Here is a 144,179-nt window from a genome sequence, read left to right on the forward strand (position 1 = left end):
TTTTTAAGAAACACTGAAGTTCAGTTCCAAATCTGAACTACATAGTTTGGGTAATATCTTCCCTTAAATGGGAGAATAACAGTCATAAAAATAAGACAGTTTAAACAATGTTAAAAAAAAAACCCTAAAGTAAACAAGCAACTAAATTATAAGATATAGCAAACTGAGATGATTTTGATTAAAACCCAGAACAGAAAGACAGATCAGAGTTTAGACTTTGAATGACCCATGCCAAGTTGGACTAGCTGAAGACGTGTCTTAATATCATATAATTTAGTTGCTTGTTTGCTTTAGGTTTTCTTAACACGTATTTTCTAACTTATAAATCAAACAACTCTAATATCACTGTTACCCCAAGCGAACATCTCCTCTAATCACCTTGTCATGACAATACATCTTTGTAATATTGCAGATGTTCAGGGACATCTTATAAACAGGATGTAAGTTAACTTCTATTAAAAAATTAACTAGATTACTGCAGTTGCTAAATATTATTAGATGTTTCATAATACCATGCATTTCATGGCCAACACATAAAACAGCAGCTGCTTTTAGAGGAGTTTGTTTTTCCACTCACAATCAAATTTTGGCTTGTGAAAGGGTGTTATTTTGCTATCCTCATTCTTTTTTCTGGGAATTGTTGCACCAAGTACAGACATAAAAAAATTGTCATCCTAACTTTTTTTTTATGGGTTTCTTTATTTTTATTTCTAATCCACCCACCTCCTCCCCCGCTGGATTGCTGATAGCCATTCTCTGTTACTTTTGTGCTGCTGGAAACAGTTCATTGAGTCTGCATCTATCTTGCTGCACCTTGGGGTGTTTCCTAGTTCCCATGTCTAGGTGGGTGTCCCAGACCACTTCCTGAATCCATACTGTGGTCAAACTGGGCTGTGCACCAGCTCTTCTCTGCAGGCTGATTTCCCTATGAAGGAAAGTCAGGAGCATGCCTAGATCACAGCCATAGCTCATTGCAAACAGGTGTGGAGCTGGGTGGCTGGTGGACCAAGATTTGGGAGAATCACGGGGCTCATTGCAGGACAGAGAAACTTTAGAGGTACAGGCCCAGGAGACAAACAAGCTCATCTCACAGATCCATGAGTAATTTATTGCCATGTAATGATGAAGCGCGCTTCTTAACACACATAGCTGTAGCGAAGGCAGAGAGCTCTACCAGACCTGCCAGAAGGGTGACAACACACTCAGCCTCAGCTAACAAGGAGGAAGATCTAGACCAGGACATGACTTTTCTGTAGCACTGCAGCACCCAGATAAGGTCTAGTGAAGGGTGAGCCCCTCACTGTGCAAAAAGAGAAGGGAAAAGATGGTCTGTGATCCACCAGACTCGCAATCAAAGCATAAAGCAAGAGACAGACACAAATGTAGACAGCAAGCACGAGGAACCACCGAGACCAATGAGCAACAGTCATTGCCCAACAGCGGTCATCAAGATTTCTGTATGCATCATAGCAAAGGAGCCTGAAGGAGAATGATGTAGACCTATTTGTAGATGCCTGTAAGGAGTTTTTCCCAAGCATGAGGCACAGAATGGAAAAAGCACAGACATGTTTCTTTGGAAGTCTAATAAATAGGCAATGACAGCTATATCCAGGCAGAAGTTGGTGTCAGCTTCCCACATTGGGTGGGACATGAACAGACACTGAGTAGGCACTGTTGAACCAACAGCCCCCTCTGAGCCCTCCCACCTTTTCCTTCAGCTTTTTCTGCAAGAGCTCCTCTCTCTGAAGTCCTCTGCTGTGTGTTGGTGCTCCACAGGGCCTGAATTTTGGTCCTCTGTTCATTCCATTCCATCTTCTCTCCTGACTTTTTTCCTCTGTGCTTCTACTGCCGTACAGCCATGACACTGAACCTCAGCCCTGTGCTGAAATCTCTTTCCCCCTGTACCCTGTCACTGTTCCCGGGACATCCCCACCAGAACTTGCATCTCAGACACACTTTTTTCCCCAGAAATGAACTCATTTTCCTTCCAGATTCCTCCTCTCCATTCTCTCAGACATTTAACTCTTCTTCCTCCTTTCCTGCCTTTTTACATCACATCACTTTTTTTTTCTTTGTTTTCCAAATCCACACCTTCCTCTTTGAGACCAAGACCCAACACAGTATTTAACCATGCACTTGGAGTTGTAGTCATAGCACTGCCAAGACCTCTCCTTTTCTACCTTCGCTGGCCCCTTGCCTTTAACGACTTGTGGTTGTCTTACAAGAATGAAGATCTAGACCCTCATTTCACAGTCTACTGGTTTATCTCTAACTTCTCATCTAATTTCTTTTTCTTTCTTGTGTCTTCACATTCTTGGCCTTGTGCCTTTGCCCCTTCTCTGTGTTCATCTGTCAAACGTCCACTTTTCTTCAAAGCTCTGCTTAAAATTCAACTCTCCAAGCAGCACTCCTCTCTTCTAATCGCCAGTAACCTTAGATAATCCTCACCCTGAAATATTTTTCCCATGTTCTGCCATGTGTTTAACGTGACTACTTTAGATTTCAGAGTCTCCTAGACAGGGAGTATGTCTTATCCGTAATCTATAAAACACTATTCATGTCTATGCTTCTCTACAAATGTTATCTAATAAATGGAATTCCCTGCATGTATTTATGATCAGCCATGAAAGGATGAGGAGGACCAGCTAAGATGTGAAGTTAACCATTTAAAGCCTAAAACAAAGGACCCAACAACACAGATTGATTGCAAAGTGAGATTCTGTTTGTACTACAAACAAATTATTATTTGTAGCCACATTTGAGCAAACAGCTGTTTTTGCTTGATTCCTTCCATCCAGCAGGAATTTCCTCTGAAGCATATGCTCAGTTTTGTGAGTAGGAGTCACTTTGATTTGCACTGCTAGGAATTCCTGTGCTAATAGATAAATGCTGGACTATCACAGGACCATGCTCAGGACCATGTTCTCACTCTGCTAAGAAGAATCCAGGATGACATTCACTTCTATTAGTCACCAAAGTGATACCTCTTGACCTTCTGTGTGGTGGGAATATCCTTTGGGAACTGAGGGAAAGGCAGTTTATAATATAAGGCTCCTACTAAAGTATGCTCCCACTCTAAAAACTACTTCGCTGCAAACATACTCAGCATTTGCCCTGCCACTAGCAGTAAAAGCTTTGGCAGAACATTCAGCAGCAGCTGCTGTATCTTGCGTACAAACTCAACAGCTAAATTGCTGTTTCCACGTAAATTTATGTTACAATGTGCGGCTGTTTCCAGCATTCCTATATTCCACCCAAGGTGAAGTGGTTCAGCAGAACGATTCTGGCTGACCTGCTACCTTTTCAAGTGTGGCCTTAACACTGGGGCTAGAAGCAAGGAAAATGAATGGTAGCAGCAGCTGATAAAGCCCAACTGCAGCAAATGCTTCCCAGAGCATCTCAGCATCATCGAATCCTGAGCTTGCAAGCCACTGTGGTTCCAGTGGAGAAGCCAAGGGTTGCTTTCAGAAAGCAGTACACCTAACTGGTATGCTAACTCACATGTATCATCTAACATATATAGTGCTAGAAGTGCTTCAAACCTGGCTTCTGGCTAATGGCATTGAAAAGTGCAGATGATCCTATAGATTATGCAAGCAAACAATAAATTTTAAACAGAAACAAGTAATTCTCTTCTAATTCAAACAATAAATCTCAGTTTTGATTAATTGGAACTGAGGGTCATAAGCTGTTATGAATTAGGGTGGCTCTACTGCTATCAGTGTTGGCTGATCAAGGCATACTCTTGTTTGAACCTAGCCAAACGCTTTTAACAAAGCCTTACAGAACACTTTATCTCATATCATAACCACAATGATCTAATCAGCTTGGACATCACCACACAACAATACTTGTATTGTTGTAGCTGTGACTTCTAGGGGTGTATGAGGAGCAAAAGCTTGCTAGGAGAAATGGCATCTTTCATTAGACCAACAGATACAGTCAAAAAAGGTAAATTTTCAGGCATATAGAGCTTCCTTTGCATCTGAAACAAGTAGTGAAGACAGTGAGTTGGATGCAACGGTCCAGAATTTGCCCACCTATTTTACACGGTTAATTTTGTCTAAGATATCAATGATCAAGACTGTGTGTTTTTTTTCAGTGAAATTCAAAATCTTGGCATGGAAGTAGGGAATACTGAGGTAAAAAAGATCATATATCTATATCCTATAACAGCTTAATAAGACCTAAAACAAGCACTGCTGCTCACTGATGACATAGGATGCCTCTGAGAAGCAGATATTGGGGGGAAGGCCCTGGGAGAGAGTGACAATCATGGTTTGTGGTTCGGGCATCACCCGAGGACTTTGTAGCAAAACGGATGAAGCCTTCTGGAAGAGGGTGCTGATTTGTCAATTAAAAGCTGCCAATTAGGCAGAGAAGTTGCAGGGCCCTGTGGGGAGCTACTGAGAGAGGATACCAGATGACAGCAAGATTGGCAGCTCAGGAGAGCAAACAGTCCTGAGGAAAGACACAGCAGTTGGTTAATTATATGAGGAGGGCTAGAGACCAGAGGGAATACTCTAAAAGATGGGTATTTCTATTTTTTTTTCTTTTAGCCCTAAATCCACACCGTATCCAAGCAACTCAGAATCACAAATGGCTTTTATCCTCACGCTATCCCATGAAGCAGGGAGAGAGCCAAATGTTCAAGAAGCCAAAGCGAAGAACAGAGCAAGTGATTTACATGCCTAGGGTCATAGAGAATGTCTAATCCAGATTATGTGAGCCCAAGTTCAATGTCTTCACCACAAAGGCATGCTTCTTCTGAAGAAGGGAACTTGGTCAGCAACCTGCTGATATTTATTTGAGAGGTGAGGCCTAAGGAGAAAATGCCACTAACAGGAGAGCTAGTCTGAAAAGGAGGGACAAGTTTCACACACACCAAAAAAAGAAAAAAAAAGCTTTATTATAGACATTTTCTATTGGGAAATATATATGTACACATGTAGATACACATACATATATATTATTCCTAAAACACAAATATCAAAATATTTCAGCCAGAGGCTGATTTGCACATACATGTCTTCTGCATCTGAACTACAGGTGCCCCTTGCTCCTTGGTCAGGAGAAAGGCATCTTTCAGAGAGCATTTGGCCCTGCTGCTTTTGCAAATACTTTAGTTCTCGGAGGGGAACATTCCAGTTGGAAAATTTTCACCAGTGATTGAGAGCAGGTGTCAGTGAGAACGTTACCAGTTGGGAGCTGGCAGTGCTACAGAAAGCAGATGGACACATTAGGAAAGGAGGTGGCAGCCAGATGGACTGAGCGCGATGCTGTAGGACTCGGCACTTGCTGGGCGATTAGAGGGGTGCTAAAGTTGGAGGAGACCAGGCCAGTGGCCCCTTGCTTCTTACTGCCACACTCGCCACTCCTGGGCCACACGGGACCCTGGCCCAAGCCCATGGCATGGTGGGATCAGTGCCTGAGAGAGGCTAGAGACATGGGTCCTGCTGAGATAATTGGCAAGTCATTGGGATCTAATGCGGTCTCCTCACTCGAACTAAAGGCTTCCTTGTTCAGAGGCTCTGCAGTGAAAAGTCCTCATATTGTGTAGCCACCTAAATGAAACAGGGACCAAATGAGACACATCATCTATGTATGAGTCAGAATTCATCTTCTTCCACTCTGGGTGGTCATCCTTACTTCTCCAGGACTACGAGCTTTTAGTTTTCTCTTCCACAAAAGTTATATATTACCCTCCGAAAAGTAAACTGGATTGTAACCCTAGAATTTTATTAAACACCAGTGCACGAACCTTATCTCCATGACTCACAACAAGTTTTGTGTTTGGTTCCCTACAGGATGACCCACAGTTTTGTCCTGTCCACATGTCTACATTAAGGTTTCCACCATCTGTCTTAGAGACCACTAGAAAATAACAGAAAAAACATTGGACTAAGTGTCAGAAAAATGTTATCTTTGCTCAGTTCCATTTCCCAAAAACCCTTCTGATGTTCATCAGGAGAGCTGTTATCCTAAGTAAAGTTAGCTTGCATGAAGACTGTATACACACAGAATTTAATTATGATTTCAGAGAATAAATCATTGCTTGTCTTCCCTCCAGCCCTCATTTGTTTCTCCTAATTACATGTGTTTTCCACAGTCTTCAGTGGTTAACATGAGCACTTTATTCCATTACAAGAAACTACCATCCTTTTTCCTTCTCATAAGCACAAATAAGTGAGGTATTTACACAAATATTTGAAAAAGTGAACGTAATTCCATCACAGTGGACTTTTAAGAACATTCATATCACTTAGAAAATGTTGCCCTTCAAGAACTTCAGAAAACATATGAAGAATGGACCTTCACCAGGAACTTTTTTTGTTCATTTCTAGACACTACTTCAAATGTGAGGGCATAAACACTGGAATAAGAAACTAAATGAAGATTGGTAAAAAGCGTAATTTCTCTAGTCTGGGAAAGAAGTGAAGAATTCATGTTAATACTTTCATGGTACATGGAGTGACCAGATTAAAGCGTTTGTTTTTTGTCTGGTAGTAATTCAATTTTCTGAGCTATTTCCTTTGTCAAGTGATCACGGAGGAGGCCAGCCTGCTACCAGACTCAAACTGCAACATAAAAAAGTGATGAAGTATTATTGTTCTTCACAGGAAACTGTGTTTACAATGGGATGCATTTCACTCTGTTCTGCTTTGGGTTCCCAGTGAAACATCTGCATAGGATTGTTTATGCTTCTGCAAAACAACAGTGAGCTTGGAATATGGTTGAAAGTGTCTGGCTTCATTCCTAGCCAGCTTCACACAGGTGACATCTGATAAAGACACCTGTCCCTTTGATTTGTCTTTACATCATTAATTGCACGGTTTTAGGGGGAAAAGAAAACCAAAACCAAAAACTTACATTTAAATTAAAACTCTTCTAAGTTATCTGCCAGCTCAGTTCTTCAGCATCCAAATACAAGGCCATAACAGCAAAAACAAACATACAACATTATGTGCCCATGTTTCAGGAACAAAGCATCCAGCGAAACGAGCTTTCCCAAACAGCAGGAGGTCTTAATAAATAGTGCAAGTTCATTGCCATCTGGTAACTGGTGGCCAGAGGAAAGTTATTACTGGGTTCAGAGTTCGTAACATTTGTTTCATTTCAAAGGGGAGAGAGAGGGGGGGAAAAGAACAAAAAAACCCCAAAAGCTAGAGTATTCTGTGGTGAACATCCGAAAGGCACTGATGCTTCAAATACTCCCAGTCTTCGAGCAATGGCGCCATCAATTTGCAGACACTGTGCTTCCAAAAACAAATCCTTCCACCAGAAATCACCTTCCAGTCATCCTCTGAAATATCTTAAGTCTACTGGGATAGTCCTTAGGGAGACCCAGGCCCACCTTGCTCCCCCCAAGTTCTCCTTCAGGGCTCTGCCTGCTGCAGCTATTCACCTCCCCAGAGCTGCTTTCCCCTGCAGCTCAGCTTGTGAATGCTCTTTGGATTGCTTTGTACCTTCTTTGATTCCTTCCATACTTGTTCCCCTGACATTTTGCAACTTATTATAGTCTTGCTCTATCACTGAAGCACTCCATATCCTCGAAGTTTTTTTCTATTCCTTCTCCTCTCCCTAGCAGCCTATTACTTCCTGGGATTTGTCTATTTGTCATTCATTTTTACTACCCAGTCTTTACTGTCTCTGGCAAGTGTTGGGCAGTTCCTTAAAAATATCCATCAGACATTGCCTTAGCATTTCTAAGTCAATAACAGCAATAATGCCATGCATGCTGGGAGCAGTCTTCTGGGCTGTCACAGCTCTACAGCATGAGGACTGGAAGACTCCCTGGAGCACGTGTCCTCTATGGTGACTCCTCTCTGGTCAGCAGAAGATGTAACTTGCGCTAACATTAAGATAAACTTTTCTGAAACAGACTGTTTATGGAAGAACAGAATCAACTTGAATACACAACGACAGCAAGGTTGGAACGTCACTGTCACAAACTAGGAGGAACAGGGTTGTAGCCAAGACACCACGCTCAGCATGGAGCACGTTGTGTCAACACACAGCTAGACTGGGTCCCTGCCAAGTCAACCAGAAGGTATCTACACTAAGCCCTCTTGGGTTGGATTATTTATATTTTGGTATTAAAATCTGACAAATAAACCTAACAATATTTTTGGCAAGACTCCAACACCAGCAAGTGTTATATTAACATAAGTTACTACTTACTACACTGCAATGCACAGCATATCTGTCGAAAGGAAGCAGAAGACAAATCTTTTCAGTGTGAATTGCAGGAATGGGATCGGCCCACTTCATTCACCTTCTTGCAGCAGTTCAGTTGTAACAAGGGATACCAACACTACAACAATGATGATTATGACAAAGATGAGCAGAACAGATGGAATGTGTTGCATGGAGGGCTCATGTCAAATCACAAGTGTTTTAATTGTGACAAAGGAAAAAGGTTAAAAGAGAACAAAGAAATCCTTAGTCTCCAAGAGAAACAACAACCATTTTCCACAGAAACTAAACACAGGCTATCCAGGTGCATCCTTACAGTCCCACTGCCTGTTATCTTCCAAGGATAATCCATGATGTCAAAAATGAATGAAGGAGCTGTTATTAATTTAAGGGACCGTGTCACAAGAAGTTGTAGCAAACAGGCTGTCCCAGGGAGGGAGAATATTTTTGCAGTGCAAGCTGGTTCATTTGCAGAGAACATTTGAAAATGTTGTTGAACAACGAGCAAACAGACAAAAACTGAAACAAAGGAAGAACGCATGTTAGACTCCTCTTATGGGACTCCACAAGCTCCTGAGGGTACGTATCATTTCCTCCCCTAGCTATTGTTCCATGAAATCTCATCACATCCAAGAGTCTTCACATATCCCGTGAGACAGTAGTAGTGATTGCACGGTTGATGTCATCACACCTCTTGAGGGCACGATCAGCAATCTGTGGTTTGCAAGGCCGTGCTCAGTTCATAATTGATCTACTGAGCTTACCAGCCCTGGACAATGAAAGAGGTCCTTAGAGTGCACCTCTTATTCCCTTCCTGCCTCTCACCAGCTGATGGACTTCATCCGCCTGTGGGGATGGCCCGCGCAGTCTTTCCAAAGGCAACACGCACGGTGCCCTGTGGAGCACAACATCCTCCTTTGTGCCATGGAAATCAGTGTGCCATGCACACCACTGCCAAATGACTCGTCTCACAGCAGGTCTCTCTTCTGCATGATGGTCTCACAAGGTGTGGGAATCCAGATTTTCTAGACCTACAGTGCGAAGGCGCTTTTCTGCAGTGGTCCCAACGGACTGCTTGGTGATCTCCAAGGGGAATCATCCAGATTTGACTTGAAACCCCCCATTCATTATGTTACAGCCATCCGGCTAATCTCTGTGTTGTAGTCATTATGGTAGCACAACCATGAAGTCCGGGAAGAGTGGGACTGAAAAGAAGGGAGAAGGTATCCATGAAGTTCTTTGGCAAGCATAAAAAGGACATCCTTTCTGCCAGAACCAAAAAATAACCTCTCCAAACTTTGCAGCCCAAGTATATTTCAGTCTCAGTCCGTCAAACTGCTGCATTTGAGTGCATATGGGAGGAAGGAGAAAAGTCATAGTCTTCATACACATGGGTTTGCTAACATATGCTCTCCCTATGGAAAGTGAGCATTATTATGATATGCCGTGTCAAAACCCTCCTGTACTGTTCTGGCAGGGCACAAAGAGGCAAAACACACTTCTGAGGACACTCATATGCAGATGGGGCGCACACTGGTTCCTCTAGAGGTGACATACAGTGTTTTCTTCACTGGCTGATTCAGCCCATATAATGTCAAGACACTGACTTGTAACAAAGCTGCTTCTTTAACACCTTTATCAAAACACACGAGTGATGGATAAAGGCAAACAAATGCCTGGATAGCTCTTATCAGAATGACCAGTCCCCAGCTCCACATCTGGCAGAGTGCTGGGGGCTGGCCATAGAGGAACTTCTCTGCAACAGGCAGTCACTATATATTTGACTTGGTTTACTTGTGGCTTTTTTTAGCCCCCTAAATGCTTACAAAGCTGTAGAGATGCTGTCCAGAACAAACCACATGTTTGATTAACATCTGTAAAATAGGAGTGTCATTTGTGATGAAAGCAAATCTCATCTTCTTAAGAAAGTTGTCAGACTGGAAAAGTGTTTTTCAGTAGCTATGTGAAACCTTTAAGCACAAAGCTGGTGAGGTGAAGCCCCTAGGAGACTGCTATCTGCTTTAAAATCTATCTTCTAGGAGTGGAAGGTGAGGAGGAGGGAGGTAATGGGGTGCTTAATCCACCTCGGTCAGGAAATTGATAACTTTGCCTTACTTTGAGAGCCTCTGTAAGCTTTGCAAACAAGCGTGCCGCCACCGATTCACCAGTCCAGGGCCATCTGGGTACAAACCACGGCCAACTGTGTCTCACCATAACAGAAGCTGCAGCTCTAGGTAGGGGGTTTCGGCAGTTCCCCTCCGATCACCCTGCCACGCTTTCAAACATTGCATCCCATGTCCTGCTCACCGGGCAGCATCTGTAGATGCCACGTACATCCAAGGCAAGCAATCGCCCAGATCTTTATTTCTGCTCGACTCTCTTGAAAGGTGGCTACAGCTCCAGGGCCAGAGTTGTCCTCTTGTCTTCTTGCACCTTGACTGAGAGAATCAAAAGGGTTCAGGTTACACTCACCCTCAAGTTCAAAGTTTGCCATCCCCTCCACCCTAATCCCAGTCTATTTCAGTTTTAGGTTCCTATTTCATTTCCAGATATGGTCACAACAACCTTCCATACAGCACCTGTGCCAACCCTTATGGCAAAAGCAGTAACTCAGAGCCTGACGGTATGGAGCAGCATAGGATTAGACCAGGCGATTGCTCTCTGATGCCAGGCACTAATACTAGCCTGACTTGACTACAGTTATTTCCATAGTAAAATCCTATTCTGCATTTTCTCTACTCAGTCAACTCCGCTTTGCAGCATCTTCCAGGGCTGTTTGTCCTAAGATGCTCTAGCAAATTTTTATTGCTATTTTGGTCTCCTCCATCACATCTGCTGCAGGAGAACCTGCCAGCTCTTAGGAGGCATTGTAAGGGGCACTGCAGAAGCAGCAGCAATCAAATGAGTTTGCGGTCCTCAAGGCAAAGCTAGCTGGCTTCACCCTGACCCAAATCATTGCCTTGTAGCAAAGTCAGCCCTCCAGCAAGGAAACAAGTCAGATTAGTACATCTGGGTTGTGTGCTGCACATTTACATGACAAAGTTTGAGCAAAAGCCATAAATCAGAGCTAAGCCTGGGCTATAGGCACCCATCAATCTCTATTATGTATTTTAATGCACACAGAGGGGGATGCAAAGTGGCTAAAAGCCACTGCTTCCAGTTGTAGATTATTTTTGATTTGTTCTAGGGCTTTGATACTTTTGGGGAGTGGTTTTGTTATATCCTCCAACCATCATGGCTAAAAGCAAGGTGGGGAGCAATAGTATCTTTTATTACACAGATTGATGCAGTTGAACAGACCTTTCTGAGCACCCAAATCCTTCTTCAGACTCTTCTGCAATATTAGGGAATACTAGAAAGTGGGAGATGACTTTAACGCTTTGTTAGTGCCCTGCACCACTATAGTACAAATGCGGCTGTAGGGAGTTTGTATAAGTAAAAGCCTGGAAAGGAAAACAAATATCGCTATTTCTGGGAACACTGGAGCTACAAAACTTTGTTCTCACTAAACTTGTGCTACTTCCTACTTCTTGTGGTTTGTTCTCATGCTGTTTTTAACCTCTTCTGAAACCAATATAGTATTTCTATTTCACTTCCAAAACAAATCAAGGAAAAAACAGAAAACACAGCGCACATGAAAAACAATTGAACAGAACCCTTTTCATTCCCCAAAGGATTTTGACCACAATTTAGGTTGATTCTTTTTTTTCCCCTAACAAGTTCACATGTTCTTATTTTAACTTATTACAAAAGCAGCACCATAGCACTTCTAAATAAAGAGTAGGATACATTTTCCAGGTAAAAGTAACAAAACAGTCAGGTTTGGGGAAACGTTCAGCCAAATTCCTAGCTAGACAATGTGCTTTAAAGGTTTCCCCACCACCACCTTGTTACTACACCAATTTATGTTAAGAAAAATGCAAGGTGGAATGGGAAGGGGATGTGACCTCATCCACTTGAAGAATATAATGAAGCTGAGTTACCAAGAAAGCAGATATTTTTAAATAGCTACTGAAGCAGCACTTCTTTTTCTTCTAATCCTTTATATTCGGTTTTCATTCCAGCCACAAAGAGACTCTACTCTTGCAGGCACCATGCACACTCCAAAGACTCATCACACTCAGTCCTGCCTAGGGCTGGGATGCCTTTAAAGCGCGACCTGTAGTAGTGCTTTAATTCCCAGGGTGGAGGGCTTGCAGGAGACATCAGAATCTGCTAGACATCAGAACAGACATGGTAGTCTAGGACCAGCTCCTACCATCATGGTAAACACTGATTAGCTCCTACATCTTGATCTAAAAGTAACAGGGCCAAGCGAAAATGAACTGGAGCTTTCCATCCCCAGCTGCAATATATAAGACTTTACACACCTTTTCCATAGTAAGACACATCCAATCTTTACTAGCATGGTAGAGGGAGATAACTTGCTTTTGTTTTCTCCTTCCTGTGACCACCCTTCTCAGCAGATACTGAGAGAAGGGCTGAAAATTGATATAGGAGAGGAGCTCCCAGAGATTTAACTACAGAGGGAAGAATGCTTTCTTAAGTCACCTGTTGGGGTAAGGAGAAAAGCAAACACCACAGAAAAATCTCACTTCTGGCACTGGATCGGTGATGCTCCACATGGTTCTGGCGTCCAAAAATGGCACGCAGTCCCTCGCAGTACCCCAAAGTAGCTGTTTATACTACAGGCTCTGCTTTTACTGCTTATTTCAAAACAAACCTTTGCCATTTCCTGACCAGAAAAGCTGTGCTTTTAATTCTGTGCTACAGGCTTTGAAAGTCTAGATACTGCTGGTTTCCACTATAAATAGCCCAGGCTCACTATGACATCTCACTATGACATTTAGTTCAAACAAAATAAAAATCCTGACAGGAAACAAACAAACAAAAAAGATATAAAGAATGAAAAAAGAAGGAAAAAAAAAGAGAGAAACACAAGAAAAGATAATGAGTTCTTGTATCTCTGGGGGAAATTTCTGGATAAATTTGTAACTTTGACAGAACAAAGCCCTGTCTTCTGATCTTGGGTACATATGCACACCCTATAGAAACTACTTGGTCTTAACTGGAGAAGGTAGATCTTCTGCACATGATACAGAACAGAAAAATCTTCTTCCTACCTCTCTCAGTATCATTTCATACTATTTTCTGGTATCACTTTCATGCTACCAAAAGCCCATGGCTCACAACCCTGCAAGCTGCCTTGATAATGGTTATATCTGTTAGAACTGCAGTTATCTCCCAGGGCCCTGAACGCAGCAGATTTTACATCAGATGCAGTCAAAATCCTTCCATCAACAGGGCATCAAGTCAGAAGCCCAAAGCCCCATGATAAACATCATGCCTTGGGCCAGGTTTTTGAAAACTCAGAACAGAGGTATTTCATATCACTGGTTTTGTATTTTGGTGTCTGGGAATAGGAAAAGGCTACAGGACACACAGGAGGCTCATAAAAAGCAAGTACTGGGAGCCTACAGGACAGATCTAGCCTACAGAGGACCACTGGGTGCAATTTTATCCTTCTTCACTTCGCCCTAGAAGGGAAATATCAGCAAGCAACACTGATTTAGGGCCACAAAGATGATTAAGGGACTGGAGCATCCATCGTACAAGGACAGGCTGAGAGCTGGGATTGTTTAGCCTGGAGAAGGTTCAGGGCGATATTATCAACGTGCATAAATATCTGATGGGAGGGAATAAAGAAGACTAAGCCAGATTCTTCTCAGCAGTATCCACTGAAAGGAAAAAAGAAGCGACAAACAGAAATTAAATACAGAAAATTCCACTTAAACATTAGAAAGAAAACAGGAGTGAGTCGGAGCGAGTATAGCAGACTCCAGGTCTGGACTAAACTCTTGGGGAAAGCAGCTACCTAGGAACAAAGAATAGCAAAGTCAGAGAGTTAGCGAAACAGAGACCCGAAACAAACACCAAGCAACAGCTATTATGCACGTTGGTTTGTTTTGCTCTTGGAAAAGGTTGTGGTATCAAGCAGTAATTTGGCAGTTAAGGATTAATTAGTCTGTGGGAACAGTCTGGTCCAACCGAACATCCTGCTCAAAGGGTTGATGCTTAGGGAGACAGTCAGTGCCCATGGATTACAGCCATGTTGTCATCTCTAGAGAAAACCAGCCCTTGAGGCACTATATATATATTAAATAAATTAATTAATTAAACAAAACAAAAAAACACAAAAGCCTGGGCAAAGAGACTTTCAGAGTCCTTAGCTGGCCTCTGGTAGAGACTGATGTGAAGAAACTCCTAAAGTACTGGAGTCCTGGAGCCTCTGGGACCGGTCTGGCAGACTGCTGCAAAAGGCCCGATTTGGTACAATAAAAGACACAGCAATTCTTAACGTTTGCTGTAACAAGCAATACACTAGATAGGCTCTCACACTAAGGATTTTTAAAGTTTTGTCAAGAAGTCCATCACAGAGAATTCATGCTATCTTCTAATTTGAGCATTCAATTTACATACCATCTTCAGAGTCAAAGCCCCATATATAGTCCATAAGAGACTGACATGCCAATTACCCTCGAAGGGTTTGCTGACAACCCAAGAGGCCAAAGGTCTTAATTACCCACCCTAGTAAGGTTATATGACTATCTTTATTCATGACAAAATACACTTAATAAAGAGGGAAACGATGGGAAATGGGATCTAAGGAAATTTCTGAACTGCTGAGAGAAGTTTACTGGAAAAATGGAAAGCTGAGAAAAGCATCAAGATAGTCTCATTAAAAAAAAAAATCCATTTTTCAAAGGTGGTCATGCAATGTGCAAAACCAAAAAACAATTACAATTTTGACTAGAAAGCAAATCTGCTCTGGAGTAATATTTATTGGACAATGCTAACAGTCCTAGACTCTAAAAAATAATTCAAGGCCAAGCTAGTACTCTTAAGATACCAGTGCAAATGAATAATTTCATTGCCACCATGTGACATAATGCGAGGTCACTGGATTTCACCCTGCAGTCCCTGTGCTTGTTGGAGAGCGAAGACCCCAAATGACACAAGATGCATTACATTCCCTGGTAATCCTAGCTCATTATCCTCAGTCTTACTATTTAATTTTTCCAAGTTTCAATCTCTATGCCTGCTTACTAGACTACAGAGCCACTAATGAAAACTTCTTGCATAGGAACCCACAGGTACATCTCAAGGCACTTCTTTCCTAGCCAAATACAGCCAAACAGCACTAAACACATTATTTTGGCAATACAGGCAAATCTCTACACAGTGTATTTCTAGGTCCTAATCTTCAGTTATGATCATAATTTTCTCTGGACAGAACACTGCCAAGCTGAAACCATCTGCATTTGCAGTGTAGCTATGGGGGGAATGCGTAACCACCTTTATCACCTACAAAATACTTCTTGTCCTTAAGAAATTGTTTATATCCTAGAGGAAAAGAAAAAAAAACAATGGTCCCAAATTTTCCTGACGTCTTGAGTTTTTTTTTTTAAAAAAGTCTTAGTTTTGTTTTTTTTCCTAATCCCATCTATTCAGTCATGTATTCTGTTCAAAAGGCACATGCAAGATGAAAATTCCTAACTTCAAGTGGCTTCCTCTGTTTTTCTATTTTGCCCTGAAACTTCAAAAATTCATTTTACAAGTAGGAGAAAGAGACTGAAAATACTTCTCCCCCGATTTTTAAATGGTTAAATCCTTCCAGAAGTAGTACTCTGAGATTGTAAGCACCCTCAAAGGGTACATATGTTCTCCCTTGTTTCAGTACTTCCTCCGTTTCACTTAGCATTTCTTGAAAATTCACGTACGTACTACTGCAGCACCAGATCATATGTGCCGAAATGCTGAATTCAAAGAGATTCTTCAGTGCTGTTTTACTTGCTCTCCAGTTCATCCACAGCTTCCTAAGCTATAAGCTCGTAACTCTCTAATTCCTAGTATCACAGATCATTACCAATTTAGTTCACCTTTATTCTATTCCAGGAAGGGGAAGAGGGGGTAAATTTATCTCAGGAAGGAAGATGCAGCTTATTAGGGGAAAACAACATATCCGACAAAGGTTAACTGATATGCAAATGCTATCTTGCACAGTGATGGTTTATTTAGGCAGTTCAGTGTTGTTTAAAGGGCATGAGGACTAGATGTATGGAGGTAGTAGGACGAAGTACTTACCCCAATGGGCAGATATGAAAAAATCTGTATGTCTGCAGGACAGGATAAGGAACAGGCAGCGGTGCCAGGAGTTCAAGAGAAGGGCAGGGGAAGGCCCGATGCTCTGAGCATCCGTGTGTCTTGTTAAAACTATTCTCAAAATCACGCAACTAGGAAAAAATTTACATCTTGACCCTAAAGTTGAGCTCATCTTGTACATTCTGTATTACTAAAGCTATTTATAAGGTGAAATGCTGGAATGGAGAAATAAAATAATCTGAAACAATTCGGCAGATTTGGGAAAGCACTGAGAGGAGTTTCAAGTTAACCTGAATACAGCAACTGCAACACTCCTCTTTCTGGAGTTCATACATGACCTCTAGATTCCTCTGGCTTGTGCCTCAATTTGCCAGTTTGCAAATCAATCGCTCCTCATAACAGCACTAAAGCCTTCATGTTTTTAAAGAGATTTGTGGTCTTCAAGGAACTGTCAAATATTTCACTGTACATTTGGTCATACTTTTGCTGTGAAGTCATCATTAAAGATGCAAACAAAATTCTTACATAAAACATCAGAACAAATTGGACCAGAACTTAACAATATACATAATGCAATATGAGTGCTCAATCCATCATATGTGATTTGTTTTTACTACCCCTTTTTGGCTGGAGAGAGGCAGGCTCCTTGCATGTGCAAATCTAAACCTGGAACCATAATTTATGGCAAAGTTCTCAGGCAAAGGCGCTTACGAAAAATCTTGCTCTACTTTGTCTTCTCATGGCCTTTCAGTCCTGGCTACGAGAGAGACACTTAGATCATAGGTGCCAGTGAAAATCTGATACAAACTGGAGGGATGTCATGTCATTTGTTTAGGATTTCACATCATTTTCTGTACTGACTGTGCCGAGGCTGGCACCTGCAAAGTGTAATAGACTACTTGGTCAGTCCCAATAGCAAGAAATCTGTATTAAATAACTTTCTGTCATTCTGTAATCATGGAACTTGGATTATAACCTAGTCACTGTTGTTGGTCATGGTTATTTCACTAAAACGAGAATAACAGCTCTCAAATAGCTATCAAAAACTGGAACTGCTTAAAATGGCATACTGGTAGGCTTCTTACATTTTAACTAGAAAAAGACATAAGGAATATTTCGCTTCATATATTTTCTCCTCCACCCTGAACACTAAGTCCAGCAGAAACCAAACCAACATCTATTCCAACATTGTTCTGACACAAAGATAAAGCAAAAATAAATTGTTTCCTACCCAAATATTCCAGCATTTGCACATTAAATTTGGCAGAACACTTCTCCACCATAATAGACTATACGATTTCAAAATTAATGCTGATGGAAAAGAAAACAGAAGAAAAAAAGTGTATGAAAAAGTCAAAGGGACTTCATTTATAAAATAACCAAGGTTCGAGGAAAGAGCAGCAGCACCATCTAGAGGATACTGCATGTTCTTACATAGGTGGATATTCAGGACAAGTAAGATTAATAGGTTTTTTTAGGTTTTGTATTTTTAGTTTGAGAGTTACTCTAGTTGGAATTTAATCTTAACTACAATATCAACAGTAAAATCACAGCTTAAAAAAAGACTGACGCAAAAAACTGTATTAGACTTTGGATGAAATCTACTTACAGTAGTACTTCAGCACCAGAAAGTGGGCAGTTAGGCTGATAGATGTATATACAATTAAATGATATGTCAAAGTCTTAAAATGCTTAGTTATTTATAATGAAATCTATACAAAACAGTTAAAAACGTGTTTTTATATACATTTGAAAAAAAGAAAACTATTGTCTTCATTAGCAGAACGTATTAAAACTGGTTCTCTTATCCCACCTGAACCCAAACCTCTCTCTGTAGCTTGTAACTATCACAAAAAACCAATGTATTGCTTCAACAAGCCAAGTCATAAGGCTAATTTCCGAAACCTACCACTGTATTTCAATTTAAGCTTTTAAACTTTCAAAATGGTCACTTAAAAACAGCATGTAAGAGTAAAATAGATTTTTAAAAGCCATAGCTCACTTCTAAATTCAGAAGTTCAACTTAAGATGCTGAACCGTTTTTGCCCCAAATTTGAAAAACCGATTTATACCAAAATACATCCACCCACATCCCATTTGTATTAGAATTAACACACCTGCCTGTTTAACAGGAACTTTTTAAACAACTTGGCCTCACTTCAAATTTTATATTTAAATAAATAATCAAAGATTAACTAGAGTAGATGAGCATTTCGTGTACTTATGGCACAAAGAAATGCTTCATAACGCCATTACCCTACTTGTCGTAAAGCATGAAAACAAAAGTTCACTAGCAAATCCACATTGCTACTAGTTAGTGATTTTGCTTATTTCCAAACATTCGCCAACAAGGATTTTAAAAAAATAAACTATATTTTTAGGCTTATTAAAAATCTTAACTCTAAGTGAGCGCAAGTGCAAGAAAGCTAACCAATTCCAAAATTCCTGGGGCTTTTCCAGCACTGTCAGAGACGCTTTTCCTCTCACATGCTATTTAAAAATACAAATATTTATTAAACATTCTCTTTTTTGATGGTGTTTTGCTCAACAGCTAACAAAAAAACACAGCAAAGTAAAGATCCCTTTTCACTGAAAGCTGTTTCAGTATCTGGGCAAGGGCTTCATAGCTCGAGCTGTAGAATTCGCTGCAGATTTGCTTTTTAACAGGAGTACATTCCACTGTCACAGGTTTACTATATCTTGGTAACTACATCATTTTGGATTTTTTTTGGTTTTTTTTTTTGTTTGTTTGTTTTTTAAAGATGCAGCTTTTGCAATACTGTCTTGTTAAAACACACTGATGCTTCAAGGGTCCAATGAACAACGCTAACAAGCAAAGTGCTCTAAGACATCACAATACAAGGGCATCTTGGATACTCAAATCCCAAGATATTTTAAAGTGCACTCCAGTGTCCCAATTCCTTAGGATTGTTCAGCAGAACTCTGAGAGGGGCTGGGCTCAGTGCCGTCCTCAGTGCTACTGTCCACATCTTGTTCCATTGCTGTCTCCTCGTCATCGAGGCGCTGACTGGTGAAGTTGTTGAGCTCCAGGAGCCCACTGGGTTCCACTACCACGTTGGAGCTGGAGTGACAAGGGATGGAATATTGAGGGATAGTCTGAAAGAGAGAAAAAAATTAAGTTTTAACGTGCATGGTTTTCACAGGTAAAGACGTGCGCAAGTGCAGGTACTCATGGAAAAGGGGTGTTTGGTTTCTGAGAGCACTCTTCCCTAACTATGGCTTGTTTAATGCTAAAGCTTCAAAATACCCTTTCACAGGGTTAGGCTGTGAAAGATAAAATGAGAATAATCTTGTTGTAAAAGGACTCATCTTTGACTCAGATCCTCACTGAAGGTCTGTGACAGACCTCCTGCGTAACCAGCAGCTAAACCACTGATACCCACAACCCATCACTCCCCAAACACGAAGCAGAGATAACGCTTTCCTCAGCCTTATCTTTTTCAGACTAGGTACTCTGGCATACGGACTTGCTGTATTTTTTGTATACAGTACAATGCAAGCTCTGGGCCTGCTCAGAACTGGAGTAGAACAAAGGCTGAGAGAACAAAACAGATCTAATCTATTTATTTCTGCTTCTACTTTCATAGGTTCTAGAAACTAAATCTGCATCTTTATACAATCGAAATTCTGGGCAGTATTTGGAATTTGAAACAGCTCATAGCATGCCACAATGATGAGCAATTCAAATTTTCAAAATATACAGGTTTAAAGTAAAACAGAAATCTACCTTTGTCTATTTAGGGAAATTAGGACTAAAAATGAGTACAAAATGATGATTTCTACAAAAGCAAAGTTAGCTGCAATGACGACTTTTACAAAGTAAACATGAAAAATCTGGAAGTTCTGCACAAGTACTTTTTCTACCACAAGTTTTTTCACCATAACACAATTATGATACACAATAAAACCATCCCAATCCACACTGTAATTTGTGTGAACATATCCAGTGCCAACTCGTCTAGAAAGATTCGTATAACATTGCTGAGTCCTCAGATGATTTAAATACTTCACCAGTTGAAATTCTGACCATATATTACATCATAAAACATCACATTCAAGACAACAAAAAAAAAAAAAAATCAATGAAAATATTATCATCAGTTAGGCAATGATTCAAAGCATTTAAGTTCAAGATCCATAGAGTCATTTTATCTCAACAATGGCAAGACTGTTTATACGTGAAGGTAAAACACTTTCTGAATCCAGACCTCATTTGCTGAACTCTCCCAATTAGCAGAACTCCTCTACTTCACTTTTATGCCCTAGGTAATCGTATACTCGAGATAACATTATTAGGTATGATAAAAAATTCTAGATCATAGTTCCATAGTAAGTGGTGATGGTCACATTTTTAAGCACTACAAATAATAGTGGTTTGTGAAATTAGATGAGCTTGGTTTGTTTCCTTAACAGAAAAACAAAGGAAAACACTGAGAACACAGTGAATGACATACTGCTGGAGAAACTCGAGCTCAATTGAACAAACGCTAGGCACTTCGAAGCAGCAATCCATTGCAACTACAGGAGTAGATAAAGAACAAAAAACTGAAGAGAAAATGAAAAAAAAAATACTCAAACATTGTTCAGTTGCTATCATCATATTAGACAAAGCGAGTTTGCTCTGTTCAACCTTTGCCTTATTTGCTCTGGTCTTCTCTTACCTGGATAACAATTTCTGATGAGCTCTCTTCAGCTTTCTTTTGTGATATATTCTGAATGTGTATAAATTGGTTTGTTGTAGGCATTCCTTGTGCATCGAGTTTCCTCTCTGTTAAAGTAGGACCAACAGCAGGAGGACTTGAACTGGATTCGTTAGGTTTCTGTTGCTGGGGGATGGAAGTTGCCGTCATCCCTACTGCAGTCACCCTCGGCACCTGGGTACAAGGTGACGACTCTGCTTCGCTAGCGAGTTTACTAGTGGACATGGCCTTGCTTTGGGGATCCACTAACATATGCTCTATGTTTGTATCAATCTGAGCTTCCATCATAGACATTCTCAAAATGTCTGCTACTGCTGTCTTCACGGATGCCTGCGTGGGAAATAGGCTTGTAACGGGCAATGCCAGTTTGGGCACAGAACTGCCACCTGCTACCTTTGAAACAGAAGGAGGCTGATGCCCCTCAAAAGTTATCTTTGTAACAGTGGATCCTTGCGTTATAATTGGAGGCTGCACCTGAAAATCAAATTTTTGTTGTGCATGTTACAGCTAGATTTTTATTGAAATCTAATCAATATTTCCAAGGACAGTATGGCACAAACAACATACTTGCTATTAGGAAGACAGTTGAAACTCAGTGTTTTAACAAAGGAATTAGCAATGATATGGTAACAGTTAATTGAAGCCTGGGGAAAGGCAGCTTTTTCGGCTGCTAGACAAGGATTGTAGCAGTATAATACCACAGCAGCCTCGTTTTCCTTTGGGATTTACATCCCCATGTAATGTTTGTTAACCCTCTTGTTTGCATACACATGCCTGAAAGGGCCAGAAAAATTTATACTTTCCTGTGGTTAAAATACATTTTTTTCTTCCACATTTATTACTCTTAAGTTTTCCCCTCCCAAGGAAAATCAAATTACTCCTGCACATAAAAGTCATTTAACTTCGGGGCGATGTAAACTACAAAGGAAGACGTACAATGGAGAGCCTTAGGAGACTGCAGTGTACTCATCTTTATTTCCACAGAAATAAAAAGTGCTACGGGAACGGAAATTAATAACGTGTCATATCTAAAAAAGAAAAGAAAATAATTAGGGACAAATTCCATGCACCAATGGTGGCAGAAATTCATAAAAACTGTCCAACAAAACACGTTTGTGAGCTCTATGGATTTTTCCCCTATAACATGTGCTTCTCTTTCCTAGTGTCAACCTTCTGATTGGGTAATTAATACCAGCGGAATGAGGAGTTCTCTCTTGCCAGGACAAAACACTGCTACAGCGACAAGGTTGGTGTTTTGATTTTTTTCCTTGAACAGCGACGTTTATTTTGCATGCTATCAATATTCCGTTACCTGGCTTGCTGGCTGTTTCTCTGAAGAGGCAGGTAGCTGCATTTGACTCTGGGGGGGTTGGGGTTGCACGTAGATTTTTTGTGCCGTTGGTGCCTGTTGCAGTTTGGGCAGCTGTTGCGTGGTTTTTACTGCAAGCACCTGTACTACAGTTTGCTGTGGCTGTGCCACTAAGGTAGGGAGTTGCCTTTCTTTGGCCATCATGTGGTGTGGGGGGTGCTGTGCATCTGGTTTGGTCTGTGCTTGCTCTTGCTGCAGGGGGGTTAGCTTTTGATGCCTTATAGAAAGCTGGGGCATTTGTGGGAGTTTGTGCTGGATCTGATCAGCCTGCAGGTGGATTGTCTGCTTCTGTTTAGTCTGGAAACACTGCAGAGTTTTCACTTGCAGTTGAGTCTGTTCCAGCTGTGGTTGACTCAGTTTTTGCTGTTTCTGTGCCTGCGATTGTGTCAGGGCAGATCTGTAAAACAGGCCAGTCTGAGGATCTAAGGTGTCCATCTCTTCCACTTCTCCTTCCTCAGTTCCAAGTTGCTCACTGTGTTTGGTAAATGCAGTGTGACTGCTTAAGGCCTTAACAAGAAGAAGTTACAGATGAGTTAGTAAAGAGAAGTCTAAATTATAAGAATGCACAATCTAAAAGAAGTTCTTACTCTTTCAACTGGACTACTTAACTAATTTTACCACTGTTGGCTCCCAACCCATACATTAAAAAAAAAACAAAACAACAACAAAAAAACCAACACCCTTCCACAGTGAATTCACAATACCTAAGCAACCACAGCTATTTTTTCCTTGTTAAAATGTGGTATGTCTCTATGTGAAAATATTAACTGCACAACTAATTCCCAATGGTGATTATGTAGCCCTTACACTTGTCAGACTAAGGTCCAAAACCCCTCAAGTTCTATAGCAGTTTGACACAAAGTAATAGGGATTATCAGCTGGTCTTTATTAAAGCCAGAGTCTCTCAACATGGTAACTTCTTATTCTGCCTGTTGAGAGCCTTATCTTCTGCATTCCTTCTGCATCTCCCCATATACCTAGAAACTATCCTAATTCAACCAGATCCTCTCTTCTCTTTTTCCTCAAAATCATACTGCAATTCTTGTGCATGGCACAAGCACTGTGTTTTTGAGGGAGCAAGAGATCTACATTATTATGCTTTGTATGCCATAATATAAATCTGTTAATAAATGCTGTCAGCAGTATGAAGGAACCCACTCAAATACCAGTCAAAATACGCTCTCTAATGTAGGTTTATGCCCTGTGATCCAGTTGCAGTTCCTAGACATTACAGTAATGTAGAGTTGAGTTGTGTGCATTCACCTGGGGTAATTTATTACTCCTGAGCGACAAAAACGTCAGTTCCTGAATGAAGGAATCAATGCAACTTCCTTAAGATTTCACCACAAGATATAGGATTTGCTGTAGTGGTTCGGCCTCTTTGGAGTCCCCACCACACGTGTCTAAATATAATCTGACTTTTTGATTCAACAAGCAGAGAAGTTTGCCTTTTCACAAACTAAAGCCCTCAAACCAAAAAGACATAGTATGCTCTGTGATACACTATCTGGGTTCTGCTTCATCCCTCTTCCCCTACGCTAAGGCCATCATGACCTGAAGAGCCCAGCCCCTCTGCAATACAACATACAGAAAAGCAGTTTGGTTCTGTCGAAGAGATGACGTACAGACGGGAAAAACTAATCCAGGTCGCAATATCTTTGCTATAGCAGCTGCAAATACCTCTTACTCAAGTCTCAAGAAATCCCATTAACAGCTTCTCCCGTGACCCATCACCCTTCCCACCAAAACAGCAACATTGAAGTGAAGCTACTGACTTGTCCTCACACTTAGCAACTCCACTGGTAGCGACATGATATACTCATTCAAATGAAGCTGCGGTCCTATGTAATTCACATAACCTACTGCTGTATAGACTGTTTGAAAAGAAAGGGTACAACCTGCTGCATGATATGGGTAATTGCGCCTGTGGAAGATGCGGGGATGGATTTCACCACAACGGAAGTCTGCGTTGCTGTCTGCGACTGAGCCACGTGCTGCAGCAGAGTCCTCTGGGGCTGGGATGACTGCTGGTGGGGCTGTGACCGATGACTGACTGAAAGTAAAGAGGTGAGTGGCGCTTCCCCAAAACTAACTGCAGTAAATTCAACTATTTGCTGTGCATTTAGCCTTCAGCTGAAAGTGTACGAGTGAAATAAAGATCTGAATATGAAACAAGTCTTTTACTGTATGCTAGCTTCAACCTTAAAGTGTAGATTTACTCTGAGACGTAACTTAAAACAGCATCTCAGGGGGTTGTTTTTGTCTCCGATTTCTAAGCAATCCTGCTTGGACTGAAGCTCCCCTGGCCTCCGTGTCCCAACGCACTAACTTTGTAAAGAGAATCTATATTCAGTTTTCATCTGGGTTCTTCATACATCACCAGCACAACACTGTAGAGCACAAGTTATTCTGTAATCTTTACATGCTAAAAGCACCTGCACAATTGACTGCAATTAAGAACAGCAAGCCTTGCCCACTGAGTATCTACCACTGATAAACTGCGAGAAATTATCTTCAGAGCATAGCTTAAATTTGTAAGACTAGTAATTAGAAAATTATTTGGGAATTAAGAAAGCAAGAAAGGTTGATCAGAAATCACAGACAGAAATGGAGACATTGTCATTGGTCTAAGTCATTTTTCAAAACAAATCTAATACAAGTTATGAATCTATGCTTATAGCTCTGTAATTAAACAGTGCATTGGCAGAGAAACGATTTTCAGGTGAGGAAAAAACAAACCATTCTATATTGCAGTCACTGATAAGCCAAGGAGTCACTGACAAGACAAGAATCCAAATTAGTTTACACCAGTCCATACAGTATTTAAATATTTACTTTAATTAACTTCTAAAATGTCACAAAATACTGATTGACTGACGAAGAGATAGTAAAGAAAAGTTTATATTCAGTTATCATTAACTGAAGATTTAAAGTTACTAGGGATCTTGCTGACAGTTAAAAGAAAGGCCAAATTTTGATTTAATATGAAAATTTTACTTTCCCACTCCAAGCAAGGAGTTAGATTGTATCAGTACTGGCCATGCATGCTATGCCAGATCCGTCATGAATATCCCCAACAGTTCCTGCACAGTTTAAAACTTTATTTAAAAATAAAGTTTCTAACCTATATGGTTGTGTAGATACTCTTCCGAATGTGAACCAATACAGTGTTGTCTTCCTGAGTCTGCAGACAGACAAAAAACGGTAATACTGAGATATGCGAACTGCTCCTTTCATCTCACTAGGAAGTTCATGCTGAATCCCAACTCCCATTTAAAGTGTGCCTAATCCTTTGTTCAAGGCACATGCATGAAATTTCACAACAGGCTATAGCTTGTTTAGTATCTTACTAATGAACTTGCTAGCAGAAAATATAGCTACTTGGATTACTGATGAATCCTGAGGAGCACACATGAAAACAAAAGGAAACACTCAATTACCGGCATTCCCTAGCAGCGTTCACTTAATCTGCAGGAAGGAGAAGGGAAGGGAGCAAAATGTAGGAGCAAAATAACCAGTTTTGTGGTGTAACAGATTGCCACTAGTCAGTCCCCAGAATGCTGCATTTCTCTGGTAGGTTCTTGTAAATCACCTCAAGGTTTACAGAAAAAAATCACTATTTTCATATAGTGTAGTGTTTCAAACAGTAGCTCAGAGAAACTTTCAACATTGTTGCTTGCATGGTTTCTCATCTGCAGAAAAGGGCCTAGGTCTACTTAAATACTTACTGGACTTTGCCCCATTGCCAAGGGCCCAGGTTTAAATCAATTTTTACAGTATGTGCCAGGGAAACCCATACACAGAACCTCAAATACAAGCACAATCAATGCATCTGATTATGTCAGGGAACATGACCGACTGCCATGTTAACTGGAGATCAGTTTAACGCTATTTATTGTACTTCTGAATGTGTTTTAAAAGGGATCCAAGAGAGCATGACTCAAATATTCAAAATTGAAGCCAGATACAGTAAGCATTATTTAAAAGACTAACAATAGTCCCCTACCTCCGCCCCCACAACACAATTCCACACAACTTAAATTTAGGCTGTACAAGGAATGGAAGTGAGGGGTGGAGGTGCAGAAGATGAGAATGAAAAATGGAAATACCAGATTGGACATTTAATACTAGAAACCCTGAGGGTGGATACGAATTCATACGTTTTAATACAATCAAGCTTTATTCCTCTTTTCCAATGCGTATTTTCAATACTTTTGTTTCATTTTCCACATTAAGTAGAGAGACCAATAATGTAACATAAGAAATTAAAACAACAACAAAAAATATTGTTTGATCCTTTCACATATGTATGGGAGGTGGCTCAGGGCTAGTGTCCTAGGGTAGCAGGGAACATGAGACACATGGTATAATTAAAGCGGTATCCAGTGGAAGGGAGTCAAGGACTGGGACAACACAGGCACCCAGATGGAAGGTGTCAGACTAAAAAAAAGTTATGTTTGGGATTCAGCCCTTAAAAACTTCAGTCTGAATAACTCATTTGCCTACAACATGCATATTTGGCAATTTAAAGCCTTCTAGCAAATGAAGATGAGCATTTAGCATTCTAATGTAATCCCCACCTGGCCAAAAAGCCGACTTAGTGCTGGCAAGCAATAACATTTTGCAAATATGGGTTAAACTAACTCAAAGTCCAACTCCTCTCAATAGGCACAGAATTAGTATGTAGTTCCTGCAACTTCATTTTTCCTTTTTCCCCTAAAGGCAGCAAGTGGGATGGCCTGTCCTCTCCGTCAGATCAGAAGACAGAACATCTGTTTAAAACTAGTATGTCTTGAAGCAACAACCCTTTGTTTCAGTTAGAAACATTTTCCAATGCGCCTCAGAAAAGCAGATGCAATCTCTGTCCCCTGCACAGGGTCTAGGAAAAAAACACTCATTTCCACTACAAAACTTCTAGTGAAACACATAAATGAAACCCATCCTGAGAAAACCCAAAAGGAAGTCCCTAGACTTCAACTGCAAACCCATCATCCCAAAATATCTTAGTCACTTACCAGTTGTGATATATTCAGCAACTAATTCTGACTCTACCACAGCAATTGAAGGACTTTCTGGAGAATGCCTCTTTTCTTGGGTCATCTGGATTGGGACAGCCATTTGGCTCAAGTCAATGGTAGGCTGTCTTGGCTTTGATTCTAACTTCTCCTTCACTGCTTTAAAAGACAACGAGTACCGGATTTAGTAACATAAACCTCCGGTATAAATGCAAGATCTTAATTAAATAGATAGCGAGCGTTATACAATGGTTTCAAACAAACTTCTACAAGATAAAAGTACAGAAATCAAATTGATTCAAGGTAGATGCTTTTCAAGTACAAATTGTTGTTTAAGCAAGTAGCAGCTGACTGCTTTGAAGTGATCCTAAAAAACCGAAAACACATGCATTTTCACACCTGTTGTCTGCTGAAGTTCCAACAAAGCTTTTATTGTGGAAGTAGCTGATTGAGATTCACTGGATACATCCTGGTAAATTATTGTAGGGCTTGTGTCCACAGCAATTTCATGTTCTGACCAATCCTGACTTCTTGAAGCAATCACATGGACTACAGGCTGAGAATCTGTTTGCAAAAGAATAAGGGCATATCAAATCATCACAAAACCATTGGAGTAGAGACCTCCAACCCAAAACGCTCGCACAAAGCAGGACTAGAGTTCAAAATTCGATCAGGTTACTCAGGGCCTTGCCCACTAGATTTCTGAATATTGCCATGGGTGCATCCTTTCATTCTGCAGGACTTGAGCTTTTATTACAAGTGACTCCTGAAGCAAAACACAGCTTTTAACAGCTTCCAAGAAAACGATTCTATTTCTTAGTTGCTCATAAAAGCTTCAGTTTGAACAACTGATGTTCAGCAGGTTACTTTGTATGTTGAACCAGCCTTGGACTGAACTTTTTTCAGAAGGTTTTAGCAGTTCAGCTGATTAAAATATAGTTTGTACTCTGAATTTAAAGGCATCTAAAATTTGTTCTGCTAAGTTCGCTCCAAAAGTTTTTTCAATTAACTTAAAATGATGGTATATATCAACAGTTACAGAATTATATAGCAAAAGTGACTGAAAGAGAAGGCACTTGAATAAGCTGAAAGCATATTATAGACAGATATTTGCTTTTGTCTAATACAGTGAAAGGCCCTAGGGCCACTCCTGACTAGAGACTATTTATGAAGCGATCCTCCTCTACCACATGAGGAGGTCTGCATCTGTTATCATGGCATGAAGCCATGGCAGCACCCCCATGAGGGGTGCAAATCTGCTGCATCTCCTGACACACATGCATGTTCCAATAGAAGGACCAAAATCCATGTCAGTCACATGACTGAGGCAGTTTTCAGTCATGCAATGGAAAGATGATTCAACACACTCAAGAAAGAGAGTGGCAAAGCACAGGCTAACAAACAGACTGCAGCTCTGCCCACCTCTGAAGGACTCCCTCCCAAAAAGGAACAGGCTGCAGGCCACACACTAGTCAAATCCCAGCAAGAAAACATTATCTCCACTTTTCACATAGGAAGGTAAAGTATATAGCCTGCTTTTTTAAAAAATAAAATAAAATAAAATAAAATCAGGAAAGTAGACAATGACACTGCTAACAGGTTGGGTAAAGTTGCTAAAAAACGAGATGCATTAAGTTACATGAAACTAGCTAGCACACTTGGGAGACAGTGCAATTGAATTTTATGCAACACTAACACATACCTTGGGAGCTCTGGGAGGACTCTGTAGAAGATGAGCTGCTATCAGTGTAGCTTTGTGGTTCTTCTTTCACTTCTGGGAGAGAAGAGTTTGCTGTCTCTGCCACCCTTGATGCCTGCTGTAACGTTTCAGTTACCAACTGCCTCGTTTGCTCACTCACAACTGTCGCTTGAAATGTCACTGGCTTTGGCTTTATAAGAACCTAATTAGAAAGACAGATTCTGTGTACAGTAAGAGCACTCAAGAAAACAGAACTGAGCAATCAAGTAACAGAATGGCGTGCCACTAAAATAGATCAATGTACAAGACCTGTATTATATTGGTATTTTACGAAAAAAAAGTCTACCTGTAAATTCAGCAGCTCTGATTATTAAACAACAAAGCCTTAATAAATGGCAGTGCACAAGGTCATACTTCTCATTTCACTAATGTGGAGTGCTAAACAGTCATTCTTTAGGGCTGGATACAACTATAGGGCAGACAAAAGAAAGCTACCCAAGTGACCTGGAACATGCACCGCATCGATGGGAACAGGTACCTGTCTTCTCAGGTCAATCATAATCCAGTCTTAAACAATCAAGACATAAAAACAAAAACAAGCAAACAAAAAACACACCGATAAAAGTTTAGTTCTTTTTATACAGCAAGTGCAACCAGAGAAAGTTGAAACAGAGCGTCCAGAAATAAGCCAGATTCTCTGTGTGCAGCCTCACCAACCACACAAGGCTGCAGGCACAATCTGAACATACACTAAACAGTACATAGATCAATTCCAATAAAATTCTCAGTTTTCAAGGATGACGTACGTCCCCAGAGCAGAAGACTCTGCCTTTTTATTTCCCATGATTAATCTTTAGTTTTAAGACTTAAACAGGCATCTAGAACCATTTCCAGACAGTTCACCTAAGTTTCACCTACGTAACAGGCTCAGTATTTCCTTTTGGCTTTCTCTAGGCATTCAGAAACAGCTAACAATGTGCAAACACTGTGTTCAAGAAATCAGAATCAAGGCCACTGGATTAAGATCCTACATCTCATGCTCCACAGACACATACTATGGATATTAATCCCTGCAACAGATGCGGTAACACAGTGAAAAATGATCTACTTTGAATTAAAATTTAGGGGTACATTTCAAGACAGAAATGGGACCTCACTGTACCTGCGTTTTCCCTTGCTGACCATAAACAATTTTAGTTGGGATGATTTTGGTGGCTGGCTGGACCGCGGACCCTATTCCTTTTGGCTGTGTAACAATCATTTTTGTGATGGGTCTTGTGGCAGTGATGATAGCAGGTTTTGCTCCTGCTGGCACTGCCTGAATAGTTTTCTCCCCCTGCAGAGAAGCCAAAATTTACAGGTTAACTGAGTGAAATACTTCAGAGACCCACTTCTCTAAAAAAATAAAAATACACAGTTACACCTGAGTGCATACCATGAAATCAACTTGTTGCTGTTAGAACTGGATGTATTTAAGACAAAGAACATTCCAAGACCAAGAATAAAAAAACCCTCTACTGCTTTGAATGGAAAAGCTACCAAAACTTCCTTTTCCATTACTTTGTATTTTTTGGTTCAAAACTTACGAGCAGTTCAAAAGGTAATTAAGTGACAACGACAAGTTTTTGAAGTTGCTTCAAAGAATTCATGTAACTTGGAACTTCCCTCAAATCCTTTGTAAATGTTTTTCAGAACTTATTTCTGTTGACACTAACTTTGGCATGGTATTTTACAAAATTTGAATCACGTCTAATAACTATAAAAAGAAATTATTTAAAAACAGATCTTTATATTATCATCATCACCAAGACATTAAGTTTGGGCTTTTTTTTTTTAAATAAAAGTTAATTTATTGAAAAAATTGAAGATTCACGACTGTGTCATGGAAAGCATCTGATTTTGAAATACTTCTGCAATATGACTAGAATATCGATAGCCTAAGAACAGTGATGAAATTGAGCAGGCTTGTTTTTTAGCGCTGCACAGTAATAAAGCAGATGAAGAACAACATCAGCTGAAGTACTTCCAGTGTTCCTACCAATTCCTATCAAGTAGCAAGAAATTATGAGAACCATACTTGTTTCAGAAAAATCATTGCATTTTTGTGTTTCCTACTTTGTAGCATCATGAGATTCTGACTTCCGTAAAAACTGCTTTAGGTATTTGCTCTCATTTAAACTAGAAAAACTTTGAAATTTTCTAAAAAATATTCCTAAAAAGGAGAAAAAAAAACCCACACTTCCCTATTCAGCTCTGCTACACAAGGAGATTTTAAAGATTACGACATTAAAGCATTATCACATAAATCTCAGTTTTATCTAGGAAAGTACAGCAGGTTCGTCATTTTGATAAATTAGCACTTGAAGGTGACCCCAGCTGAAGCAGGAAACTTGATTTTGTTCTTATTGCACACCAGGTTATCCAAAAATAATTCAGCACTATACAATACTCAGGAACAGGACATTACAGTACCATGCCCTACATAAAATAAAAGGTAGTACCCTTACTCTGAAGATACCATTTATTTCTGCCCTTTACCTCCAAGAGATACACAGTTGGAGTGCAAGTTTATAACGCAGGACCGTGGTTCTCATAAGAGCACTAACAGCGCTAAGATTTGAGTCATTTTATTCTACGTAATCCCTTCAGGATTACGAAGTTGTCAACCAGAGAAAAAGGGCAAATACAAAATTGAAACTTTTTATTTTCGTTTAACTTCAGGAAGATTCCCTGCTTGTTTTAAGGATCTTGCATATCCTGCAGAACATACTTGCTCCTCAAACATCCCTGACATTAGGGCATGCTATATCTGTTAAGTAGCTCATGCACAGTTTGCTTTTAACAGGGACTGAAGCAGAAAGAACGAAGCAACCACCACAGATCTTGTCACTTGGCTTATAGATTTTAGTCTTGAAACTCTTACTTACCCCAGCATTTAACAATGTTGTCACAACATTTTTGCCTGGAAGCCCTTGAATTGTAGTTCCTTTTCCAGTAGTCTTTTGCACAACAATCACATTGGGTTTGGATGTCATCGGAATTGTAGTGATTTTGGTTGTAGTTCCTAAATAGTAATGGGAAAAGAAGTAACGTGCATTTTATAAAAAGTAGATTTCCTTCCACTTCAGACACTGGTGAGCTGCATAAGAATCACCGTATTGAAATCTGTCAACACAGCAATGATTAAAGCTAAGTTTTTAAAACAGCAGCATTTGGAATGGGAATACATCTCCCCTAACCAGACACATGAAAGTTACATGCTTCCTCCACATATCTTTCATATGCAATAAAAAGAAGCGGGCACATGACAGAGTATTTTCTCAGGCTAACATGCTTAACTTTTTGAAGGCTAGAGTTACAGAGGGGCAACACTAATATTCAACTCAAGGTCATATTTGCATAGACAACAGTTGACATTACAGTGCACAGATAACATCTGTAGATGAATCCATGTACCAAAAATACATCTCTCCAAGAAAAAATACCAGCTTTTTATAGAATTGAACCGACATAATATAAAAGGCTAGTACTGGATTGGAAAAATAGGAAAAAAAAAACAAAAAAAACAAACCTATTTTATATGATCAGCTTTTAAAAGCTGAATTCAGAGTGTTTTTGCTTCCCCCCCCCCCCTTTTTTTTAAGAACAGCTGTCTTGGCTATTTCTCTTCCTCTTCCAATATTTAATTAGTTTCATTCCCTGTAGCAGGTTTTCATTCACCTGCAGTAACAGATAATTCTGGACAGCCCTCCACAATCTGCATAAATTGTATGTACATTGACATCTAAGTCAGTAGAGTTATCACGCTATTTCAATGTCTACTCAGACAGCTTTCTACCACATCTTCGTTCTCCACGAAGAAAGTATCACTCAGCCAGCAGAACTACAAACCAAGGATTCCACTCACCGCCTTCAATCCATCAGTGATACCTGCATGTACTTCACTACATGTTTTATATTAATAACTATACTAATTCTGGAAAAGGGAAGACATTCTCAGATGAGACCATCATGTTCTTATGAATGACTTAAGAAGCAATAAATGTCTAGTAGGCTCATCCCTGAGCAGAAACAAACACACACACACAGAGACACCCTTTCCAAACTTATGTTATCTCAGGACAAGCAGTATCATCCTTATGAAGGCTAGTTAAGGGTTCCCCTGCTTAAACTGGTGCTCTGGAAAATAGTGGTCTTTGCACTTCTCTATAAACTCACCAGTGTTTCTAGAAATCTGCTTAGCTATTCTTGATACATGCACCAAGCTGAAAAAGTTACTAACTCAAAAGAAGCAACTGCTTTAGCCCCCAAATAACCTGAGTTTTTGTAGAAATTAAGATCTGAAAAATTTAGGTACCTGTACCAGACTACACTCCAGCCTGGAGTAACTAAACAGCCCTTCTACAAGCCCCTGTAGCACCTTCTGGTGAACTGAGCTGGCTTGTGCCATGTTAGGTCTCTGTTAAGCACAAATAGTGGGAGCCCTAAATAATTTAAGGATCTTATGATATAGGAAGAACAGCCCCAACAGATCCTGCTGCATATCTGCACCTAGCTAGGTACTGTCACAGATCTTGTCTCCATTAGCACTGTTTAAGCCCAAAACTGACACTAAGAAAGTGAAACAGGTGTGAGCGTGCTGGGTCCTGGTCTTAAAGAGAACCTGTGTTTACAGACTGTACTCACAGAAAGCATCAAGGCTGGTCAGAAGACTAATGTAAAGATAAGCAGCAGGAATCTGCGTAAGGCTGGGAGGAAAGTCGCAAGTTAGAGCATGGGATAAGAGAAAGACAGACAGAAATCAGTAAAAGCAGAATGGGATGAGGAGACTGCACAGTTGGACTGAACACATGCAGCTGGTTCTTTCAGTGAGGAGTGGAAGAGAGAAGGGCAGCACCAAGATTCCAGACTACTTTAGATTGAACTACAGTATAGCTGTATGATTTTCCTGCCCTCCGGCACAGGACAATATAGTAGTTCTACTCCTCCAGATTTCTCTTTTCCTTCCCAGCTTCCCTCCCATTAAGTGCTTTCTTCTTAAACCTTAGAATTGCAGTAATCCATGAGAACGTTCTCCTTCCATACCTTACGCCCATTATTTTCTTTTTCATCCTCAGCTGTTTTTCTTCTGAATTAATTTCTTCTCCCATAAAGGACCTAACAATTATTTGAGCACTCACCCCACAGAAAAGATCTGAACAATTACAGTGAGTCTAAACTTGCTTTTGAAATAAGTCTTAATACCAAAGTACTCATATGCCTACCAGAAACAATGTTACTGCTGATAATCTTGCCTCCCAGCGTAGCCAGTGATTTCGGTACTACTGTAATGATGCTGCCACTCGTGGTTTTCACGTAAGTAGCAGCCCCTGGAGTTCCAGCCATCCGAGCCCCTAGAGAGGGGCTAACCGTTGGCCGCGTATATGTTGCTTGAGTTCCTGTTTTGAAGAAAAGACAATAAAGTTGGCTGTTAAAATATGTTATACTACTAGTTCTCTTGGAAAAGGTTAATTTGGAAGGAAAGCATTAGATTTTATTCACATAGACACCACACTGCAATTTATCACCACCCTTTACAATCCTCCAGGTAGTTTTTAAACCTGCAGAGCAATATTCAAGCATATGCCAATTTTAATTTAACGTAAGATTTTGTGAGGCATTATATCAAAATGTTCCATGACTATTGCATTTTAATTTGTATCCTTGTGCTAAGTATTTTACTTTTCAATAGCTGTTAGACCTACAGATGGGTGATAGACCCGTATGTTTGCCACTTACTTTATTAGAGGCACAAGAGTTAATCATCTGATGACACTACCAGAATTGAACTCTTCCTCTCTTGAAAGAGACCTGTAATCTCACTTTTCCCATGAGACAAACGATTTAGAACAACACAAATTACTGGCCTAAATAGCACTCTAAGAGAAAAATATAATTTACAATGAAAATGCAATCTTACAGATTTAGCATTTAGAAGTAGAAAATAAGCCTCCTGACATGATATAGATGCTCCTTTTTCCTAGCTACTACTCCTCAGAATGGAAGCAGGACTGAATCCCTAAGAGAAACTTGCTCAAAGTAACAACAGGAGTCAATAGCTACACTAACATTATGATTCCATTCTGATTATACTGCTGCTGATAATAAACTACAGACCTTAATTGCTAAAGATCACAGAGCAAAACAGATTGTTTTAACAGGGAAGCCACATGTTCAAATCCAAGAGAAAGCAATTCAGGTTTTACCAATAAAATGAACTGCAAAACTGTTAGAACCTTTTTTTTTTTTAAAATGCACTTAAGAATATTTGTGAGAAGTGTTTCAAGAGCTAAAGTTAAAAACAGTCAACATTAACCATTTGTTTACACTAATATTCCCAACCCATGCTAAAAATTCAGCAAGCAAATTTACCCTGGTTTTCAGGAAATTCAGCTTAATCTGCCTTGTGAATCTTCCTCGCACAAGTTTCAAATTAAGCAGTCTGTACCATTTCCGATTTTATACAAAAAAGGAAGCGCAAATACAATTAGATCCCCAGGAAACCACTAGAAGTTCAAAATTCAATTTACTGGCCTTCTTAAAAATTCACTGCAAGAATATGAGCAAGTCACCTGCCTTTTAAATTCCACCTACGTAAAATAGGAATAATGCTAACCTACCTGCTAGAGGTACCTAAAAACTTAAATTAATTTAAATCCTCTAATATAAGGTGCTACAGAAGTGCAAAGTATCAGTGTAAGTGGCAAAAAACTTCCTTTAAAGTAAACCCTTTGGGGGAAGGAATGATCATACTTTCATGCATTCAATTCAAAGAGACCACAAGAGGAATAAAAGACCACTCAGTGGTAGAAATCCTAATCTGGAATGATTACTAACAGGTTTGTGAATGTGCTGTTGTGCTCACTGTTTACAAGAGACACAAGTGGTTTTTTTTACCCTAATAAACCATGTTTTATCACCTGCATTTCTGGGTTTACCCTCCCTTCCCTTCTCAGAGCAATAACTTACCAGTGGGAGTAGTGACCAGTTTAGTTGTCATGATAGTCCCATTACTGCTAACCACCATAATAGGTGAATTGCTACTGCTGGGCAAGGTCGCTGTAACTGGTTTGGGAAGGATTTTACTGGGTTGCACCTGTTGAGTGATTATTTTAACACCTAGGAAAGGAGAAAGGTCACTGTTAAAATACAGGCACGAAAAGTTACTTTCTGAAATGTTTTCTCAGACCAAGTCCTAGTGGGCAAGTAGCCTCACGAGGCTTCTATTCTGAGTCCAATGTATTCTTGATCCTGAAAAGAATTTTTTGTTGGGTTGTGGGTTTTTTTTTTTTTTTTTGCAAGTAACAAGACAGTCATCACCTTTGCTTTTAATGTGCCTGTTTCGATTCCTTGCTATTCCCATTGACACATGGGATTCCATTTCATCATGGATTTACTGTAGTGATTTTTAACCTCTTCTGGTCCATGACTCAAAAATAGCACACATTTCCCAGGAACCAACAGGTTACAACCAATACCAAATTGATTCAAGTATAATAAAGCATCACAAAGTGAAATAGTTCTTGATCAACTTAGTCTATAAATTTTAATATGTTTTAATTAGACTAGTTGAATTTCATTCCTTCAAATAAATAAAAAGTTTTTCCTGCACTCCGAGTATTAGTGGCTGTAAGGAAGTAACTGTGACACTGGCTAGGGAAGGCTGCTGTAAGGAAACCTCTCCACTTAACCTACTAGTTGTTTTGAAGCTACAAAGGAATTGGACTGAAACAAGTTCTGGGAAGGCAGGAAGAACAAAGGAGAACACCTTAACATGTCAAGGATTCTGCTCCCTTTCTCTGTTTGTGTAGTGGAATGGGACTTCTCCGAGATTCACTTATGAGCTGCAAATCAAAAGATTCATGTAGTCTGTTCAAAAGTACATCCAGGTCACCTGGAACTTAAATTCTGTTCCACACTGAAGCAAGTGTACTGTATTGTGTTGGTTAAGTTTCATGAAACCCCTGGCCTGAATCTACCCCGCCTAAATTTAGACACCTATGTTTGTACACAGAAATTTCTAGATGACCATTTTCATCCCCTCAAGAAACATCCTCCAGAGATGTTTTCTATAAAAGCAGTTTGGAGCTTGCTTGCTCTGTACTAAGTGCCTTAATGAACTATGTGAAGTTAAGAGAAGAAAAACCAAGGCCTTTGCATCGTCCAGACAAATCTGGATAAAAAGCAAAGTCTCAGTGAAAATTAACTCCAAACTTTCAGAAATAATAGATATCAGATGGTATTTCTAAAGCAAGTTTAACTAAAAAAGCACATGGAGCCTAAAGCCATAGCAGAAGGCAAAGAGTGAAATTCTTATTGATCAAATGGTGTCCAGCGACTGGAGGATGGAGGCCTTTTATTTGTGTTCATTAGTGGACATGTTTTTCCCAGGCAATGGTCCCACAATCCAAAAATAAGGGATGGGTAAGGATGTCTGGGTTTTTATTTTATGGTCTACTTTAATTATTTGACCTAAATAGTATAAACATAAAATAATTTTATTGACCACGATTAATATAAAATACGGACATAAAAATACTTTGCACTTTTATAGCACTTCTTTCTTCAGAATTTAGTAACTTTGCAAGCATTACTTCTAACCGCATCTCAATGAGATAAAAAACTGTCTATTTTACAGAGGAGGAAAGCCAAGGCAGAAAGATTAAATGACTTGCCCAAAGTCAACTGCATGAATTATGTCACAAAAAGAATGCAGTCCAACTTCAGTCTGAGTTCTAATTGCATTTGTTGTGACAAGTATCTCAAGAATAGGTTTCAATTTCCGGATCCAAGAAAAGAATTAAAACACATATAGACTTTTTTAAGGTGATACAGTTCAATAGCTCTTGGATCTTCAGAAAACTGCTGTCCTCCATGTTGTCAGCCAACTTACTTCTGAAGACATTTAACACGCCTTCCAATCTCTAAAGATAAAACTCTTCCTCCTAAAAGACAGTCTATAATACCTAAACCAAACAAGAAGAGTCACAAAAACAAATTCTTCAGTTATTGTTGCCTGAAAAGGTTAAGTCATCCTTCACTATTTATTTTCTAGTTTAGTGCCAAATCCTGTACTCAAGCTATTGCGCCTTTATGATAGCTCCCCATGCACATTTTGGTGCAGAACTTAGCCCTGCTTTCTTGACTGGTGGTCACACCTCACCAGCCAGCAGTATCACCAAAAATTAATTCCATCTACCTGATTCCTGTTTGATCTGAATGGTGGGTTTGATGCCAGGCGGCAACTGAGATTGTTGTGGCTGCTGTTGAGCTACAGAAGACTGCACCAGCTGCTGCTGTTGTTGCTGTTGTTGTTGCTGCTGCTGTTGCTGCTGCTGCTGTTGTTGTTGTTGAGCCTGTTGTATTTGGTGCAGCTGCTGTTTTGGGGACTGCTGATGCTGTTTGGGAAACTGTGCTAAAATCTGAGTTGGATTCCCGACCAAACCTTTTGGGGAAGGTAGTCTGGTAGAGGCAACTTTAATAGCTGATGTAGACACACCTGTGAAAGAATAAATGGTTTAAGACTGAACAGTGCAAAACAAAAGAAAATTAAAATTTCTTAAATGCAATATAGTATTAAACCATCTTTACTACCGAAAGACACAAACTCACACACATAATTTAAAAAAGAGCTACTACTTGCATCTCAAATGCCCTGTTCACAGACTTTTCAGTGTCATGGTAGTGTTAAGGCAGCTAATGCAAAGGCCACAATCCCAAGAGGCTATAATCTACTCCCTACACCTTTTGTAGTACAAATAACTTCACAAATCCTTTCAAAGTCTGATCTTTAAGCTTCAAGAAAACAAAGTATTTATAGTGAAAATCAAGACTGCAAAAGCTAAGGATAAGAGAATAACAAATTAACATTAAAGTCTTTAACATTAAAAGGGAATATCTGATAGTGAACGCAATGTTATTTTAAATGAACAAATCAGATAATGGTATGTATTTTAGAAAACGGAGGAATGTGTATTCTTTACAGATTAAATGATTTCAAAGTAAAAACATGATTAAAACAGTTTGCAGTAAGAGGGAAAAATGAAGTTCCCAAGTAAATACTTATTTCTGCCATTGCTTCACATAGCTGTCACAACACTTCCAGCATAATTTGTCTTTATCTATTACTTTAAATTGCACATCCATAAGACATTGACTTTATGTTTGCCTTTTGAGTGCTTACGTAGGCAGTTTTTATCCACATGCTGGCTGGAGTAGAACACAGAAAAACAAAACAAAACACACTTCCTGCTCTCTTATTTCTCCCTCTACATTTATAGATGGCAGTAATAAATATAATAAGCATAAGAAGATAATAAGCTATAAATCTGGCAATCTAAACAAGCAAATCTTTTCTCACTACATCACCTAAGATGGTTTCTCCATTTTGCTGGTCAGCTGTTTTCATCCATTAATTTGAATTTACCTTTCCTCACAGTGGGGGTGATTATCAGATTATATCATATGATGTTTCACCGGCATCTTCTGCAACAGCACTGACAGTTCTTTAACACTGCTACATATATCTCACCTAATATATTTTAGAATAATAGCTGCCAACTTCATGATCAAATCCGACTAAAAATGCAAAGGTCAAATAAGAAATATTGCTCTTGTGCTCTGCATCTTAATGACCTACCTCCATGACCACAGTAATAGAAGTAATGCGAAATTCAAACTACCTCTTCAGCTTTCATTTGGCTGCCCAAATTTTTGTGAAATGGAAGAAGGATGGAAAATATGGACCAGGAAGAATCATTATGTGACACTTGTCACTGGCAGACACAGCACATTTCAAGTGCTGATCACTGAGGCCCTTTCATTCATTCGCAGCCTCTCCTCAAAAGGGTTAACTAGTGGCTGTGCAGTAGAACTTGTCTGTGCTAGCATACATAGCTGGAATTCTCTTTAAAAAATGTAATTTGTACATCAGAATTGTTGAAGGAAAGAGCTATTTTCAACACAAACTTTTGTGGAGTACCTTGGATTAGTTTCATCAGCAGATTTTTTTCTTTTTCCCCACGTCTCCTCTACTTTACTCAGAATATGTAAACATAAAGTATATTATCTCCTCTATATTATTCTCAAAACAAAGTCTAATTCACCAGTGAAAGTGTTTTTACAAACATAATATCGCTGCCATACCTTGTGCTACTGTTGACATCACTACTGACGGTGTTGATGATACCACAGCAGTCACTGCAATAGTATTTGCGGTACAGGAGGGAGTGGAACAGCTACTGCTGCTGCTGCTACTGACCAGAGAGGACTGAGATGCAGTTATAACCACCGGTTGCTTTTGAGTAGTTGAGGCAATGACTGATGTTGGGACAAGTTTCGTAACTGCTGCATAGTTGTGGGACTTTGAAAGGATGTTGGGTACAAAAGTTGAGCTTGGAGAGGTGGTTACTATTATCACCTGAAAGAAGAAAAAGAACAAAAGATTCATTTGTTCTTTGCATTTAAAAGCATAAAATTTCAGTACTATGTTTGCATCTGTGCATTTAGTTTTAGGGGTGTCTGTTCATCAAGATCATTTAAGAGTGTCAAAAAGGCATTTGCTAATAACAAAAAAAAGTTTCCATTAGTTTGAAGGAGAAATGGTAATCAGATTAAGTAATACACTTTCCCTTAAAATTAGAAGATATTTCTTCTGAGAAAAAACATTGCTATCTGATTTGAAGTAGAAATATCTTATGTTTGCAGGCAAACAGACAGGTATGAACTGCTTGGGTTCATTTAACCGCGCCAAGAAGCCTGAAACCATCTTAAATGGAACTGCTGGGATTTCAAGAAAGTTTTAAATACCATCCTCCCAAACCTTGCACATACATCAAGAAATGGCAATGAGAGAATGAAGAGATGTTTTCTCCTTAACAATTAGTATAAGCAGTTGCTCGGTTCATAATGGGAAATACTTTTGATCCACTTGGCTGTAAATAATCAATATTTAATCACTGAAAAACCTATTTTGAGGTTCAGAAACAATTTCTGTTTTCTTTAGTTAGTGCTCCCAATAACAAGAAATTCTTTCATATCTGCCTGAAAACCATTTGTCTAAAGACAATAAACATTACCCCTAGTGAGAATTACAATTACAACCCCATGAATCTGAGCTGACATTGAAATACCTGGAATTCATTATAGTCTTGGAAGAGGTCTGCTCTTATGCAACTAACCTAGAAAACTAATCATTTGAGTTTTGAATATGGGGACTGCTTATGTAAGGAGGTTTATTTTATACTGTTTGCATATGTACCTCCTTGTACTTACAAACATACACAGAGTTAAAACAGAAACAAAGCAGAGAAATAAAGTGCATGTTCAGTTTACCATGCAAGAACCCTATGAAATTGTTCCAATAACAACTAGCCCAATTAAGAAGTTCATTTATTAAAAATCTCAAACTTTAAAACCTACTATTTCATGTAACAATGGTCAACAGAATAAAGGTTCAGAAGGAAGAAAGAGAACCTGTTAGTTCAAATGAACTTACAATACTACTCTTACAGTACTACTCAAGGACTACTGAAAGTTTGCCTGATAAAAAAAAGAAATAATATGATGACGGAGCCAGAAATAGACTTAAGTTATAGATCAAGCAATAAGAGATTTGTAAGAGTCTGTGTTTTGTTAAAAATAAAAGATAACCACATGGAAGAAATAAAAGCAAATTTCACCACTATTTTGACTCTTCCTCTCCTTTTCCTCCAGCACTTAGTTTTACAGCCTGCATTACTTAGGTGAGCCTTTAACATCTTGATCTGAGGAAAACTAAAACCTCACTACCTTCATGAGTTACAGCAGGTGACTGCCAGAAGCACCAGGTTTGTGTATCAGCTGCTCTACCACCTTGCTGCATTCTCCAGGGAATGTTTTCTCTGTGTCACTCTTCTTTTTGCCTTAATCCTAACCTTGATTTAACCAGCAAAAACACTCTTATGAAGGCTGTTATTAGGCTGTGACCAAGCAGACAAGCTGTACACTACACAGCTTGATTCCAGTTCAAATCTTAGAGGTGAATATATAATTTGATATGCCTCGGGAGTTTTATTTAGGTTTTTTTAAATAGTCAGTTAACACTAGAAATCCTTCCCAACTTTTTCATTCTCTCTTTTCCTTCTACATCCTTCTCCTTTTTTAAATCTTCAAGAAACAGAATTAGAGAATTTAAGGGCCAGCTCCCTCCCACCTAAGATTTTTCCCACCTAATTCAGGAATACAGGCACTCAAAGCGCAAGCTGCAGTCAATGAAGACAGATTAGTCTAGACTTCCTATATAAACCTTAGGGAAACGGGATAAGTTAAGTCTCAGCTAAGTTACTAGAGGTACGTAGTGTAAATCTGGGCATAATCACAACTCCTGAACATTGTTGTTCTTCATGCAAACAGAGAGGTGATATCATCATTTTAAGAGTATCAGATGGTTATTATAAATAACACTTTGTTTGATGATACAAGGAAAAAAAGCTTGCCAAGTATTACACTTCAACAACAATTGCTGTCCTGGGACTAAGTAGGCTTGAGTCTCTTTAATCTATTTCTTCTTTCAAAATTAACACAAGAGAACATAACAGTGATCTTAAGTGAGAAGCATTCAGAGAGCAAAACTTTCTGATAAAAGTTTACAAATAGTAAAGCTCAAGTCATGACAATTATATTTTTGAAATAGTTTTCTCATGTATATCAAGATGTTCAAAGTGACCCTGTCATGGGTACCAAAACAACATATTTTCACAGCAGAAACACTGATCAAAAAACTAATTCCTAAAACACTGAAATTAGTCTTGTCACCTCTATTTTGAGAGCCATCAAAACCTAGTCCCTGAAGAAATAAAGGCACTAAGTGCCAGAGGCTTCACTAGCTGGATTCCTTCTCCGTCCTAGAGAGAAGACTACTACAGAGGAAATCAGAAACTGAAGTTGTGACATTATTAGTTGTTTCTACAAATCTTGCTCCAACCTACTGAAATGTCAAAATAATTCTGAAAGCTGGCGTGCAGAAACCAAGAATATCATTTACATCCAAGAACCTCTTTTATATCCAACTGCACTTGTTTAAAAATAGTACGTTTCCAATTTGAGTCTAACAAGTCTGCCATTTAAAATTACTACGAGGGATTTCTCCCAAAATAATGCAATTACGTATTTTAGCATATCTAAATCCAGTGAAAGAGGGTAGCATGACAAGTTCAGATACAAACACTATTATGGCTCCCTAATGAAATACATTATGATTTTCCTGTCGTTGCAGATTAGCAAGAGAGTCAAATAATATTACACAAATCAAAACCTAAAATTTTCATGTCAGAATGATCAGAGGCACAAGGGCAGAAAAGACACTATCAACAGTCCACTTTTTTCCTTTTGCAGGTTTAGTACATTCCACCTTTAACTAGCATGCTATAGCACTTATTTAGTACAACAATATGACATTTAATGCAAAGTTGTTCCTGTACAAAAGATGACCATGTTGAGAATGAAAGGCTGGGGAGGTTAAGCTCTATCCCAGCTGTGTATTTTCTGCATTGAATGCAAGACATTACTTGAGGGGTTCATGCTCACTCACACATTTCTATGCATGCCTTCCAAGATGCAATTTGATCGAGTAAAGACACTGTTAAAGAACAGCAAATAAAATGGAAACATCATTAAAGAGCTTTGAAGTAGGAAAAAGGCCAAAAAGCGAGCTCTTTATTGCACATCACTTCAGCTGAATCTTCCTTCCTTTTTAAATTTCCAAAAAGCAGGACATGGGAACTCTGCTGATCCAAAGAAAGGCGTAAAACAATTAACAAGACTGATACAATAAATACTGTGTTAAGACTCAAGAGTCAAACTCTCATGGTTGCGAAGAATGCTGTTTAGTGGCCAGCCTACAATCAGTCTTGTCAGTATCAAGGCCAAATTCATTTTTTCCGCAAGACTGCGATAATCAGTAACTGCCCCAAGAATGAACTTGGTCTGAGGCGATAATCTCTTTTAAATCTTAAGGACAAAAAGTAGACACATCCAAAATGTTTCCTGAAACATGGGAAAATAATCATGCCATAGATCTTGCACAGAAGATCTCAGTTCCAATATGAAAAATCTACATGGAAAACCTTTTCCACAGACTGCATTTTGAGGAAGCTTAGGCACGCTCGGCTGAAACAATACAATTGATTTTGGCCACCATAATACTGTTAATGCAGAATGAGAAATGGCACATTAGAACTGAATGGAAAATAAAGCCCCACAGTCTTTGATCAGCTCCAGGAATAAACTTTATAGACCCAAAAAAGTAGTCTCTAGACAAAAGGAAACAGCATGGGAAAGCCCATGCCAACTCTCTTGGAATTCTATTACTGCAAAGAATAATTATAAATAAGGAAAATAGAAATAAGAAAGATTACCTTTGACCAATAGTTGTTACCATCTGAAGGCTGTTCAGAGGCCTATGTGATCCAGTTCTCAGTGGACTAGTGTCCATATCACAAAACCCAACACCACAAATGGTACTAACTGGCAACCTTGTTGGCAGTCTCACCAGAGAGGCCAAGAATTGAATGAGCATGGAGACTGAATCCCCTCTCATCCCTAGAAGTGGTCCCTTCAGGTCAGGGTTGAGGCACATTGCTGGGGCAGTCTGGGGGAAGCTTGCACTCCCGCTGCCTGTGCTGTACCTGTTCTGTGGATAAAAAGAGGGCTTCAGTCTCCACGGCTGTCAATCCAGGTCCTTTCACACACAGGTGAACTAAATTCATACAAGACTTTGGTTTTCTCTTTGTTTGTTTTAAAGAGGGATTATCTTATCCAAAGAGCAATCCTTAAAACACAGCTAGACACTTCATAGAAAGATAGAGTCAAACATCACATCTTATTCATTGATAAAAAAACAAATGAAGTAACATTTGGCAGCTTCCCCCACATACCTTCTGTGTTGTTGTGTTTGTTGTCTGTGTGGAGGGCTTAGTGAAGGTTATTTTCACAGGCGACATGTGTGGTGGTAAGGAGTTGGCAATACTCTGCATTATATTACTCATCTTCGGGCTGCCACTTACAGGCACTGTGATAGTTTTAGTGACAGGAGTCACTGCCTTCGGGACTTCTTTCAGGAGAACAGGGGAGGAACTAGAAGAATTAGTTCGCCGTCTTTTGCGGGGCTTTTCATCATCATCTGAGCAGCTGACACCTGGAAAAGAAGTACTTTTCTAATTTATATTTTCCCCACCTGTGGCTCTCGATGCTTTCTAAAACACCTCAAATTTGCTGAGTCTTATACCCTTTTTCAAATAAGAGAAAAAGAAATAGAGGAAAAATTACATCTTGTGGTCACAACTATCCTATAATAGATCAGGAATGCTCTCAGTCCTTGATACAGACCACACTTATAAAGTCATTAAAAAGAAAAAGGAAAGAAAAATAAAATCAAGCTCTTGAGTCATTTGGCTACTTCACTGTTTAAGAGATTAGAAGAACATAAGAGCCAGTACAGGGGTTTCACTCTGTCTCCAGAAGTTTGATTAATGAAACCGCATACACAAGGGGATTAGGATATCATGCACATTTTGGTTTAAAACTCTGCAGTTCACTATTGTTTTGGTGGTGGTTTTGTTTACAGCAACTGAACTACTGAAGTTATCCTGCTGTGGTCTTCTTTGATTTCAACCTTTGTACCGACTTGCACTCCATGTTTACGATTACAGTACACTTCTTCCTTTCACCTCAACATAGCATAAGACCTATTTATTTCAAAACGTCCTTTAACTATGAAGGTCAAACCTCACTTCATCAGCTTCTGCCTTGTTTGTTACATTTTGTACAACAGACAAAATGTTGCCTAACATGCAATCACAAAAGCCAAGAGAAATCTGGCCTCCAAGGAGTTTGTTCTTCCCCCCAACCATCTACTGCACATGTATAAAACAAATCTGCTGCAATACATTCAGCTGAGCAACTGGTAACGCTATACCATGGTTCATTGGTCTTAAATCAGTATGAAGCTTTAAAAAGTAGGCAAGAGGCTCATAGAATGACATACATTACAGAAAGACATTCTCTAATTACCTTGAAAATTTCTTACAGCTATTACAGAGTGTTTATGGCTACCAAATCATACAAAGTTAAACAGCTAAAAAACAAAGACATGCAGAAAAGGTACTATTCATTTTCACATAAAAAGACTGAAGATCTTCCTCCTTATGCCTGTGCCTTACAGACAAAAAACTGGTTCTTTACAGGAGAAAAAAAAATCTGTAATGGTAAAATGCAGTCTTGCTGGCAACCAAGCAAACTTGGTTGGCAATAAATCTCTAATTAGGGTCAGGATCTAATTAGGGTCAGTCTCTAATTAGGATAACTAAATAATTTGGCATTGAAAAGTGAAGGCATAGGAATTTACATGGATGAGAAAGTGCTTAGTAGCCCAGCAAATGGTTTCTGAAAAATGGGACTCTCTCACTATTTTAACCAATTAGTTTGCAGGTACATTTCAGAGCTGTGCAAAAGGCTGACAGTTGTATCTGCATAAAGGCAGGAAAGGGAACTAAGAACAGAAGCAAAGGCTATATTGTAAGCTTGCTTTGAGTTCCAAAAACTAGTTTTGGCAGTTTGTAGCAATACGGATTAATTATGGATCTAAGAGTGATCAAAGAGATCAAAGTCCTCATCAACAATTCACTTTATGACCCTGAACGAGCCTACCGGTGATCCTCACCCATAAAGTAGAGAATTGGTTACATGTCTTAAAAATCTATTATGAACAGGCTCTAAGTATTGTCACTAAGTTACAACAGAGAGGTCACTAATCTAAATGAAAGTGTGCAGAAATTTCAAAATCTCGGGACCCATCAGAATCAAAAGTGCACATGCAGCTAGGATGTTAGGCTACCACTCTTATTTTGGTGGGTTACCACAAAATGCTGAAGATACAGAGAAAGCTGTTTCTAAGCAGTCCTCTTCCACAAAAAATAGAAGCAACAGCTTAACTTAACAGAGCAATATTTCATGTAAAACACATTTCATTTCATTTCCCATTTCCAGTGTTAGGATTCTGTGAGAACTATGTACTTTCATGTTAAAAACTGCACTAGTACCAAGTTTTCCACAAGCATTTAGCTGAAAGGTAATACTCAAAGCTTGAATATAACTCACACTTGACAAGCAAGGAAGCAGAGGCATGGAGAGGTTAATGGCTCAATCAGACTGTGACTTAGATGAGGTCATACAACAAACACATCAGTGGCAAAGTCACGATTATAACTCGGGCCTCCTGAGTTTGCTCTAACCCACATATAACTGGGTTTGTTTAAACTAACATGACTCAAATAACATATTCTGAAAAATGCATGATTCCTTAAAAAAATAGAACAAGATGAAGTGCATGAAGTGGGGGGAAAAAGAAAATCTAAGGATGGATGGAATAAAAATAAGAACTTTTCATCTCTCTATCATGCATCTAGATCAGTTTTATAATCACTACCCTCTAACAATTCAATAGAAGTCTACGCTAAATTTTTAAAAGGTTAAGATCATTCTCCCTTGAATCTTTAAAACTGAGTGATCAGTGCATTAAATCAGAACAATTGAAAATTTTAATTTAATGGGTTCCATGGGTTGATATAACCATTAAAGATGGTGGTTTGTAGGTAACTATGTTCAATATGATACTTCTCGCTAGCTATAAAAGTTTATACAAATGTACACATATAGTACAAAGATTAACATAATTTTAAAATGTAGCCATTAGCCAGAGCAAGCTAAAAAAATTGCAGAGAGCGCTTCTTACCAACTTCACTATTAATCTTTATTTGTATTTGGATTTTGGTAGGCACCAAAATGCAAATATGGACAGAAAGAAGCATTTTAAATTACCAGTTAAATAAAACTACCTTTGATGTGGTGGACATTCTTATGAAAACGTAAGTTCTGCATTTAGAAGTAGCTGATTTATTAGCCAAAGAACTGAAAAAAAAGAGTGTGTTTCTGGGAATTATACACTGCATTTCCAAGTTTAAATACCTAAAGATAGGCATCCGATGGGATTTTCATCAGTGTCTAGACATCCGAGCTTCACTACAATCCGCTTCCAAACATATCACAGAATGGCCAAACATGGTTAATGATATGATTTGCTTAAACACTTAGAAGACAGTATAGAAATTCCTCTAGTGTCTTAAGCTTGTATTACTTCAGTATAGTATACAAACAGACAAATTCTTAACTAATGCAAGGCTGGTTTAGATCAACAGGGAACCAGCACAAATATCTGAATCTCTCTCTCACTGAAATAAGGGCATATACTTGCCAAATTATTGCATTCTAGAAAAGTTTAGGTCACCTAACAAAGTGGGAAGGAGGGACCTTTTCCAACTCAAATGATAAGTGATTACCATGCATTATTTAAGCAGGAGAAGGAAGAGGGAAGTCCTCTGCAAAAGCAACAAGCAGGACCATCATGAAAACAACTTCCAAGCAAGCTGGGTTAGAATTCCACTGATGTATAACAATTCCTATATTATATTTTCATAATACTTTTCATTCTTGCTGTCTTTGCCATTAAGCCTCCCTATAGCATTTTACACTCAGTGGATTTATCCTGCATACAGTTTCTCTGAAAAAGGAAGTATATCCATTCTGTAGACTAAGCTAATGCATAAAGGCATTAAATGACTTGCCCAAGGTCACTCAGAGTATCTAACTCAGAGTTCATGCTTCAGCCACAAGACTGGCCTTTTCTTTCCCTTTTGTTAATCAGTTACTAGTATCACTTACTTTTGACGTAAACAGTACTTCCACTTGGCAAGACGACTACATTGGAGGCTGGACTGGCAGGTCTGGGGGACTTCACTGTTGCTACACTGCCACTTGGAACAGGGGTAGATGTTGGGGTTGAAGTGGTACTTGTGTAGGAATAGCAAACCACCACTGAAGAGGAGAAAACACACCTTCCATATAACTGAAGTGCAGAATCCCATTATTCTATCACTATTTTAACATTTGTAAAGGAAGCCAAAGACTTCTTGGGTCATTATCCACATCTTTGCCTCTGCAATCCTGTTTCTGTTAGGTCAAAACCCAGTTTGACCTAAGCATGACCGTGGAATTAACTACCTTCAAGGACAATGTAGAAGTCTATTTCCCCTTCTCCACTCCCCAGAAGTTTGTGTTGCCAATTCTAGATTTTTACTTATATTAATCATATGTTTTACATTACAGTTTCTTAATTTAATAATTTTATTTATTTATTTTTCTGTAAGGGACCTATAATGCTTGTCTAGATTTGTAACTGGGAGAAAATAGTGCCCCTCCTCAGTGGTAATTCAGCTAAAGAAAACAAAAGGTTTTTTATGTACTAAAACAATTATTATTTCTGTAATCAGCCTTTTTCAACAGCTGTTTATAAATAATAGTATGATGATCCAATATTCCTCATAAAACCAGAAAAGATAACCTATTTCTAGAAGTGTTACACATTCTCTAGCTGCATGAAACATAATTCAAGCCTATTAAGCCGAGTTACATGAAATGTGTAATAACATTACTTAAAAAGTGTGGGGAAGATAGGAAGCTGTTTTTCAACTTGTTAGCTTGACATATTTAATCTGAAGTAAAAAGAAAACAAAAATGAAAACCAACAAAAGTTTTCTTGAATATCACCAAAACTTAGAGGGACCCATACTCACATTGTTAAAATAAAACAATCTGAAACACTTTTTCACCACTTATAGAACTGTACAAAATGTTAGACCAACAATCTAAGGCTTTGTAGTTTGCAGAGCTTAAGAAGATAACCAGTGATCTTTTTCCCCAGGTGCTAGTGTGCCTACCGCTAACACAATGCTGTGAGATTTACGCTGCAGATGTTGCAAAAGCACCTTTAAAAAGGCAGAATTTTCATATTTCTATGAATACTGTGCAAGAAGAATCAGACTTAAAAAATATCTAACATTGCAGATCTTAGATAACACATTATAAAGTCACATTATCTTTATATTTCCATACTTTGTAGTAGATTGCTAATATGTCTCACCTTCTTTGTTTCCGGTTTCTGCAGGAACTGGAAGAGATGCATTGTGCTGAACAGCTGCATTGGCAACGGCATTAGCTGTAACAGTAAAAGCTGTTTGCGGAACAAGTCGTGGCATCAGTGGCACCAGTCGACGACCTTCTATAGACCATTCTGAAGAGCTATTTGGTCCAGACATACTAGACAGAAATGCACATTCTGTAAGTATTCTGTTGACTTTCCAAAATACTCAGTATTTCTTATTCAGTGCCTTTTTTCCAACAGTGAAAATCTACAAGGCTGTTTCTAAAGACATCCTACACCAATAATCTCCAATCTTCTTCATTTCATGAAAATCCCTCCTTTTTCCACCTGATGTAGAAATCCTCCCAAAGCAAATTTGAGTTGGTTTTTTTTTCTTTTAACATTATGTTTCAGAGAACCCTTAAAGGACCAGAGCTCTGTGGATGACAGGTTCAAAACCTCCATATCAGATTCTCTACTACTCATGTAGAGCTGGTACACTGTGGATGTCTGGATGACAAAAATAGCTAGATATCCAATAAATTTCATAAAACACTACCCAAACTAATCATGCTATAGAGAAAAAAAGAGAAAAAAAAAGGACAGATTTTACTGTAAATCTTGCTTTACCTCAGCAGAAAAGTAACAGAGCATAGATACGCCCTGTACTTCTTCCTCAACAGAAACCAGCCTGCTGCTCTGATTTTCTCTTAATCTTAGTACTTTATCTAGTACCCAGATAAACTAGAGTTCTACAGTAAAATGCTATTCTTATCTAGGTAGAGAAGTGTTTCTTTTTTATGACTGCTTTATACTACTGATTTGTCAAATAAACAAAACCAGAACTGCATATTATTTTTCAATGCTGTTATGTTCTTAAGCAAACCAAGCCATTTAATGTATTAACATATTCTAAGAAACAACTTCTCACTCCAAGTATTTCAAGCAAGTTGCAGCAAAAGCTCCAAATTTGTTCATAAAATGCAGAGGATCTGCTTTGCTGTTAAATCCAGATATGCTTCAGCATTCCTCATACATATTCATACAGTATAAGCAGAGCTTCATCATCTTAAGTGAAAAAATTTTTTTTAATCAAAAATAATTCTGATTTCCTAATAAGCTAGAAAATTATTTAAGTCAAACACTGTATTACCAACTACCACTTAGAAAGAATTAACAACAGGAAAAAATAAAGAGATGTAGCATTCTATAGTTGCACCTTATCTGGATTATATATCTCATCTGTTTGAAGTTCTGTAGCTCAGGACAAACAGTATGTTTGTTCTATAAAATGGAAAAACAGAACTAGCACTTAAAAAAGGAAAATAAAAATCAAGAAAAAAATCCTTATTTTGATAATTAAATCATTAAAGAATGAAAGTGAATGATGAAAAATAATGACGTGTAAAGAAGCCAATGTTTTCTGTTTCATAAACAGCATATTTCTAAATCTTTAAACCTGAACATTAAAACATTAAAATGTCAAATGTCACTTTGTGGCACAGAAACAGTATGATGATTTTGGCGAGTCTCAGTTCAGACTATTGCTAATTTAAGTGGCCTGTTACTTGTATGATTTCATTTTTATCTTCCCATAGCATTTATATTATAAGAGTCAAATTTAAAAATCACTAGTTATAATATACAAACAAAAATACAGACGCTTTTACAACCCAGTTGTGTAAAGTGATATTTCTTAATGGTAAGACTATTAAACATTGATCAGATATATGCAAGCACTTGTCTTCTCATGCCTCTCCACTCCACAAAATCATGTGGAGTTCAGGAGAGCAAACACAAGGAGAAACCATCCTAATTGATGCCAGCACAGCAGCTGCGTCAAGCAGTTCAAGCCGAGAACAGTGGACACTGATGTCATCAGATAGCTTTCTGCAGCTTTTCACTCTGAGCATTTTTTTTCCTGTGTTGATATACTGTTTTCCACTAATCTCTCCCATCTTTTCCCCTCCCTTTGTCTGTGTAGTTAACTCCCTCTTCATGTAACCACATCAAATGGATTTGAACAGAACTGAACTAAAAAAAAGAACAAACATGAAATTTGTACACAAGGTTGTTCATCCTGCTTATGTTTTCTCTCTTTTCTCTACCCTTCATTTCCTCTCATCTATTTTACTGTTCTTCATGACAAAGTCTGTATCTAAATTGTGTTTGTTCAGTTAACGGAATACCTTTAAGTCCAAAATGTGAACCTACTAAATAATTCTTTCCAGTACTCTGATGTAAAACTGATACTCCTACATTCATATACTGTTTGAACTACTATTCTTTAAACCACCATCAATCTTCAAAGTTCTATCATTCAGGTTAAAGAATAATGGATTTTCCAAAGGGTATCTTTGGAAATCACATAGAAAATGACCTATAACTTACTTGTGTGCAATAGTCGTTAGTCGTTCATCATTTACTGCTCTCCGAACTTCAGCACGATGTCGCTCCGTTGAAATACTATTAAAAAAAAAACCCCAAACGATACCAATATATTTTAGTCAGAGGAAGACAGGAACATTTATCTAAAACTTCTAGATAAAATGAAACTTATGAATAATCTACTCAGAAGACCAAAGGGAACAGGCATTTACATTTAAGAGATTGTCACTTAATTTTTGCTGTCACAGAAAGAACATATTATTGTTTGAAAACTATTATTCAAGAATAAAGGGAACATTATAGTTTGCAGGTTACCGCTGCAAAACAGCTAAAATCCAATCTTCTAATGAGAGCAATGACTTTAAAGCATGTGGTAGAAAAATTTGCATGGAATATGCAGCTTTCCTCATTATTATAGCTTGGACCCAAAGACGTTGAAATCTCACCTTAATGAAACTATAAGCTAGTTGCACAAGAGCTAGCTGTAATGTTTCCAAAACACAACATCTCAAAAAAACCCAAACCAGTAGATCTTCAACCACAGAAGCACAGTTGCTTTCTTTTTTCAAAACTCCAGCTGAACAGGAATCAAATCTCCACAAGATGGAGAATTAATTCTCTAATTTAAGATTTGCATTATGTTGACAATGACAAAAAAATGCATGCAATATCTTAGAAGGAAACAGTTCATTGAACGCACTGCACTTAAGAAATGTTATGATTACCTAAGCACTTTAGAGAGTTCTCCAAGAAGGTCCTTCTTCTCCTTCGTAAGGTCTCCCTGTGCACGTAAGGCACTGATGACACCTGCATATGCCTCCAGTTCTAAAGAATCGGAGCAAAGAGTATTTTTATTTGATGCTCACAGCAAAGGAAAAATGTTATTTTCAATACTACTGACAGCATTCTATTAATTTCCAAAATTGTGAAAAGGAACATGTCTTTCAATTATTTAGTGCTTTTCAAAAGAGTCTGACGATTTCGAATTCTCAGTCAATTACTCTTCAACATGCAGCTTGTCTATGAAATAGAATTGTGTCATCACAAAGGATCCTCTAGAAAGGAGTTTATAAACCCAGCAGAATTCTTCCAGCTCTCTCTAAACTGACAGGTCAGCCAGAAAGCTGGAAGAAACAGTCCTCAAATTTGTACAGTAGCTTAGAATTCTCTAGAAGCAGGAGAAGAAAATCTTAAACATATACCATTATTAGAAATTTCCATGGGAAAGCTTGACTTGAGAAAGAAATACTCGATCAGAAGAGCAACTCATTTTTTCCTAATGCTGCTCCTTAATTAGGATGTAGAATATCAGCTCTAGTGTGTTAAATATAATTATCTTTTATGCCCATTTACTTGATATGTACAACTGCTTCAAACAGAAAAATGTAACACAGAGACTTGAACCTGCCCAACACATCAAAAAATACAATCCAGCTATTCTTAAACGTACAGAGCCATCAGAGATTAACACACAAATATATAACTCCAAGTTATGACAAAATTATAATGCCATGGGACTTATATAAACGCTATTCTATTAGTGTTTTAAAAAAATAAAATAGCTAAAGACTACTGACATTTCTGAATTCTGTCCTACTAAGCAGGGTGATAAATACACCTAATACAAATAATTTTGAAGACTGACAGTTTGCCAAAGAATGACTTGCTGTTCTATGCTCAGCGGTGTTTAAAAAAAGTATTATTAAAAGCCATGCTTCAACACCAGCAATACAAATTCCTTTGATACTTATGTAGGTGTCTTCCATTCAGCATCCCATTTCTGCGACCAAACAAACCAGCCCCACAACAGGACCCAGTTAACCAAAAATAAGAATAAGAAGAGGCCAGCCCAAACCTAACAAGAGCCCAAGAATCTGCCTGAAATTAGCTGCGAAATAGAGAAGACTGATGCTATTCTGGAAGGCATTCAGAGTAAGATTCCAAAGAGCTAATTTACAAATCAAATCAACGAATCCTGCCTGAAAAGACATCCTGCTCTCCTGTCCTGATTAAGCAGACAAAATACAAAGCAGAGTCACTTTGGTTAACTATACAGTCTGCACAGGGATGCTGAGTGACCTACAGAAGCATTTACAGCTTTGGTTACAAAACATTTGCTAATTAATGCAATAGTTATTACTAATATCGACATTCATTTAGACAACCATGCTGCAATATTTAAGATACTGAATTTTTTTCCTCTCTTAACAACATAAAGTAATTCCAGATACAACCATGTAATTATTTAGCAAGGATAGATTTTTTTTTTCATTTTAAATACAGATCCTCTACACTAAGGCTTTAAAATGCTGGCTTTTTAGAAGTTGGTAACGATTACAGAACAGTTATAACTAGTTCAGTCAGCCTTATGTCAGTATAGGAAACACTACCTGGTGTCCTCTGTTCAACGTTAAACAGCCAAAAAAGCTTCAAAAATCAGGTTTGTCAAATAAAGACCATTATTTCAAATGTAAGGCTGCCACAGTCATCCCCTTATTCAGTTATAAACCCCAAACACTGCAGAATAACACTAACTATTGCACATCTCAGGGTATATTACAGCCTCACTTGCACCACTGCTTTCATTTGTTGCGGAGTGCCCTGATATTGCAGAACTGTCAACCAAATAAGATAGTGGATTGAGAGCTGGAAAAGCAGGACCCTATATCCAGCTCTACCGATCTGTTTTATGACTGTTTGCTCTGCCTGTGCTCCCCTCCCCTCCAGTCTTCTGGTTTGTCTATTTAAACGGCGAGCTTCTCTACCCTAGAAGACAGGGCTGCTACAGCTCCGATCCTCTGTTACACGGGCAGGGCCCCCTTGTGGGGACACAGCTCATGCCAGCAAAGAAAGATTTTTTTTCCTGTCAGCCTAGGTTATGTCATTGAAGGAGGTGTAGCTGCAGTTCTGTTTGGCTCAGCTGCACCAGCAGGGCTCTGCCAGCACATCACCGTCAGCTGGGGTGGAAGTTTTTTTTCCACGCTCCCAGCCAACAGAGCTACGTTAACAAAATTTAGTAGCGCAGATCCGGTCCAGATTTTTTGGCATCACACACACGCTCCTTCTCCGAGTTTTCATACTTCTTGAGTCTCACTTAAGACCTACAGCTGTCACTTTAAAGGACGTACAGCTTAGTTCTAACAGAGCATGCAAAAATCAGACTATCTGCTTCAAAATAATGCAAATTCCAGATTCCCAACAAGTGAAATAAAAAGGGTGAAGTGAGAAAAAATAAATTCTCATCTCTCAGAAAATAAAGTGGATTGCTTTATAACATATGAGAACCTTGGCTGTGTCAAGCAGCACAGCATACATTCTTAACATTCAAGTAATGTCAGACTGAGAAAAGCTAAGTGACTTCATTGTCACAAAAGTCAGTGGCAGTCTCAACTTATTTTTTGACATCATCTGCTAGATTACGCTCCTCAGCAGAAAGTCCAAAAATAAATGTTTTTTTCATTCCAGTGCAAAGCATCATTTAACTGGCAAAAAACCTTAACTAAAGAGCTTGATATTTTGTATATAAGGATGTGAAAACCACTGTGTTAGACCAGATTAATGGTCTGTCTAGCAAAGGATTCTGCCTCCAGTAGTAGCCAAAAGGGGGTACATAAGAACAGAGCAAATATTTTTATTAGTTTCCAACACGAGAAGTGTGTCTTCTTGTACACACATATTTATACAAATAGAGCATCAAAAATCTTCCAATAGAGATACATTTTCTTTCAGGCAAGGGACTCAGATATTGAACTACATTTCAAACAATGCAACAAGCTCCTGTTATCATGACAGTTAAGTGAGATCATTGTTTTCACATTTCCCTGACAGTCTGCGTAACTGAAGACTGCAGACACACTATCTTACAATTTTCTTCTTAAGTTTCATGTCTTTAGGACAGTACTACTCCAAGTCAATCCCACAGAGTCGATTAAACATTGGCTACATGATTTGGTACAGAAGAGGCGTCTAACACAGAATTAACAAACAAAGGAAGAATCTCCTCTCAAACAGGTAGTACCCCGTTGTGTGCAGCCACAAAAAGAAGAGCACTGCAACACAGTAACATCAAGGCAGAGATGGACAAGGACATCCACCAGCGATTCTATCAAACCAAAACAATTCTGTTCTATTCATTTTGCTCAGGCAGAGCATCTGCCAAACATCATTTTAAGCCCAGGCTGTCAAACCAATGACACATGCAAAATGCAGGAAATGACTTGTAAGTTGCCTGTGGACATATTAAAGTATTTCTTGGAAGCAGCAGGAAGGCAAATCTTAAAAGGGCAAACATCCAGACCCACAAATTGTATCTTACTGTACCCAGTTTGCGAAGGATCCTCTTGCATTCATCCCTACTGAGATCCAGAAGCGTCGGCCACACGACAGGCATCTTCCCCCTGCGTTTGCGCTCCCACAGAGCTCACCCTCGCTGAAAAGGAATATAAACCCAGTAAGTGCCAGTCCATCATTTATCAATTTCCCAAGCCGATCAATGCAAACTCTCCCCAGCCTGCTCACAACTCCACCAACACATTCACTTCCACCCCGGCTTCAACCTTTATAATGGCATGCTTTACCATGCAGGAATTCAGCAGCTTCCCAAGGCCACAGGCTCCCCATGCTGTTTTCCTCAGATCCATCGCCCAAGCCTTTCTGCTGAGAGTTTCCTATCTCCTTCTCAAGCCTTTTCTCATGCTGAAACGCTCTCCGAATTGATGTTCGAGTCTCCTCCCTCTCTATGCACAGAGCACCTATTATAAGAACTCTTCCAGCTAACCGCACGCCCCCCTTCCCCCCGGGGAATGCATTTAGCACCAGCCTATTATACGACAGAATGGCAAAAACATCGTGAAAAAAAATCGCTTCCCGACGTACCAAGCCCTTCCCCCCTCTCAGAAAATCCCGAAGAGGGGAGCGCTCCCCCCGCCCGATGGCGAGATTTCAGGGGTGGCGGGCGAGGAGGGCGCATCTCCCCCCACCGCGACGGCGATGGGCGAGAGGAGTCGGAGAGGAGCGGGGCGAGCTCCCGGGCAGGGAGCGGCACCGCGGGGGGGGGGGGAAATGGCACCGGGAACAAAAGCCCCGGCCCCGTCGCACCTTCCAGCGCGGGGCTGGAGGCAGCGGGACCCGCCACAAGGCCGCCCGCCCGCCCAGGGCCTCTCTCAGGCCCTCAGCGCCGGGGGGGGGGGGGGGGGAAGGGGGGGGAAAGACCGGCGGGACCGGGCGGCGCTGAGCCCCCCCTCCCGGAGTGGGGGGCGGGGGGGGGTAGGCGGCGGGAGCCGCCGGGCTGAGGGGCAGCGGCCTACTGCCGGACCCGCGCCCCGGGCCCGTGAAGGCGACGGCGGGTCGCCGCCGTCCCAGCAAGGGGAGCTGCCCCTCTCCCCGCGGAGGAGCGCCCGGCAAGGCGGGGAGCAGGGAGAGAGGGAGAGGGGGGCGCGGGCGGGCGGGCGGCGCTGCCGGAGAGCGGGACCCACCTGCCCGGCCGTGCCCGGCACATCGAAAGGCTCCGCGGCGGCAGGGCCCCTCCTCCCCCCCAGTGCCGCTCTCGGGTTTGTTTAGTGGCGGCGGCGGCGGCGGTAGCGCTTCCCCGGGCCAAGATGGCGGCGGGCAGCACTGCGCATGCGCAGCCGCCGCGGCGCACGCCGGGAGCTGTAGTTCTCCCCTCCCTTGCGCGCCCTGAGGCAGCGGCGAGGGACGAGGAGGCCGGTGAGGAGATGGACGAAGTGGTGCCAAGATGGTGAGGGGGTGTCGCGCGCATGCGCGCCGACGCGGGGTGCACCTGGGACCTGTAGTCCTCTAGGCGTTTGTCGACGCGGTGGGAAGCGTAGCCGGCCTCCCGCCATGGCCCGGCCGCCGGTACGGGGAGCGAGAGGGGACAAAAATCATGCGGGCGTTCTCCTCCTGGGCGGGGTCGTGCATCGTACAGCGCCGTGCACACTCGGGCACAACGCGGGGTCCGCCTGGTGCACGGGGCCCTGCTGGGAGAGCAGCGGCCCCCAAACAGGAAAGTGACGTTTGCAACCCGGGTGGCAGCATAGCCATCCTGTGGTTTGTCAGATGGCGCATTTTCCATGGAAACTCTTTGCTTCCTTCCTCTTTCTCTATTAATAGGGCACGCGCTGTTGCAGAGGAAAACTCCGAATAAAAAGCGGAGGCAGAATTTGCCTCCTGAAGATTTTGCAGGCCGGGCGCACGCTTGGGCTGGGCCACTTCGGCTGCACCACTCTCCTTCGCCCTAAAAACACGAGCGCCAGGCGTGCGATGGAAGGATAACCTGGCAGGCGGGGGGGTTGGCACCAGGTCGGAGGGACGAGCCGCCCTTGCCGCCCCACTGCTGGGATTTCGGGGCGGACTGGGGAGCGCCGGGGCTGGGAGCGAGGTCTCACCCATCGCTTCGGCACTGCCGCGGGGCGGCCACGGCCCTCCCACTTGTCACGTTTTCTTCCGCTTCAGACCTTAGCTGTTGACCGCTGTTTTCTGAGAGGAAATCCGTCGAGATCCACACGTGGCCTGACCTTATTTGGCCGTTTCTGGCTTTCTAACGTAAAATTGCCATTGGTTATGTGTTGCGCTGTGGCAGACGCTAGCCACCACTCTTCCGCGCAAGCAGTAATTAAATCCACACCCTAAAACCGTGCTCGTGACCACCTCGTTTTTCACTCCCTGTGGTAATTTGTTGGTACCTAGCGCAAGCACGTCATCCTGAAAGCCGTGAGCACTGACTGCAGAGTCCTGGGCCCAGCAGTTATTTTCTGTGTAACACTGATTATAACTTTTGCTGCGGTTTGCAGAGAAAAGCAGTATATTGCATCTTTTAAAATGTCCTTGTACCTGATTGGAAAATGAAAAAGAAAAAAAAATCTGTGGGATGAAGCCGTAGCCTAAAAAAATGTGTCTGTTGCTGCAGTTTGCAGCAAAAAAGTAAATATATATATATATGTATTTTTAAAAAAATCATATATATGTGTAACTTTCTGCAAAGTGGTTGCTGGAAGGCGGTGCAAGTAAAATCATATGTGAGCCCCTTCAGGATGATCTTCTGACACCAGCTCTTCCTCGCTCAGGGCTTCACTTTTGCCCCGTGCACTTGTTTTCCGTGCTTAATCTTACCTGCTTCTCTGCGATTTTGCTAAGCGAGCCGTCAAATGCAGGGGCTCTCTGTGAAGGGATGGTCGGACAGAGAGGAAGGAAGGGCCCCCCCTCCGCTCTGCTTTCGGTTTTTGGCGTGCAGACGCCGCAAGCTGCGAGAGCTGAGGGAAACCGGCAGTTTCAGGGACACACCTGTAAGAAGCACGTCTGGGCTCTGATTCCTTTGCAGAAGTCGAGTTGGTCGAGCTGCGTGTAACCAGCAGCAGATCTTTTACCAAAAAGTCACCAAAAAAAAAAAAAAAGTAGAATCTTTCTTTTTGTGCAATTTGAAAGAGTAAATCTGCAGAAGCGTTTGCTGCAAATCAGAAGAAACTCCCTTTGCTCCTGGCTAGGCATTTTGCTAGGGAAGCGTGTAACACACGCAGCGAGCAAGGTGCTGGTTTGCTCTAGAGTGGGCTCATTGCCGTGCTCCTCGGCGCTTCGAGAAAAGGTTCTTGGTGCGAATGGCCAGAAGGTAAACGCTGGTTACGGCATCTTCTAGAGTTCTCAGGGAAAAAAGAAAAAAAAGTAAATCTCATTAGAAATGAAAAATCTCCAGGTTGAGCTGTATTCCGGCTTGCGCCTGCCTTCTGCAACAACAAAATAAGAAAACCTTATTTTGCTTTAAGAATGCCGGAGACAGCTGGAAGTTTTCAGAGGTGAAGACAAAGCAGATAGTGTGCTTTGAATTGTAACACCTATTTCCAGATCTGCAAGCACTATTATTTCCGCCTAAATATAGCCAAAAAAAAAAAAAATTCTTCCCTGCAGATGTGATCAATGGTGAACATTTTCTCACTTGCCGTTTTCCATTGTTCTCTACAGTAGTATAAATTTCAAGTACTTGAGAACAATTATGCTGAAGAGTACAGTAGAGCTAGTACAATTTTCTCAATTTTAAGTATCTTCTTAAACAAGAACCAGCTGAAGGCAACTAGCATTGTGTCTGTGTAATAATACCTGACAAAAGCAAAGGTCCTAAGCTCTGCACAAAACTAAGGTGGATGCTGTAACATTACTGCCACAGAAGAAGGTGTAGATCATAGCCAAATGTTTTCTTGCAGTTTGTATATTGAAAACAGTGCGCTCCTCTCTCGCACACATTCTCAAGTGAAATCTCTGTTTTCTGGCAATAGCTGAGCTCATGCTGTTACCTGTCCTCCGAGAGATCGCTAGTATGTGCCCTCAGCCCTCCTCAGCATCTATATTCATTAAATTCATTTAATGAGATCAGTTTGGCTTTTCTTTTTTTTTAGATCTTTATTTCTCTTCTGAATGTGGATGAAACTCACCAACAGGATCAACAGTTACTAGGGGCAAAGTAGACACTTACTAACATTCACATGTATACATATGTATGTACTCAAAAAAATCATATAAGCTTCATTTCCTTAGGCACACAGAATAAAACAGATTTAAAAAATGAGCTGGTTCTGTACGAACTGTCTGAAGCTGCAACTGCAATGTTTCTGCAGGTGGCGTATGATGATTTCCAAGAATACTTCTTCTTTTTATTAAGAATGAAGACCCAGACTTAAAAGTACGGAGGAGAGATCCAGAAAGTCTGTAAGCCAAATTCTGGTTGTAATTACAGCAGCACGGTTGCCATTTACTTCAGGTTAATTTATCTAACTGCGATCAATTCTCCATCTTCTGTAACAATGGGGGAGCTGAGATATAGTGGACAAAGGAAAGAAAAACCTAAATAATGAGTCCTGAGGAGCATACGTAGTCATCTGAACCAGTCAAAATTTGGCAAGGTCAGAGCTCTGCAGTGGCTAATTGACTTGGACGGAGCCATCTAGGTTGTCTCTGTGCAGTAGAGATGATTTCTAGCAGATGCACCTGAGCTGCCTCTGAGCTGAGCAGGCTCTGCTGAGGCAGGTCTTCTTGAGTCAAGTCCTGGATCACACAAAAATCAGTCATCTGCTTCTAGGCCCAAACTTGTCCCAGGAGCAGCACAGATCTTCATTAGATCTTCATTAAGAAGGTTATCTGGTCCCAAAACGACTGCACGGCGCTAACTTGGATCTTTTGCCCTACTCCAGAGAAGCCACCGAAATAAGGCTGAGACTTGACTGCATTTCTTTCTGTCTGCTGAACAAAAGTATAGGGAGTGTGCCAATATACTAAGAAATGAAAATGAAATATGGTTTAGACTTACTTCATTAATATGGAAAACATGGCCAAATGATTACTGCAGCTTAAATTTTCTAGGTAAATTCAAATAAATGAAACTGATTCATTGTGGGTAAAGGAAGAAAATGCAGAATGTGAAACTGCCATCATTTTTTTCCTATTCTTGCTTTCCAGATGTTAACCGCTTTCTGTGTTCTCATCACCTACATCCTCAGTTTCCAACCAGTCTTCAGTTAAAGAGGACCAAGATTATACAGCACTTTCTGACTTTTAAGAAAGCAAAACAACAGAGAAACTTGTCAATAGCAACACCACACTGAATGGAATGACAGTACGGGATGTAAGACTCAAATTCATAGGAATTCTCATCCACCAAAACAAATCTGTTTGTGAACGGAGGCCCATTCAACAATGAAAATGCCCACAAAGTCAAAAGAGTTCATGATCATTTTATTTTGCACTGGAGGAAACCTAGGATCTCACACAATTCAAACTTCTACAAGCAGTAAATCATAACATTTTATAACTTGGTCATATTTGACTGGGTACCTTAGCTTTAAATGCATTAACAGCTGCTTGTGATTATCTTTCCTATTGCAGTCAGCAGAAAATTGGAACTCCTTAGGACCTGCTGTAGTCTTGATTTGATGGTGACCTGCTGATCAACCCTGCGCAAGTTGTTTCACCCTTCTTGTGCCTCCCTTTCCCACTTTTATGAAGCACTAAAGAAAACTATGAAAAACTAATGATAGTGATACAGGACAGCTATGTATTTATTATTAACTGTAAGAGCATACTGGTGGTCTTGTTCAGAATTCAGTCAACTATATGCATTTAATCAAAATTTGTTTCTCAGTAAGAGAAAGAAATGTGCTGAGCATCAAACACCCCCTCAACTTGCAGAATATGATTCTCATCAAGGCTAATTAATTACACTTAAACTTTCTGAGAGCTTACGGAATATAACTATGTCTAACTACACTTGCCTCTACCATGTCACGTAACGGTAGGAAGACAATGAACCGTAGTTTTGAAGAATAAGCAGTGAGATGGCATAGTTCAAGGGAAAAATGGTGCTTTTTGCTCTGAGGATGTGATTTGTGTGCAGCCTAGGTCAAAAGTGGCAGAGCTGAACTTCTCAGCTCTTTGGGGGCTCATACGAAATCAGCCGAGCAGCCTCATTGCAGTTCCGACTGGATTATTAACCACATCTCAACTCACACCGCTACAAGCTCCCTTCTCATTGTAGCACACTGCTAATTGATCCTGTACAACCCAAGCTAAGACCCTGATTAATACAGACTCTGAAATACCCTCTTTCTTCAGAGCAGTCTATTGAGGGTAGAAAGGAGACACAGCAGCTTGGTACTACACAAGAAACATGCACACCTCCTGCAGCTGCTTTTTTTCCTACCATGAGCAGTGAATTTCAACTTCCAAGAGTCATGCTGGTAATTTCACAAGTAAAATTGGAAAAACAAGAAAAAAATATTATCAGTATGCTAGAACTGAGAAAAGAAGAGAGGCAAGAAACCCACTACACTTTTATACTAAGGTGACTGCAACCTTGTAGATAATTTAAACTTTTCAGGAATTTAAATCTTTGGTGTTTTGCCTAACAGTAGGTATTGATACGGCACTTCTATATTGTTATTAAAGCAGAAAAGATGTGGTCATTGCTGTTAATAATGTATGCTTTTTTTGAGTAGGGTTTCAGTGTGCAGCTACATGCAAGCAGACATTCCAGAACTCCAGCATATAAATCAGCATAGATTCTAACACAAATTACATCGTTTCTTGGTCATTTTTTTGTTTTTGAGTTAAATGGCTTAACCAATGGAGTTTCCACTTCTCTTAAGAGATTATTCAGTGGCTGATACATTTTCCTGACATGAGAATCTTTATTTTAATTTCATTCTATTACTCTTAGACCACTCCTAAACCCTGTCTTCCTTCTCAAGCTCTTTCCCATCAGATTTTTCTCCTAGCTAAGATAAGGACACAAGCCTCAGCAACATTTGGGCATGGGCAGGTTGCCAGAGTAGCCTTTTCTACACAGCCTTGTCAGATACTGGGATTGTCACTGTAGGCCCACCACTATTTGTATTTAAATCCATAACCATATTTCAACTAAACTTCACTGAACATAGCTTTGGGTTGCCAGTTAACAGAAGAGCTTTTTTCTCCTTTTATAAGTAATACATATTACATTCAAAATACATATTTTATAAATCATAAGTCTAAGAACTGCAGCGCTGAAAGTACCTACATTCAGCAATGCTCAAATACATCAAAATGCCACAATGCATTGAGTTCAGCATCTATTTAAATGCTCTGCAACACTGAGGCAAAAACTTGATTATATAACCTCAGATGATGAAAAAATAGTGTGTCATGCTGCTGCCTGTGAAAGGATGAGTTAAAGCCATACCCTCTGCCATTTAGGGAGACAGCAGTATACCTCCATGCTCTTTGTAGGATTACAATATTGCTGAGAATGTATAAACTTGCTGAGAAGAAAGCATGGGCATTTTAAAATAGAAAGTATGGGAATAAGGCAAACGATCCAAGTAATAGCTACACTGCTGTAACTCATGTCCTAATCTATGTCCACATATATGTATTACAAACCACCAGTAGTGGTCTAGCGTACTTTTGGATTTGAGGGAAGATGCCCCAGTTTAGCATTTAGCAGAGTTCAGCCACTCGAGGAACCGGTCTGCATTGTATTTTTGGTGAGCTTGCATGTGTCCTCTCAAGTTGCACTTTTAACCCATCAATATACTAGCTATTGCTTCAAAGTTCAAGTCAACTCATCAGTGGATGACTTGCTCCCAACTTTGACTGAAATACTTTACAAGGCTAGATGTGCTAGAAACACGTATCTCAGAGAAGCAGGCAAATACCTCACCTGGATGTATTCTATCTTTCTACAGAGTCTGGGCCACAGGGCAGCTCCACAGACAACAGCATAAATACAGCCAAAGATCATGATCCCTAATGGCCAATGAAACCAGGCATTTCCTTATCTGGACAATCATTATTTTTCCTAAGAATACAATCATTAATAAAAGATTAGTAAATAAGGATGACTTGTATTCTCTCAAATTAAGTCTTGCATGGAGATATAAATGAAAACAGCATTCCCCAATGGGGAAATATACTATTGTATATGTATTAAATACACATCTGACCATGACTGATTCGTTAGTATGTATTTATGTTTTAAAAAGGACTTTGTCTCTAAACACTTATACCAATATATTGCACAATCAAGGCAGTTTTTTGAGGAAATGAGGATGGTAAATTAAGTTTAGCAGCAACAGCTAAAAACGAATGCCTCCAAATAGGGACAGACAGGCAGGAATTTGCTAGGATGCTGCTTTGTGAATCCCTGCCATAAAGCTAGAGAGACTCCATTGGCACGTGCTGCCCTGGCAGCAGCATGGTAGCTTGCATCCTCGTCTTTGCCTGGCTGGCATCTTCAGACACTGCAGCAGCTCAGGTGGAAGTGAAGACTGAACACACAACAGCTGCATATAATTTAGAAGGCTTTCTATGTTTCTTATGTAGGGAGAGAAGTATCAACAGTCCAGAGTACAGAAACCAGGTAACGCAGGACAGCACTACAGGACTATCTAAACACCAAGACAAGGACATGGACTGTATTCTCCCTGGAAGAGACAAGCAGGGGAATGCTTCAAAGTGCAGGGTTTTCTCTTTTTTAAAATCTCACCACCTTTGTCAAACTGTTATTTCCATGCACCCATAAATACATGGATAAGGAATCTCAGCTTCAATAATGAGGGTCTGAGAAAGAAAAAGATAATAGTACATCCTCACAACTTTAGACACAGCTTTGTATAGATAGCTCAGTATAGGCCATTCGAAGAGCTACGCCTGTGCACAAAATTGTGCAAGTGGGCAGACCCTGACTGACACAAACTGTATCCTAACATAAAAGCACAGTGCTGCAAAGCCAATGGCCGCCTTTATTTTCTCATATTGAAAACCTGATATAAAACCTATAAAAATCAGCATTCTTTGAATCAGGGTCATAATTTCCACGAAAAAAAGGATCCCAGTAAAACATGCCAGAAGAATGCCACAGGATTTGGGTCTGATGACCCTTAAATACCATCATCATAGAAAGTGTACTGGTTTCCAAAAAGCAAACCACAAGGAAAGTGCATGCTGCATTATTCCAACTTACAGGTCGCATATTGGTCACCAGTACTGCAGACTCCAGCATGCACTCACACAGTCTCGGAGGTCCTCCCTCATATAGTATACAAGAATTAGTTATTCCCCACTTTTGACTTCCACTTCTCCAAAATTGTGGGCAACCCCTAGATGTAAGCATTTTTTTTTTGATCCTGTGATTGAAATTTTCAGTGTGTTTCAAAAGGAGCAAGGATACAGACATAGCCCACCTCTACAGGATTAATCCTTTTGATTATCCTGATATCCTTTTAGTTCTTACAGACAGCCTATCCCAAAAACAACGTGGCTGTATGACTTACAACTACTGTTACATTATCTGTTGCAAGTCATTAAAGTATTTTAGACTTCAAATACTGTCTTGCAAATAAACTCAACTTTTAATAGCAGGAAACATACATAAATATACGATTATACTTAAACAGGAAGTTCAGAAGAACAAAGGCATACTGAATTTCACCCTGTGAAAGAGACAACCAGTTCACTTCTAGAGGAACATTAAAGGGATTATTTTGCAACCGCTATGATGTGATCCTGGGATTAAGGTACAGTTGACCTTAAAGACACAGTGCAGAAATAAAGCAATTAAAAAACTCACACAAACACACACAATTCCTTTAAAAATAATTTATCCAGTTGATACAGATCATCCATACAACACAATACATTACATAAACCCCACACAATATGAAAGCAGTATGGATAGATACATTAAAAATATATTGTGAACAACACTTCAAGAATCAGAAAGATTATTTAAAAACAAAATTACCATCAGACATTATATATGCACATTTCAAAGGCTACTCAGCAAAAAAAAAAAAAGTTTGAGTGATTTCTGCACACTCTACAAGCTTCAGAAGCTAATTTTTGGAAGTTCTTACTATGTAGTAATACAAACTAAATTTCTTTAAAAAGAATGCATTTCTAATAATACTGTTGGGTTTTGAAAATAATTAAGTGAATTCTCTTTCCATTATATAGGCATCACTTTAAAAATTAGCCTGTCAACAAAAGCACTGTTGAGCAAGCCTGAATGAGTTAAATAAATTATTCTATTCGCTTCAGTAGGAAAACTCATGTGCATACATGTATTTAGAAAATAACTGCCTTAACATGCATGTACAGTGATTCAAATGATGCCATGGTTAATTTCTTCATAATGCTGTCATTATAATCATCTTCTTTGGCATGTTCAGAACCCTAAGAAGGATTATCAGCATGTGTTTCTTGTTTGGTGAATCAATTTAGCAGGAAAGCAAGCCCTTTGATGTTGGGCAAAACAATTTTTCCATTATCTGAGGGTGAAAAAGTATATCTTCATGCTGAAACAGGTTTTAAAAGTGTTTTCCTAATTCTATCTAGCAGCTCAAAAATTAGGGAGCTTCATATTAACACTATCTGGCCATGCTCATAAACTATTACTGTAATTGAAAGTGAACCTGCTCTTTCCTCTGTGCATTCCCTTGGGTCAGCATGAATATGTAGGCAATCTGCATAGTGAGCCAGAGGACAAAGTCATCTGAAATAAAACTAATTTACTCATTAAAAACAAATGACTGTATTTAAAAAATGGTTAGTTCTGATCTGATTAGCTGACTTGCACAATTCACTGCATATCTATACGAATGGTGGTGACTGTCCAGGAAAGTGGGGGCAGTTAGCAGGTGCAGCTAAACCAATTTTTGGCATTGGCTTAGGCTGGCTACTCAATCTACATCATAAGATCCAGACCTACTTCTGAATTATGTCTATCTTTTCTTGGTAGATCGGAAGGTGTGACAGAAAAAGTGATCTTGGATCTTACACCTACATAACTGACACTCTCCAACTGCCTGAATGTCATTGATAGCGTTCCTTATTGCCTGTTGGATGATTCCTCCTGAGCGATACAGGGGCTGTGTACTATCTGATAACTGTTTTGTGCTCAGAGAACCAAGTAAACTCTCAGCTTTAGACTGCTATGTGCCATCACAATAGGAAAAAGCAAATGGAGCATAGTGAAGGATATAAATTTAGCATTTAAAATAATTTGCAAAGCTAATACTAAGTAAGTCAACACAGTAATTAAGTATACAAGTCACATGGGAAATGTATTGTCCACTATATCACTAAGAATTAGCTCTTGAACAGCAACAAGAAAATCAGTAACAAGACTTCACCAGACAGGAAGGTGCCCCGTGGCTGGTAGGGAGATGCTCTTCTGCATCCACAAACAGGAACAGACACAGCTACATGCCCAAATTAGAATTCTGACAAAGAATTAACACCAAATAAATTGCTGTAGTTGAAATTACTCCAGTGAGATACGCTCAACTTTCCTAGTTCAAAGGGCATTTGATGCCAAGGCAAAACATAACCATTATCCTTCCAAAGAAAAAAAGCTGTAAAGTTTAGAAGCAGCCCAAACAAATCAAATGAGTTTTCTTTTACATTATGCACTTTTGAAAAGACTTATACTTTGCCTATTTCATATATTTAGATTATGCTTCCAAATGCCCAGCAAATCTCCTTGTCAGGATTCTTTTTTATGTGACGTTAAGGAATTAGGTACTAGATACTTATATCAAAAGCTGAATTATTACACTATAGCATTACAGCACTACAGTACCTGAAACAATTCTTGTCTGCCACCAGAATTTATAGATTTCACAGTTCCTACTTCTATTACCTCAAACCATCAGCAGGTCACAGTTGTTGAATCAGTATTTTTCTTCTTCCAACTATTCACTTTTCTATTTCATTTTTTTTTTAATGAGCTCTGTTTTGTTTTTACCTATGAGAGAACTGATGAAGTCTTCATACTAGTTGTACTTCCTGCTTTAGTTACTTTATTGCTTAAAACATTCATAGTCAGCTCTTAGTTTGTCTCAGTATCTGGGTTGTGGATTAACGATGTCTTCCTAAGATACAAAATAAAATATAGAGAGATTACAATCTCATTCTTCAACTAAAGTTCATTTTTAAAACTGAACATACTCAATATAACACACATGTAGAACATTATCCATATATTCTGTATTATTTGTATTTTTGCTTAGTAGCTCATTTACCTATTATGAAACATGGATATTTTACTTGATTTTTAACTACATGACTCTTTATGGCTTTACAGTTAGTTAAATGCAAACAACCATCCAGGCTGACGCAGGCTGTAAGACAATTCAAGGAACTAGAAACAACTGTAACAACAGGAACCACCAGGATGGCTGTCCACTGGCGACTGACACCCCCACATACAGCATAGCTATAACAACTCAAGAAACACATTTTAACATTTCTTTTGGCAAGTTAAGCCTCAGGATATAGCACTTAACTTCCTTATTCCATCTTCTGGGTGCAAAGGAAATATAAAATAAGACTTTTTTTTTTCCATTCTTCCCCTTTGATGCTAGAGTTGGCTCTTTTTTTTTCCTTGAGCCCAGAAAGCTCATAATGGAAAATTACAAGGTTCAGGTTAGCCTACAGCATTTATTAGAGATTTACGTGTCCCCCCGCCGGGGACGGGGCACCCCGGGGCCGACACGCCGGCCCTACCCACGCCCCCATATCCCGGAAGAGCCGCGCCCCCGCCTCTGCGCATGCGCGCCGCTCGCGGCGGCCCTCCCCCTCCTCCAAGCGCAGGCGCAAAGGCGCCGGCGGGCGCCACTCGAGCGGCAGCGGGAGGCGGGAAGCGCCGCCCGCTTCGGCGCGCCCAGGCCGCATGCGCGCCGCACATCCGGGTACTCCGACCGCCCCGCGGCGCATGGGCACTCTCGAACGGCCCGGCGCGCGAGGGCCGCCGGGAGGGGTGCATTGTGGGAAGGAGGCGGCTCTTCTCCCGGCGGAGGGTGGCGGTGAATCCTCCCGGCCGCTCACAGCAGTGTAGAGCCGCTTCCCCCCCCTACCCCCCTCCTCCCTCCCTCCCCCCCGTCCTCCTCCTCCACCCCACATACACACCCCCCCCCCCTCCGGCCCGCGGATTTAAAGGGGCAGAGGCGCCAATCCGCGGCACCATGCCGAACTTCTGCGCGGCCCCCAACTGCACCCGCAAGAGCACCCAGTCCGACCTGGCCTTCTTCCGCTTCCCCCGGGACCCGGTCAGGTGAGACCCCAGCCGGGCACCGGCAGCGCCGCCCCTGCGACACCACCCGCGCCGACGAGGGGGGCGGGCGGGCTGCCGAGCGCCCGGCCTCGCCGCTCCCCTCGGGGCGCGCTAGCCCGCGGCGCTGCGCTCTGCTCCGCTCCGCTCCGCCGGAGGAGGCAGCCCAGCGCGGAGGCGCCTCCCCGCCTCCCCCTTCCCCCCGCGCCTCCTCACCTAGGCCGCGGGGCGGTCCGACGCGAGGCGGCCGCCCGGCAATGCCGGCTCCCCTCGAGGAGGCCGCGCGCTGCGGCGCCGCCGCGAGGGCGGGGCTCCGCGGGACCCTCCGGCCCGCGGCGGGGAGGCGGGCGGGCGCCTGCGCATGCGCCGCCGCGGCCGCTGCCCCCCCCCCCGGGGGGGCGGGGGCGCGTGAGGAGCGCGCGCGCCCGCCGTGGGGGGGGTGATTGACAGTTGGGGGCGGGGCGGGAGGGAGCACGTGGCCCTGAGAGGTGTGGGGTGGCAATGGGGGGGTGAGCATGTGGCTCTGAGAGGTGTGGGGTGGCAGTGGGGGGGGGAGCATGTGGCTCTGAGAGGTGTGGGGTGACGATGGGGTGTGTGTGTAGGAGGTGTGGGGCCGCGATGGGGGGGCACGTGGCCCTGAGAGGTGTGGGGTGGCGATGGGGGGGGAGCATGTGGCTCTGAGAGGTGTGGGGTGGCGATGGGGTGTGTGTCTGTGGGAGGTGTGGGGCCGCGATGGGGGGGTCACGTGGCCCTGAGAGGTGTGGGGTGGCAATGGGGGGGGGAGCATGTGGCTCTGAGAGGTGTGGGGTGGCAGTGGGGGGGGGGAGCATGTGGCTCTGAGAGGTGTGGGGTGGCGATGGGGTGTGTGTAGGAGGTGTGGGGCCGCGATGGGGGGGCACGTGGCCCTCAGAGGTGTGGGGTGGCGATGGGGTGTGTGTAGGAGGTGTGGGGCCGCGATGGGGGGGTCACGTGGCCCTGAGAGGTGTGGGGTGGCAATGGGGGGGGGAGCATGTGGCTCTGAGAGGTGTGGGGTGGCAGTGGGGGGGGGAGCATGTGGCTCTGAGAGGTGTGGGGTGGCAGTGGGGGGGGGGAGCATGTGGCTCTGAGAGGTGTGGGGTGGCGATGGGGTGTGTGTAGGAGGTGTGGGGCCGCGATGGGGGGGCACGTGGCCCTCAGAGGTGTGGGGTGGCGATGGGGTGTGTGTAGGAGGTGTGGGGCCGCGATGGGGGGGTCACGTGGCCCTGAGAGGTGTGGGGTGGCAATGGGGGGGGGAGCATGTGGCTCTGAGAGGTGTGGGGTGGCAGTGGGGGGGGGGAGCATGTGGCTCTGAGAGGTGTGGGGTGGCGATGGGGTGTGTGTAGGAGGTGTGGGGCCGCGATGGGGGGGCACGTGGCCCTCAGAGGTGTGGGGTGGCGATGGGGGGGGGAGCATGTGGCTCTGAGAGGTGTGGGGTGGCGATGGGGTGTGTGTCTGTGGGAGGTGTGGGGCCGCGATGGGGGGGTCATGTGGCCCTGAGAGGTGTGGGGTGGCAATGGGGGGGGGAGCATGTGGCCCTGAGAGGTGTGGGGTGGCAATGGGGGGGGGAGCATGTGACTCAGAGGTGTGGGGTGACGATGGGGTGTGTGTCTGTAGGAGGTGTGGGGCCGCGATGGGGGGGGGTGCATGTGGCCCTGAGAGGGGTGGGGGGGAGCATGTGGCTCTGAGAGGTGTGGGGTGGCGATGGGGCACGTGTCTGTAGGAGGTGTGGGCCCATAATGGGGGGTGTGTGGCCCTGAGAAATATGGGGCCGTGATGGGGGGGCGTATGGCAATGTGAGGTGTGGGGCAGCGATGGGGGGGGAGTGCATGGCCCTGAGAGATGGGGGGGGGGGTGTCTGGAGGACGTGTGGGCCCCTGGTGGGGGACACACGTCCCTGAGAGGTGTGGGGCAGCGATGGGGGGAGTGTCATCATGCGAGGTGTGGGGCAGAGATGGGGCGCATGTCTGTAGGATGTGTGGGGCGGTGATGGAGGGCCCGTAGCCCTGAGAGGTGTGGGGCAGTTATGGGGGGCACGTGGCCATGAGAGGTGTGGGGTGGCAATAAGGGGGGGTCACGTCGCTGTGCAAGGTGTGGGGCAGTGATGGGGTGCGTGTCTGTAGGACATGTGGGGCGGTGATGGGAGGCGCGTGGCCCAGAGAGGTGTGGGGCCGTGATGCGGTGCGTGTCTGCAGGACATGTGGGACTGTGATGGGGCACCCTGAGAGGTGTATGTGTGGGGGACGCATTTCCGAAGGATGTGTGGGGCCGTGATGGGGGGCACGTGGCCATGAGCAGTGTGGCACCACGATGGGGGGCACATGTTCTTGAGAGGTGTGGGGCGGTGATGGGCACGTGGCCATGATAATAGCAGTCCCTGGGAGCTGGTGCAGCCAGCAGGAAAATTCAAAAACCCCAGGCAATTGTGGTACATAGTTTTTCTGGGAAAATAGTCCCCAAGCGTTTTCAAAAGAAGGCACAAAAAAATCTCATATTGGTACTAGCCTATTCTGAAAACTCTTTTTTCAGATATTTTTCACACTCTCCTGAGTGAATAGAGTGCTTTGCATTAAAACTCTGATTTTCAAACCTCTTTCCAGTGGTCACACACTGCAAAGTTTTGTAGTTTAACCCATATTAGATATAGTTATGCATTGAATGAGAACTGTAATCAAAATATTTGATTGCCTACTCTTAACTTACCATCCGTGTGATTCACTCCCAGTGTTGCCTCTTTCAACCCTCTGTCCTTTGCCAGCTGCAAGTTCTTGCACAGCCAAAGCAACGGCTGCAGATTGTGCAGGATTGAGGAGATTTGGTGCTGTCTGAACTGCAGTATTAATTTCTCAGGAGTTCTTGCTGCAGAACCTGAGTCATGTGAAGTTGAGCAAACATGATTAATACACACATGACAGTTTATTACGTGAAGAAAAGAGCCCCTTCAGTTTTATACATCTTTTTCTGTTGAAAGACGTTTTTGAATGAATGTTTTTCATGTTAGCGCTACAGAAATACGTCTAAAAATATGCAGTTAACCAAACAGCTGCCACTAATTTTTAAGATTTGTATTGTTTTATTGTATTTCAGAATTATAATACTACCATTCTTTGTGGAAGCTTAGCGTTAAAGATCTTGTGAAAAAACAATGTATGTCAGCTACAGTGAGTTGAACAATATAGACTGTTTGCAAAAGAAATGTCCATAGAAGTGGTTAAGAAGTGGTTTAAGAAGTATGTACCAGTTTATATTTCCACAACAGCAGCGGTGTGAGTAGGCATACTTTCTGTTCTCATGTTTTGCATAATCCCCGTGAAGTAGTTCAAACTAATCGGATTAATGCTGCTGTAAGAGAATCACAGAAAATAGTGGTAAATTTTACCTTGAAGGACCACTTGGTCATTTATACTGTACAAAGGAAGGATAGGCTATACCGAAGCTGTTAGTTTCAATGACAAAGACTGCCTAGCACCCCTTTTGCCCTGTCAGTGTTCTGCATAAGGGTGTTTTGGGTTTTTTTTTTTCCTTAATATCTCATACCTTTCTCATTTAAACCTATATAAAAATGTCCAAATTGGTCATATGTTCTATTTTAGCAACTCTTAGTATTTAAAGATTGATAGAGCATTGTAACCTTTATGGCTTTGTAGACTATAGGATGTTAGTGCTTTAGTTTCCTATTTGAAGTGCAGCAGTGATCTGCAACTGGTAGATGACAGGCAACGTGTTGCTTGTACAACCTTCCAGTACTGCATGCTGTCATAGAAACCTGTTGCTGTTGTAGGTCAGATTGGTACGGTGAGCAAAGTGCTTCATGCTGAAAATTGTTTGTTTGCTCTTGAGGATCTTGCAGTGAGAAGGCAGGGCATAACAGAGCACATCTTTAAAAATGAATTTTGTTTTAAAAAAATCATTGATGGGAAATACATAGTCCCAGAAATAAATTGTCTCTGTTAGCTACCTCCCTTCGATTTTTCCACAGTAACTGAATAATTACCCTTTTTCCCAATTCAGTGCTAAGCAGTTTCAGCTAGACATTCCAAAACTGATCTTTAGAGCACTAATGAGTTTATGAGAGCTAACCAGTTATTTGAGACAAACTTCATATATTTTTTCTATCTGAGAATATTAGAAGGGGCGAAATGATTAGGCTTTGAAGAAGAACTGATTGTGGTTAATGGATGGTGCATAGTTTTTTCACATCAAACATGAATGTAAATAAATGGCCTCTGTTTCCCCAGCAGAGATGTTCATTTTAATAATTTTACATGGTCTAGGCAGTGATTCCCCACAATAAGATCTATCCGTGCTTCTTGTTCATGGCAGTTAGAGTTGAGGTGAGGTTTGAGTATTTGGAACAAAATACTTTTTAAGCAACAGAGATGCTATTTTACTGTAGTTGACCAGCACTGAGGTTAAATAAATTATTTAAATTATACCTGAACCTAAATAAAAATGCATTTCAAGCTTCCATGAGATGTCAGCAGATCTCTGGAAATAATATTAAGTTTGTGACTGAAGAAAACCTCCTTAAAACCTAAAAAGTGGTAACTAAAGTAGCATTGAAAAATGTTGTATTGAAGTGGATTTTACATTTTGCCAAATATTTTGCAACTAAAGCACTTATAAAACAGTATACAGTGCATGTTAGCTGAATACCTAAAATTAAGTATAAAAGTTTCCAGCTTTTATGTTAAAATCTTCTAAATTGCTGCTTGGATAATACCAAGCGCGGTTATATTGAGTTGTTTGGGCAGCGTGACCTTCTTTTGCCTTTGTTCTTCCATTTCTGGTTCCTCCGAGAGCATTTGTTTTGGGGCCAAACTCGTAGCGAGACCGCAGCGCTGCATTCGGCCTTAGTTGAGGAGCTTGCATGTTTGAATCCAGCCATGTGAAGTTTGCCAGTAAAGTTTCCTAGATGCGTAGAGCTCCAGTTACAGAACTGCTGCTCCTGCCGGGTGAGGAGCTTGGCGCCGGTCGCTGCCCGGGATCCTCCAACTAGGGCTCTGCGTGCCAAGGCCTTCGGGGCTTTGCTCAGATTGTGTGCTTGGGTCCTGCCTAATGCAGGCTGACGGCATCGACTTCAGCACAAAAGACAGCAGCCGCCGCCACTTTTACGTAACCGGAGGAGAGGTCAGGAAGGCAGAGGGATATCTGGTGGTTAGTTTTTTTCTTTGCGAGGCTGATTTTCTCAGCTACACTCCTCTGTAGCATTCCTCCTATCTTCTGCCGTCACTTATTACAGTCTGCCCTGGTCCCTAGCTGTGACTACCATCTATTTAACTTGTTCTCTGGATGGCAGCAGCATCTGAAGTGAAGCAATTCAGACTGATTTTGGTTGTTCTTGACAGCTGTGTGCCAGTTTTGGTGTGTGCATGAAACGTACCATCACTTCCACAGTTTGTTGCTGTATGGTGGCCAGGGGTTATCTTGATGTGAGGAGCTCTGACTTTGCTTCCTGGCAGTCCTCAGCGTCCTTGAGTCAGTGGAGAGTGACAGGTAAGACCTGCTAAGGTTAGGCTCTTGCTCTGGACACTCCTCTAGCCTGAAGCCCTCTCCATTGACTCTAAGGAAACTGATCTACCTTTATGACAGCCCAATGTGATTACCTCTATTTAGGTATCTAATAATCAGAGCACCCACTCAGAAAGCATGAGAGCCAGATTCAATTTAATTTGCATGTTAAGGGTCTCCTATGTAAAAAAAATGTGTTTATACCCTTTGGTTATGGGAAGGCTAGAGAATACTCTCCTCTTGTTGAAGTGATATAACTGTATAGGTAACAGTACACAATCTATGGTGCCACAAGACTGAGCAAGAAAAAAAAATTCTTTTTCTTTTAAACTAATATTGAGGATACTATGTGTACATCTGTGAGAGCAATTTATTAGAAATGATCCCCTTTTTATGGTACTCCTGCTACAGTTATTTTTATATTTTACATTAATTACAAATTAGTTAAAATGTACAACTGCTCCAGCCAGCAGAGATCAGAACCCAAGATTCCCCTCTTTCACCTTCAAAGTTGCCCTCTCACCCTCACTTAAAATACGGGTGACTAAATCCACTCAGGACTGTGGATTTCCTTATTTGGGTTGCCCACCAAAACATCTGGACAATGCTTATCCCTAAATTGTTGAACAGTCACTATTATTTTTCTTTCTCCTTCTCTTATGAGCAATAGTTATGTGTTTGTAAGCAAAAATAATAATCAAATTGCTTCCATCCTAACTTCTAGCAGTTTCTTTGGTAAGGAAGCTTCTGCTTTTTACTTCAGGAATAAGAAAAGATTTTAAGCCTTTTGTTTTTTAAGTGGACCCAATAATTTTTGTCCTTTCCTTTTATTTCAGCAATGACTGTGTTATGGGGAGACTTCTCCACTCTATGCCCTACTGAAGCAACAGACTCTGTATAACTTCTCTGAGTAGGTGCCTAGGACTTTATGGGCATTGCCAACATGTACCAATTAAAAAAAAATACTTAATCTAAAATATGAGAAATTTGAGTCCATGTTGAAAAGTATATAGAGAATTGATTAGTCAATGAAGTAAAATAAATCATTGAGAATACAATGAAAATTCCTTCCCATTATGGCTGGAAAATTATTGCAGTAGTATCGTAACTCTTTATAGTCTAGTTTTCTCTGGTTGTCTTGAGTTTGTTTAGGTAGGGACTTAGCCTAGGGGGAATGGGAGTTTGTGTAACCGCTTTATATGGTTAGGATAATGAACAAGTCATTAATCTTGTTCATGCAAAGGTTTTTAGTCATCTGTATTGTATGTTTTCAACTGTCTGTTTAGTCATGTGCTGTCATGAACTGGTAGCTTTGTGATGCCACAGGATGGATGGATGTATATTAAAATAATACTCCTTCAGAGAATTCTATTTGCAGGAAAGAAATGACACTTTTTGACCTTTAAATACTGAGGTATTCATGGCTGCTCCAATTTTGCTTTATATATATTTACTGCACAAATGAAATAGCAGATGAGTTTTGCTTGAGTAGCTGTGCAGAATCAGTCTATGCAAGTCCTGGCTCAAAAATTCATGGTAAGAACATGATTGCAGGGACCCCATTGGGAGAAATACATGCTGATTAATACATTTACATAAATTACTGAAAATGTTTTACTCACCAGAGGAAATACTAGCTTGCCTATCTAAAGGGGACCCTATGAATAGGGGAAATGTTTCTTTAGCTTTGTATTATATCTCAGAAAACTAATTTGAAGCAGAAATAAATGTAAAAAAAATGGACATCTAATGAAAACTTACTTCAGATCTGTGAGCTCTCTGTAGAACAGCTGCTGTTTTTTTATTTCACTTTTCAAAAATCTGCTCTAAACTCCCTAATAATCAGAATAAATAAGAAAAATACTGTATTTTGAAGGGAAACAGAGAAAAGTTAACCATTTTCATAGCTGTCTTGAAAATTTTTTTGAATTTATCTAGTCTACAAGCTCATCTCTTTGTCTTTTCTTACCTTCCTTTTTAAGAATTAAATGTCAGCAGGTCAGCTTTCATGAGCAACTGCATTGCATGCCTCTGTATATGTGAGACAGAGGCAGGAACATAAGAATTATGGGAAAGATTTGGACATAAGTTTGCTGGAGTGAGTAAAAAGAGAAAAACTATTTTTTAAAAAAAATTTTGTAGGACTTTGCAATGGAACATGTACACAACTTTCCCTAGCCTTGTGTAAAGGGCAGTGCTTACTGCCCACAAATGGTGAATAAGGTTTTGAAACTCTTGTGAATTTTGTGTAAACTTAAAACTAGCTAATTCTTTTGTTTATATGCAGGTGTCAAAGGTGGGTAGAGAACTGTCGAAGGGCAGATTTAGAAGACAAAACTCCAGATCAACTCAACAAGCACTATAGACTGTGTGCTAAACATTTTGAGACTTCTATGATATGTAGAAGTGTAAGTAAAACCAAATACTTGTTTATTCTATCTTGCAAAATGTGATTAACATTTTTAATCAGAAAGTTGCATTTTAATCTTTGATGCCTTGGGTAACTGTTCTCTGGGAAAATTAATCTCTTAGTTTAACTGAGATCATTATCATGGTCCAGGCACCGCACAGACTTGCAGATGTTTGTATTGGCACAAAGGATGAGGTGGAAATGAGCAGCTGGGGAAGAGAAAAGCTGAGCTGCTGCTTCTGGTTTAACATGTTTGTGGAGCTCTGGCCTTCATTGCACTTCTTTCCTCATATCAGTGCTCGTTTTGTTTACTGTCACTGGATATTACAACATTATACAAATAAATTGAGTGTAAGAGTGTAAGTTTGTATACCTCTAATTATTTAAAATCATTAATGTGCTGAAGTGTGTACGTGGTGTGACTGAGTTCAGTTACACTCTGTTGTGGCCAAGAGCATTCTTTACATCTGTCAAGCTTTTAGTTCCTGCTATATTTTATCCAGCTAGAATCATGTCACTGTTTCCTCTTAATGAAATACATGGTTTTCAATTCTTCTTCTCATTAACAAGATGGTGCTGATTTTAACAGCTTCCATAACAGTAGGAAACCATGGATTTCAGTCTTTGTATGAAGTTTTAATTTGTAAGCTAAGTTCCACCCTGATATATATGCACATTTGGTCCTTCAGGTACGTAGGATAATTTAAAATGCAGAATTTGAGCTCTTGGTGGCATTACACATGACAGGGTCTATGAGTATCCAACATCCCAGAAACAAGCAAACAAATAGTGAAAGTAATTCTGAATCTGAAATGGAGTTTTATGAAACTTAGTTTACTTAAAGTGCACTTCAAGCTAATAATGTGTAAATATGATCAGGTAGAACTAGGTACTTAATGGAACCTATCCAGCTTAGACAACATAAGTTTACAGTATATTCAAATGTGAACTTTATTTAAAATAATTTTATCTAACTACTAGAGACATTTACACGAACATTTAGAAGAATTCTTTTCTTCCTGCTACTGATTTGATAGATAACCTTTCATTCAATATGGTCTTCCACAGTAGCTGGGTGTGGAAGCGCATAAATCTACGTAAAGAGGTAGTTCCACATTTTCATTGTGAAAATACTTACAAAATTTTTCTAGAATTGTGAAATAAATGATGAAAAACAAAGCATAATAGTAACAAAAGTTTTCCTTTCTGACGTATGGTTGTCCTTTTATCCAGAAGGATTTTTTTAAATGAATAATTTTAATTTACCTTAACATTTTTATTATATTGGGGATATGTGATGTGAAGATAAAGGGGAAAAGTGATTATGCTTCTAGGGAGGTATCTTTCTTCTTATTTTCAGTTTTCTCTTGATATGCCTGAAATATGAATAACATAGTGCAGCATTCTGATTGTTCAGAACTATCAGAAAGTAAAAATACTAAAAGAAGGACAAATGCAGTCTGTCTTTACTGTCAAGTAAAACACAAAAATGAAAACATAAACAGTTAGAAAGAGAGAGCGTGGCCTCTGAAATTTGTTCTGGATTTTTTGTATTCACGCAGTGAGAACTTCCCAGAGAAATCCCTAATCTAGATGTCTAACTTCTTACAGAGTCCTTACAGAACAGTTTTAAGAGATAATGCTGTGCCAACTATATTTGATCTTACAAGTCATCTGAACAATCCCCACAGCAGACATAGAAAAAGGATAAAAGAGCTGGTAAGTTTTTAATTTAAGAACTTGTCTTTATTGTTTTAACATGCAAAGAAAATTCAGATGAAATTTTATATATAAGTGTCAAATAATGGTATTTAGTGTGTTTAGTTTTTAGTTTCTCTACTTCCTATCCTGTTAGCTTTTTGTTGATTATATGTTAGATATCTAAATGCTATGCTAATACAATTTTTATATGCTAAGGAAAGCTTGATGAAATTATCTGAAAAATGAGTTGTTTTAGTCCAGAGCTGATACTCTCTTTCAAAGCCAGTGTACAGCTTCCTTTTACGTGTTATTACAGTGCTAACTGGATACAACTTATAGATGGTGCATTGAAATTAGTGCTACATACGGATTGCATAGTCTTCAGTGCACCTGTTTCACTTCTGAAGTCTGCGGTTCTTCAGGGATGCTTGCTTTAGCTTGTGGTTCTAAAAAGATGATCAATTCATAAAACCAAGATCAAGCAGTTTCTTGTGGAATTGTGACTTGTCAGTAGCTCTTTTGTATCATTTGCAGAAAAAGTGTCTATAGGTCTCTGTAGATTTAAGTGAAAATTAAGAAGAATTCAACTACTGAGGTCTGTTTATATGTTAAAAAATACAGGTGCATTCTAGATATTCCTTCATAAGTTTGATAAGTCTGCTTATTAACCAAAACTTAGAAAGTAGAGCAAAAGACAGTTGTGTCTGGTGACTAGGTGCATATCCATATCAAAACAAAATTCTTCCTTAAAACTGATTTACTAACAATTGTAAAATATAGATTGAATAACCTCTTGGTATAAGTATAGGAACCTTACAGTAGGAGCAAGCTATTCTCACACAGTTAGTAGATTTGTATGTCATGACAGCAGTAAACTATCTGAAGAAACTCCTTCTTTTGCACCTTTTAGCACTTTTTGACAAGTATTAACACTTTTTAAATGGCCTCATCTACAATATTAATATCTGATCTTGATGTGTTTTAATATTTTAAGGTCACATGGTAGTCATTATCATAAATATATATAAAAATATAATTTTAATATATAATTTTATTTTTTTCTTTCTTTAAGAGTGAAGATGAAATAAGAACACTGAAGCAGCAAAAGAGTAAGTAGGCAAATTATTTGGGCTTGTAGAAGAGTTATTTTACTAAAGCAGACAAGGTAATGCAGAACGCAAACTGTAAGCTCACATGTATATCATGAGGCTAGCTGAATTGCTGCTTGATTTAAACAGCCAGTCTAAACTCTTTCTGAAATACTCATTTACTTTTAAACTAGAAACATTATTCTCTGGACTCCAGTAACTTAAAAGGTTATGAGGATAGCAGGGGAAAACAAATGTTAACTTTTACTCACGTGTAGTCTTATACTTACAGTATTTTATGTTTTGTAGTCGATGAAGCTTTTGAACGGGAACAGGCAACTCAAGAATTGAATGAAAGCAATACACAGAATACTGTCTCAGAGGAAGGAGGGGAAGAACAAGAGGAGGAAGCTGTTCCCTTAACGCTTGAAGAAAGAGAAAACAAAGATTACCTTAAATCTTTGTTTGAAATTTTGATCCTAATGGGTAAACAAAATATTCCCTTGGATGGCCATAATGTCGATGAGCTTCCAGAAGGTATTTTCACTTCAGATAACTTTCAGGCTCTGCTGGAATATCGAATAAATGCTGGAGATGAAGTTCTGAGGAAACGATTTGAGATGACTGCAGTAAATCTTGAATATTGTTCAAAAACTCAGCAGAAGCAAATGCTTGAAATCTGTGAAAGCTGCGTTAGAGAAGAGACATTGAGGGAAGTAAGAGACTCGCACTTCTTTTCTGTTGTAACTGATGAAGTAGTAGATATAGCAGGAGAAGAACATTTGCCAGTTTTGGTAAGATTTGTTGATGAATCTCATAATCTGAGAGAGGAATTCATAGGGTTTTTGCCTTATGAGGCTGATCCTGAAATTTTAGCTGTTAAATTCCACACAACTATTACTGAAAAGTGGGGTCTAAACATGGAGTACTGTCGAGGTCAAGCCTACATTGTCTCCAGTGGGTTTGCTTCTAAAATGAAAGTTGTAGCTACAAGACTCTTGGAAAAGTATCCACAAGCTGTGTATACGCTGTGTTCCTCTTGTGCCTTAAATGTATGGCTGGCAAAATCCATCCCTGTTGTTGGTGTTTCCATTGCACTAGGAACAATCGAAGAAGTCTGCTGTCTTTTTAATCAGTCTCCACAGTTACTAGTAGAACTGGACAATACAATTTCTGTTCTTTTTCAGAACAATGAGGAGAAAGGCAATGAGCTGAAGGAGATCTGCCGTTCTCAGTGGACAGGCAGACATGATACTTTTGAGGTTTTAGTGGACCTGCTGCAAGCATTGGTGCTGTGTTTGGATGGTGTTAGCAGTGACTCATCTGTCCGGTGGAGCAACTTTATTGCTGGTCGAGCATTTGTACTTTCAAGTGCGTTAACAGATTTTGACTTCATTGTCACTATTGTAATTCTGAAAAACATTCTATCTTTTACAAGAGCATTCGGAAAAAATCTCCAAGGACAAACATCAGATGTGTTCTTTGCAGCTAGCAGCTTAACAGCAGTCTTGCATTCACTGAATGAAGTGATGGAAAATATTGAAGTTTACCATGAATTTTGGTTTGAGGAAGCAACAAATTTGGCTACAAAACTGGATGTACAAATTAAACTTCCTGGAAAATTTCGCAGGGCACAACAGGGTAACTTAGACTCTGAGGTAACTTCCGAAAATTACTACAAGGAAATCCTTAGTGTCCCCGCAGTGGAGCACATTATTCAAGAATTAAAAGATATATTCTCAGAACAACATTTAAAAGCTCTCAAATGTTTATCGTTAGTGCCCTCAGTCATGGGGCAGCTCAAATTCAATACATCTGAAGAGCATCATGCTGATATGTACAAAAATGACTTGCCTAATCCGGACACGCTTTCTGCTGAGCTTCATTGTTGGAGAATCAAGTGGAAGCACAGAGGAAAAGACATTGAGCTTCCAGCTACTATTTACGAAGCACTTCATTTGCCTGACATAAAATTTTTCCCTAATGTATATGCATTGCTCAAAGTCTTGTGCATCCTTCCAGTGATGAAGGTGGAGAATGAGAAATATGAAGTAGGACGAAAGCGCTTAAAGGCATACCTGAAAAACACCTTGACAGAACAAAGGTCAAGCAACCTAGCTCTGCTCAACATAAACTTTGATATAAAACATGACTTAGATTTAATGGTGGACACCTACATTAAACTCTATCCAGATAAAGTGGAATTTCAGGAAGACTTTCTTCCCTCAAATAACTCTGAAGTAACAGAAGAAGCTTAATTTTTTTAAGCTCTAACCAGTCTGTTGAAACAGCTTTTTCCTAGTTAAACTTCAAGGTTGAGAGGAAAAGTTGTGAAGTCTCAAAAATCACTGCAATGGTATTTCCATTTTAGGTCTCAGATTGAAGAAGCAATGGTCAGTGACCCAAGTTATGTTTTGTTTAATCTGCATTAAATATGTTATGTGAACAAAAACAAGCCTGAAAATAAACCTGTGTTCTTAGCAAAGATGGTGCTTTCTCCATCTGATTGACTTAACTAGGTGCTCGTTTACTTTGTTGCATCATGGAAAAAGTACATTGTGGTGATTGTAGATCAAATGGGGCTGTTACATATTCACTCATGAATAAGGATAAGAAAAAACTCACAATGTTAAAAGGAGAGTATAATCCATTTCAGTCTAGTTACTTAGAATTTTTCTCTTTTTGAAAACTTAAAAAAGATCTTTAACTGGCATATATTGGCATTTTGGAGAGTGGAATCAGCTATTGCACGATCCTTGTGCTGTGGACTGTTCTCTATACAAAGTAAAAATTAATGATTTAGAGGTACGATAAGGTTTCATTGGAAGAGTCAGCCTCTTTAATCACTTGATGACTGTTTACATTCCTTTGTGTGAGACACACAACTGTGTTTTTTTTCCTTCCTTTAGGTTTTTAACAGGTATGGCAGGAATACTGAAATTCCTAGAAGACACTAAAAATTAAGTTTATTCCATGACATTTAAATCCGTTTGTTCTATCCTGTCTCTGATACAAAATTGTGCATTTTATTGTCTGTTTATTTGTAAACTCACCCAGGAAAGATTACAAAGAAGAGTTTGTTGTTTGTCTAGAAGTAAGATTGAAAATACTGCTGTTATTTTTGGCAAAAATAAAACATTTTGTACAGTTTATTGCAATTTAAAATAAAATGTGAATTTGCTTTTTACCTAGTATTGAATTTATTAGTAAAGCAGTGCCTCTTTGAGAAGGTGTGTTCTTTTGTAAGTACCTTTAGTTTTGGCTATTTTTTTCTCTGTTTCTGTAGTTCTAGTGAGTGGCATTGTCTTAAGGCACAGGAAGCTTTGTGTAATAGCACTTCTGATCTGTATGCTCTGCTGTTTTTTTTTTTTTTTTTTTTTTTTTTTTTTTTTTTTTAGTATTTTGAGAACTTTAAATACATTGCTCTTAATTGTCGAAGTTTTGTTCAATTGAAACACTGACAAGTGGAAATGCATTAAATTTGAAATGGTTAAAATGTTGCCAGTTTTTGCAGCTCTCCTGATGCATGCCAATTTTGTAACTTATTTACAGTTGTCACTTTATGTACATTTCCTTACAGTTGTAGTGGGAAGGATCCCCAGCAACTGAAGACTGAATGATCATAGAGATTGACTCATATCATTCTTAAAGTTATTAAAATTCTTATTATTAAATTTAAAAATTAAAATTAAAAAATCTTATTATTAAAATTCTTTTAATACCATCAAACAATAGGAATAAATTTTTAAAAAATCTTTATTATAATAAGCCTAGATGATAAAGTGACTATCCATTTTAAGAAATGTTTTCAGGAGCTTTTATTTACATTGAAGCAGTAAAAAATTATTGATAAACTTACTATCTTTTCTTTCACCGCTACCTGTAGGAACTTTCTGGCATGCTTTCTTAAATGATAGTGTCACTGATTCACATTAATGCAATTGCTGCCTCACCCACTAAAAACTGTTGTAGCTAATAACTTGTTTTTTCTTTTTTCCCCCTCTGAATATATGAAAATAGCCAAAATTGATATTAATCTTTTAAAAATTGCTATCAGTATGTTTTTATTTAGATTTCACACAGAAAGTTTCCTGCATTTTTAAAAGAACATTTCAGTTCCAATATTAATAAAGTAAATAAAAATCCTTTCTCATCCTGGAACTGTCTGTGAGTTCCCCTGCCAAACAGCAATATGAGATGTTTGTGACCCCTGAGGTTGTGAACCTCATCTCAATCCTTTATGGAGAGGTCAGGATTTTTTTTTTTTTTTGAGGGGGGGAAAAAGATTTTTAGATTCTTCTGAGAGATAGTCATGACTGGGTAACAAACTGATTGAACTCTCTGACTTTTGTGGCAGCAGGCCAGGTTATTTTTTAGGGGTTTTCAGTGTAAAATGGACCAGACTGATCTCATCTAATTTCTGTCACTGAGCTCCGGTGATTCATAACTAAGAGCCTAGTTGCTGCAGACCCCTTTGCTATCTAGGGAAGAGAGACAGGTACCATGAAAGGGCAGTTTAAGCTTGTCTACTTCACTGATTTACAGAGACAACATAGAACTGCTAGTTTGCTAATACAAGTATTGCACTTAAGTGGATAAAATCAGATTGGATGAATCCAGGTTTAAATGCGTAGTTACAGAAGGAAGATTGATACTCAGTGCCGTATAATAGGCCAGAAAAGCTGAAGTCAGCTTTCTGACTAGGTAAATGAGATCTTGTTGACTGACATACTGAGATGAATTCAAGAAAGAAAATGCAGTAAAACAGTCCTTCAGCTACTGAAGAGTCTTTTGGAGCTCAGCCGAGACACAGTTGTGACTAGCTTTTTTAATTACCTGGCTCCAAGTGCCTTGTTTGCTTCTTTATCATTGCTTTATCTTTCACAGGGATGCTTAGATTGTCTGCAATCAATCACAAGAGGAAAGCTCCTTGTTCAGATTATTTGAATTGTCCTGTTGGTGCAGAATGCCTCTTTTTTTTTTTAGGTGTTGCCGTGGATCACTTAGCTACCCATAGCAGATAGGCTGAATAGAGCCCTCCAGGGTGATGGCTTGGCAGGATGGAGAGGAGCAAAGCAATAGCACACTGCAATGGCATGTTGCCCTTTAACTGAAGAGGTTTGTGTGAAAGAAAAAAAAAATACTGGAACTATAGTGACTTTCATCAACAGACTTTTGAGACCGAAGGAACTGTCATCTTAAATATCCCACCAATACAGGGCAACATGCATTTCCAAGGTGCATCTGTGGTATTTACCTTGCTTTGATCCAGCTCTTTGGAACGTTCCATTTAACAAAGCAATAAGTCTGTTTAAATTATTTTAAATATAGCTGCTGACACATTCATACATATTAGTGAAAGTGGATGCTCCTTAGCGTAGTTGATCATGTTTTGTCAAAGCAATATTTTAAGAATATACATTTCTTTTTTCCATGCAAACATAAAATTTCCATTAGAATTTATTGTTGGTGCCTTGAGAAGTAGCATGGAGCTTTTTATCTCCTGTAGTGCTATTTCCATCATTGGCTTTAGAAATCGTATCACTTCTTATTTGGCTGCCAAAGTTCTGCTGTAAAGAAGCAGAGGACCAGAATCCCTTAATGATTCTGGGTGCAGCTATCCTGTTCCTCCCTGTATTCTGTTTCTGTGGAAAAACCACAAATCTCAGAGGTGCCAGAAACATCCAAATTACTCAAAAAAGATGAAAATAAATCTCTTTACTGGATCTGTTTCAAGGAACAGATGCTGACTTAGAAAAACAATAGGTGTTACCCTAAAGAAGGCTTAACATTTGATAATTTCCAGACCCCTAATGCTCTCTCCTTTCCCTAAGGAAAACATTTCTTACAAAGCACAGCATTCTCCCTACCATTTTGCCTACTATGTATATATAGTGACATATCAGCAAAAAATGGAATTGGAAATAGTAGATAGATGCACAGCTGTTTCAAGATAGATGTGTGTTCATTATAAGCTTTCTTTACATTGTAAAATAACATTGTTAATCAAATTGAATTCAATGTTCACGTTCCATAATGAAATAACGGCTCTTTTTGTTACTGCCATAGTTGTCCAGTGTGACTATTTATTTCAATGTTGCAAGCTTTCTTCTTTCTTAAATCTGTGCCTATGTGTCTTCTATTTTAGCTGGCAGCATAGTTATCCCTGGAAGTGTCCTTGAAGACAAGGCAGGTACAAGTAAAATCTGAGGAGGAGCAGTGCAGCCAAGACAGAACAGATGCCCTGGTAGCGCTCTATTCCTCTGCTTTTTGTGTGATCAGCCGCTACAGGGGTGGTAATTTGGCGTGAGTACCCCAAAGCTGACTCTGTGGTTATGCTTTAATCTCTTTCTTTCAGGACGTAGGACTACGACTCCTGTGGATAAAGTCTGGGCTAATTCCACCCCCCCACTCCACCCCCACTTTATGTTTCATTTAAAAAAAAAAAAAAATCCTGTTTTGTCTATATACGGCTTTTCAAAAGAAAGCCATCTCTTAAAAATATTTTAGGAAAGAGTTGATTCCCTCTGTTTTCCCATCTCCTAAAGTGACTTAGCATTTCATAATAGCTATACCATTCAGATGCCCCCCCCCCACCTCCTGGTTTATTAACACGGAGCAGAGACCAAGACTGGAAAAAATCATTTAAAAGGTTAGAAATGACAGAGGACAGGAGGCTAGAAAAGAAACTGTTATGCAGCCATGCCTATAGTGGTCAAGGAAACTGGACAGTTCACTGTTATAGCCTGGTTCCTGTCTTATTAAAATCTTTTCTGACAAATGGCTTAAGCAGTTTCATAATCAATTACCTTATAAATGTAAATTAATGAGTAAACTAGTTGTGTGACTGCACATGCAATCTTACAGTGGATTTTGATGCTCTTGTTTCACTGTGACTACTGTTTCGCGTAAGGTTCCCAACCACACTGCATGCATGTTAATTGACATCAAAACTCTGCTTAGGAACAAACTAGTTTCCTAGTTGTAGAGCTCTTGGGACAGGCTAAAGGATGGCTCTTCCCAGGCTGCCTTTCCCCTGAAACTGCCAGTGCTACCTACATACCTCCATCAAACCTCCATGTGCTCCACCAGCAGCAATACTATAACAAAATTTTTGTGAGGGCAACCTTCTTAAGGAGAAGCCATGCTGTGAGCCAGTAGGCATACCTGTGAAGTCCAGACTGGAACATAGGCTTCCCCAGAAATAATTAGAAGAGAGATGCCTGTGACAACTCCCCCTCTACTAAATGTATTGCACAATGCAGATTTAAATTTCAAAAACAGATCCTCCTGAAAGCCAGGGATAGAAGGTATGTTTGGAGGCAGTTGAGCACATCTGCCAGTAGTTTCAGGAGTCACATGGTATCTTTCACTGAGAGGTGACTGCTGAGTGTCCGATCTTCTGTGACCATCTGCAGCCAGAGCTGGGACTACACGCGTGACTGCTGGAGTCTGAAAATTGAGTTGCTGTCTCTGTCTCTTCAGCCACCAAACATCTAAGGATCTGGAGAAGAGGCCCTGTTGCATTGCTTTTGGAAGAAGCTCTGAAAGGACAACACTCAGCAAGACAGCACCTCTGGCATGGCCCAAGGAGCTCAGTGGGGGTGTCTAGTAGATTCTAGCAACCAAGAGACCTCAGCATCTACCATCAACAGGACACGATCTTTGAGAGGGGAAGAACTTATCACCAGTACCTTGCTTTTTTGTCCTCTCTTACTTTCAGAGCAGAGGAACTTCAAGCCTCATGGCTGGTTCCTTTGTGAAGCAGCAGTAGTAGCAGCAGGACCCATTCGCATCTTGATCTTTCTCACTAATAGCCACTTGCAGTGCTATCAGTCATGGCTCTGGACTGCACTTCAGCTCCAGAAGAATTTCATCTGTGTCAGCTACGTGTAACCCAGGGCATACATGGCTCTTGAGACCTTTTCCTGTTTTCACCAGCTGTTGCAGTGGCACTTCAGAATGGTACCATGCATGTGAAGATCACAGTTCCTTTGTTTTCTCCATCTCCATCCTCTCACAAACAAAAGCATCAGATGTTTATTGTGCAAATGCAAAAAAAAGAAAATAAAAAGGGAAGTAGCAATTGCAGTATTCCTGGGCATTCCTTTTGTGCAGCTCTCTTCCTTCCTCCTCTGGGTTCAGTCCAGGCACTCTCTAAAGCAGAAGGCACACCCAGTGCCCATGACCCTGAAGAAATGTCCACCCATGCTTAATGCAGTACTCCCACGCCCCAAAAGGGCCACAGAAAAGCTGGAGTAACAATTCTGGTCATCCTAGCAGAAGCAGTGAAGACTACTGAGCTCTTCCCTAAAGTTTGTGAAATGGAGACTGACTGTCTCCTCGTGCAGGTTTGGCTGAAACAAGAACAACATGCCGGTACTGCAGAAGGGGAACAATTGCACCGGCTCTTTCAAGGATCCCTGGATCCATGTTCATCATCTGCATGATACGGGCCTCCAGAGCACAGAGCATGTAGGCAAATGTCTCTTGCAGCACATTCAGCACAGTTTGGATCAATGAGAGAAGCCAGTAATAGAGTATCTGTGAAAGCCCACCTCACTGTCCCACACTTACATCCACCCTCTATTTGAAAGTACCACAGAATAAAAGTAGGAGCATGTTATACACTAGCAGCACTGCAAGGGTGGCTGGGACTCCACCAGCAATCTCAGATGCTGAGTCCACCTCCAAGCGAGAACACTGGAAGCACCAGAATATTGTCGTATTCTCAGTATTGTCATATTCTGTCCAGAGCAGTCTACAAAGGTACCGCAAGGAATCACCATTAAATTGGTGCTTCTCAGACAGCAGAGATAGGCGAGCTCTCCTGCTTCTTTGCTGTGTCCACGCTGTACACCACCTTTACTCTTGCAATGTAACCTATCAGGGTGCTTTGGGGAGCTAGGGGAAGGGAGAAATTTCCTTATTTACACATAGAAAAGATTTCCCAGACCATCATTTATTTCAGAAGAATAACCTGGAAGAATAGGTGGTGCTGTGTTTCACTGGTGAGTCTTCCCTCCCCGCCAGCCTCTCTGCGATGGAGGCCTTCTTTGCCTTGTGAAGGCACTTTTGGGAGAAAATGCTCCCTGCGACACATGCCTCAGTTCAAATGTTTGCACTGCATCCCTAAACAGCTCCGTCAGCTGCTCGAAGGATATGCTGATCCGGATCAACATCTCTAAGTGAATTATCTGAAGGTGTGTTGCTTCTGCTGGACTTCTGCCATCATGGCTGTGTTTCTTCAGGGAGGGCTTGTCTCATCCCTGAGCCACTTGTAACAGAGCTGCACAGGTCACTGAGGGTCTTACCAGAGCTACGGTGACAGAGATCTTCCCCAAGTGATTGATGTGGGTCGTGGGCTACAAACGGACTGGTCTGCGTTGCGGGATGCAAAGTTCAGCTGTGGGACTGAGGAGTCTGGATGTAGCCAGGTTTGGGGAACAGGGCAGTATGTTATGTGTCTAGAGGCTCCAGACAGGACTAACTCGTTATCTTTTCCTCCACAGTTACATCTGGTGGAAAGACCTCAGCTCTGGCTGTTCTGAGGCCAATTGCGACACTCCCCAGACTCTGAAGCAGCAGGCTGCCTGGCAAAGGTCTGTAACATAACTGATCAGGAATTGAGGAGAACTAAGGAAGAGCTCATGGCCAAACTGGTCAGGCCTGAGGGGTGTTCCTAAGGGGACCCATGAGTGGGAGGTTGGGGAAGTGAGTGGGCTCAACACCTTTAGTGGTTGGTTGGTCAAACTCCTGATCTGGAGCCTCTCAGACACTTAACAGTAGGGAGTGCCTGGCTGCCCTGGTACTTAGCCCATGATTAGCATAACCACGGGTAAGAAGGGAAACAGGGAAATCACATCTGTAAGATCCTCTTTCTTGCATCCTACCAGGCAAATGTTCTTGCAAGCCTCCCTAGCTTTTCCCTTCTCTTTATATGATCTTTAATTTTATTAATCAGGTCTGGGAAACTGGTGTGAAATGCTAAATGCTTGCACTGCGGATGTTGTAGGCTCTGTTTTGCCTCTCCAAGGATTTTTATGGCTTACTGCTGTCTCTCTCCCCCCTTCAACCAGTATCTGTGTGCCAGGGAAAACAACCTCCACGGGCAGAATTCACACTGATCCAGGATGCCTGGTGTGTAGTAGCCTGGGCAGCTTCAGGAGAGCATGGCTGGAGGGGAGAGAACAAGAGAAAGGGACCACTATTAAACAGGCAGAAAGAGAAACTGTGAAACCTGGCTCTGCAGTCCCTGTACTACGGGCTTCTGTCCCAGCATAAATGGAGGTGGACTGCTGGTGGTGGAGGAAAGATGTTCACGAGAGATTGGGAAGGAGGGAACACAGATGTGGGTCATGAGGAAAGTGGGAAAGGGATGGGGAGATACTTGAAAGGGACAGTAGAGGGGATGTGTTAGTCTGTGAGTGTGGTGTTCCTCGCTTGTGTGGCATATAAGCCCAGACCTAAGTCCAGATGGGGTCCTGGAGTTCTCTATCCCAGAAGCCAGGCCTCTGCAGTGGTGTCAGACTGAGCAGAAACAAGATGGAAGGCTTTTGTGTTGCTAGCAGGAGGAGTCTCTTGCACAAAGTGTGGAGGGGGCAGCTGGCTGCAAGGAAGACGAAGTGCTGGGAAAGCTGGACCCGTATCTGTCCCCGTGTGTCCACCATCTTGCAGCCAGCCAACTGAAGGCACGCTTGACCTCCTTCCTAAGCTAGAGGACTTAACATGTTAACACTGCCCAATTATGCCACATGTGGTACATATCCTGAAGAGACTATCCATGAAGAAATAGGATCCATATGGGCCGATTCTTACCAGTGAGCATGTCCCGCTGAAGAACAGGCTTGGGTATCTGCCTACACAGATCAGCTCAACAAGACTAAGGCCTCTACTCTTAATTTATAGTGCTGAACAGCTCTCAAGAAGAGTGAGGGATCTATAGGAGGTATAGCATTAAATGGACAGCACTGCGACATACGTTTCCCTGCCAAGGAGCAAGGCCTTTGCTGTGGTGTGAGGTTCTGTGCTCTAGGAATGAGCAGGAGTATCAGTCTGGCCTGCATTCCTCCCTTGAGGAAAGAGACAGATGATATCATCGTTGGAGTTGTTTGGACATCATAAAGGTACTTATTGAAATGAGAAAAATATGGGTTTAATTCCTTTTTTAGTAATAAAAATGTAACAGAAAGCTATCAGTGCCAGGAACCTCACTGAGAAAAGAGTGTTTGCACCCTGGAGATCTTTGCCTAATGAATAAGCACTTTTAAGTTGATTTTTGGTTCATTTTTTATATATATGTAAAGTATATGAAACCATACTAAAGAAACTAGTTATTTGTCGTGCAGTCATCAAGTTTGCTAAGCAACTCTTTGGTTAAGAAGAAGCAGGCCCACAGTGAAATGCACTTGGCTCACTGCTGTGAGACTTCACACAAACCATACACAGCTCCTCTCGATCCCTTTACCTGAAGATTCAAGCACACAACTGTTACCTTAGCGGAGTGTGTGAGCCTAAAAACATGTTAATTATCAGATAGTTTCTGCTTCATTCTGACTGAAAAATTAAATGGAAGTATGCAACTGAGCACTGACTTTAAGACTCAAAGTACACGATGCAAAACTACACCTTCCAAATCAATGTCATACATACAGCAAGGTATCCTGTTCAGTATCAGCAGAGATGGCAGAAAGCTTGAAGAAATTACTGCTTAGCAAGTGAGCAGAGTTCCCTCCATTTAGCTGTTGTTGTTATAGACTTTAATCCCATAAGTGTATCATCATTGTAGAAGAAGTGTTTATTGAGAAACCTGCGGCTCGGGTATAGTTTTTGGCATATGGAAAAGCACCCTTCTGCATTACTATAAAAGCTTCATTTGGAAAGTACTTGTAATATGTATAATTTGACATCAGGTATTCCTGTACTTGCCAGACTATTTCACATCTCATTCTAACAACGCGGATAATGGACCAGATTCATAACTCTAATCCTGACTCTTTGCACCTTTCAAGCAGAACAAAAGAGCTGGAGCCTGGATGCAATGAGCCAGCTGAGTATACACTACCGTTCCTGGGGACCTCTTCAAGGAAAAAATGCTGACAGAGCCAATTCCTGCACTATATGCTTCTCCAAGGGATGCTTAAGGTACTGTACACTTTGCTGCTAGATGGTCATTCATGTCTCATTGCTGTTCTTTTCTGCCAGCACTGTTAGGCAACGAGCTGCAAGGAGGACAGATGTCTGTCCAGGGCTGGGTGCAATTTTTTTGCCTCTGTGTGGCCTGTGGTTTTATGTCTAAGCTGCTATCCTGTAAGGTCATATTTTTTGAATGTGCTCTTGGATGCCTGTGTTTTAGTTTTCTCAAACGGAGATGCATTGAAAGGTTGTGATTTTTAGAAAGTGTTCGGCATTACCCCCCTTTGTGAAAAGGAGCTTTTAAAGCAGTGTCAAGCCAGGCATGCACAGTTAAAGGCACTAAAAATCATAAGGTTTTGAAAATCTTGGTCTAGGCACAAAGTTCAATTTCTAAGTAGAGCACTGGGACTGTATTTGTTTAGCTACCATAGTATTACATTGCATTCCCCAGGTGGCTTTTAGTGGACGCTGTGACAATAAAATCTTTCTAAACAATTTTAAAATTTCCCTTTTTTGATATGTCCCCTCATTCTAATTGTGGTTTGGAGAATAGAGGAGCCCCACTGGATTCCATTTCTGCTGTTAAATATTACATGTGCTATTTTTTCTACTTTATTCCATTTACCTTCCCTTTCACGAATTCAGCCCAACAGTCCTTTAATCTCTTTGCATACAAAATTGGATTCTCTTGTCAATTCCAGTTCACATTTTAATCCTTGCTTCTGATCTTTACTAGAGTCTTTTCTGTCCTGACCATTACATATTTGCAAGACGCTGAGCAATACAACAAATTCTATGGATTCTTCTATAGAGGCTGTATTTACTGTCTTATGGCCACTAGATGAGCTGGCAGTAACAGCAGATACACAAATATCTTGGATATGGTTAGTTACTAGGAAGGGAAATGAACAAGCAGCGGAGTCTTGGACAAATGCTATCTTAAAAGAAAAATACATGGGACCTCAAAGGGAAGTGGTACGAATGAAAATTGCAACAAAACTCCATTGCTCCAGACCCTGTTGTGTCTCTCTCCACAGCAACAGTGTTCACCTCTGTCGAAGAAAGTGTTATGTTAGACTCTTACCTTGTCTAGCTTTCAGCTTAGCTTTACAAAGCTTCCCAGAGGAAATAGACATTAAATTCTCCTCATTTTCAGCTTACATAGGGCAGTGCATTTGAACATGCTGTCATTCCCTCCTGGTCCCTGAAAATTCTGGTTAGATTTACTGTTTAAACAAAAAAATCACCCATTTTTTCACCTTACCTCCTGTTTTTCCTGCTGTCCTAAAAAGCTGTATTTATGGATCATAGTTGTAAAAAAGCAGCGAGTTCCTCTTCAGTTTTCTTGAAATACCAACTATAAAAATTTGTGCTTTCCCCCTGTAACTTTGGTTATGCAGGGAGGCCTGCCAATTCTGCAAAAGGGAACTGCCCTTGCAGTCCTCTGGGGAAAGGTGCTCTTACAACATCTAGAACTGATGAAAAAACTCCCAGGCTTTACGCTGGGTTGTCCCCTAAGTGAATCCTCAGCTGTGACTACAGGAAACAGCCCTTAATACGGTATTATGTATTAATCAGTAGTCTGCAATCCTAAATAGCATAAACCCCAAAGGATGCTTTACTCACTGAATGTAGCAACCTGTACAGTCAGGATTCACTTGCAACAGCTAGTTATTTTTCTTACTCTTTTTTTGGGTTGACCAGCTTGTTGTTTGTAATTTTCTGTTGTTTAAATTAAATACATGGCAAGCATCGTGAATAGCTAAGAAGTTGCTATGTTTCTACTGTTTGTTTGCTGAAAGGTCGACAGTGTTATGAGATACGGCACACTATTGACTATTCTGGTCAAAGAGGCAGTGAATTGCAGAGGTGTTTAGAGGAGGATGTTCTAACCATGAGGATTTGTGTGAGATGTCAGATAATATGGATCCATACACTTTGCTGTTGAAGTCCACTGCTTACCTTCTCTTCACTGACTTTCAACTTTTTAATTAAATGTTGTTTTGCATCATCATGTTACATTCTTTCCTTCTCTGCGTAACTCCTAAATCTTGCAGTGCACGTCCTGCTCTGTTATGGTGTGGGTCTCTCTGGTCTTTGCAGACAGACTTCAGCCTGTGCTCTGCTCATGCTCCAAGCAGACTAAAAACCAAGAGGCTGCAATTAAGAGCAGGGCTGGGGACACATATAGACTCACTTTCTTTCGTACGCAAAAGACCATGTAAATGTTTTCGTGGATACTTATATGACCCCCATTGCTGGAATATTTTCTGTGTCTTTGAACTATTTATTTTCATAATATCCCTGGTAGATAAGGCCCAGCTATCAGATATCCAAAGTAATTATGGCCTGCATCTTGTCACATGAAAAATTTGCGGTGGATCAGGATACCAAGGTATCCCAAAGACTTGACTGATGCTATAAGACCACGTCTCTAGCCCAGGAGATATAAGATGATGAGAGGCAGTAGAAACAGGAGAGAAATGAAACATGAAAGCGAAAAGGTAGCAGTACAACGTTGAGGTTAGTTTGGGGTACACACACTTCATGGTATTCATAACAACCCTCCTTAATATCAGTATTGTGTTCGAGCTTTGTCAGCACTGGGCAAGGAAGGATTACTGGCAAAGGAAGAATCTCAGAAACTCTCTCCATATGTTTTTGGTTATTTAGGCATCTTCTCCCGTAACAGCACTGTCTTCTCTTACGGTGATAACAGTTTACGAGTGGTTCTACTTCATGTGTTCCTCTTCATGCTGACACTCGTGTCCTACAACTGAGCAAGGTTGCGTGGTACATTCACGTCTTTGCAGCTGGTCATTCTCATTAAACAGCAAAGGACAATTTTGCCCGAAGAAAATTTCCTCAGCAACAAGCTTCTGCTCTGTCTGCTCACAAACTGGAGAGCAGCGATGGGATCTCCTGAAGACAACAGCACAGACTGAGTAGAGAAAGGGACAGAGAGGTAATGGGAGGAGGGCTGAGTTGAAGAGGCAGAGGAAAAGACTGCAAATTTCACACTTTACAAGTGAAGTTCTGGACCAACATGGCAGAAAAAAGGGCAGGAACAGGTTAGAGACAGTAATGTGAGTGTAAAGGAAGCAGCTTAAGTTGGTAACATCCATTTCAAGTATTAAACCTCCAGGACTGACTCGGAAACCTACCTCCCATGTTTATCTAATTACAAAAATTAATATTGTCATTTCATCTTTTCCAACAAATCAGCATTTCCTGAAGTATTGTGATACTTTCCCTGAGCTAAGTATAGCTCCACTAGGATTTTCATTTACAGGCTGGTAATATCTTATTACATTTAAGGATTGTGCTAGCTCAGATAAAAATGTGTCTTGCATTCCTCACTTGTCCCAGAGCTGCTGTACAGTAGATATTTGAATGTGCTAAAGGCACAGAGAGTAACAAGTATGCAGATTTTAATTATTTTAAGCATATTTTAATAGATCGTAGTCATTACAGAGTAACTGCTTCTCCAGAGCAGGGAGAGAGTTTGGAAACAGAGCTATAAGATGATTGATATTTTTGAATCAACAGTAATCCTGAATAATCAAAAAATGATGTCTTCTAAATAAACAATAAAAATCTGGTCAAGTTGGTTTGAAGCACTATTTTATATATTTTTAATTCTTTCAAGGTTAAATTGAAGACATATTAAGACAAACGTGGGTGGTTGGAAATCATCAAAATAAAATAGTTCAGCTTAAAACTACTGAGTTTCATTTATACACAAACCATTCAGAGAAACAGAGCAATTCAAACAAAAGTTTGATGTTTCCAAGTTTACTGAAGAGTTTCAACCAAAAAATTTGGGTGTACACTATGTAAAAATCATATGGCTGTACTATCCAAATCCTCCTCATTTTCATAATAGATAAAGATAAATGCAATCTTCCTTTTGTTTTATTTTGCTTTTCATCTCATAAGATTGTTCATCTCATTAGGCTGAGAAAGCACAGTTGTGCTTTCAGCAAATCTTTTGTCTATGGCTGGGTTTTTCTTTTTTTGGCTCAGTTTACTTATAAATAAATAATGTGTTGATGTAGCAGAGTAAGGGGAAGGACATTTTTGGTGTTTGGACAATGCGGCATTCATTTTCAATGTGGAAGAAAACTGTGTGTTGTATAACAAAGCAGTCATCTTAGGTCTGCTGTTCTTACACTTTCTCCCTGTATTAACAAAGCAAAGAACATGAAGCAAAACTGTATGCTAGGGAAAAAGATGTCAGCAACGATTTCTCACTAGGAATGCAATGGGTAAATTTAGCTTGGCTTCCAGCACAGGTGAGATCTGAGGTAGATATGAGGTGATTCTGTGTGTGAAAATGTCCTAGAGTACTTGAAATTGGTGTCTTTCAGAACAGGATTTCCAGATGCTGCAGTTAAATCTCGAAAGCTGTTCTGTAAAGTTATCCCACATTATGGTTTTGTAAAAGGGGATGCAACTCAGCAGAACTAAGTGAGAAATTGCAGCTTTTTGTGTGCTCTCAGCACTTCACTGTGTTTGCATCTAGTATGTAAAAATGATGGTCATTGCGTGATATTATTTCATTGTCACTTATTAACACACAATTCAGCTCAAACATTTGGCTGTTTCTGAGCATGTGAATTCAGATGCCAACGCAGGGAATTAAAATGAAAGCCTCACTGTGTTACAAAGGACATTTTAATGATCAAGGACAGTTGTTGCTACAAATGTTTGAAAAGGATACCTCCTATTTTGCAGCAACCCCTGAAGTACCACAGGTGCTGTACAACTGTGGTAATGGAAAAAGAGCCAAATGTCAATGCCAGAAAGACCAGTGCTGTGTTAGATGGGCAACTTTGCAGCTCTTTCTTGGGTTTATTTGCTTTAACTTTTAACAATAAACTGTCTCCTTGTCCCATTGTGGATTAAAAATTACGAGTGAATCCGTTTGTTCTTTGCAGAGTGTCACCCTCTCTCTGTCATCACATCAAATTGGGTAAGAAACGGGAGCAGAGATGGCATCTGCTGATGTGATGTAGGTTGCTTCCCAGACTGCTGCTAGTAACATGCAGAGCTTGGGTCCCACTCCCTGTGCAAGCAGAGATCGGGCAAGATCTACAAATCCATTCCCCATGCCCTCCATCCTTGTCCAGCCTGGAGGTGACAAAGGAGGAAGGGCTTGCCTTGTGGACACCAGCTCCCTTGCACTGCCATGGAGACCTCTCCCATCCTCCTTGACTCTCTGTCCCTTCTAGCAAGGTCCTTCAGGTCTCACAGGTGGATGCAACATGTCTCCAGATGCATAACCAGCCACTTAATGTGACTTTAGGTGGTGGCTGTGGCACTCTGGCACGTTCAGTCCTGTGCAAAGTGTGAGCAACCGCTGCTAAGCTGCCACTGAAGGGTATGTCCTCAGGCAGCGTGTGCCCTCAGCCAGACAGGATGCCACCACCCACCTGTCCGCATGGTCTCAGCCTGGAGAGCAGACACAGAGCTGTGCCACCCGCATGGGAGGTGATGCCCCACAGAGGGGGGATGTGGAAGGACCAAAGGAGGGAATCCCATATGCAGTTTGTACTATTCCTTCTAGCTTTTTCCTGCTTGCCTTCTCCATAGCGGTTAGCTGATTAAATCCAGAATTTTGCTGCAGTAGGGAACTTCAGCAGAGCCTTCCCCTGTTTTTTGTCTCCTAAACCTCCATGATCCCAGTTTACCTATGGCTTTCTGCATAATGCACTCCAGTAGGGATATTTTGATTCTGCCGACTGGAAGGATGACCCACAGGCCTTAAAAATCTGTTTACTCAGGAGGGTGTCTCTTTTTTGCACAAAACCCTTCACCTCTCGGTCTTTTTTTTTTTTTCAGAAGAACGATTAGTCAAATGAATTTCAACAACAGGTTTTCTCTGGCTCCCATACCTCCTCCATGTCCTGTAGTGACACTATTGTGGCATAACTGATCCTGTTTTTCCTTTAGCAGGGCAGTCGTGACATATTGGAGTGTCTAATTTATGCAGGAAGACAGCCTAGAAAATGAGTAAAATGCAAGAGCAGCAGAAGTACTGCTCCAAAAGCTAGAATAGTTTCCTTGTGCAGATTTCTCCAAATCACAGCTAAGAAGGGGCATGGCTCACTGAGAAAATGTATGCCCTGTGAAATAAAAGGATTAGGAAACCACTTTATAGCTTGTGAGATTTATGGATTCAGAACAAATGTCTGTAGTTCACTTGGCCTGCAGCTCTTAAAGAGGCCAAAACAAACTGTGTTAAAGCTTTGGTTCAAAAGGCAGGCTCAGATCCTCCCTTACGTGGGGTCTCTCTGCAAATAACACGAATAGTGGAAAGAGACTTCTGTGTCCTGCAGCGCCCGTAGGCTACCACCTCGTGTTGCCCGAATGTAGTAATATTGAAAGGCAAATTTGTTCCAAATGTCCCAACACAGTGGAAATGTCAACCTAGAAAGCCAGTCATAAAGCAGAGGTTAAAAAAAAAAAACAATATTAGGAGAAAGAGAACAGAGAAAATGTGTGATGTCACCTCGCCTCTCTTTTGGAGAGACACAAGCACAAGCCATGGCATCACCTTGCTCTGCTGAAGAGGAGAATTGAAACTGCTCTGGGGCTAGCGGAGCCAAAAAAGCTTCATTTCCCTTTCACTTGTGTCTTCAAGAGCAGTGTGCCTCTGTGGATTCTCTGATGTCTGATAAAAGTCTTTGCAGAGAAAACCACATGTAAGAGCATACAGAACTGTTAACTCCATTTCTGTCTGGCAGCTTAGTTTTCTAGTAGTGAAACCGGGTGGTTAATTTTTCTATTTGAAAAGCCAGGTATATTGGAATTCTTTTTCCTTTTAAATGTGGACAATTTATAACATTTATAATAGGACTGGATAACAGATTAAAGACTAGATGAGTAAACTTGATTATTCCCCATAAGCAGCTCAAATTGAACTGGTGCAGTTATTCTAAAGGATTCAGTCTTACAGCCCAGTCGCATAAGGACTCTCTCTAGTGTGATGAGAGTGATTCTGGCGCAGGGGTGTTTGTCCCTGTCGGATTGCTTCAGGTTCATTCTCGACACTGGGAGCCCAAAAGGACTCCCAGACTGCTGACAACATTTATCAAGCCCAGCTGCCAAGGAAGGATGCTGATTGTTGGCAGCCCATAGTATGTCATGGAGAAAACATTTCCTTCTTCTATGCTTTCCAATGACTGAGATCTTTCTCTGCAGAGACAACACTGAATTCCTGCTTGGCAGCCTTCAGCATGGCCCTGCAGAGTCGTCTGCCTACCGCAGAGAGCCACCTGCATTTAAATATATTCACCTTCTTTGCATTAATCTAAACATGCCCAGAAGCAGTAGGGATGTGCTAAGCATGCCAGCAAGGGTAGCATCTGTCACGGGCAAATGTGTCCAGGATTTTCTAATGAGACTGATGATTATGGATGCCTCAGACTTAAGCCGGTTAATTTGCAGCCCCTGCCAAAAGGCTATCAATATTTTGATGGCCAGTGCCTTTGAAATCAGGTGCCATTAAAATGTCTTCCCTTGTATACTTCCGATTTCTGAGTATTCCAACCATTCTGAGAAACCGTGGCATTGGGAGAACATCAGAAGGTCTTGAAGGTTCTAATGACTGGGTTTACTGAATTAGAAATTCAAATAAAATCTTTGCTTACTCATCTTTTAGTGCCTGATTGGATGCTTTTGTACTCGTATCTAAATGCTTAGGCAAGTGGCTTGCTTTTAAAGGTTCAGAGATTGTCTGCCAACTCTCTCCAGATTGTTTGCCTGTCTTTAGGGATCAATTTTTAAAGCTGGTCCTGGATTAATGCAGTAGGAAAGGCACTGAATTTCTCTAAATTGGTATCTGAACATTAATGCTACAGCTTAGCTTGAGTCTGAGCGTTAAGTGTTGTGATACTGCTTCTTTATTTGTATTTTGGCAAGAGCCCTACCCAAATGTAGCATAACAAAATAAGCCTTGGCTTTATTGTGCTAACGGTCTAAAACCGTGATGAAATACAGCAAGCAGCTGGAAGTAGCCTAGGTGTTATGACTGGTATAATGAGATGTAGGTGCAGTCTCAGAGTGGGAAAGCTTGTGCTAGCAGGTATCCTGCTCTTGTGAAGGTGGGTTTGCAAAGATGTAAGGCAGGACCACGCTCCAGACAGGACTTGCATGCTGTGACTCTCCCATGCAGATAGCCTGGCTTCTTGACTGACTTTTCAGATTATTTAAACAGTGAAAAGCAATCATTTGGGATCTGGAATTGATGCCAAGGAGCCTTGTAAAAATCTGTGAGGCTCCCACTCTCTGGCCAAGCATTTCCCTCCACATTGTGGGCTGACGCTGCAAGAACATGTACAGTAATGGATGAGAGAAGAGAAGGAAGAGGTTTCTGGGAACAGCAGCCAGGTCTGCCCTAAGGAAGACCCTGGCCTGTTGTGTAATTGAGCTCTTTAGGCTTCCACAAAAATGAAGTATCAAGTGACAAGAGTCACATTCACTGGTTCCTACGTTACCACAGCAATACAGAGAGAAAGTTCTCCCCACTTATGTGAGCTAAATAGTTACTATATCTTCCCCATTCCCAAAACAAAAGACACTGGACAACCCCTCCATCTTTTTGGAGAGGGAAGCTGTGGGTATCCTTGGTTGTCCCAAAAAGTTGCAAGTGAAGACAGGAAGCACCACAGAAATTTCTATTCTGTATAAAACTGTAGCTCAGTATCTTGCTGCAGAGGCTGGCCAGAACCAGCACCAGAGGGGAAATTGCAAAAATCTCTCTAGGATATGTTATGAGGTGAGATACCTCAAGGAAAAGCTTTCTCCTCGCCCCTTCTCTCTCCCTAGTAGCTAAAGGTTGGGCCACACACTAAGTTATAGGAATTGTAGCTGTTCTTAAGCTTAATAATATCGATTACAGCTCTGGATAATATATTTTTTCCCTATACAGCTAATCTTTCCTTTGAAGGGTATTGGCCCCAAAGCAACGCTGTTCTAATAAACTAACCAGAATCAGGGCTTGGGCCCACGCACTGTCCTAAAATAGTCCAGGCTGTGTAATTGCATGTGTTCCTGGTGTGGTTTTGGCCCTCTTCTCAGGCAGTTTCCAGGCAGAGCTCAGGGAGAATGAGTTGTTCTCAGCAGGCGGCACGACTGAGGCCATTACGTCTTGGTGTGGAAGAGAGTTTGGTTGTGTGGATGTGGGCTGTGCTATGCCGGTTGCCTTCCGGACAAGAAAACAGTCTCTGAATTATCTTATTTACTAATAGAGATGTGGCCAGTAGTGTTATGTGGCTCTGAACTTCAGAGACACTGGTTGTCCTCCTGTTCTTGGGTTATTGCCTACCTACAGAGAAAGATTCCTGGCTTTAGCAGGCTTGGAGACAACAGCTCAATGGGGCAGGCAGCAAAATTCAGGCTGGGAAAAGGATATTTTCAACAGTGTGTGTAATTAGCACTAAACATATCCCTAGAAAGCAGGGTGGATTCTTCATCGCAGGAAGACTTCAGAGCTAAATTGGGTATTTTTTCTGTAAGGCGATGCTCCAGACAGGGGCAGATTTCTCAGCAAAGACAAGGGGTCTATAGCCCCCTGAAGCAGTAGCTCTGCCTCGTGGTGGGCAAGGACTCTGGATCGCGTGAGGGGACGGTGCTGTTTGTTGCTCCACGTGCAGGGATCCCTATGGCCTGTGTTTCTCTGGAGGTCTGGGCAGTGATAACAGCAGGGGTGAACATCCCCAGGTTGATTTCGGGTGATGCCCCCTTGTCCCTGTGAGATGGGTGCTCCTCTCTCACTGGCACAGCCGTTGCTTGGCATACTTGTGTCTCTTCTGCTCTGCTTGGATGTGGAAAAGACTTTCTCTACTGGTTGGGACAAGTCAAAAGGAGAAGAGGGGATATTCAACAGGCTACCTATGGGCACAGCTGAAATGTTTCAGATGATTTAGAATGAGTTTTCATCATTTACTTAGTGGATTTGTATGTGGGCACTCCTGGTAAAAGCAGTGCTTTTCTTTACAACTTAACATGTGTCAGAAATAAAAAAAACTACTAGCAAAGTTGAAAGGGTAACTTTAAAGCTGGCCAAGCTCATTTTGCCTCCATTTTCCATCAAATCCTCTAAGCCTTTTAATGTTTTACAGCTGTTATGGAATAAAATCAAATATTTGGTCATAACTGCTTTGGAGATCCCCAACACTCTTTGGCCCAGCCATCAGGTGAGTAGGTGTTTCAGTGCTTCACTTTGTGATGCTTAATTGACTTAAGAGCCTAAATTTGGTTTTCAAAATTGATTTACTCATGTAAGACCCTGCAGCCTATTGGCTTCTAGTAAGCTAAAATGTTTAACTCTGCAGGCGGGTCAAGGTCGGATCGCACACGCTGAACGGTACCACAGCCTGGGTAACGAACAGTAATTTGCTAAGCCGACTGCCAGGCTAATTGCCTTAGATCTTGATTGCTTATGATCACATCCTCACGCTCCAATATTCTTAAGTTCTTTAGCCACTGCAGTACTGAAAACTGCTAAATACCCATAAAATCTGGGCCGCAGTCTTCTTGTACCTGAGCAACTGTCCTACTGTCACAGCAATGATCTCCCATCGTTGGCCTAATGTCTTCCATGAGATACACATGAATCTTGCAAAGTCATTATAAGAATAAAAAAAGTCTACCCAGAGAGCTTTGGGTTCACATCTTTCATGTTTTGTTTGCAGCATTGTATTTCACCCCATTATCCGTGACTGTAGAATAAATCCAGAGTAAGCAGTACTGGCTTTAATGAAGATACGCCAGATTTTCACTGCAGGTAAATTGGCAGTATCGCCTCCTTCACTAAGCAATTGAATTTTGCCATTGCTTTGTTACGTTCTTTATTTATTTTTTTTAAAACAGCTGCCAAAGCTGAATAGTGGCTGGTTTGTGTCCAGTGAAGAACAAACTTGGAATAAATGAAACAGCTGCACAAAGATGTTCAACATAATAGGTAATGCAAGTCTTTAAACAAAAACAGTGCCATCAAAGCCAAAATCTGAAAAGCTCCTAACAAAAAACATATTTGTAAAGAACAGATGGAAAAAAAATTGTTCTGAACTGTATAACAAGATCGCATCAATCAACCCAGCAGCAATGATATACAGCAACCTTCACACACGACCAAAAAACATAACCAGAACCAGACACAATACCAAGAGTGCCAAACTCCTCAAAAAGCAAGAGAGATTCGGGGCGAACAACGTCCTGGGAGACTGAGGACAGACAGGAGGCATAATACTTATAGAGGTGGTTTATCTCCATGAAGTTGGGGTTTTGGAGAATTAGGAATGGAAAAGTCCAATGCATTTTTCAACACATCAGTTAAAAATACAGCCTTGAGCTCTCAATCAGTCTTTTTTGTGTATACTAAAAAACAGTGATAATGGAGCTGTCCGTAAGATGAAGCGAGCACCATGATATATTCCCCGGGACATTTTTACGTCATTTTTGCCGCTAGATGTCTCTGCTGACCTCACAGTGCTCTTCATGAGCTGCTTTCTCTGGTAAACAAGAGACGCCAGGGTGGAAGTCAAGCTGTGACAAAACCTGCTTGTGACTATAGTTTCCAAGGTTTTGTTTTTCTATAACATTTCTTCTGTTTAAGACAGAGATGTGAGTTCTTGAGAGCTTTCTTAGATAGCTCCTCTTTTCCAGGGGTCAGAATGGGAATAAGAAAACCTTGCTGTCATCCTTCCATCATTGTTCCTCTTTCAGAGCCTTTGTTGCTCATTCCAGCGTTTTGATTCTCATCCCCTTCCTAACTCCCTGATGGTCTCTTTGCTGATTCCCAGGGGATCTCTCTCCTTAGACTTAATGTAAACCTCCAAGTGCTTGAGCTGACAGCATCTGTCCCTTGAAAACATCCTGCAGCCACCACAAAGGGCTGTGGGATATCTTACATAGCTCAGAGTGCCTGGAGAAGACACAGTTTTGATAGGAGCTAGTGGTAGACATAGGAACAGGGGCAGGGAAAGTCATGGGGACAAATGTATATGGTCAGGTAGAGACGTTGACTCCCAAGCTCCTGTACTCCAAGATGTGAGGTGGCTCCAGTTTTGAAACCAAGTCAGGCCATGCCCTAGCTGTTCAGTCTCTCTGAGAGTCAGGACTGGTTAAAATGATGGCAGCAGTGGCGGCCTGTCTTCTGGAAGAGAGCTGGTTGTTTTCTGCTGGCTCGCGACAAGGTCGATGGGGTTAGTGTACCCTTTGGCCATGGCTCCAGGATGGCCCACAGAGACTGAGATATGGGACGAGGACTAGAGTCACAGAAAGAATTACGGCCCTAATTTTCTTCTTGGATTTATGGATGCTCCAATGCCCTGTTTGAAGTTATCTACAGCCACAGAGTTCTTGCTGTACACAGCTCCTTATGTCCTTCCTTCCCTGCCCTGCAACCTAGTCCTAAGGTGTGACCCTTAAACTTGACGTCTGTGTCTGTCACAACAACGATACATGAGAAAATTTCTAGCTGAAGCCTCCCACAAGGCATACTTTGGCTTGACATATAAGGATATGTCATTCCCCGACAGTGAGAGCACTGCCTGGGAATGGAGTATCCCTTTTCTAACCCTTTCTCTATCTGAGCTGGAGCAAGGGCTGGAGCTCAGGGCTCCCCCAGGCCAGCAGAGCCCTCAGTCTTTAGGCTATTGAGACTCCGTAGTGAGTCATTGGTAGTTGCTTCGTCATATCCTTAAATGCATATTGGGCTGTTGAGAGCGAGCAGAAAGCTGTGGTAGAACTGATTTTATTCCTTTTTTTCCTTGAAAAAGCAGGTTGGGTCAAAATCAAATTACTGGAAAGTTGAGTTTCCATGTGGTGAGTAGTTTTGGCAGGTCAGAAACAATGAAAAAGAGTCTCAGAAAAAAAAAAGTTTGAATTTGTGAGCTAAACTTTTACTTAGAGCTGGGTAACTCACAAAACAGAGATGCTGGAAGTTGCAGCAACTTTGATGCTGTAGCACTGCAGATGTAAATGCTACCTGGCTTAAAGGTTAAGCAATATGTGCCAGAGGTAGAAGCTATGGCCCCGAAGGGTCACGCTACAGCAAAACTGTGCCTTAGATTTCTGATAGCCCTAGTGATAGTAAAACTGGCATTTATTGTGTTGTTTTGTGCTGTGACTTTAGCAAGCCTGAGGCTGCAGTGGAAGTAGGTGCTGTTTGCCTGAGATTTGAGAACTAAATCCTGGTCCTAAATGGATTTTGCTGTTGATATCACTACAGGGACTAGTCCCTCCCCTAAGAGACCTTCTCCCCTCTAGGACAGGCACAAGCATGCCCTGGATAGGCTTTGTGGAGGAACTTGAAGCTTCAGGGTGATAACCCTCTGCCTCTGTCAGCAGTGAGGTGGGACGTGAAATGTTGTTTCATTAAAAGTCTGATCCCGCTGTGCAAATTCCTGCTGCGGTCATGGGGAATGTCAGGGTATGGAAGCCATATGGGCTCTGTATGATACAAGTGATTCTTTAAGTACAGGTACTTTGATCTCTTCACCATTACAATGAATAGGTAAACTCAGCAAATGACTTCAAAAGTCTTCATTGCTTTCCCTTTTTGCAGGTCACCACTCTGTTTCCTTTAATTTCTGTAGACAAAGCTGCAAAGTTTTCAGCGCCAAACAACACCTACCCAATTTCACCGTGTTCCCACGACAATTCAGGGCAGTGGCCAAGTGCAAGGAAATTCCAGGGATGCTCAGAGGCGTATCTCAGGGGAGGAGCTTGGAAGAAAATATCAGGGAGTTTATGTTTTAACAGGCTGCTCTCAAGATAATGGTGAGAATTAGAGAGTTTTGTCCCCTTTCCATTATTTAGCTCAGTATCTCTGTAAAAATTATCAGAAAGGAAGCACTGCACGGGATAGGTGGGGCTTTAACAAACAACCAAATGATACAAATTCTGAGACTGGCAAATATGGTCAGTGTATCTTCTGGACTCACATGACAGCACATTCAGTCTGAGTTCAAAACCGGTAACTGTATGAAGAAAAGGTGAAATCCAGAGCTTGGGCTGGGCCCTGGGTCTGAGATCACATCTCCAAATAAAAGACCTGAGAACAGGAGGTTTCGTGACTCTCTCCTCTACTTACTTCCACTAATGGAAAAGGTGCACCTAAAATTGATGCGTATTTGAGTGCAAAGCCCTTTTCTCCTTTCCTCGTGTACTCTATTTGCTTTCTTAGTTATGATTCAGGTCAGCATTAAGCCTTGGCACAGTACAGAGTGCTGTTCTGAATTTCAGAGGATTGCATTCCCACTGTGTCATCAAGCTGCCATGTGGTGTAGGGTAACCCACTTAACCTCTCTGTTCCTCAGTTTAACCATCTTAAGAAAGAGAACAACAATATTGGCTGAAAGGCTGAGACTTAGTGCAATATTGAGCAATATGGGCTGAGATTTAAATGCTTGACAAGCCTTGAGGGACAGAAATGATACTGAGCTGCATGAGGACCAGTGCCATTTTGAAAGAGGAGGAAACAAGGAAGGTTATACGTGCGAATTGCACTCCAGTGGGGACACTATTTCCAGGAACCAAACAGCCAAATCTCACATTAAAAGACTGCTTTAAAGTTGAGATTGCATCCACTGAAACTGATGACATTATCCTGGATTTGTTATACAGAACTGATAGTCACCCTAGCAGTATCTTGTTGAAAGGAGTTTTATAGGGACTTTTTCACATTTGAAGGCTAGATGAATCTAGCGTAATTAACTAGTTTGATCTAATACCTCATGCAGATCACTGACTTTCATTCAGTGGTTCTTAGAACATGCTCCAAAACCTGTGGTTGTATTAGAACATCATTTTTAGGAAGACATTTGCTTCCTAAGCTTCTCAAGAAGGTTTGTAGACTCTTGGTGTTGCATGTGAGTACTCTTAATGGGAGCAACACGTGGTCTACTTGAGACGGCTGATATAAGTGCCTGGACTACTTTGACCATACATGGAGCTGGGCTCTTAGAGCCATGGGTACAAAGAAACTAAACTGGCTCATCACTTTGTTAAACTGAATCATCACAGCAGTGACAGCTAAGTTGGTTTCTCGGAGCTGGCTGTAAGAATACATCAGATGTGACAAAATTGTGATATGAAGCTTGGACAACAACCTTGACATGAATCAGTGGTGTGCCCTTATGGCAATGAAAGCCAGTTGCATACTGGGCTACCTTAGAAAGAGTGTAGCCAGCAGGTTGAGGGAAGTGACTATCCTCCTCTGTTTGGCACTTGGGAGACCGCACCCTGATACAGGGTCCAGTTTGGGGTTCCCCAGTATCAGGCAGACGGTGAGAGTTGGGAGTGAACCCAGAGGAGCCACCAAGCTGGTTGGAGCTGGAGCAGGGGACGTATGAGGAGAGGCTGAGAGCTGGGGTTGTGCAGTGGGAGAGGAGAAGGCCACGGGGGACATTGTCGCTATCTCTGGCTACCTAATAGATAGCTGCAGAGAAGGTGAAGCCACATTGCTCTTAGAGGTGCACAGTGGAAGGATAAGAAGTGAAGGATGCAGGTTGTAGCCAGGGAAATTTCAATTATATGTAAGGAAAAAGTTTTTCATATAGTCAACCACTGGAAAGAAAGCCTGGGTGATTGGGAGTCTCCATCCTTGGAGATATTCAGAGCTTGCAATCTGATTTAGCTGGCCCCCTTTGAGCAGAGACCCTCAGAGATCCTTTGCAACATCAGTTATGCTGTGATTCTGTGAAGCTACGTCACTGAGGTGGCTGAGAAGAGATGTTAAAGGTGAGCGATGCATGGACGGAGATGGGTTCAGACCAATAGGAAGTGAGAGGGGCAGGTCTGATGAGAGCTGAGGAAGAGCTCAGAGCAGAGGGATGATCTGTGACATGAATGGGGACATGCCACTGTCATTTCTTAGTCCCTGTCAGCTCATCCATGCAGTAGCTGCCATCTTTCCCACTGATTCCAGACAGGTGTTAAATGGGCTTTGTGCAGGGTGGTCTGATGCCTGGTTTACGGACTGTACAGGTCACACAAAAAAGCCCATAAACACAATGTAAAGGGAAAAAGATGTGGGACTGAGCTGGGGTTTTTTCTCCCTTCCTTCTCCTCATAGATAACACTGTTGGTAAGGTTTTCATTTCAGTCTTGGTCTCTCTTTGCTTCCAGGCTACATGAAGTTGGTTCGCCTCCTGAGCTGAACCTGAACATGGGCCAGGTAGCATTCGTGATGATTAGCATGGATGTGACCAACCTGTTCTGGAAAGCAATAGGGTTAAATGATAAAGGCATGGATCCTTCCACCTCAGCTGGCCACCAGGCCAAGGAACTGGCCTTGGCCATGTTCATTTTGCTGGCATAGAAATGACCATGATACTTAAGCCCCAGACCTAGAAGATGTTCTGGTAAAATGAGCTGCAGAGATCACAATGTTTCCACTTTTTATGGGTTTGTTCAGTTCTGTCCCCTGCTGCATATGAAGTGCATTTGGGAGCTTAATCCTAAAGCTGGCAGGGAAGAGGAGATGGGGTGGGAGCAGAGCACATTTTATTGGATCACTTTCACTCCGGGCTGAAGTCTCCAGCTTCCCAAGGACGCTTTGCATCTCACAACTTTGCTGAAGCATGAAGTCGAGCAGCTTGGCAACAGTCGAGCAATCAGTCACTCCTCTCTGCTTTAAAACTTGCCCTAACTCTTCGTTCCAGTAGGAACCATTGAAATCAAAGTGGGAGACCGTAATCAGGGTAGATGCTGAAGACAAGGATGCAGAAAAGAGTTTGAGTAAAGTTTACAAGCAGCCTCTTTTATGGCTTGAAATAAGTTTCCCTGGCTGTATGTCAGTTTTTTCCCTAACTCATCCCTCTTTTGCCCTGTAAACGGTTTATACAAAAGGACAGCTACAGCCATGCTTTGTTAGTAATGCCCTTCTGGCTCTGTATCACATTTTGGGTCAGCTCAGAGATCAGGTTTCCAAGCTGCACACAAATTGCCTCTTTTAATAAATCAGCCTGATGTAAAGAGCTTCTTACCTGGTGATCTTTTTATAACAGTGTCTGGATTTAGGATACAGTAAACCTCCAAATTATTTGCTATTCTGCCCACGCTTTACTTGTATTTTACAGTGCCAGGAACTACCCATGCCAAGAGGAGCCAGTGATACATGGACGCATAGTCTGTGCGACACTGTCGTATATTATCGGTGATTTTTATCATTTTCTGGCTGCAGACAAGGATTGGTATTGGATTAAGGAGGCAAATGGAAGTCATCCATGGAAATGTAATCTGAAGGGCAAAATGTGGATGGGGAGGAGACTACAGAAGTGCTGAACAGAACTCACTGCGCACCGCAAATTAGATGTGAGAGGGGAAGAAGCCAGTGAGATTTTCAGGCAGTCTGTCCTTGTACAATTAGGATGCAGTTACGCTCAAAGACTCTGCGATCCTTTTGGGTTACAGAAGTGCCAGAAGGAGGAAGGAGGGTGGAAAAGGGGCAGACGCTCGCCACTGAGGACACTAGGAAGCAGAAAGGATATTTGTAGAGGGGGATTTAGATCAACTTTATCCACCTAGGAGCTTCAAACAGAGCTAGTTGACTGGACCCTCACTGTGACACACGGAAAAAGTGAGGCATTTCCAGAGGGAAATTATATGAGTGTGTTAGATAGCCATCTTTGGGATGGGCTTGCTTAGCTGTGATGATACCCAGCTCTCTTTTCCCTGTGGGAAGGCACTAGGTGACTGTCTTGTACATGGCTAAAGTAGATGGAAAGAATCCCACTCTTAAGGAGGAAAAAACAGGAAAATCCAGGCATGAATGCCCAAGTGACAGCTTGTAAGAGACACAGCCAGCAATCAGTTGCGAGTGTGAGAAGGGTGAGAACAGGAGGCTAAAGGGAGGGCTGCCGGGGGTGCCAAATGAGAGAGATTACTTGGAGTGGATCAAAGGAAAGGGAAGCAGGACATGATAATCCGGGACAGCCCTTCTCCTGGATGGGATCTACTGAGCTGCGAGCTGGTGCCTGCAGGGAAACAGCAGGAGCCCCAGGGACTAGTGTGCTTAAAACGTGACTGGATGAAGAAGTGATGCACATGCTCTAGGGAACAGTCCCAGAGCAGGCAGGGACATCTGTAGTAAAAGACTTCTCCAGCTCATATTTCTTGTCATCAATTGTCTCACCAGGAATAGCGACTATTGGTCTTATTTGGAGACTATTGGTAGTATTGTGAAAGAAATGCAGTAACCCATGGAGCAAAATCTCACCTGGCTTTACTAATGGTGGTGACTTCATTACAGTGAATAAAGCTGAAACAGTTTTTCTAGGAAGGAGCTTGGAGGAGACTGTGAAGACGCTTTTCCGTGGACACAAGTACACACTACACGTCTGACTGCCACCGCTGAACTCTTTGACTCTGGGGACCATGAGATGGCGCAGTTACCCTGAATATCAAACCACAGCTGGCTGCACACTGGCCAGGTATCTTCCCAAAATATGTGTCCACTCCCCAGCTGCATAACTACTACCATGTGTTAAGGAACTGCTGCTTTATATACCGTATAGCTACATCACCTAACCTCTTTTTTCCCTCCCGGGGAATAAGTGAGGTTCTGTGGGACAAGAAAGAGCAATGAAGAGCACTGCACTCTGCTATTAGCTAGGGTGCCCCTTGCAAAGATCCCTTTCCTCTCCTTTTCTTAAATAGGGCTTTAAAAAAATAAACTAACAGCAAATGCATTTTATGTTTTCCCCCTGGAAAGCACTACAAGGACGTTGCTTGTTTTATTAGCAGGGGCGGCAGGATTCAAACTACCAGACACAGACCACATGGCAGAGGGTGTCAGATACGCAGAGCACTGCTGCGGCTACCCTCGCTCTGCATGCCCCATCTCCAGGAGCAGGAATAAAAGGTCGGAGAACTGGATCTTGCTTGCAGATAGTCTCCAGTCCTGTCTGCCATAGGGTCCTTTTTGTGTTTGCGAAGGGGTAGTAGCTCCAGTGTCCCGGCTGATTTCCAGGGAGCAGGACAGTATTGAATCTCCCTCAGGTTCCCCATCCACAAACTGGATATGGGAGTTTTTTCCCGCTTCCTATTCCAAGTGTTTTTGTTGTCTTACCGCATGCTCACAGATTGCCCCAAAGGTGGTTGCATTTCTATGGAAAATCTGCGTACAATCATGAAGTGAGACACTTCTCCCTGAGCGGAGAGGACAGCCTGAGGCCTGTGTTTCACATGAGCTCCATTCTGCAGATAAAAATGCCATGGGCTACGAAGAACATTGCTCCCTCGGGTATTGTATTTACTCATGCAATGGCCCCAGCTTTTCCTAACCTAGATTTGCCTTCAAAAGCTACAGCAAAGGTAAGGCAGATGTCTCTTCTGCAGCTCCTGGTATTCAGCTGCTCCCTGAGGAGCATGGCCATAATGTACGTGTGGTGTTGCACGCATGGATACTGTATGGTGCTGCATAAGCGCCCATATGGGAAATATTCCCCGTCAGTAGGTTTTGGTATTCATTCCCTAGAGCTTCACTGATTCCTAGCGCGATACAGTAAGAACTCCCACTCTGCATGTGCATTTTGCTGTGTCTACAAATGCCCTCCCAGTGCGTCAGGCCCTGATTCTTATCACCTGAACACTTGAGAGATCAAAACCACCGGAGAAAGACTTCTCCAGACTCCACTGCACACCCCGCCCCAGGCATCTGCCCCTGTCCTGAGGCTCCACTTTCCAGCGCGAGAAAGGCTTGGGCTGGAGTGAGCTCAGCACCCTGCAAAAGCACAACCAGGAATGAATCCAGAGAGAAATCGCCTGCCTTGGCTGAGAGTGCAGATCTCCTTGCATTTGGGGCAGACTGTCACTGGCAAGAAAGACTAACGGGTGCAAATACTGCTTTTCTCTCTAAGGAGAGAGGGGCAAGCACTCTGTGTACAGCATGGAGTGGAGGGGCCACCTCTCTGAGCATGTCCATGCCTTCAGAAATGCTTTTGCAATTGCCTTCCCAGCTCAGCACAGCATCCAGCATGTCCTGCTTCTAGCAGGACGGCGTTTTTGTTAGGAAAAGCACAGAAAAGCCTAGATTCGCCCTACAGGCACTGCACTGAAGCAGCGAAGCTGGGAGCCTGGCTTTCCTCTAGGCACCTCAAGAGCCCAACTAAACCCCCATGACATCCAAATCCCCCTTCAGAGATGCCCTTCTCTATCCGTTGGGTGGCCAGGACTCCTGATTACACCTTCTGGGATTGAGGTTGAGGCAACCGCTGTGATGGGAACCCAGTCACAGGCGTTTCTGGTGCTGCTGGAGCTTTCCCCCGCACTCCTCGTTGCTTGACTCATGAGCGTCGGCCGCTTTGGTTGTCCACTCCTCGTTGTGAGCCGAGCCCTGCAGACCTACGCATTCTTCTTTGCTTAGACACCACAAGCTTTATTTGTTTTAATCAAAGGGGCCCCGATAATTATTAACATATTTAATTATTTTTACACTGAGTCACTTGGCTTGGGCGTGGAGTGATCACAAGGATCGTTTTACTACAAAGACCCAGGCCTGGAGCGTTTGCACCACCCAGCAATCACCGTTTGCACATGGAGTGCCTATTGATGTCTGCCTCCGAGCCGGCCTTTCCTCCCACTTCGAATTGCTTTTCGCTTTTCTGGAAAGACTGCTGGCCTCCAAGGGAGGAAAATCAGGCACATTCAGGCAATTTGCAGGGCTGTTTACGCACAAAGGTAGGGAGCTGCTAAGTCAGGGCGTGGGGTAGAGCTGGCAGTGAATTATGTTCATCGGAGCCGGGCTACGGCCCCGGGTCTCTAACTCGTGGGTGGGGGTTAGTCCATCTGCCCCTGCTAGACTTGCACGGCCCCATCCAGGCCCCCCCGGGCTCAGTGTGTTACGTGGCCTCGCACCAGCAATCAGAGCGCACTGCAATTAGTGGTATTTGTCTGAGGAAACTCATAACTCTGCACTTCCACATGATTTATGAGGTTCCCGGGCCCGGGCTGGCCCGCAAGCTGCGATCGTTCCCAGCCTCGGCGGTTCACGGCGAGGCTACGTCGGGAGGTCCGAGGGGACCAGCCTCCCCGTCCCCCAGGCTCAGACGTTGACGTGGGGCCAAACTCGCAGGAGGGGGCTGGATGGGAAGGGCGGTCCGGGTGGCTTTCCTCGCCGAGTTTCCACTGGCTCTTTGCAGGGAAGTGCTGGAGAATCCCCCCTGCACCCCGACTCCATGTCCAGGAGGAAGGGAGGTCTCCATGGGGCTCTGCAAAAATAATGCAGCTCTGGGTGTGCAGACCTGAACAACCGCCGTCTGCATGGTGGCATCTGGGGTGGGCATGGTGCCTGCTCCCTCTTCCTTAATTCTGTGTCTTTCCAATAAACTGGGGCATTACCCAAGTCTGGAGACAGAAGAAAACCAAGGTGGGGACTCAAGGACACACAGAGGAGGCCTTGGAGGGGCGGGAAATTGAGAAAAAAATCTTCAGACACCCTAGGTAAATGTTGGCCTTGTTGAAATCCACGTTTAGGAAGAAGTTTTTGGTTAAATACAAATATAAATATTTATACAGCGAGAGAGAGAGAAAGAGGTTGAAAGAAACAAGTTTTACAAACCCCAAACTGCACAATTTTAAACACATCAAAATCTTTTAATAAAAAACAGAACACTGATGCTACTTAAGAAGACAGAAGATATGGGCTGGTCTCTGCTTTCCCTGGAGCAAAAAGATCGGAAAATAGTGATCAGACTGTTTCTGCTAAGCTTGGGCTTTTGCTCAGAAAGCCTCTTTTCTTTCTTTTTTTTTGGAGGGGGGGTGGGGGGCAGGTCCAATGCATTGTATCAGCATTTTCATGAGCTCTAGTAGTAATAGCACTGCTTTTGTCTTGGCTGTTTCCACTGAAAGCCCTGGGGAGCAGAGCTGGTGTCCCAGGACCTAAAGGCTTGTCCCCACAAAGGCTCATTTCCAGAGTCTGAGCTTTCGGATGGACACCGATTGCCCCAAGGTCCTTGTAATTCTGGTGTTGCCTTATTCCTCTAAAGACTGTGTGGGTCTCCAAGCAGCCCTCAAAACCACAGAGATGGCCAAGCAGCGAGTGTGGCCAGCTGGAAACTCCCTGCAGCCTCCGTGGGGCCCAGCAAGCTCAGCCACGTCCCGAAAAGCTGCCGGTGAGACCCCGTTGGCAGGTGGAGGGGGGCAGAAGAAGTTGATTTTGGAGCTATTCTTTGCTTCTCTCCCTCAAGCGCAGGCTGGACCCGGCAATGGCTCTTCGACACCTCTCGTCGAGCACCGATCCAGCCTTGCACCCACATCTCTCCAGCATGTTTAATAGCTGCTCGCTTTGGACGGAGCATGACCAAGTCTGAAGGAAAAGCAATTATGCAAGCCTGTGTATTCCTGGGCTTGGCTCCGTCTTTATCCAGCACAGGGAACAGTGGGGTTTGGGAACATAGTGTGATTGCTGCAAAATAAGAGGCCAAGGCTCCTTATTACTATATCTCGAAACTACCAGCTTAGAGATGCTGCAGGCTGAGATGAATGATAAATGGGAGAGCGATGCTCAACTACGCTTGTGGTTGCTGCCACCTGGGAAGAAGGGCTGGCCCAAAGTGGCCCATGGAAACAGCTGGAAAGAGCCATCAGAGGCTGGAAGAAAGCACAGGGAAAAAATGCCCTGGACTCCAGAAATGCAGGAGGTGGGAAGAAGCATCAGAAAGGGCCATATCTCATGTTTGCTCCCGTCAGACAAACTCCTGTTAACATTTAAGTGTAAGCAAAAGAGCAGCAATGGAGCATCATCTCAGGACTTATCCTGCTGTCTTCATCTTAGCTGAGAGCTCCTGACTGCTGCCTTGTCTGCACTCCAGCTCTTGCACCACCATCCTGCTGCCAAGGAGATGTTTCTCCTTGCACGACAGCCACCACCACGTTGAGACAGCTGCTCTCCAAGCCAGCCCATTTCTAGTGGTATTTCAGGGAATGCCAAAGCTGGTGACAGAGAACAGGAGGATTAATAAGGCATTTTGACTGATGGAGCAATTTTCATTGCTCAGATGAGGAATGGCTGCAATTAAAAAATTAGATGGCTAAACCCAGGGAAATACAGGTTATTTTTGATCTGGCTGGGCTCTCTGAGTTGCACAAGCAACTGTCCCGGCAAAATGAAGGGGAGGGATGAAAGACCAGGAGTGGCGGCGCTGTCATTACTACTGCTGGCGAGAGCAGGTCTGTGTCATCGCAGCCTCCTCCACTTCCCGCAGCTCCCAGGCCCTGTGCAAGCCGACAGACAATGCTCCTTTATTACAAGGCCAGAGCAGGGAGGGGAAAAATAGGACCATTAAAGCGCAGGCTATATTAAGCCATGGAAAACCACAAAAATAAGTGCCTGCAATTCCAGCAGGGCTAAACTGGTCCACTGACTTTCCCTCGGAAAACGATCTAGACCTGACCTGGGTGGGAAAAAGCCTGCAGTAGTAACCATCCCCCTAACGAACAAACAAAGCAAGACATTTATCTGAGCGCTCGATTGCAAAGCTCTGTGCTGCAATTTGCTCCGCTCTGCAAAATAACAAAGCCAAGACGCTGCAGGTAACAGTCAGGCCAAGAAGTCTGTGAGTCTCATTCCCTACAAGTGAGTTTTGGCACAGTAGCTACTTCACACCCAATTAATTACTTCAGCACCAGATTATACTTGCAGGCTCCAATAGAAGTGATAATAGGAACCAATTAAATTAATTTATATTTACTTTGTAAGCATATTTTCCTTTGGTAAATCTTTGCTTTAATTTGACAGATTGGACTCCAGCATTTTGTTTTTGTTAAAAGATACAGTCCTGAATCCGGAGGAACAAATCCAAACCTGTAAAGCAAAGAAGTCTTTCCCTTTCAGGTTAGAAAACATGCAAGACAGGGAGGGTTGTTTTTTTTTTTTAAAAAAAGGAAAGTATGCACGTGCCCAGGCTAATAAAAACACACCATGAAAGGTGCGGGGAGGTATCAGTGCAATTGTCTTGCTAGAAGAACATGATCATCATGAAATCACTGCTTGTGAATGACGAGGAACTTGGGTGAGGCCGTGTCTCTCGAATTAATCAGGGGCTGGTTCTTGTGCAACTTCCTCTGGGAGATTTTGCATATACTGGTGCTAAAAGTGCCGGATGGGGGTAGACACTGACCCTAAAAACTTGCAGTGGGAAGGGGTGTGCTGAGATCCTCCTGCTTCCAGGGCTGTGAGGTCGAGGGGAGCACAAGGCAGGTCCTCCAGCAGGCTTGGAGGTGGTGGTTAATGAGACATCTGCACCACAGCTTATAACCGAGATAAACTTTCATGTTGCAGCAGTCAGGTTAATAAAGCAGCTTGCATGCGACACAGCTCCGCATTTTGCTGTCACCTACTATCGGGGAACTGGCTTGTTAACAAAAACTGGTTAAACTGGGATGGTCCCAGGACATTATATTTTGGCATAAGCCTTCAAAGGTGGAATGCCTTTGGGTCACAGGTAGCATCCTGTCCAGCAGGAATATGAATGTCTGCTCACCCAGTTGGGGCAGCTGTACAGCACCTTCTTCGAGGGACAGTTTAAGGCAATTTGTGTCTGTAGTGGCCTTCCTATAGGATGGCTCAGTAGTGGATTGTTTATAAGCCATTGGATTGTCTCTTCGGTATCTCAGGGAACAATGCTAATAAAGTATAGTACCATCAGCTAAAGAGAGTCCTGCTAGAGATAGAATAAGCCATGAAAGCAGACCTGCACCCCACTGCGTGATGCTGCGAGTTTATATCCCCATGAGCCTTCACTCCTGCCATCAGCCCTTCCTTCCTCCCTTTTTTCCATCCAACTCTGCCCCCAGGCCCCCAGGATTCATGGAATGAAGAATTTTTTTGTCACCCCAGTGAAACCATTCCTGAAAACATTTAGGCAGCTTCTTTCTTTTCTTCTCCTGTCCTCTCTCTTGAGCTCCTACAGCAGGGGAAATGTGACTTTAGCAAAACTGTCCTCTGTAACCTCCAGACTTGAGGCATGATGGGCCCTTGAGACACATTTCACATCTCAAGCAACCCCTGGCTGTATGCCATGAGCTTGGAGACTTCATGGTTTCCTTGGAAAATAGCACCTGGAGACCTACCTGAGTCCTCCACTGCTGCAAGAAAGGCTGATGTCTAGTTTTCTCACAAGTCTCAGGCAACCTTGGTAGAGAGTTATGTTGCCCTGAGAACAGACTGGGAATCAGTGGTGAAAAGAAAATGCCATCAAGGTCAGTTGTGTCTTTACTCTGATCTCTACTGAAGTCATTAGATCATGGACCACGCTAAAGGCAGCAGAGCTAGAGACATCCTAGATGAGAGCATGGTCTTGTGACTACATTTTTCCCTCTTGTGCCATCAGAAGAGAAATTTCTCTCTGAGCTCCAATAATATCTCTTTGTGCTGATCGTGGTGGGCTGAGTATTTTCAAGATGAGAGCAAATACACAACTCTCCTGGTCCTTCACTGGTGCTTTGTCTACATGGATAGGTGCCTGGCTGAAGCCTCTATCTTATTCTCAACTGGCAAGAACAGGGGCGTGATGGGAAAAAACTGCTCCTTTCTTGCTTTGCAGTACAAAAGTGAGGCGGCTCACCAAAGTTGCCAAAGAGGCTTTGGGGACACTTTAATGTCTTTGGAAAGCACTTGAGCTCTTTTTGGGCTCTGGAAATCTGCTACTTCCAACTTCGCTGCTTTCTCAGCCTAGCATAACACGTGGATTTTACAGCCGTAGAGTTGCTACTCATTTTTCACCTCTGGATGGTGATTTATGGCTTCTGGAACAAAGGTTAAACCCTCTTCCTCTTCTTGTTAGTGCTATTTCACACAGATCGGTGCCGTTGCACTCAGAAGTGTTTTTTGGACGAAGTCCCAACGAATCCAAGTTTCTCTTCATTTTGGATCTCCCATGCTTGAAATCTGGGAGATGCGTGGATATCAGCTCAGAAGACCCACAACCAGGAAGTCTCCAGGGCAATGCAGTGGACAAGGAGCTGAAAAAAGAAGCACTCACAGGACAACACGAGTACTCCCACTGCCTGTGGCATGTGTTAGCAAGGCAATAACATCAGGCTGCCACCAAGCACTAGGCAGGTCCTTGTTTTCTTTGCATATGCGAAGGTACATTGCCCACTCAACAGCATGCTTGTACAGAGAGAAGTGCATTCAGCAGGTCAGCAACCTTGTTTGTCCCCCCTCTAACTCTACTGAGGAAAAAAAAACCCAGGGAAAAATAAACACTGTGCTGAGTAAAGGGCATAGTTCTTCACTGCAGTGTCTGTTTTAGCTCCTTTCCCTCCCTTGACTTATTCCTTTTCCTCTTTTAGGCTCCACTTGCTTTCTTTTGGTGACTGCAAAGGACAACTGTACATGAACAGTCCCTGTGGCATTAGCTGAAGCGTTCCTATGGGGTTGGGCTGTAGATGGGGTCATCACTGCAAGCCAGAGGCCAGTCCTGAGCTGAAGGTGTTGGTACTGCTTTGTGCAGCCGCGGCCCATCCACCGTGACCAGTCAGAGATGACACTGCTGCGGGTGGTCAGCGTCACAGACCCAGAGGAAGGCTCTGCCGCACGGTCCTTCATCTGCACTGAGGCGTTTAACTGTTTTACCACCACACCCCAGGAACCATTGTTGTGCTTGGCTTATTCTTCCACCAGCTGCAGGTTTTCTTGTTTTAAAGGAAAACTTAAAAATGAAAACTATGCAAGCGGAGATTTACAGGCTGAGTTACCACTGGGCCAGGCTGTGGGAGCCTTAGCAGCTGAAATAAGTCTGCATAAATGTTCAAGTTCTACTTTTCACCCTCTATGAACTCTACCAGACTGACTGAGAATAGCCTCCACGCTCACCTGTCTACCACGGTTAAATCTGGGCACCCTTTGAAGCAAGAGGTGAGACCTAGCCAGACTATGCCAGAAGAACGCCAGAAGGGAAACTATGAGCTACAATTTACACAGACAAGTGTCCATGCATGTGTGCAAGCACGTCTTCACACACAGGTGTTTCTCACAGGTGTCAATTAATAATGCAATGACCATGGACATCGTTTCTGTTGCAGCCTGGGGAAAGCAAAGTCTGTGCATCGTGTGCTCTCACCCATCTGAAGATGAAAGGAAAAGGGTTATCCTCCTGTTTCCCAGTGTGACCCCCCCCCAACCCTATCCATGACTGAGGGTGTAAAAGAAGGGTTTGCACTGCCCTTGAGCAGTCGGTGCCCCAAACCATCACCGAAATGGCGATGCAAGCACAGTGCTGGTTGCTTCTTGGCTTGAAGTCTTAGCACCTGCTTGGGATAGGTGGTGTCACCCCTGAAGCATTTCTGCGACATGCTCAGACAGCCATAAGGATAATACTTTCTCATTTCTGTGTCTTCTTCGGCCCTTCGCCTTCCTTGGTGGAAGCCTCTCTTGAGCCGTGAGTGTGTCACTGCTCCTTCATTTGTCTCTCTCTCGAAAACTGGTTTCGGTCCTAACAGTTTTAGGACATGAAGTGATATTATCAACCAACATCAATGTTTTAACACAGTCAAGGGCCTCACAGTGGGAAACAAGACTTTTGGATTGTCTGAATTCTTGTATCTTCACCCCTCACCCGTCTCCCTGCTTAGGTCCCTCATGTGCATTGACTGCTTCAATAAAAAGCTAGTTTGTAAGTTGTTGAAGCTATTACCACGTCAGTTTATTTTTGAAGGGCTTTTGAGAGCTGCCCCTAAAAGAATGTGAAGAGCCACAGAAAAGATCAAAGGCCTGGGAAAAAGTCTGATGCTAGATCCTCCACCTGCTTCACTTACCAAGGGAAGGTCAAGAGGCTCAAGAGGGGTAGAAGTTTGTTCTCAGGAGAAAACACCCAGAGGCTACAGAGCCTTGTAGTCTATCAGAGGTCCAAGGCTGGAATCTAAAAGCAGACATATTCCATTTCAAAATGAGGCCCAGTGCTTTAACAGTGGGAATGATTAAGTGTTGAGACAAAATACCAATGAAAGTAGTAGATTCTTCCTTTTCAGATATTTTCAAATTGTGAGCAGATGCCTGCTGGAACAGAGGCTTCAGCCAAACACAAGTTATTGGGTTCCTTATTGGCGTATGCAATTTTACAATCCATATTATATGGAGCTCAGAATAGATGATCTTATGGCCCATTGTGACTTTAAAATCTATGAAGCAGGTAGTTCTGGATTGAAAGGAGCCAGGTTTCCTCTGGATTTGTGTCTTGAGTCTGACTGACTTTGCTGCCTAGGAAGACACAAAATCTGACTGAAGCTTTTCTCATTTAACAGCCGTGTTGTTAAAAATACAGATTTTATTTCCAAGTTGAATTTGTCTGGCTTCAGTGTGGTTATGGGTCTGCCTCTCTCTCTGTTTGACTGGCTAGAAAGCCGCACTCTCGGGATGATACCAAGCAAAGCCTCTTTGGCCTTTACCCTCTGTCAAGTGTGGTTGAGATTGGCCAACACGGTCGGATGCTGTTAAGGAGGGAACGGACAGATGTGAGCATGCACGCACATTCACAACCTGACAGACTGATGATTGTATTAGCTTTGTTTTTTCAAGCTAAAAATAGAGGATAATGAAGGGTAACACTTAATTGAATGAAAATTTATTTCTTAGGGTGGAAACTGATAGATTTAACAACCGCATTAGATGAAGCACTTGCCTCTGATAGCAGGCGATTGAGCTGGATCACCCCAAAGATCTTGTCGTGTCGTTTGGAGTTATATACTAAATATTCCAGTCAGCCTGACTTTATTTATTCTTGGATTCATAAAATGTGAGAGTCATTCAGTACAGAAATCTGGTCCCTACTCAGTTTTCATGAGAGGTTGGCAGCTCACCTTCTAAAAATAAAAGCTTAAGTGATATTCACCGTCCACACTATCTGAGCTAGTAAGGTTCAATTAGCGGCCTTTCTGGGCTGTGTTTTAGGAGTTAGTGTCTGTCAAGACTTTACCTCGGGGTTCTTGGGTTTAACCTTCCTGTCTCCATGTCATGCTGTGTGGAATAGCTTTGCTCTTTGAAGGAATCCATCTCCCTGTCTTTCCCCCCACTACCCTCCCACAGACTTGGGGGTTAGCTGATTTTTGGTATGTGGTAATAACAATTTGTCAGGATGCCAAGTTCAAAGTCTCTAACCTACTGCCAATGTGAAGCCTAAGAGTGAGGTCAGGACTAATCTCAGACTTCTGACCTCCCAGTCACATCCACCATTACTGGATCAGAGGAGAGAAGTGGAAGGGCTTATTTTGAGAGGTTTTAGATTTCAGGTGAGGTCAACAAAAGATTTGGCCAGATGGAAGAAATCAAGAGGATAATATGGAGTATATTAGGGAAGATGAAAGGCATCGTGTAAAGCAATCTCCTCCCTAGCCTAGAAAGGAAAGTCTAACTACCAGGGTAACCTTCCAGTAATGGCAAATAAGCCTGAGCCATCAGAAAATGTAGCAAAAACCAGACATTGTCCTGGAGAAAGTAATGCAAATGTAGACATTCAGAGTGATGCTCCTGGGATTTTCAAAAGCTCCTATACAGAGGAGGCCTCACCTCTTAAACCAATGGCATTTAGGTGCCTAAACACTTTTGAAAATCCTGTGAGGCATCTCTCTGCACTTTAAGGAACCTGGATAACCTCTGTGAACTCAGCCTGGGGGCTGGATTCACTACAACTCTCCAACAATTTTGAAAAATCTGGCTCTATGGAAATTAATAATATCTGCAGGCTCTGCCCAGAAGAGTCAGAGCGTTCATGCAGTCAGTTCCAGCCCTGCTTTCCAGCCCACTGGCCACCTCATGGGCCTGATATCACCAGGTCATTCTGCAAGGGAGGAACGAGGTGGAGAGATTTGTTCATAGCTGTACCGGGAGCCTGTGACAGACTTGGGAAGAGAAACCAGATTTCCTGACTGCCAGCTCTGAGCCGTCAATAGGATGGAAAAAGGACCCTCCCTTCCCACTCACCCTCAACAAAATAGATCTGCATTTCTGGCACTGTCTTTTGGACTGATGTTGGGATTTCTGGTGGACTGAATTTTTCCCTAGTAGGAGGCAGGACGCTCTGTGCTACATGAAGTCATGGCCAGAGCACCCCTCTCCCTTAGGCTTCACCAACTTGTGGCACACACTCTTTTCCCCATATACTTTCTTGCAGCTTCTCTCCCATTTGGATTTGTCCCACTCCCAGTGTCCTGGAGGTTCTGAAGTTTTGGTGAGTCCAGCGTTGGGGATATGCCAGTCAGACTGGACGCTGGCTGTGTTGGCATAGGATCTTAATGTCTATATTTAATCTATTAACAAGACTACATTAATAGAAGGATATATACTGCATTAATAAGATAAATTATACAGAAGAGAAACCAATAAATTCACTATATGAGTAAGATTGTGGGGGGGGGTGAGCACAGATGCATACAAACAGACCCCGGTGCCAATGGCAGGGCACCACAGCCCTGAAGTGTATTTGTTGTACTGTCCATGCAGTCTGAAAGAACATGGGCAGGAGATCACATTTTTCCATTCTTTGGATGTTTTTGTTAGTGTTTTGGACACAGACGAACGCGGGGAGATTGCGCTCTCACTGTGAAAGTGATCTTATCTGGGCTTATCTGGGCCATTTTCAGCTCAGAGCTGGATAGCTGCTCTTTATGGGATTACCATAGATGTGTGAATATATTAATATAAACACAAATGGTGTTACAGGCATAAATCAAATCATGCTTTAGACTCTTCCACACAAATTCATGTGTATTGTAACCAGCATCTCAGTTAATTCAATTGTTTCCTGAAGTTTTCACAGGCCAGGTCTAGAAAATAAATCACTCTTTGTTGCAGACAGAATGGGACATGCGAAGGCTGTGGATATCTCACAGTTCATCCCTGTGAAAGCTGCTTTTATCACCTGTTCCCCTGACTTCTTGTGGAGCAGCTTCCAAACAGGAGAAGGGTGTGATGCCTCTGGCATGAAAATAATCATCCGTCAGAGACGAACGTTGCAGGTGGTTTGTGTATAACTCATGTTCTCACCAACACACTCTTCTGAATAGATGAGCGTGCCACGTCTCCGGCAGGCGACCACGGGACCTACACCAGCAAGATAAGCAACATATTTGCTATTGCGATCCAAAGAACCTTCAACCTGTTGTGAAAATAGGACTATAAATTATAGCGGAAACAAGTTTTAACAGGAAATGTGGGTTGCGGTGTCCAAAAATAACAGTAATAGAACTGTGAAAACAGAGAGGCTGATAGGAAGGGAGCACTTTTTGAGATGTGGATTCTGATTCCTGCTTTTCTCAACCTGTATCGCCTTACTGGGTTTCAAAGGGGACATCAGCAGGGTCAGGCCTAGTGTGTCATCCTAAGCAGCACTTTTGGGATTTGGCCCCAAGTCCGAATCATAACAGGACACGTGCACTCTCCACAGATGCATCGCTTGCAGGGGGTCTGTTCTCTTCAGCAAGACCCTGTTGCTGAAGAAATGAACCCAGATCTCTGGGGACAGGTTCATCCTTCCTGCATCCCAGAGATGGTGGGGGTAAGTCCAATTACAGACAATGAGCATAAGGACATATTCTAGGTAAAATCCTAGCCCAAGGAAAAACGGTAGGCGATGTTCCCCTGAGGTTATGACCCATATCTTCAGTCTTCAGTTGTCCTTCTCCTTTCCCACCTGCTTTGCTCAATGTAACCATTTATAACATTAATATTTCTGGTTTCCTTCATCTCTCTTAAAATGAAGAGGCAGAGGTAGGATCTTTTCCATTACACCTGTGCATTCCTGGGCTGATCTTGCTCAAGACGTAGCTTGAACTGCAAGCAGAGAGGGACTTAAGTTTTCCTACTAAGTAAAGAAACCTGAATTAATCGGTTACTATAAATGGGCATAAACTGAGTTTTAAACTAAACAGAGTGGAAATTAGGACCTTTCAGTTTTGTTCTTCCTCAGATTTGAGTGAAGAATTTATCCAAGATCAAAACAACAAAATAAATACTAAAAAGATCTGATACAATAAAACAAAAATGCTGACAGAACTGATCCTCAACCATGCTGGTTATTTTTCAAACAGCTTTAACACTATAGAAAAAAACAAACCCTACATCTTTTACTAATTTTGCAAGTTCTAAAACATTAAAAAAAAAGATTAAACATATCTGCCATTATTTGATCAGTTTGTCCCAGTGGAAAACCTTGAAAAATTCAATCAACTTCCTCAAGCACCAGTTTCTGAAACTGCAGAATCATATTTCCCCCCTCAGAGCAAAGAACTGGGCTTAGAAAGGCCATTTTCCCCTCTCTGAAAAGTACATTATCAGGATTTTTTTAATCCAATGTTTAAAATGTTAATGCTTTGAGCAATATTACTAAACCTAGATCGCTCCAGAGATACCCGAGTGGGAAGGACTATAAGAAGTGTGTGCAATTCTGCATCACCATCTGTCTACCCCTAGTGATGGCTCAATTTATAAAGGTAAAATTACTCACCCAGTAGCAGGATGTTTGGCACAAGCAAGAGAAGCTCAGGCTTTTATAGCCAAATGCCCTGGCAAGCAGCAAAGGCTTTGGGAAGACTCGGCTGAGTGATTTTTGCTTGGCTTCACTTTGGCACCCATCGCCGGTTCATGCTGAGCCCACAGTAAATGGAGCAAAAAATCAAACTGCTTTGCACCCGTACCATGTTTCCAATGAGGCAAGTTTTCACCGCTCCCAGGTCACTTCTAACAAGCTGTGTCTACAGCTAGGTCCCCTCTGATTCTGGCACAACTGTCTCTCAGCTTTTCTACCAAAAAACAGTAGCCCGTGACTGATGGTGTATGAAATGAAGGGTTGCTCATTCCTTTTCTTGGTTCTGCTTGCTCGATGCAAGGCCTGCTGTAGGTCCCTTTGTTCTTGGCAAGAATGGCTATTAATCATTTTTAAATTGAAAGGCAGAAGTACAGCGGAGGTTGAAATACACTATTTGAGATGATCTAAGATGATTGCAGACTGGATTATAGGAGCAGTGGGAAAGCAGTCCAGATTTTTTCTCATGGCTATTTGCTTTTATTATATGAAACAGACATTAGAGACTGTACAAGGTGAATCCCAGCCAGGCTGAAATCAGAGTGGTTTCATCAACTGAATATCAAGTTACATCTGCTGAGGACCAGCGTTCAGCACTGCCACCATGGATTTCACAGGGCATTAATTAATCTAGGGATCCAGTCAATATACCTTTCAATCCTGACAGTCCTGGAATACCATGGGCTTGTCACCTGAGCCTGAATGCACTAGAAGGAGAGAAGTAACACTTCAGCTCCTTGCATCATTTCAGGCTTTCAAGTAAGTGCTGGTGCTTCACAAATGCAACAGTTGAGCACCTTAGTAGTATGTTACTCCAAGTGACTTCTGGTTCTTCCTATAAACCATTTAGGTCAAGGGGATATTTTTAAGTGTAGATCACCACAGGCAAAGCACAGAAGCCACGTTGGCTTCCTCAGTCATGAGCTGGTTATACAGTGTGACATTTTATGATAATGTACTCAGACCTCTTGCACCATTGATGTTTCTGAAAATGTCACGTTGATAATGCAAGTCCTGGTGAAGTCTGTCTTGACTGACTCCAAGGAACCTTGGAAGATCTTCATAACTGAGGTCCATAATTCCTACTAGGTTTTATATCTGCTGTTGCCTGGTTGGTCTTAGCGTCAGCCCTTGCGAAGAGCATCTTATACCTGCCTGTTCCCAATTATTTGAAGGTATCTTCTATCCTGAAAGTTTGTCCATCATATTACCTTGGGTCAATGCCACTGCATCCTATTGTTTTCATTCATTTTGCTCAGTCCCTCTATGGAGTGGATGGTCTGATGTGGATGGCCCATTTGGTGATGATACCAGTTGCTGTCTTGTTAGTTTTTCTCAGCTTGGAGCTTGTGGAAGGAAAGAGCTACAATAAACCAAGCTTTGTTTTCCTCCTGCTCATCTTTGTGATCTTTCAAACAACATGAAACTATCCGCTGTTGCAAAGTGACCAGTTTTTGTGGGCAGTTTTGGACTTCACCCCAAATGATGATTCAGCCTTTCCAGTCCCAGACCAAGCAGCTGCAACCTCCTGAGCCAGTATGATTAGCTTCCCTAAATTAACCTCCCACCCCCAACAACCAGCAACACAAAGCAAAGGGAGTCTCTGATTTAAAGAAAAAAGTAAAAAAAAAGAACTGTAGAAATCCTCTCAAAACTATAAAGCACTTTGTTATCATCCCTCAATAAAAAGGAGGGATTGCAAACTTTTTAAACATTTTCCCATCCACAGCTGCCAAAATCTTTTACAATCTACAGCTATTGTGAAAGCCAGTCACTGGGAGGCTAAGCTGTACAAGTGGTGCTGCTTAAGCCCTGGTTTAAGATGTTCCCAGACCTCAATTTCTTGGTGGAGATACCAAGGTAGCCGGGTTAGCCAGGTGGCTTAGCTCTTGAGTTGTATTTTCCCGAAACATAGGTGTTATGTCCATGGAGATTTCAGAGGTCAATGGGGCAGATACAGGGCACGGAAAGGTGTGGGAATAGAAGGATAACTGAAAACTATTAGACATCTTTGGATTCCACATCTTGTCTGGCCACACAGAGACCTATTTAATGCCTTCATTAGCCAGAGTCTGCTGTCAGGAGAACCCCACTGAGATGACTGGAGTGACTCAGGGTTCACAGCTACATAACAAAGATTCAAACCTGGAGGCAATGACCTGCTTTTTTTGCATTTTGGGTATAAATGATCTTGAAAAACATGAAGTAACAGCTAATAGTGCCCACTGGAGTTTTTCATGTTAATAGATGGAAAATAAAAAAGATACAGGAGGAGCAAAATTATTCCTCCAAAATGGACTACTTCTTTTAAGGCATTGGCTGATCACATATATCCATATTCTGCAGTGCCAACTCCTCTTCACGCAGCTATATTTCACCTTGGCGTTGCTCCCCAGAGTAAATCAGGCCACGGTTTGGCTCAGTCCTAGTGTCAGGTATCAGCCTGGTGCTTGGTTTCAGCCATCTCCTACCAGTTTACAATAGATGAAGACAGTGTGGTGTAGGGAAGTAGCAGGCGGGCATCGTTTCTCCTCCGGAGAGTCAAGACCCTAGGCAGTTACCTGGGATTCATATGAGAAGTTCTTCAAGCAGCATTGAAAAAAAATATCTTTCATCTACATTAATTTAAATTAAGTAACTAGCTTGTGGAATATTGGAATATCAGAAGACTCACAATCAGGATAGTGATGGTTAAAGATAATTTAAAACCCAATTAAAATGCATTCACATTCCTGTGTTGTGACTGCTGTTCTGTGCTGATTTGAGATTGGATGGGAAGCTTCTTCCAAAGAGGAAACCCAATGAATGAGTCAGGTCTAGGAGGGCAGTAGGCATTAAATGAATTTTTCTTTCCTGCCCTCTCTTCTTCACAGTGTTTTTTCACTAAGAAATAGAAGTGCCTGAGGAAGTACAGCTCTTTCTCCCTTCCCCATCACACCATCACACTCTCCACAGGTGATAAACTCCTCTCTTTCCCATAGGAAATAACCACCCTCATACCTCTTCCTTTACTTACTAGCACTCCCCTCTACTAAACCTGTAGCACTTGCCTTTTTTTTCCAGACAATTAACACGTCTAGTTCAACTCAGAGCACTTGCTAGTGAAGTGTAGCCACCTCACAATTTTGTTACTCTATTTCAGACCTGCAGAAGGCCTGGTGTGCTGGAAACCTCATTTATTTGCTCCAACAGTAGCAGATTGTTGTAATAATAAATATTCTCCCTACCACAAACCTCACTTTGCCTAGCAGGAGAGCTCCTTACAGCAGAGCTTGGAGCAAAGACTTCTGTCCTGTTTCCTTGTGCTTTGCAAGCAGAACCACCCCTGCCTCAAATGGGGTGACAAGTGTGGAGAGCATCTGCAGTCCATCTCTACTGAGAGACCATCTGCAGGGTTGTTACGACTGCCCATGTGTGGGTGTCATGTTCTCTCATATGCTCTCTGCTCCACCACCCCATCAGTCCTGTCCAAGGGGAGTCACGTTACCCTGCCAGCGCTGCAGTTGCAATTCAGTAGCATGAACATGCTCAGAAAGAGGACTTTTCTCGAAGCTGGCAGCTAACCTGTATGGGATCCCACATGAAGGATGGGAGTTGAGGCTGGGGTGTAATCATCTGAAAATATCCTCAGTCGGGCTTTCCAAGGTGGGGGTCTCTGAACTTTACAGAGGGCAGAGGAAATCCTACAGCTTTGAGCAGGTGAAAATCCCAGAAGAGTTGACCTAAAAATAGTGCCAAAAATAGCTAGGACCAGAGAAGTTACTGTGTTAGTTTGACCCACATTTGATATGTTGACTTCAACAGTGATCAGCACTAAATACTCTCAAGGAAAGCATAAGAAACCCCATAGCTCCACTCCATGAAGACCCAGCAGGTCTGAGAGGGAGTGTAGCTCCCAGGCATGAACAACTCTGTCTGTTCCATAACTTAGATCTTCTCACTGAATAGACAACCACTCACCTCTGAACTTTGATGAGATCTTGGAATGAGACAAATGGAAGGAACAAAAATGCAGAATTGAAATGTCTGAAATATCTGTGGCAAATTCCTCCCCTCAGGGTGGGTGCTCAGAGATGGCATAACAGATCTCTGCTGCTACTTGTCAAATAAATTATTTCTTGAATTCAATTTAAGATGTTGTTGCTAAAGTTTAAATCCACAGGTTAAATCCTCTTAAGGCCTTTAGTCATTAACAATGGGCTGGGGAAGATGGTGCCACAGAAGTGACCTGTGCTGACAAAAAAAGGAATGAGCCAGAGGAGCATGAGAAAGGGGTGAGACAGAGCTGATGGGAGGAGAGCAGAGAAGGAGGACTTACTGTAATGAACCAGAGTAGCATGAGATGTTGAAGAGATGTCATGCAGCCCATGCAGGTTTCTTTAAACTGAGCTCCTGAACTTCTGACATGGAGGCACCTCAGAAAGCCCAGGGCCAGGTTGTTAGGTGCTGCATTTGATAGGAGAGAGTGAAATCTGCAGAGGCTGGAGTCAGGAGCTGTTTCCCCACAGTGATTATCTGGCATCAAAGCCTCTACTGCTCTGTAAAAAGTTAGGGGTGGATTCAAGCAAAAGTGGCAGCAGTTCACAGCACTGCCCCATGGACCTAAGGATGGCATGGGGCATCACAACCATTGCAGCCCCTCACTCATGCCCATGAGAGGTGCTGGCCATAGAAGACATGGACCTGCTGCTGTGCACGTAGCACCCCTAGCCCTGGAGCCTTTCTCCACCCAGGACCAGCAGCACCTGGTTACCCAGTAACTTCTCTACCCAGTAACCCACAAGGCACTCAGAGACGTCCTCTCAGCCAGAGCTGGACGGCCTTGCTGTAGGGGAAGGCAGCAACTCAGTCAGCATCTCCCTGGGATCCTCATGTCTCTGCTGAGAACCGTGCTAAAGGAGCAAGGCTGGTGGTCACAGTGCTTTTCTGACCCACCAGAAAGTGGATTTGAAACGTGTTTCCCACCAAACAACACTGTGATCTCGTACTCATTTTGGGCACAGAACTAGAGATGCTGGCCCAGCTGTGGACATCTACTCGGTCTACAGCTAAAGTGGAATTACTCCCACCTCCATGCACAAAGTCATTAGAAGAGACTGATGGGGGTAGGTCATGCTGGTACCGTAAACTCTTCAGAGGGGAAATTAGCAACTTGGAAGCACATCAAGCTTCCTAAGGCTTTCCCTTTTCACCACCACATGTGCTTACAGATACATGCATATCTGTGTGCTCACATATACATGTGTGTAGGGCCCATGGTCTCCTGTTGAAGCCTTCAAGAGTTCAGGTATCAGATTCAACAAGAGATATGTGGGTCAGTAGTCTTTGACTTATGCCACAGGACTGACACTCGTGTCACAACATCCTGCAAATGGTCTTTTATTTAAAGGAGCGAAGAGTCATATTCTGAAGCAGGGGATGGAGGAGAAGACAGCACGCAGGCATGGCATTGGGAGCTAGCAGTGGATGCAGGAAAGTTGAAGAACAGCTATACTCATTTCCTAGCAGTAGCAGAGGGACGGGAGAACTGAATAGCCTTGAGATGATGGCTTTGCCAGTCACAGGTTTTCATTGTTTTAACTCTTTTGCAGTTGAACATTCTGGTATTACAGGTAGTTGACACAGATGTAAAAGTTATTGGCTGACCCCCCCCCCCCCCAGCCCCTCTCTCTGTTTCAGCCTTTTCCTTGTTACACTTTGAGAAATTTTGGCCTTGTCCTGTTTATTCAGCCAGCTTCAATGTTGGATGTATTTTAGTTTCTTTGCCACAAATGCCTCCCTGTTTCAGAGTCAAAAGCGCCCATCTAGGATACTATCAATCTCATGAAGAAATTTAACAGTGTGGTAATTAATGGTCATGATTCTGGCACAGTCTCATCGTAGTAGTGGATGTTTACATAGACAATAAGAGTATCAAGAATTAGAATAATTAGTTTTCATGTTACAAAGAAAAGAATTTCTGAATGCAGCTAAATCTTTGTTCTCTAGTACAAAATTAATTTGAAAAACCAATTGCTTCTTCAGAGGGAATTTTGATTTCTTTTTAATGTCCCATTATGACTTCTTGTAGAGGGGAAGGGGAGGGTTTCTGAACATAAAGAACCCCAAAATGAAAATATTTGAGTTTTCTTTTCAGAAGAAAAAAAGCAGACCATTTGAATAGAAGCAAACAAGAACAGTGTAGATTTTATTTTTTTCCACTGAGAAGATATTTTTATCTCCCCTAGAAGGTCTGATGAGACAATATTTGTCTATGTCTGCTCTAGGGTTTACATCAATATTTACTGGAGGTTAGAAAGAGACTCCTGCCATTGATCCACATTTGCTTATTCTGGATTTTTTTTGCAGTTCTTCTGACACATTTGTTCCTTGCCAGGGTCTGAGACAGGACTGATCTGGGGTCTGATCCAAACCTTCAGCCCCCCTCGCATAAGCAGATGTTGTGTGGCACAGACAGCAGGCCAAAACAGGGTCCTGCTGGGGTAAAGTGGATTGAAATGTGAAGGAAAGCTCTGATTGTGCCTTGCTGAGTACAGAGCTCAGTCCACCCAGCTCTTTAGTCCGGTGGGTAGGGAGTGAAGTCTTGTCTCCATTTGCTGCATGCTCTCCTCAGGCCAGAGCACCTGGCTGGTCATGGTGGCTGGACTGGGCATCTTATCTCCCCATCTTCATGCTCGCAGGTCTACAAATTGTAAAGCTGAGGCAATCATTTTGCAATGGTTTCCAGGAAAGAATTCAACATTTCTGGTCTATGGTTGGTCTGTGAACTATTTCTCTCACCTGACACTTCTTTCTGCACCATCCTCTTCCATTCTTTTGGTGTTTAGAGGCTCCAGAGTGGAAATGCAAGTGCAGTCTCAAGAACTGGAAAAGAAAAAACATTGAACATGGTTTACTGAGCTCACTGCAGAGGATGGGACTGAGACATCTGCCTTTCAATTATTCTGAGAAAAAAAAATTCCCTGCCTATTCCCCTTGCTTAATATTTTTCATCTGGAGAAAGATAAAGAAATTCCTACCTTCTCCCAAGCACAAGAATGCATTTAACCATTTAGCAGAAGGTTAACATTAATTTGTGAGGAAATAATATTGTCCCACATATATGAGTGATATACTTTCCATAATTTGAATGCTGGTTAGACTATGCTTAGCTGTGGGCTGCAGTTTGTTCCTGTGTTTGTGAGGAACAAATATGGACATAACCACACCAAAACATATCCTTGGAGATGTTTTGTTTCCTGTGATTGGACCTGAGAGAAAGTCTTCACTCCTCAAACCAACAAAAAAAGATAACTAGTAGGTAGCATCTGGAGTGGCATTTGGCCTTGGTGAGAAGAACTCAACATAGGGTCAAATTCTGAGTGCAAATATGCAACAGAATCTGTCTGCCACATGGAGATATGTGGAGTGAATTGGGCTCCTACAGCTGAATGCCTGTAACTTTGAGCATCTGCACCTCCTGTGATAATGACATACATGGTTTAATTGAGTGACCCAGATCAGACCTTGGATTTGGGAACTTTGATAGGAAATGGCTGCCCAATCTGGCATGGGTAGGGACAGGTCAATGTAGTACAGAAGTCAGGGAGTTGTGCTGCAGTCTCAGACTGCACTGAAGTTTCTCAAATTAAAGTGTAAGCACATGGGAAGACCCTCTTCCCTCTCTGTGCCATTCAGGTCAGCCCATGTGCCCGCTTTGGTACAACCGTCATAAATTTCTGCCCTAGATTTTGGCTATTGAGCTCTGGAAAGCCCATCCAAAGACCCAGGTCATGATCTTCATTTCTGTGTCCCTCAACTCCCCCCTTGTAGTGAGACTTGCCTCTTTCAAGTTTCTCAAGAAAAGGGAAAAGCTGATGAGCCTTCCTGGCGAAGGTGCTGGGCTGAAGCAGAAATCAAAAGCAATCCGAGCAAAAATGTGAGTGAAGAAAGGTACCTGGAAGTTAAGGTGAAGGACGCTGAAGAAGGCCAGTTGGAGCACCTTGTTCAAGGATGTACTACCAGAATATGTCCAGTTTGGCAAAACTGAGGGAACCTCCTTCATTGTTACCACTGTCTTGAATCATTTCTTGAATATTGCTTCAATGACTGCTTTTGGAGAGAACATACAGGGTTTGCCTATGGGGTGGATATAAGGGGATTGCTGTTTCCATCTAGTCTTACACAGATGGCCACACTCACAGGACTGGTGAAATGTTTAATCCTGGATGATTTAAATATTGCAGGGAGAGGGAGGGCCTGGCCACAGAGAGGACTAGAAGCACAGGTAGAAGAGCAAGGATTACATGCACCATATTTGCTTGCGCAGTGCCTGTACCCCATGCAGCTTTTTAGTTTGAAAGGATCTCAAAAACTCTACTTTTTTCAATGTCATTGTAGAAAGGAGGGTGGAGGCACACAGTTATGCAATAAATGCTCACTGCTCACATCACAGATGAAATCATTAGATGGTCAGGGTGTCAAGACTGTCTAAATTTCTCCTATACATTGCTTTTCACATTCAGTATGCTTATCCCTTCAGTTCTGGGGAAAGTCAGTAAAATCCCCACCGCAGATGACTGTGCAATGTGCAGTATCCTTCCTGCTCCTCTGTGTTGTGGGGCTGGTATACACTTATTGCTCATTGTAGGAAGGAAATAACACTCAGAGAGGTTTTGTTTATTTGTTTATTTGTTTGTTTGTTTTTCGAGGATTGTATATATCTGGCGGGGATGAACTCCAGTATCCTGGAGGCAAAGGCTGCCCCAACCCTATTACTATGTCTCACTCACTGGTGGTGATCAATAAGTTGTGAGTTGCTTTAGAGGGGGCTTATATTCTCAGTGGGCCTGAAACACTTCTCACCTCTGACAGGGTACATCAGGAGTGGTTCATGGCCTCACGCTGGTACAGAAGTGGATTAGATGAAAGGAGCATGTTTACCTCAAAATGCTCCATGATCCACAGCTGAACTGGACACAAGGGCAGTGGAAGTCATCCAGGACATGCTGGTTGCACTCCCTCCATAAGGATTATGGTCCAGGTTTCCTGGTGTTTGGCTCCATACAACCTGTGCTGATTAGTCCTCTCCTCCTGGTTCACACCAGTGATACTAGGGAGCGATGGGCTCACTCCAGCCTCAGCATAATGAATGCAATCAGCTGTCTTCAAGGACATGCAATTACTTTTCCCAGGCTTTAACATGAGGACCAAATCTTCAGCAAGTGTAAATCTGTGTGACTCCATGAGACAGGAAACATGAAGAGCCATAAGCATCTGGGGTCTAGGCTCGAGTTTCTCAGCAGCGAGAGCTGAAGAGGACCTATGAGAATTTTGGTCCATTTGTCTTGCTGAAGCAGAACTGCTCTTCACAGCATATTTTTTTGTTGCTCTACCCTGCCTTATTTTAAAAGCAATGGGTTGTTCCCAAAGGTGCTTTTGAGGGAATTCTTTTCAGCTTGCCTTGTCGTGTCTTTTGAAACAGATGAACACTGCAGAGTCAATAGCTGGGAAACCAGTCAAGGTCCTTAGGTGTGGAAAGAAACACAAGGTTGGTTCCACTATTTTAAATACCAAACCTGCCTCATTTGAGCAGGCTGGAGAGGCAAAGCTCTGCATGAAGCTATTTGGTGCTGAGTTACTGATTGTGATGAACAGCATTGCAAACACCAGCATCCAGTGAAATCTGCAGATTTAAACTGTAGAAAGAGGATTAGGAAACCCCGTCAGGAAGCAACCTATATTGACGTAAGGAAATGAACGTTTCTCCTGGATGCCTCCGGTCTAAATGTGCCGGGTGGGAAGCTTGGGGAAAGGAGGAGTGTGAGGTAAGTTTGCAAAGAAGGACAGGTGTCAGGAATGGCCACTTGACGCATGGTGCGCCAGGGAGGCTGTTGCCTGACATTATGCGAGATGCCTCCTAAGGCGAGGAAATGACTTGGTCTTGCTGTGAGCTGCAAGGGAGGGCATCCTGCGAGTGAATGGGCTCTTTCAAGGAGCGGCATTTTACCGTAGGAGCAAATCCCATTCTCTCCTCATGTCCCTGCTGGATTTGAAAATAGTGATTTTCCCTAGTTTTTGGGCACAGTCCAGCTGTCCCATGTCCTGTTCTCTGTTTCCTCCTGTTACAGCTTGGTGTTCAATGCTCCAGGGTCAAGGCTGTAGTAGGGAAGACAGACTTTATTGTTCTTTAAGCATTATAGAGATAAATGTGCCCATCAACATGGTTCCACCCACCACTGCTAACCCTGCTCAGGGCATTCAGTGGCGGCCATGAAAAGACTCTGCAGTTAATGGAGAAAGAAGCCTTCTTTCTTCTCTGCATGGAAATCTATGCCACAGATCTATGGCTTTCATATAAAAGTCTGTGCCAAGCTATGTTTGCTTTGGGGCAATGGGGGTTTCAGCCTTCAGTCCTTGCTGTTTGTACTGTGGTAGCCCCCAAGCAATGGGATCCAGCTCTTGTTTGGGTGGAGTGGGGAGACTTGTGGTGGTTCACATCAATAGAAAGAGCATTGGGCCAGAAGAGATATAGGGATGTCAACCAAAAAACCCAGCTGAAATTGTCTTAGGTGATCTGCAAACAAAAGCACAGTGGAGAAAATTTGACCAACCTGTGGGCATGCCAAAGGGTGCAAAGGAAGACCAGAGAGATATGGAGGGACCCTGGGTTTGGGTCCATTGTATTAACCAATAGCTAATTTTGGCCTCCTGTAGTCTCATTGACCCTGAAGCAACCAAAAGCTTTTCTTACTCATGTCACAAATGTCACAAATGCAACTTTCTTGCAACCCTGTTGCATAGTGCACAGCAAATCTGGAGAGCAGATTGGAATACGAAACAAAGAAAACTTGACAACAGGAATTGGATGAGGCAGAAATGTATCACCTCTAGAAATGGTGTGGAGGACAAGCCTGAGACTGACTTTCCAAAGTGCCACGTGATTTGACAGCCTGCACTGCATGCTTCAAGACCATCAGAGGGTGTCTTGTGCTTGTGCAGAAATACAGACGGGAAATCTTGGCGCAACTGTTGCTGAAATCCTCTGAGTTTTTTTCAGACCAAGCAGGTTCGATCATTTGGAGAAGCAGACACATTTCTGGATACTTGTCAACTCTTGTAAGGCTTATTATGGCTCTCTCCAGCCCAGCTTTCTTCTGAAGGCTTGCAAAGGAAAGTTACAGTGGAAGGCATAATTTTAGATTAATGAAATTCTGAAATTCTGAAATTCTCATGAAGATATGTTACTTTATGTGTCCACTACTCATGTGGACATATGACTGATTTTTTATGTTGTTTTGGTACCAGTTTCTGCTGAAATTGTGTGAATACGACTGAAAAGATCTTCCTGGGCCAGATATGTATTGGGTTGAAATACCCTCCCTGCAGGAGCAGCAAGCAGTTGAGCTGGTGATTGAATGAGTAGCACATAGATGCTCTCATTTCTAGGCTGGGGTCTTCGCTGCATCAGCTAAACACTGGCCCTTTGGCATAATTCAAAGCTAAAGTCTCGGCTGCTCTCAGGGACCACAGCAGGGCTGTGCTCAGCAAGGCTGATGTGCAGGTTACATCAGTGGCATGCGAAACAATTCCTGTGCGGGACGCAGTTTGCGTGTCGGGCTGTTAAATCTGGGCTCTGTGCCCCACTGGGTGGAAGGCAGCACATAGACGCTGGTTGGGATTGCACCAGCACAGCAACCCTATCGGGATCTCCTGCACACCATGTGCAGCACAGCCCCAACTCAATCACTGACTTACGCAGGCATTTGGAAAGGGAAACTATTCCATCACGCTGCTCCTCTTTGCTGCCCGGAGGGTGCTCCCCCAGCATTACCACCCAGGTGAGCCCGTGACACATCCCCTGGAGCTTTCCTGGCACCTTCCCATGGTAAATGGATTCCTCTGTGCCCCTTGTTTCCAACTGAGATTAACTCGGTTTCAGGACATCATTTTAATATGGTGTGTGGAGTAGCTGGGGATCAGTATCTGTGGCTTGCATGTTTTAGCAATCTTATTTTATGGTCAAAGCACAAGGAGCCAGGTATGCTGGGATTTATACACAGTAAGTTCACTGCCAAGTTCTCCCAACTATACCACTCTGAACTTTACTCCCTTGCAGCTTTATTATGCCTCTATGAACATTCAGTGTATGTCCCTCACCTTGCCTTGCCTTGCCTTGCCTTGCCTTTCCTTTCTTTCCTTCTATTCCCTTCCCACTGGTGGCAAAAATGTGGGACAGAAAGGACCCATGGAGCAGGAAGGGTTTTGTTCTCCAAAGCATGCTTTCAACCAGGTGATTGCTGAAGCTATATGACCATATGCTGGGGTAAATTAGGGTTATTCCCTTGCCATCCCTGGAGCTGTGCAGGATTGCACCAGCTGAAGATCTGCCCAGTTTTGATGCAATAACTCAGAGGGGTGATGTGATATCTCTAAGTGTTGCAAGACTGAGAAGACAGTGAGACAAGGCTTTCTGCCTCTGAAGCTGATCCTGCAGGCAGGGCCTGGCTGGGTACCGCTCACTTATCCTAGCCTAGGAGGGCATCCCCTGCTCTGGGGATGCTCCAGCCCCCGCATCAGGGAGTTGAACTAAGTCATTGGGGGGGGGGGGGGGGGGCCTTGCAGCACAGATACCTGTTCCCTCCTACTGATCCCGATTCAAAGGAAATAACCTCTAGGAAAAGTGCACGGAGGGGAGGTGGGCACAAGTGCAGCAGATGCAACTCCAGCGAAACTCCCAAGAGCCTGCCTGCCCGAGATGTTCGGTCTGCACCTGGGGCAGGACAGGACCTGGGCAGGGGCACGGCTCCATCTGCCTGGGTGTTGTATGTGTGTGCACAGCAGCTCCTTCAGCTTTCCAAAAATCAGCGTTGTGTGTGGAGGGAGCAGGTGCAGAGCCTCGTATAGCTGCTGTCTGTGTTGGTGGGAGAGTTTTCAAACTCCCTTGAGTCTTCAAGTGGAAGAGCATGATGTCTCAAAATGCTTCAAGACATGAGACTCATTTCGTGCCTCATTCCCGGAGTGGGGTGAAAGAGAGAGGAAAGAGGAATGGGGAAGGTGGACTCCCACCTTTCCCCAGCCACTTTGCCCATTTCTTACCTCTCTTATCCAGCCTGCACTGATCAGCTCAGAACTAAGAGAAACAAAGGGCGAAGGGGCCAGTTTAAATTTAGAACTATAAGGAGCCCTTATCTCCAGATAGGCTCTATCAGACGGGCAGGCAGGCCTTATCCCATCCTGTAATCCCCTCTTCTGGAGCCTCTTGAACGCCAGCGACAACAAAAATGCACTGTGTTGAAATCGTCGCCTGAGGAAATGTGAAATATCACACAAGGCCCTCTGAGGGCCTGGTGGAAAATGTGGCTGCGGGTTCCTCCCTCCCCCCTTGTCCTCAGCCTAGTCACATTTTGTCAGCGGATAATTGCTGCAAGCTCCAAGTGGTTCACGTCAGAATAGCTGTTTTGGAGAAAATGAAGCGTGTTCCCTTTCTGCAGCGCTCACCTTCTCTAGGGTGTAGAGAGATCATCTTGCTGGTAGCCCCCTTCAAAGAGCTCATTAATGTCACAAGAGAGATTTTCTGCTATAATAATGCTGGTTTTGTTTCAAGTCCAGTCATATCCGATTCTTAATGTTTTACCTCAGATCAGGTGCTGGAAGTGTTTGATGTGGTGCCAGCCACAAACCAAAATGTATTCTGCAGAGGGAAGGGCCGGAAAGGATAAATCCTACTCTGAGATGAAGGTCATGAATGGAAACCTCAAACCCAAATGGCTTGGAAAAAAGACAGATTTAAATATTATATTTGGCCCTGAGGCATCAAAATAAAATCCTGAAACCAAACAATTCCTCCCACACACTCCATCCCCCTTCTCTTGGGGTACCTCTAGTGTTGCACTGTGCACCCTTGCACTGAGAGCAGAGGGGTGGGAGAACAGGGTGGTTGAGGTCAGGCTGCTATCTCAGCTGTTGACGGCTGGGAAATGAGCTTCAGTTCACGACCAGCTGAGAAACTGTGTGCACAGAAGGGAAGTCCTGAATTTCTCTCCGACTTGGGCAAAGATCCTCAAGACGCCGTTGCTCTGCTCCGTGCTATTTACAGCAATACGTGGACAAAGCAAAAGCAGCAGTCTCTCCACCTTGTGCTAAAGATCAGGATGAACCCTAAGAGCCTGCAAGGGACCACATCTCAGGAATTCATGCCGACCTGCAGGACAAGTACTGACCAAGTCTCTGTGCAACTGCAAGGATGGTAGCAGAGCTTGGGAGCTGTGGCTCCTATCTTGGGTGGATGGTGAGAACTAGGATCCTTCCCGCCTATAGCAAGGTCACCTGCTGCTCTTCCAGCCGCTATCTCTGTCTCTGAGACAGAGCAGTCCAAGGAGAGCCAGGACTCCAGGAGATAGCTTTGGGACAGTGTTAAACGGATGAGCAATGCTATTTGTACCAAGTTTCCATGGAGGCAGAGGAAAGTCAAACCTGAAGGCATTGCAAGGCTGTCCACAGCTTTCTTCCTCTTTGCTGTCACCTTGAAGACACAGACAGAAGGTTTTTGTTTCTCTTTTTCACCACTGGCAGAGCAGTCTTGAGGGCTCTGGGAGGCTGAGGCAGATGCTGAGCATGATTTGGTGAAGGCACTGGCTAGCCTCTTTAGTTGGAGGTCAAGGGAGACTGTTCTTTAGGGGAGACCTTAGTATTTCTCCAGGATCTGTCCTTACTGGAGTGTAGCATACATCCTGCGGGCCTTCTCCAGTCTGGGATTCTGTCAAGGCTGAAGTTTATGGTTGAAGCTGAAATTCATCTCATTCATGAGCTTGGCTGAGCTTTCAGAGTTTAACCCACTCCAGCAAGCTTGTTCCTCTTTCAGATAGTTAGTCTGGGTCAGTAGTTTAGCCCCTAGCTGAGGCCTCAGACGGATGGACTTGATGCTATGAAGGTTTCAAGCTCTCTGCTCTGAAACATGGTTTATGAAACAGTTGTTTGCTTATGAAGCAGCTCTTGGATTCAGTAACTTGAACTAACATGCTTCCTGCAGGCTCTTCACATTCACACTCCCTTGGCTTCTATATTTTTAATGAGCTCTTGACATTTTTACTCTTTCTCACTCTGCTGCGGGGATGAGTCTGTGATCCACAGCCGCCACACTCTGCTGCTAGTGGGACCAATTTCCAGGTGTCCTGCAGATAAAGCAGTGTAAGAGCAGTAGGATCCACATCCACACGGCCCCCGGCCCAGAGCCTTCAGCACGTGTGACTTGTAAAGCTTGTTGTGCATTTCCAGGGCTACATAAACGGCAGCCAGTGGCTGCCAGAGAAGCGGAGATGAATGATCTCTCTCCCCTCCTGCTGCCTTCCCCTCCGGGTTGCAATCTGACTGACAAACCACCAATATACAAGGATAAGCTTTTACACCACAGTTTCTCTTAATCACCTTGGATAATGGGTAATGTTGGTTTGCACGTGAGTGTTTTTTTTAAGAGGACATTGTTCTGTTCTGCAGCTCCCCCACTGTTTATAACATGGCTTTTGCCGAGGAGGTTCAGAAATGCTGCCTAAGCCACTACTTTAGGTTTTGTAGATACCTGTCTGACCAAAACCCCAGGGGGAGAGGAAGAAAGGAGGAGAGAAAAATAGCCCATTTAGGCTACTATATACAGGTTCATCAGCAGCCAACCTTCAAAAACTGAATGTGGTCTCACCCAGCATTTGAAGACCTAACGTGATGTCCTTCAGCTCCCTCTGCAGTCAACATGCTACTCCAGTAGCTTGACACGCGACCTTAGTGCTGGAGATATATGACTTTACCAGCAGACAGCGTTTTGGAATATTCTGCCAGACATGGGCCAGAAATGGACTTGCATCTGTGCTCCACGGTCCTGCCAGGGAAGCCAGTTCTCAGTGTCTCTGTTCACCTGTTCATTCACCTGAAGCTGAAATCCCTCTTCACCCCCTGCTTCCCCATAGCTGCCCCACAGAGGAGGAGTTGTGAGGAGGGGGTCAGAGAAATACTGTGTGTGCATATGTAATCGGGTATGGATTTAATGGTGGAGGACAGACAAAAACGGGTTCTTGAAGTCCAGTTAGCACAGATCTCAGAAGGTGAGATTTGCTCTTGTGGGACCTTTCTTTCTCTCCTTCCCTCCCACAGCATCCATCTCCCATGCATCACCTGCACAACCCTGGAGACCTCTCTTCCACCACCACACAGCAGATTGGCCCTATCCACCTGCCAGCACCAGCTGGCTTGTGGCCTCTTTGAGCAGAGAAGAGGCCATGGGAGAGCCAAGTAGTGGCATTTCAGGTCTTTCTCCCATCCCATCTGCTCCATATTTCCAGCACTGGCTGAGGTGAGAGGGCCGGCAGGCAGAAATGCTGATGGGTTATCAGAAAATAAGCTCCTTTGCAGAGGCTTTTGGTGCCTTCTGCTGGAAGAAAACCTGGTGAATACCTAGGTGCTGCAGTAGGAAGACAAGATTTTAGGCTTTTCTAAGTGTATTCCAAAGGACTGGGGCTTGAAATAAGGTGTGTTGGCAGCAGGGAGAGAAGAAAGATTTTCTTGGGAACGACACGCTTCCCCACTGTGCGTAACGCCCTATAAAACATGGCTGTGAGGCTGCTATAGGTTGGAGAATCCCCTGGGTAGCTTTCAAACACGTTCTCTAACCTCTTTCTATAGGGCCTCAGATTAAACTTCTGGTAGCTCTCCCATTGCCTTCCTTTAACTAAAAGCAAATGCCTTTCCTGGGAAAGCCTGTGCTTTAGCCACTGCAGAGCTGTTGGGAAGAAGATCTGTTATTTTTGCTCCTGCAGCACAAGTGCCAACTCTCCAAGTGCCCTTTCCCCACCGAGCCAGGACAGCCGCCTTTCTGTGGGTGCTGCGGGCTTCCCAGCTGCAGACGCAGCAGTGGCTCCTTTCACAGGCTCTGGTCTGTTGCCCATGTTCTCCGAAATCCACTGTGCCCAGGCTGTGTGTTTTTGTGGCACATTTGCCTCCATGCTGCCTTTCACAGCAATGACCTCCCCCCAGCCAATTTGTAAAGCCAGGGCACCCACGGAGCGAATGGAGCTGCCTCGTGTATGAACAGACTCGTTGTATCCCCCCTTGGCATCCTTCTGTCCCCTTGACCATCCATGCTCAGCATGGTGAGCTTTCTGGAAGAGGAGACGCTTTTAACCTAGCAAGCACTCTGCAAACAAGCAAAAGCAAGGAGTCCAGTGTTGAAGCCCCGCTTGAACCCTCCAGGGGCTGGAGATGGTGCTTGGTGTGCAGGACCTATTATATCTGTGGCCTCTGAGGAGGTCCAGTTGGTGCCAGCTGCAGCCTTCATGAGACATGGATGGAAGTCTGAAATACTCCAGCAGTGGGAAGCCACAGTCACAACGCTTGGCACAGAGGGTACATATTTGCAGCATAAAAATGCCACAGAAAGAGGAATACGTGCCAGCCAGCTTTGCAGTCTCTTCAGTGCTGGGAGCCCTGTATAATCCGAATGCAAATTCCCCTCAGACCAGGTGACACTTCACTTTTCTCCTGTGTCCCACATGCTTTTTGGGGAGTTGGATGAAAGATCCATTTTCGTATGAAGACAGACATGGAAAGCCTGGCCCACCCAGCTCAGCGGGGATTGTAACACGGGCCCACTTCATGGCCAAGGGCAGTTTGTTTGCCGAGGGGAGCGAAGCTGGCATCTTCTTCAAACGGATTCCACTCACTCCAGCCTTTTTTTAATACCCACTTTGAGCTCTAAAGAAGTTTAAAAATCTCTGAAAGCTTTTCTGAAATGACACACTAGCAAAGCAAGCTTCCAGCTCCCATCCAAGAGCAAAGGGACGTTCAGACAGTATGGGTTTGTTTCATTTCAAGGATGTGTGCCTGGATTACACCCAAGTGAGACAAAAACAAATATGCAAAGTGCATCAGGACAGAAATGAAAGCGGCAATGGGTCATGGCTTTCTCCGCACTAAATGGTCCAAAGATCTAAGACATCCCTCAGATCAGCCTACAAGGAGCAGCCACAGTCCATGAAGTCCCCCCCCGCCCCATCCCAAATATTTGATGACTCTGGCTCTCCCAAAACTATCCTGTTCACGGATTGCCAGCTAGTTTGGACAAAAGGCTCCATGAAATTTTGACAGAACAAAGTATCTGCAGTTTTTGAGCTTTCTGCTGAGAGTATGAGCTGAACATTTACCGTGAATGAAAGGGAGAAGATTCAGACAAGCGCATGTTTGCATTCCTCAGTACATATTATGAAGGGCTAATGAAGATAAGACAGAGATTTGAGGTCACAAGAGTGATAGCAAGGGCTGGCTCTCTTGCCTCTTGGCTACCTGCTTCCCAAATCCCTTGTGGGAGTCCCTTCTGCTCCATCAAACCCTTCTTACCTCGTCTCTCCCTCCCTCTTTTCATGTGGTTTCTAGGAAAAAATATCCATCTGCCAGGAAAGGAACATCTGAGAGGGTTTTGGAAGGAGAGCAAGGCAGGGCCACCATAGCACTGCAGGAACAGCTCTCCTCCGGAGACTGGGGGCTTGGTGAGCAAGAGCTTTGCCAAGTGAAATGGATGCAGGAAGAAAAGCATCCTCTCACTTAGATCAGAGAAGGCTAGAAAATTATTCTGGAAGGACACCTGGTCCAT

General features: G+C 42.3%; 2 protein-coding genes and 3 long non-coding RNA genes across 23 annotated transcripts; 3 read left to right on the forward strand and 2 right to left on the reverse strand.

Annotated features, from left to right (window-relative positions):
• Nucleotides 1-17,700: 17,700 nt before the first annotated feature.
• EMSY (EMSY transcriptional repressor, BRCA2 interacting) lies at nucleotides 17,701-58,244 on the reverse strand. Of its 11 annotated transcripts, XM_064505215.1 has the most exons (22): nucleotides 58,078-58,244; nucleotides 57,181-57,339; nucleotides 56,924-57,032; nucleotides 53,329-53,428; nucleotides 52,607-52,681; nucleotides 50,216-50,391; nucleotides 48,958-49,110; nucleotides 45,117-45,376; nucleotides 40,348-40,621; nucleotides 38,402-38,701; nucleotides 36,172-36,321; nucleotides 34,428-34,601; nucleotides 32,091-32,227; nucleotides 30,326-30,499; nucleotides 29,167-29,365; nucleotides 27,864-28,028; nucleotides 27,465-27,623; nucleotides 25,574-25,633; nucleotides 24,348-24,502; nucleotides 22,393-22,956; nucleotides 21,042-21,554; nucleotides 17,701-19,476 (listed from the first exon to the last, which is right to left on the reverse strand). In XM_064505215.1, exons 3-22 carry the CDS (start codon nucleotides 56,991-56,993, stop codon nucleotides 19,282-19,284), a joined length of 4,053 nt encoding a protein of 1,350 aa, XP_064361285.1. In that variant the 5' UTR covers nucleotides 56,994-57,032; nucleotides 57,181-57,339; nucleotides 58,078-58,244; the 3' UTR covers nucleotides 17,701-19,281. The 11 variants fall into 11 exon arrangements, with proteins under 11 accessions (XP_064361285.1, XP_025953699.1, XP_025953697.1 ...); XM_026097914.2 differs by lacking the exon at nucleotides 57,181-57,339 and having other exon boundaries at nucleotides 27,465-27,620; XM_026097912.2 differs by lacking the exon at nucleotides 57,181-57,339.
• Nucleotides 58,245-58,381: 137 nt separating this feature from the next.
• LOC135327186 (uncharacterized) lies at nucleotides 58,382-59,240 on the forward strand. The gene is made up of 2 exons (XR_010387339.1): nucleotides 58,382-58,459; nucleotides 58,715-59,240. It is a non-coding gene; the product is annotated as an uncharacterized LOC135327186 (long non-coding RNA).
• A 7,463-nt stretch (nucleotides 59,241-66,703) lies between these two features.
• LOC112981910 (uncharacterized) lies at nucleotides 66,704-70,556 on the reverse strand. 2 transcript variants are annotated; one of them, XR_010387340.1, is made up of 2 exons: nucleotides 70,389-70,556; nucleotides 66,704-68,994 (listed from the first exon to the last, which is right to left on the reverse strand). It is a non-coding gene; the product is annotated as an uncharacterized LOC112981910 (long non-coding RNA). The 2 variants fall into 2 exon arrangements; XR_003258856.2 differs by lacking the exon at nucleotides 70,389-70,556 and adding an exon at nucleotides 70,141-70,362.
• On the forward strand, nucleotides 69,864-84,084 carry THAP12 (THAP domain containing 12). 8 transcript variants are annotated; one of them, XM_064505222.1, is made up of 7 exons: nucleotides 72,344-75,683; nucleotides 76,535-76,608; nucleotides 77,681-77,796; nucleotides 77,986-78,106; nucleotides 79,720-79,827; nucleotides 80,882-80,918; nucleotides 81,207-84,084. In XM_064505222.1, the coding sequence occupies exons 4-7, from the start codon at nucleotides 78,092-78,094 to the stop codon at nucleotides 83,153-83,155; spliced, it is 2,109 nt and encodes a 702-aa protein (XP_064361292.1). In that variant the 5' UTR covers nucleotides 72,344-75,683; nucleotides 76,535-76,608; nucleotides 77,681-77,796; nucleotides 77,986-78,091; the 3' UTR covers nucleotides 83,156-84,084. The 8 variants fall into 8 exon arrangements, with proteins under 8 accessions (XP_064361289.1, XP_064361287.1, XP_025953693.1 ...); XM_064505219.1 differs by lacking the exons at nucleotides 72,344-75,683; nucleotides 77,681-77,796 and adding an exon at nucleotides 69,864-70,175 and having other exon boundaries at nucleotides 79,671-79,827; XM_026097910.2 differs by lacking the exon at nucleotides 77,681-77,796 and having other exon boundaries at nucleotides 72,343-75,683; nucleotides 79,671-79,827.
• A 7,409-nt stretch (nucleotides 84,085-91,493) lies between these two features.
• LOC135327187 (uncharacterized) lies at nucleotides 91,494-97,854 on the forward strand. The gene is made up of 3 exons (XR_010387341.1): nucleotides 91,494-92,023; nucleotides 92,912-93,041; nucleotides 95,706-97,854. It is a non-coding gene; the product is annotated as an uncharacterized LOC135327187 (long non-coding RNA).
• The last annotated feature ends 46,325 nt before the right edge of the window (nucleotides 97,855-144,179 follow it).

Source organism: Dromaius novaehollandiae, chromosome 1 (genome assembly GCF_036370855.1).
Source record: "Dromaius novaehollandiae isolate bDroNov1 chromosome 1, bDroNov1.hap1, whole genome shotgun sequence".
NCBI classification, from domain to species: Eukaryota; Metazoa; Chordata; class Aves; order Casuariiformes; family Dromaiidae; genus Dromaius; species Dromaius novaehollandiae.

What these genes read in the sequence shown, in the direction of transcription:
- THAP12 (XM_026097908.2), top strand. Translation starts at nt 70,087, where the DNA reads ATGCCGAACTTCTGCGCGGCCCCCAACTGCACCCGCAAGAGCACCCAG. An exon ending in GAAAAAGGATAAAAGAGCTG is followed by an intron (nt 79,828 to 80,881) that starts GTAAGTTTTTAA and finishes TCTTTCTTTAAG; the next exon opens with AGTGAAGATGAAATAAGAAC. An exon ending in AACACTGAAGCAGCAAAAGA is followed by an intron (nt 80,919 to 81,206) that starts GTAAGTAGGCAA and finishes TATGTTTTGTAG; the next exon opens with TCGATGAAGCTTTTGAACGG.
- EMSY (XM_026097912.2), bottom strand. Translation starts at nt 56,993, where the DNA reads ATGCCTGTCGTGTGGCCGACGCTTCTGGATCTCAGTAGGGATGAATGC. An exon ending in GGAACTTCAGCAGACAACAG is followed by an intron (nt 27,624 to 27,863) that starts GTGTGAAAATGC and finishes TGTCTTTTAAAG; the next exon opens with CAGTGAAGGAGAAGTTAGAA. An exon ending in TGCTGAATATATCACAACTG is followed by an intron (nt 25,634 to 27,464) that starts GTAAGTGACTAA and finishes GTCTGTCTGCAG; the next exon opens with ACTCAGGAAGACAACACTGT.